At 28.9% G+C, this 122,105-nt stretch overlaps 9 protein-coding genes and 1 long non-coding RNA gene across 24 annotated transcripts; 3 read left to right on the forward strand and 7 right to left on the reverse strand.

Annotated features, from left to right (window-relative positions):
• Positions 1-5,219: 5,219 nt before the first annotated feature.
• Positions 5,220-62,352, reverse strand: LOC108564041. Of its 10 annotated transcripts, XM_017922938.1 has the most exons (11): positions 43,539-43,834; positions 28,274-28,360; positions 19,081-20,813; positions 18,893-19,024; positions 9,992-10,244; positions 9,727-9,753; positions 9,044-9,325; positions 8,870-8,940; positions 8,654-8,669; positions 5,723-5,731; positions 5,502-5,586 (listed from the first exon to the last, which is right to left on the reverse strand). In XM_017922938.1, the coding sequence occupies exons 1-11, from the start codon at positions 43,587-43,589 to the stop codon at positions 5,578-5,580; spliced, it is 2,670 nt and encodes an 889-aa protein (XP_017778427.1). In that variant the 5' UTR covers positions 43,590-43,834; the 3' UTR covers positions 5,502-5,577. The 10 variants fall into 10 exon arrangements, with proteins under 10 accessions (XP_017778422.1, XP_017778418.1, XP_017778426.1 ...); XM_017922933.1 differs by lacking the exons at positions 8,654-8,669; positions 28,274-28,360; positions 43,539-43,834 and adding exons at positions 51,010-51,129; positions 61,852-62,031 and having other exon boundaries at positions 5,220-5,586; XM_017922929.1 differs by lacking the exon at positions 8,654-8,669 and having other exon boundaries at positions 5,220-5,586.
• Positions 46,663-68,503, forward strand: LOC108564045. The gene is made up of 3 exons (XR_001891120.1): positions 46,663-47,168; positions 68,215-68,280; positions 68,333-68,503. It is a non-coding gene; the product is annotated as an uncharacterized LOC108564045 (long non-coding RNA).
• Positions 65,730-67,869, reverse strand: LOC108564043 (geranylgeranyl pyrophosphate synthase). 3 transcript variants are annotated; one of them, XM_017922941.1, is made up of 8 exons: positions 67,759-67,869; positions 67,564-67,626; positions 67,347-67,501; positions 67,139-67,283; positions 66,963-67,083; positions 66,768-66,907; positions 66,609-66,711; positions 65,730-66,530 (listed from the first exon to the last, which is right to left on the reverse strand). In XM_017922941.1, the coding sequence occupies exons 2-8, from the start codon at positions 67,591-67,593 to the stop codon at positions 66,337-66,339; spliced, it is 888 nt and encodes a 295-aa protein (XP_017778430.1). In that variant the 5' UTR covers positions 67,594-67,626; positions 67,759-67,869; the 3' UTR covers positions 65,730-66,336. The 3 variants fall into 3 exon arrangements, with proteins under 3 accessions (XP_017778430.1, XP_017778431.1, XP_017778429.1); XM_017922942.1 differs by having other exon boundaries at positions 66,627-66,711; positions 67,680-67,761; XM_017922940.1 differs by having other exon boundaries at positions 67,680-67,761.
• A 69-nt stretch (positions 68,504-68,572) lies between the features above and the next one.
• LOC108564044 (LDLR chaperone boca) lies at positions 68,573-69,383 on the reverse strand. Its single transcript, XM_017922943.1, has 3 exons — positions 69,136-69,383; positions 68,847-69,082; positions 68,573-68,787 (listed from the first exon to the last, which is right to left on the reverse strand). The coding sequence occupies exons 1-3, from the start codon at positions 69,280-69,282 to the stop codon at positions 68,619-68,621; spliced, it is 552 nt and encodes a 183-aa protein (XP_017778432.1). The 5' UTR covers positions 69,283-69,383; the 3' UTR covers positions 68,573-68,618.
• A 374-nt stretch (positions 69,384-69,757) lies between these two features.
• Positions 69,758-72,137, reverse strand: LOC108564032 (zinc finger protein 532-like; the record flags this gene model as incomplete). The annotated part of the gene is made up of 5 exons (XM_017922902.1): positions 71,800-72,137; positions 71,580-71,742; positions 71,460-71,524; positions 71,285-71,406; positions 69,758-71,234 (listed from the first exon to the last, which is right to left on the reverse strand). Coding segments are annotated over exons 1-5 (1,836 nt in total), but the record flags the coding sequence as incomplete, so codon positions are not given.
• Positions 72,138-72,737: 600 nt separating this feature from the next.
• On the reverse strand, positions 72,738-73,683 carry LOC108564055 (cytochrome b561 domain-containing protein 2-like). The gene is made up of 2 exons (XM_017922960.1): positions 73,461-73,683; positions 72,738-73,393 (listed from the first exon to the last, which is right to left on the reverse strand). Exons 1-2 carry the CDS (start codon positions 73,659-73,661, stop codon positions 72,896-72,898), a joined length of 699 nt encoding a protein of 232 aa, XP_017778449.1. The 5' UTR covers positions 73,662-73,683; the 3' UTR covers positions 72,738-72,895.
• Positions 73,684-79,289: 5,606 nt separating this feature from the next.
• Positions 79,290-92,272, reverse strand: LOC108564054 (branched-chain-amino-acid aminotransferase). 2 transcript variants are annotated; one of them, XM_017922958.1, is made up of 7 exons: positions 91,835-92,272; positions 84,216-84,344; positions 81,261-81,470; positions 80,978-81,208; positions 80,218-80,521; positions 80,005-80,159; positions 79,290-79,947 (listed from the first exon to the last, which is right to left on the reverse strand). In XM_017922958.1, the coding sequence occupies exons 1-7, from the start codon at positions 91,856-91,858 to the stop codon at positions 79,753-79,755; spliced, it is 1,248 nt and encodes a 415-aa protein (XP_017778447.1). In that variant the 5' UTR covers positions 91,859-92,272; the 3' UTR covers positions 79,290-79,752. The 2 variants fall into 2 exon arrangements, with proteins under 2 accessions (XP_017778447.1, XP_017778448.1); XM_017922959.1 differs by lacking the exon at positions 91,835-92,272 and adding an exon at positions 86,342-86,413.
• Positions 92,273-97,530: 5,258 nt separating this feature from the next.
• LOC108564034 (succinate dehydrogenase assembly factor 2, mitochondrial-like) lies at positions 97,531-98,339 on the forward strand. Its single transcript, XM_017922903.1, has 4 exons — positions 97,531-97,669; positions 97,724-97,863; positions 97,920-98,033; positions 98,094-98,339. Exons 1-4 carry the CDS (start codon positions 97,643-97,645, stop codon positions 98,251-98,253), a joined length of 441 nt encoding a protein of 146 aa, XP_017778392.1. The 5' UTR covers positions 97,531-97,642; the 3' UTR covers positions 98,254-98,339.
• An 8,468-nt stretch (positions 98,340-106,807) lies between these two features.
• On the forward strand, positions 106,808-114,517 carry LOC108564046 (heat shock protein beta-1). Of its 2 annotated transcripts, XM_017922946.1 has the most exons (4): positions 106,808-107,141; positions 113,594-113,647; positions 113,788-113,983; positions 114,058-114,517. In XM_017922946.1, the coding sequence occupies exons 1-4, from the start codon at positions 106,957-106,959 to the stop codon at positions 114,244-114,246; spliced, it is 624 nt and encodes a 207-aa protein (XP_017778435.1). In that variant the 5' UTR covers positions 106,808-106,956; the 3' UTR covers positions 114,247-114,517. The 2 variants fall into 2 exon arrangements, with proteins under 2 accessions (XP_017778435.1, XP_017778434.1); XM_017922945.1 differs by lacking the exon at positions 113,594-113,647 and having other exon boundaries at positions 106,816-107,141.
• A 1,966-nt stretch (positions 114,518-116,483) lies between these two features.
• On the reverse strand, positions 116,484-121,651 carry LOC108564053 (protein ROP). Of its 2 annotated transcripts, none has more exons than XM_017922957.1 (9): positions 121,512-121,651; positions 120,945-121,109; positions 120,734-120,886; positions 120,164-120,267; positions 119,749-119,897; positions 119,477-119,692; positions 118,867-119,419; positions 117,366-117,556; positions 116,484-117,306 (listed from the first exon to the last, which is right to left on the reverse strand). In XM_017922957.1, the coding sequence occupies exons 1-9, from the start codon at positions 121,537-121,539 to the stop codon at positions 117,090-117,092; spliced, it is 1,776 nt and encodes a 591-aa protein (XP_017778446.1). In that variant the 5' UTR covers positions 121,540-121,651; the 3' UTR covers positions 116,484-117,089. The 2 variants fall into 2 exon arrangements, with proteins under 2 accessions (XP_017778446.1, XP_017778445.1); XM_017922956.1 differs by lacking the exon at positions 120,164-120,267 and adding an exon at positions 120,531-120,637.
• Between the last annotated feature and the right edge of the window lie 454 nt (positions 121,652-122,105).

The following is a 122,105-nucleotide window of genomic DNA, read 5'->3' on the forward strand; positions in this document are numbered from 1 at the left end:
CGGTGCTCAAAACTTTTATTGGGCGTGAAACTCGCTCTCTTCTTCGTAAATTCCATTCCATTTTTCAGTGGCATCTCTTTTATTTTCAGTTTCAACAGTATCGAAACTAATTACACGTGAATTTAAGTTACAGAGCGTGATAACAAAACGTAAAAAGAAAAAAGAAAGAAAAAGTTTTCGTTGTAAATTATGAACGAAAGTTGGGATGTGCTTTCCGTTTCCTTTTTGCTAAATTATAAGTAAAATAAAAGTTTTTTTTTTGTTTGTTTGTTATCTGTGATCTAATTTTGGGGAGTGAGTCACGTAATTTTTTTTTTTCTCCTTCTTCTGCCACTTTGCAATGTGAAAAGTTTACTTGGAGAATAATTCACGTTTGAGATCTTTTCTAACAAAATACAAAAAGTGAATGTGTGTGCAGGAAGGTGTTGTCTGTAGCGGAATACGGAAAACTTTGAAAGATTGTGCTCCAACGAATTACGTTTTGAAACCACTTTCAAGAGCTGGCACGCGTTTTAAAAAAATGATTACTTTGTAACAACTCTCTTTTAGGAAATTACTTGAATTCTGGAAATAATTTATAAAATTCCTTGAGCTTCACAAACTTTTTTTATAAATTACATTAATTTAATATTTGCAGTACACTTAAACTTGTTTGTGTAGATTGGTTAATGAAGAATCATTGTAAAAATATTTATAGTGTTATAGTGACATCAAAAATAAATTTTATTAAAAAATAAGGTAATGGGCGATGGTGTCCATTCACGTTTAAACTGTGCAACTTTTACAACAAGACAATTATGTTAAGAAAATGGTTAACTAATTGATTGCCTAGTTCAGTAATGGTGAATCTTTTAGGATAGGTGTATCAAAATTGGGAAAAAAGTAACATAACTCGGGTGTCGTATCACTCGTATACATTCCTATATTTCGTTGGAGATGAATATCTTTTTGGCGTTTCACGAAAATATCTCGCCGTGTCCTGACTGACAAGCCTTTCATAAGTTTGCCAGTTGAAGCTTTTTTTTATTAAACTTCAGCAAGCTGATTCTTTTCATCATCATCGTTATTGATTTTTTCCCAGATCGGAAATGGAACAGACAATCTTTACCTCTACAGCATCATCCTCAAGAGGTTTATCTATCAATTCATCTATATAAGCAAATGCTATAATTTTCTCAAGTTGAGACAAATTTTTAGTAGCAGAAGAAATTTCACCATTAATTATGTGAATTCCTCATTTGACAAAAACGTATATTTTTTAAATCGTGTAAAAATATTCCATGTTGAATAGGTTTGAGTATATTTATTACTTATATTACTTATATTTTTTATATTAAGAAATGGTAGAAAAATATCAAGGGTGTGAGAGGACTAGTGTCCTTTTGGTATAAGTTTAAATATATTTTTTTATGTTGTATAATTTTATTCACAATCTGTTCATCAATGTGAACATTGAGTAAATTTAAGATCGCGGTTGACATTAAATGAATAATCTTTCCCGGTGGATAGTTACCATTAAGGTTAACTTCAGCAGTATATTGATGCTCTGCGAACCCACTATTTCCTTTGACTGTGAATCTGCTGCTATCCTTAATACTGTCATAGACCATCAACTTGGCTAAAGGTCCATATGCTGAACCTCATTAATTTCACTGTCCATCTGTGATGAACGATGACCCTATTGCTGAAGGACCGAGAGGGCTCACAGAGGGCCTGGATTTACCAGGTTTTGAACCCACGAAATTGTAGGTTGAGCGACTTAACCATTCGGCTATTAATCGCCCTATAAGTTTAAATATGAAAATGTTATGAAATTGAATAACAATTACTGTTTCACCCCTAAAATGTCTAATATACAGTCTGTGATAAATTTACAATTTTATAGAAAAAATTCTTGTCTAAGAAATTAATTATTTGAGTTTTTCAGTTTTAAATACATTTGTTAAGTTTTACATTATTATGAGAATATTGATCTGTTTTACACAAAGTTTAAAGTTTGTTGTTTTAACCTAATCTTATATTTTTGTAAGAAATACTGTGGAACCTCGCTTAACGAGCATAATCCGCTTCAAAATGTTTGGATTTTTGCTCGTATAATGAAACAATTTTCCTCATATAAACTAATGTATTATACGATAATGCGTTCCATTTTGTGAGTCATTTGTCTTACAATTTATTTTGCTTGTTATGCGAGGTTCTACTGTATATAGGTTTGAATATCAGGAAAACTATATATCAATTGTACTTAAAATATTCATTGCAACAAAAACTAAATTTTCTTAAAATATCATCAACATTACAGTATTTTGTAATATCTACTAGTTATATAATGATTCAAACTTAAATTAAATATATGAATGTAACCTGTGAAAGTTTCTCTGAATGTGTGGTATATACACCCAGTATATACCACTAATTATACTTACGTTACATTTGGTGAAACCTTTTGGTTCTTGCCATTTATCTATTATTTATATTTATTGTTTAAGATAATTTCATTGTCTATAATAAATATGTTTTTAATCATAAAGATTGCATAATACATTTAATGTTTCTATAATTCTAAATATAAAATTTAATGAATTATAACGAAATATTAATTATATTAATCAACATAGTTGCATTTTACAGCATCGAAGGCAAATGTTATATTTTTTATAATTAAGAAAAATCTTCATTGCAGAATAATCATTAAAAAAAACTAAGATATTTATAATTAGATAATAACTATGAATTACTAAAAGTAAATTGTCGTATTCTTTAGCGTAAAAACTATATAATCAAATATGATAAAGATTGTACCAAAAAAAAACTCTACTGATATTTAATAGCAGTCATACAAACAAGAAGGAGAGCAGTACTTCAAGAAACCACAATACTAGGAAAGATAGGGTTATAGTTGTGGATGGAGTTTATTGTGTTTAGGAACTAAGTTTTGGTGACACCTTAAAAATGCAATCTCCTATTGGCAAGGTGAGCAATAACAACAAATAAACATTAGATTAAAAAACCGAGAACTAAAGATAACAGTATTCTGACAATGTTCAAGAAAAAATACAATAAATAAAGTAGAACACGGTATAAAAGTAAAGAAGGTGCATGAGGCTGTCTTAACTTACAATGGATGAGAAGAAGCGTAATATGAGTGACAGTGATAAGAAGGATAATAAGATCAGCAGTGATAGGTATAAAAATATAATGAAGAAATGTTATAATGAGTCTCTGTCTAAACTTACCAAGTATAAGAAAAAAGTTTCAGTGAAAAGACGGAAATCTCCAGTATAATTGAGTCGAGATTGCTGCAACCAAGTAAATAAGCAAATTGGAGAATAAGAAAACACCTCGAACGTTCCAAAACTTATTATTTGGTGACACATATGAGAAAGAGTGTAGAAAAAATATGAGTATAGCTAATCCCGAGATCATAAATAATCCAAGACTTCAACGGTACAGGAAATCCACAAGTTTAGTGAAGTCAAAGTAAATAACGCAAATTCGTGTAAATAACACAAAATGCTGCCTTCATTAGAAACCAATTATAGTTTGCAAAAGAATATCAATTGCAGAATGGATGATAGTGATAAGTTGAGGATCGGTCAAAAGCTGAACATCGAGATGTCCAAAGTGTACTTGTAATGCAGACAAAACATAGTAGGTATGTGAATGCTGCATCGAAATGTCAACAAGAAATATACCGAAAATGAAGTCATTAATAATACTAAGATATCCATGGTGAAATCGTGCAGGTCGGAATGCAATAAGTACGTACAACACCGAATTTGATGTTAGCTGCAGATAACAAAGACAAAAACTGGGCGATATATATTTGAAATATACGTATATTGTTTAAAAAATGTCCTATCATGTAAAAATATTGAGGATGTATTTTTGACTTAATTTTATTAGTTGTATTTTATTTATGTATTTTAAAATTATTTTTAATAAATATTATAAAACTTATTACTAGTACTTATTACTTATATTTATGAAATAATATTTGTGTCTTTGTAAGATTCGTAATTTCAGAAAATTATTTACTTATAACTATAGAATAAATATACAAATTTCTTTCAAATAAATAAAATTTAGTTTATTTTTAAATTTTCAAACCGTACTATAGTGAATCCTGACTGATCGAAGACGCACCATGCGAAGTATTGATTTTAGTTTTCAGTAAAATTACAAACTTCCACAAAAAAAACAGCTGGGTAGGTTTTGAATTTCATTTCACGTCGTTGTTTTACTGAGCACTTTTGTCCTACACGCTTTAGTTAATGATTGCTTTCGTCTGCACGATTTTGTCGCAGGACAAAATTGTTTTTGTTACAGCATCAAAACATTTCATAGTTACTTAACCAGATTTGGAATAAATCCAACTATATGGAAATTATATATTTTATCGACCACCTAAAATAGAAGTTAATAAAATTTAAAGGCAACATATACAGATAGTTCTACAAACCAAACAGTAAATTCCAACTGATCGAAGCCGCACCATGCGAGGTATTACTGTATACAACGATATATAAACAAGTAAAAGTTATTAAATAAAACAACTAATTATACATTAATAAATTTTATTAATTATTCCATTCATAATATAATTACAACAGAGAATGTAAACCGAACATACAAACAAAAAAAAAAGAATTGCATTGAGTTGTTGCTCAAATGAGTTTTCCGTTTAAATATTATCTGTATACGCTTAAATTGAATAATACTTCAATAGTAGTTGACAAACAAACAAAAAAAATATAATGAAAATTATGATAATGAAAGAAAAACATTAATTGCACGAAACGCAGAAAGTTAGAGAAAAAATTCACAAATTCTTCTGTTTTTTTTTTCTTTGACATTGTATTTAATATAAGTTTACATAATGTAATAATGCGCTCGCATTTGATTTATTTTCATTTATCATTACTTCATTTCATATTTTTTTTTACTGGTTTAGCTAAATTACATACAGATTAGATAAATTTGCCATATTTTTTTTTCATTCTTTAATTACTTATAAGATACACATTTTTGTTTTTTCTTCTTCTTCTTAATATTCTTCTTCAACTATTTTAAATACGCGCAAGTTATAATTATAGTATTAGGATAAATATGTAGGATGAAAATATTTACCGCCCGGTACACCTGATAAAAGTTTCATACAAAAAAAAACTAAAGGACAACGAAAATTTGAATTAAATAAAAAAATAATAATAATCATCATCATTATAATAATAATAATCTAAAAGTAAAATCACAGAAACAAAATTAAATTAAATCCCATCTAGATACATCGTTCCAAAAATTAAAGGTGACATCTCTTTTCTTCATTCTTACTTCCATTCTCTCTCTTCTATGTTTGTATATATATATTTATTTATTTCATCTTCTTTTTATTTTGCTTATTTAGGTAAGATTTAGGATGCGACATGCGTTTGTGGTGAACCCCTCGAGCGGCTGCAGGATCTTCTGGGGATGGAGGATCTCTGAGGAGTCACTGCCGCCTCTCCAGGCGTCCGCCACAGCCTGCTTGTGGTGCTTTGAGGAGGCAAGGACCTCTGGTTCTTCGGTCTCCTTCCTTCATTGACACTGCAAACAAGATACACGTCATAACCAAGCAACAAAATATTGTTTTACAACCTGAGACGACCAAACATCAATAAAATGTAAAACAAAACAAAAAAGAAAAGAACAACATTGGGAGGGATGTTGGTTTCAATCTTACCCGAAATGTCTGCCGAGGCCGCATGAAACATATAATAGACTATTACAAGTTGGGATAATTAATCAATGATCTATTAAAACTGGTTCTCACTCAGATTCACAAGCATTCGATTAGTTCTGAAGGATTAATAACAAAATGGAAGTGATTCAACCAAGGACTTCGAGGGAGCAACAACCACTAAACTTTTTAGTATTTTTGTTTTATTTGTTAAATAACTCTAATCGACATCACAGCTTTTCATCTAATCATCATTCTCCTAATCACACCTTCCATATAATACCTAAATACTCCAAACTCTCTAAACCCATCACTTCAATTAATAGAAAGCCAATGATTCTTATATACTTGCACCAACTTCAATACTCAAAATATATGATTACTATAAGTTATTTGATTATTATTACTTAACCTCGGTTAAAATATAATGTCTTTCTTATTTTTCTATGATAATTGTTACTAACAACACATGAATATTTTTATATATTTTTCCACTTAAAAGAAAATCGGATTATATTAATATAATTATCATTATTGATTATTGATTATATGTAAATAATATTTATTTGGCGATATATGTAGCCATAAATTATTAATATTTAGTGAAATATTTTCATATGAGTATCCTGTTCTAAAACTTAATTATTATTATTATAAAATGGTTATTTTTTTTTCAGTTTTACGTAAATATATTTGTATAGATTTCTTTAAGATACATTAATTTGTTTCGGAAAGTAAAAATTTATAAATGCATTATTCTGGTTTGATTACTCCTCAATTTTGTATTCAAATATAGTAATATTGACTAAAAAAACTGTAGCAACAAATAATAGCAGCGTTTCTATGGGTCGCGTTAATTTTGTAATTGGTTGCAAAATGACAGCTATCACCTTATGTCAAAGCGAGAATCTAGTGAATTGTGTGCAACTACAAACAAATATATTGGATTGAAAAACGTTGACATTCATGATGCAAATATATTCGTCATAAGCGCTACGCAATACAAGAGACCATGACAAACATAACCACTTAAGGGGTTAAAATAATTAATTTCAAAAATTGAGAAAATTCAGATATTAATTTTGTTTCTTCTTAATTTTGTTATCAAAATTATTTAATATTGACCTTGGCATAAAATTCATAAAACGAAAACTATATATTACTAATTTCAATAAAAATTAAGTTATTTTCTTGTAAAGTACAACTACTTTATAAAGACACACGTTTTAATCCTATAATTTTCATAATTGCATATTTTCTAGGAAACTAGTTAAATTTACACATGCATTGAATGCAAGTAGCAAAATAGAAAAAATGTTGTTAAGAAAGTACGTTGAAAAACGGAACGTCTGAAGAAATCAGTCTCACGGAAATGCCGGGGCGTTTTCGCAGATTTCCTGCGAAACCGATGAACAAAAGAACAAAAATGGTTACGTAATTTGAGTAACGTTAAAGGAAAAAACACCGCAAAACAGGCGTAAGAAGTTCGCATAAAAAGATCTCGTTAAAGAAAATACCCAACAGTTTGTAATATGAAAATATACAAATAATTATATTTTATAATGATTGCTTTAAATTAATTATATAAAAATATGTTGTTTAAATTGCACCATTTCTATATTCATAAAAAGTTAAATGTTAAGAAGAAAGTCCATTATATAATTATACGTTTTATCTTTTGATTAATGTATTTTTTTTCTTTGTTTATATTTTGTAGAGTAATAGTAATAATTAAATATATTTACAGATTTACTGCAAAAAAAAAGAATTTCATTTTATATACATTTATGCAGATATTATTTATGTCTATTTATAAAATGTCATGTAAGAACATCAGATGTTTTCGTAGATTTACGAATAAGAAAAAAATGAACATGGTTACTTTACTAGTGTAATTAATGTAATTAAAATACTTCGAAATAAAAGTTCGAATAAAATTATTATAAAAATAAACTTATTTAATAAATTTAATTATTAAATAACAAGATAAAACTACGATATTTGTGCAATTAATATTTTTGTATGATATTGCACTGATTATGTAACTTATTAATAATAGTGTAAATATGTTAAATCAAGATTCATCATCTATTTTGTTGATGGATTTTAAACAAAGTATTGCTAATCTTTTGAAACTATCTTTTCAAAAGTTCATAATAAATCAATTTCATTCATTAATAATATTAATACATTATTGTCTTGATTATAATTAAGACCTTTATTGTTTTGGTTATATAATTTTCAAAACTAACATTTTAAATACATATGTAATTCAACTGATTTATTATATTATTTGTAAATTAATTATTAAAATGGTGTTTTGCATTATCACGACTAAACAATAACTTATTTCATATTTTGAAAAATATACAAATTTTATGTTACTTCATCAATATGTATGTTTACTTGTATTTTAAAAGCTGTTGATTATTTGAGAATTTGTTAAAAACTTTGAACACTTCTCCATATCACATTTAATAAACATGCAAAAACTAGACATTTAAATAAATATATGTGATTCTAGTTTACTGCATTTAAATAGGTTGATTTATATTGAAGATCTATGTATAAAAATAGAATGTATATAAATAATTATATTTTTTAAAGTTTATGTTTAAAAAAATAAAATGAGAACAATCGAAGTCGAAGTTTTCTCTATAAATAAATAAAAAGTAATAGGGAAACTGTTATGAGAGCGTGACAGCAGTGAGAGCATATTGATGGATACTTTACCATTGTTTTCTTTAAAATATTATGGTCTACGTATTTTCTCGTTATTTTATAATAAATTGTAGCAATTATTGTTACTTATGGAAACTCGGTAAGAAAATCCGTGTTGCAGAGTGATGAGTAAGAGTACAAGAGATTGGCCAGACACAACAGATTCACAGCGCACAAAACAAACACCCCTAAAAGCACATCAGCACACTCTACCTGCCCTATCCTGAAACTATCCAAGTAGTTCGCATTTTTATTGCAGAAATGAGCAGCGTTAAGAAACAAGAACAAAAAACAAGAACAATGAGCATCGAGGTATGATTCGTAACGTAATCAACTAGAGTTTAAGCTAGTCTATGCGTTAGTAAAGTAATAGAATTGTGTAATTGTTAAAAGGTGTTAGTGAATTAATGAAACATAATATGGGTATACCTGACTAAACCCCCGTTAGCCTCAGTCGGTGATCCTTGAAGTAGGGACGGTCCAGCTGAAATAGGACGCAACTACGGAAGCAAAGGTCAGTGTTACTGTCTAAATGCTGTGAGAACTGTCCGGATGCAGAGTTTTCAGATCTGGACCGGAATCTTTAATTGTTATTGTACTTACTCTTTCCGTTTGGGTGGCTGCATTGCATGTCATTGCTGCCACGTTGACAGAGGCGGGCGCGCTTTGTGAGTTTTGCTGGTCTGTCGCCAGCTTTACCATTTCTTCTTGAAGATTCTGCACCATTCGTTCCTTGTCCTCGAGCTGATCCTGCAGGAACAGGACCTGTCGACGCAGGTTCGCCAACTCATCCATGTTGACGAACTCACCATCGTCCGTATCTTTATCACAATCCGAGCTAAAACCATTGAAGAACCCATTCTCTAATGAGTTGCGAGCTTCACACTAAACAACAAAAGAATATAATAATTAATACAAGGAAATTTAGAAATTATTTACAATAAAGTTTGAACATATATTATCTGCAATGCGTGATTTTCGTCTATTTATTTCATATTTAAATCTTCACATATTATATTTGCATAGCTAGTATATTTCAAGTACTATGTCATTCCCGGGATTCCCGGGAAATTAATCCATAAAAAGTGACCCATTGGTTTAAAATATGATTAAATATGATATTTTTAAAGAACTAGGTAATAAATACATGTATTGATATTTTATATGAAAAGTATGCGTATAATTGTAATAACAATAATAAAATATTTATGGCCCAAGTAAATAAGAATAAAATTAAAAAGTGCAGAAAACAAATTCGAAGAATTGTGCTTTCAGCGTGAACTCACCTTCGACAAATACTCTTCATCGGTTGGCTTATGGATTGCGAAGAAAAGCAACGAACATGCAAATAAAGTATAAATTTTAAAATAAAAGTTTGCAAAAATAAAAACAATAAATATGGCAATGTGATTTTTTTAACTTCCTCCGTTAAGCAACGTACATCAATAGTAAGTTGGTTAACTTTGGTTGCGTTACACAACAGTTGAACTTAGATCAAAGTCAGGCATGGAACTAAGTTCAACCACCGTTATCAAATTGTTTGTTGTGTACCTCATTAAGAACCCTCTTGAGTTTGAGCAGCATTGTTTTGATGCCCATAACATCTTGTTGCATGGCAGAATGCTGCGCCCTGTCGACCCTAATTGCAGAATCATCGGAATCGTAGCCACCTGTTCCGGTGGAGGATCTGCTGGACAGACGGAGAGGACTGGATTTTCCGCGAATAACATCACGTGGCGAATCAGGATGAGAACCGGGCGTCGCGGCGCGCGATCTCAGAAGTCGTGTCGGTCTAGACGACAACCTAAGTAACCAGAAACAAAAAAAAAACAACCGAATCAGAAAACTGGTCGAGGATAAAAGCTTTGTTTCGAAAGTGCTTTCTTTCTCTTAGAAGTATATGCATATAAAATTAAAGTTTAAAATGTTCACGAAACCGGAAAGCAACGTGTTTGGATCAGCACCTGGCTATAGTAACAGGAATGCCACTGGTGCGTCTCGGATGTTTCGGCTCTGCCGCAGCTGCAGCCATAATGACATGTTCTTAACTAGAGAATAGTACGTTGCTTCCGAGTTTACAGACTTCTAGGCACATCGATCACAGTTTCCTTGGCGACAAAATAATAAGGATGAAATAATGGAGGAAAACAATTAGATTATGGAGTAAATGGGAGACGTCGCGACGCTCTACATTTCTTCGGTGCGCTGCAATGCATAGGCCGTGGTTTGGAATGGAGAGAACGATGCGACTTGCGCGCATATTCCGCGTGGATGGCAGCAAAACTCAATGATACTAGTCCTGCGCCCTTCGTCCTTCGCCTACTCATACACTATTTTTAAACCTAACCTTTGCCATTTCACCCCAATCCCAACTATATTAAATCCCTTCCCTAATGTGCATTTAACCTCCTTGCAAACTCTATTTGCAAAATAAATTTTATACTAAATACAATTCAATTATTTTAGTCATTTAATTTAATAGAATAATAGTTTTTAAAATGTTTTACAAATTAATGCATTTTTAATTAAATATTAAATACTTTTGCATTATTACTTTACAGCAACATTTTCTTCTATTAATTGAAAAAAATCTAATATATGTTGAAATATACTTAAATTTTACAAATTTATCTTTGCTAAAGAAAATGACGATTATTTTATTTTTCAATTATCATTAGTAAAATGCAACAATGTAACATTTGTAATTCCAATTTATTTCTAGCATATTTTTCTTCATTTTATTTAATTAACTATATTCAATTGTCCTTTACTTTGTGCATTTTATTTGCTATAACCCTTTTCAATTAACCTTAATTACTTTTAACGATTTTTATCCAGTAATTACGTTTTATTTTGTTTTAATTATAATCAGTGTAATTAGTGCGGAATAGCCTTTTGTAGCAGTTTTTCATAATTATTGTATGGAAATATTGAATTATGATTTTTTTGTATTATTGCAATTTTTATTATTATCGTCAGAATAATTATTTAACTTTTCAATTACCAAAAATAACTATAATACATATATTATCTAATTTCGTCTTAAATCTACTAAAAACTTTATTTTAAATAAATCTATAATTAAAACCAATCGTAATTAAAATCTTTACATACCTTAATATTTTATATTTCTTTTAATTATCAATGTAAGATTAAAAAGAATTTTAATTAATATAGAAATAGTTATGTAATTATTATTATTTATTAAATACTAAATTATATTAATCTAGAGAGCAATCAAAACTTGTTTTAAAGTCATCTTTAATGTCTAATAAATTTTGTATAAATTTGCTTTGGTGTGCAAACTTTAATTTGCAGTAAATTTACCATAAAACAACAGTGCTATATAATACCTGTATCCTTTGTTTAATTTCCGTTAACCTTTATATATAATATATATAACATATATACATATATATATACATATACATATAACCAATAACTGCCTTTACATCATAGCGTTTGAAAATTGACCTAAATTGATTAATTTATTTCGTTTAGTTCATTCTATTTGGTTGGCAAGAAAGTAATTTTGGTTTTCATAAAGACTTCTGTCAATGTTATAATTTTTACTTTTCTCATTTGAAAAATGTCACTTTTAGCTTCCTTTAGAAGCTTAATTTTGTTTGCTGCTGTTAGTTTAGGGTCAATTTTAACAGAAGTTCAAAACCGAGAATTTTCGACATATTGTACTTTTTTATTTCCGTAAAAGCAAAAAGTTGCTAAGGCTTTGAAGCGACTGATGACTTCATCTTACATTAAAGCAACAAATTTCTTGTTTAAATATCTTCATGTGGTCAATCTCTATAACATTGTTTGATACATGCCATGACGTATCTGTAATTGCCTACTGCGTTTTCGATTGGAATTGTTGATGTATTTCAATGCTGTAACTCCAGCATTGAATTGCTTAACTGTATTTCAAACGACTAAACAGGCTTTATAAACAACCAGTTTTAACTTTTATTATACTTTAAATTACTTTTCTCTTTGTACATAATTGTTTTCTTTCTTTTAAATTGGATACCTTTTCAGTTAATTCATTTTAAAACAACAACAACAACCTAAACACAATTTTTTTACTTGAGTAATTGTTATTTGTTATTATTAATTAATTATTGATATATAAAGTAAGGAAATACATATGGTCAATAGTAATTTATGACTATTTTGTGACTATTTCAATAAATATTATTATAATATAAGTAATAAATGTGTAAATCAATGATATGACCAAATATAATAATACCTTGGGGTACATAAGTTTAATTTTTTGTTATTTTTTTTTATATAAAATACTTATTTACATAATGTTATTTATATAAAAATGATTACCATATTAGAAAGTGTACATACATCAACCAGTTTTTTTTTATACATATTTCATTCATTTCATCAAAGAGTTTAAGTAATTGAAAGTATTTTTTTAAGTTCAAAGTTTAGCATTTGTAAGGATACAAAATATAATATGATTGTGAGTTTAAAAATAAGAATGAGTCATTTATAGAAGACTATCACAGTTTGATTTCCATACATTGTGTTTAAATAAATGTCAACTTTTTTATTTTTGATAAATACTGACTAACAATAATTTGTTCACGTAAAAAGTTGTAGACTAAAAATTATCTGAAACGGATGACGGTTTTCAATGTAATCGCAAAAACAAACAGTTTTGTGAACGAGTTAAAGCTGCTAAGTCCGAAATTAAACAAAGTTAAACGCTTACTCAAATACTTCCATGTAGGTTTTATGTAATCGTCAATTTATAGCAATTCACACTTCATTTCATTATATACCAACAGATTACGTAAATCCCAAATAAATACTATTCAAATACTTGTATTGTAATAATTATATTATCAATCAATTTTACAGCAATATTGATACATTGTTATTATTAAAAAAAAACTTCAATTAATAATAAATTTTAAACTAATTAAAATAATATAAGATAAAACCAAAAGAAATTTCATTTTTGTTTTCATTGCGTTACTTTGAAACCAGTGTTTTTTGGTATTGTTTTGAAGCTCTGTTAGTAATATTTCTATTTCGACATTTTCTAATATTGGCTTTTACATAAAAAATGTAAAGGCCAGATATTGAAGAGTTCAATATTTTCAATATTTTATGCTGTTTTTATATGTTAAAGAATTGAAATCAAAAGAAGCTACCCAGACCATCTGCAATATTTATGGAGTCATCTTGAATTCTCGATAGTGCTATGATTTCAAAACATCCAAAATGATGATAGGGAGTTCAGACATATACCAACATACATACCTCTTAAGAACTATAATGATACTTTAAACTCATTAGTGGAGTACGTTACGCTTAAAACAATCAAGGAATTGTTACAAAACCTTGCTGGTCACATAAACTTTTTGACGACATTAGAAATAATCATTTCTTCATCTTTTTTGTCCAGATATGAAAATCGATACGTTTCTTAGAAAATCTGTTACTGCAGAGGTGTATTATGTCCAAGGAAGAGTAATATTAAAAGCGGAACTGTTTTTAGTAAACAATTAAAGAAGAATTCTATAGTATGCTAATGCAAGACCACACGTAACTAGGATTAAGCAGGACAAAATAAGAAAACTTGATTCAGAAGTTCTGCAACATTCAATCATATCCACTTGATATTACACCTTCGGACTGTCAACTTTTTAAGTCGAATGTTGAACAAGTCCGAACTCACTTGGAGTCATATATTAATTAAAAACCGCCAGAATTTTACGAAAGATGTATAACTATCTATTATGTAGAAGAAGATCGCAAATAATATACAGAAACTATTTAACAGAATAATATTGGACAATTTTTGTTTAAATAATTTTCTTGTCGCATTAAAAAAATGTCATTTCTTTCCACTTATATTTCGTGTTAATATGAAAAGGATTATACATTCTTATTCCATTACACTTAAAAGAAACTGAAAATAATCTAATTATGTTTCAAATAATAATTAATTCTTGATACAGGAAAATAATATTTACAGTTAATAAATAAAGATTTCTACGTTGTGTCTATAAAGCTAAAATACGGTGTTTTAAACTGCATAATAATACATTATGCATGCTTTGTTTATACTGGCAAGATATGCATGTACTATTTATAAAATGTAACTTTTTTTTTATCGCCAATATTTAACACGTGAAAGATGAAGGTGAGTATAATTATCTCATCAGTCAGTAGAAGTTATTATAAAATTTGCAACCGTCCTTCCACATTAATTGACATTTTTTCAATGGCTTTCACTTATTTTTTTGTTTTTTGATTTACATCAATAGAAATAATTATTTATACGCCCAAAAAACATATTTTCACATTTTAGTGAATTTGTCAAAAACGATCATAGAATGGACACAAAAGGTGTTAAAGATGGATAATTGAGGAATGTAACATGTATTCATTTATTGCTGTTATTTCATCCATTTGTCACATGAAGTAATATAAAATTTACGCCCAAAAAAAAGATTTTTTTTTGTGTCTTCACATTTTAGTGATATTGTCAAAAACTAACAGTTTATATTTAGTTTAATATCAATAATTTCATGTTTAATTACAAATAACTTGTAGTAAATCTTCTTGCTATAAAATTCCTGTATTATTTGCCTTGAAATGATGATATTTCCATTTAAAGAAATATAATAAAATAATTTCATAATATTTGTTTTATTACTAAAATGAATGACTAACATAATTTACAATAGCTTAGTTTCTAATATAAATGATTAACTAACATTGACATTTAATTGATTCATTTTAATTATAGAACGGAAATAAGTAAGATCAGTTTTTGGTAATACCATGATTATTTTAGTTGTAATTTCCAGCAATTATCAAACGTAATTATACATCTAAACACGCTTTAATTAAACGCGCATAATCAAAAACGTATAAATGGATTAATTAAAAACTTCATTCGGCTGAAGCCTTCCAAGCGCAAATCTAATTATATTTCCTTTTGATGTTTTACTACATTATTTCTACTCTATAAACAGCTCATTATTTTAGTCCACCAGAACGTTGATGATTCAAATTCAAAGCAAAATATAATTATTTTCAAAGATAATCCAGAATGACAAAAAATGTGAAGTTTACCTTTGTAGAATACATTTTCAGTACACCTTTGTATAATAATAATTTTCCTCATTACAGAATTCCGCATGTTTCACTCATTATAACACAAAAGAAGATTACATCAAAGTATAAACTAAAGAATAAAAACGTAGAGATCTTCAGAATAAAACTTAATTAGAAGAATAATTTTGAAAGTACTAACATAAATTAATTATATTAATAATAATTATCTTAATTATATTTGTTTATAATAATACCATCATTTTAGTCTATTTATAATAAATACCAAAACGAGGTGTTTATAAAATTATTAATGATTATTTCAAATTAATTACATAATTTATGTACTAAAATTATTATATATGCAAGTTATTGAAGTTTACATAAAACAATATTGCTTTTTATTAAACCAAACAAGCGCATACTGCGGCTTCGATTAGCCCGTTTATTTTAATATGCACTATGCGAGGTACTGCTATATACTCATGAATGAAAAAAATGTTACTTACACCACAGACTGAATGGAATACAGACATTATGAAAGATTAACAAAAACGATTAATTGCAAATAAATGAGAAAGAGAAACGCAACGAAAGGAATGACATTGAATGATCTGAACTGTGGTTCTTGAAAGACTGAATACAAGCATTCATCAAAAAGTACTTTCACAGTAGATTTGCAGGTGTTCCATGCACGCGCTTACATAAATAGAAACAGTATTTTTTTTGTACAACAAAATTGCAATGATTCAGACGTTTCAAAATAGAATTGCATAGAACCTGACATATTTTTTTTGATAAGTTTATATTATCTAGCTCGTAACCGGTTTATAAATAGTAACCTACACAAATACTGAAAGCAAACTTCAAGTCAATTTGTTATTGAAATAGAATTGGTTAAGATTATTTTTTTCGGTACGTCGTAAATTAAACACTTAAGGATCTAGTGTAAATTTGGTTGATTGCCATAAAATAGTTGAGATAAATTTAGAATCTAATTAGACCAGACGAAATAAGAAAAAGTGCGTACTGAGGATCGAGAATAGTCTTGAAAGTATATTAAGGAAATACGAGATTTATTGAGATTGAATTTTCACTTGCAATTTAAGAGAAATCAGATTTTGATAGAGGATTTTCTCAATACTCATACTTACTTACATAAAAACAATATTAAAATTTTATAAATCTCGATTATATTTGGTCCTTTTCAATAGTTTCATTATTTTAAATATTTAAATAATCATTGTTATTAATTAATTAATAATTTAATATGTTACAAAAAATGTGTGAAATAAACTAATTTAGAAGAAAATTTAGCTAATAAAAATTAATTGAATATCTTAATTAGATTAGATTTCTAATTTAAAAATAACGAAATTCATAAACAAAGTTTTCTCAGTTTAAACATCAATTTGAGTTATCCTATTTTAAAAGCAACCTTGGATTTTAATTACATCGGAAACTGTCTTTAAATTTTCTTCACTTTTTAATTTAAAATGTGATTTGGGCATTACGCAAATATTATCAATTTTAATTGGTAAATTTGCCATACATTTGATATTAATTTTTAACGGACTTTAAAAAATAATCTAATTTTCCTAATTTACAAAAAATTAAATATAAAATATTAAATTTCATAGATAATTGTCATTCTTTAATGGAAAATTCTAAATAAATTTATTTGATTTTTAACGAAGATAATTCAGACGTATTAAAAAGTAGTTAATACATAATTTAATTTGTATTTAAATGCGTATTGATAAAATCAGATAAAAACAATTTATAATGCACTTGAGCTAAGGATAAGATGAATCTGGTTAAGATTAGAAGAATGTGTCGATCGAACTCGGAAAGTCTAAAATTAAACTCAGTAAAATGTTAAATAAAAATAACAGTTGTCCGTGTGAAACGCAGCATCCAAAACATTTATTCGTTCACATTTCTTGGATTTGAAGTTCAATAAACTCCGGAGTGAAAGAACACTCAGTTTCCCGGAAAATGGTATAAGATAATTTAACCTTGAGCTTTGGATAATGAAACTAGAGAATTAGGATAAATTGGATCGATAGGCTTGCTGCAAAAATTAGATCCAATTTGGGATCGTTATCAGCCGACAATAAAGTACACATTACGCGCTTTCCTCCGATAAAATGCTATCAAGGTTGATTATCGCAATAACGACTGAAGTGGAACGAATCATGAATTAATGTTTGAAAACTATATAAAAAAAAGCATACATTAATCATTAGAAACACAGCGTATCAAGGCAAGCTTGACGAACTTGGCCTCAATAATCTTCCAAAAGCAGTTGCCAAAAATTTTCAGTCAGCTGATGTCACGCAATTAAAACAAAATAGCAATGGTTTCGTGATGATTCGAAGGCACAGTTACATCTGAAATGACCGTAATTAAATTCACACGCATCCCTGCGTCCGTCGTGGTTTCTAAAATTGCAGGCATTCCGTCAGGGCGCGAAAATCAAAAGTTCATTGAACAAGAACAACATTCTTAAACGCTCTTTTTGAGAAACCATAATCGCTCCCATTTCACGTATCTCGGTTTCGAATGAGGAAGTCGCAACTGGTAGGGTTTCAGCGTGTAAAATGGATCAAAACCCGTTTTTAGGTCGTTAACCACATGCAGCAATATCCTCGACTCTCCATTCTTCTTTCGTTTCGACTTTTATTTACAAAACAAATTTCGTTTTCGGTTGATTTCACTAAGCGCTTTCCTAACAAACAGGTACTTTACCGCAAATGCAAATCTCTACATAAACATATTTCAAATTATTTATATATATTATACCCATTGACTACTGGAATCGGGATCTGGTGGTTTTTGCCAACAACGCTCTTCATCTCGTCTTTCTTCTCGCACTTATCCCACATTGTTATGAAACACCACAAAATGTAAATCTTCAGTCGAACTCATTAACTTTTTTTTTAATTTATATTCTTCACTCAATATTTTCCGCTGTATTCAAAGAAAAACTAATTTCAGATTTTCCAAGCGCACCGTGCCAACTTTCCGCCGCGTCCAGCTGTTTACTATTTTATTTTCGCTCCGGCGGATCTCGCAGCATGTGCACGATATTACTATGACTCACCTGCCTTCGAAAACCACAGGTAGATACATACAATTACTTCCACCTGAGAACAATCGTAGGCAACCACGTGTACCGGCATCACGTAACGAATTATGTAAATGTATTGTATAGGCAACTAAATTAACACTCTGCAAATGAATAGCATATGTCTATTGACATTTTGCATCATTTACGTGTAAGATGAAATAAAGGGACAGTAAGGGCCAGTTAGAGTTGGCAAGAAGTATTATTAAAAACATATTAATTAAATAATATAATATTACCTTTTAGTAGATGATCGTGTATCGCAGGCACTCAATATTGAAGGCCAATCTCTCATGATTTCGGATGTTTTCAACTCAATACTGCGCACTTTGACGTCATCCAAAGAAAAGCGGCAACTGCTTTGTTCGGTTCTACAAAGTGTAATTGAATTAGTTTAATGGGTGGATTTTGTTTGTAATTGGATTACCTATCAAGATCTTCTACGCCGCTGCTTTGGCTCTGCTCTAAATCGAGCATGCAATCATCTGAGTCGATGCTTTCGCAAGGTGACAGAGTATCTAAAGATCCCGTCCTGGAGCTGAGTAGTTTCTTATTGCGTAAAATGAGCGGACTGCCTTCGAATGCGCCCATGATCCTTCTCTTAGGGACAGGGGTGGTTTCCACTAAAGTTGGAGTGGCCTCGCTGTAAGCTTCACTATTGCCAGCCGTCAGAGTATCATCAAATACAAGTGCGGGTTGATCTGCGATTTCATCATCTATTAGAAAGTCTTCCCGGTCATCAGAGAGCGAAAGAGAGTTTGATTCGTTAGTGGGACTACCCGGTGCTGACAGAGTCAACTTCTCGTTAATATCTTTGGAGTTTGAAAAGCTGTTGTTCTTCTTAGTGTCTTCGGAGTAACTGCAGACGATGCTGTCAACGGGTGACGTTTCATCTTCTAAGTTAATGGAATCTTCAGCGTTAGCAGCCACCGCGGCGAATTTCGGATCTTCAATGGATAGAATGACGTTGCGAATTTCGCTTTTCGGTATTGTGCTTGTCAGTGAAGCTGTCATGAGATTTTGCAAGGCTGATCCAATCGAGGTGGCCGTCATTTTGTTGTGGATGACAGGTACTTGATCCTTCTCGCGACTCTCGTCGCTGGAGCTGAAGCTGCAACTGAAATCATCGGCCATAGCTTCTCCAGCGGCGTTATTCCACATTTGATCATCTGAACTCGGTGGACTTGAGTCGTTTTCCTTGATGCGGGTTTTAAGGAATGATTTCGGTTTCTCAACGCGTTTCTCTTCTTCGTAATGACTGGAGGCGTCAGAGGATGTTAACGAGTTACGACGAATCCTGTCATTGTCTATTTTCCTTTGGTACTCGATTGTCCTGTCCCGAACGAAGCCGCTGTTTTGGCGTTGGAAAGCGCTTGGCAATGGAGGAAGTGGAAGCGTGATCGGCTCCGAAACTTCATCTATGTCTCTAACATCAAAGGTGTTTCCACACACGATAGCCTCCAAGTTACGACCTCTTATCTTAGTACGACGGAACATCGGAGAGCAGTCAAGCTGCTGGATGTTATCGCTGCCGACGCCCGAGTCCTCCGTCTCCTCCGGCTGCTGGTTTTGTTTAGTATTATTGTTGGCAAGAGTCTTTGCGGTTTTTGATTCCATGATTTTAATAGGCATCGGGCGGGGAAGCTGGTTGCTCTGAAGAGTAAACTTGTTGGGCTGGGGAAGGCCACCATTAACTTTGATCGTGCGGTTCTTGTTTGAGTCTATGGATGTTTTGTGCATTTCCACTTTTGCTTTAATCGCGTTCTCTAACTTTTCCACTTCTTTGTTGTTGTTGGAATATTCCATGTGGGCTGGAGGATGTGTGTTTATGTCGGCGACGCGGTTCAGGCGGTTTGCGTTCGACTGGCGGAAGCCGAAGCGGCTCACTTTCGTTCCTGCTGCTTCCTTCTTCGGGGGTGGAAGTCGGTGAGGGGTGGATCTACCCGATTGCATAGCATTCGTGGTTAGGGGCTCGGTGTCACCTGTGTTACCATTGTTGTCGATGGTTTCCGTTGAGGCGTTCGCAAGACGTCTGGCGGCTGTTGGGTTCTCGGCGACCGACGTCGCATTCGTCGGTCGCCTCTTAAAACCGAATGATGTTGCCATCCCTTTGGTTAAGCTCGCCTTTTTAATACTACTTTTATTCTCATCCTCGGGACTCTGAAAAACAAATAACACCAATTAACTACACTTCATTAGACACATAAGCAACTTTAAATCGTCTCAAATCAATATCAGTTTTCTCTATGACATTTACACTAACCATGACAACTTATATGAAATATTTTGAAGGCTGACTAAAGCAGACGGATCTAAAACTACCAATTAAGGTAGCCGAGTGGAGTGGGATAAAGAAAGTAAACAATGCACGGTTATAAGTATACAAAGCATGTCTGTAAATACATAACAGCCTACTTCCATGTACGTAATGCTCAAAAGATGACGAAAATGGTACGGCCCATCTTGTAAATTTGTATTATTGATTTGACATATACCTTATATATTAGTTTGTTTATATCCTAAATAATCAAAATACAAATTATCAAACATTATCAACTATTTTCCAAATCAGATTCGCAATTTTTAAAATAATTACACAAGAAGTGATTTAAATTTATGAAGCCTGAAGTATTCTGCTGCAGCGAACCATACAAATTCTTCACTCGAAGGCAAAATTTTCAATCTGCGATCGGCAGTAACGACCGCTTGTTATATAAGGCCACTCGGGGCCACGTAAATTAAGATAGTCAAAGTCGTAATTCAATTTGCAAACCAGATTTGATTCTAATGATGAATAACAGCCAGAGCCAGTTACCATTTTTAACCATGCTCCCAAGGATGCGGTATTTGCATACTACATAATTCGAGCAATTAAATGAGCGTAATAAGATTGGCTTGATTAATGTTGCAACTAACACGACGCGTAAGTGGACTTCATTTACATAATGAGAGTTTTAAGGGAATATTCGTGCTCGAAGTTTTCGTGCTAGAATTATATTTTTTATATACATATACAGTTAGCACTCAGTTAACGTACATCCATTAAATATACATTCGATAATACGTATTTGCGGCCAAATACTTAAATAAATCACTTTGTCCACATTAACATACAAGTATTCGTAATAACGTACAATAATACACATTCATAGTGAGTATCCTTTTTCATAAATATTTGTTAATGATAATATAAATATCTATATAAAATTATGCTCGCAAAATGTACGATCCCATGAACATCGAGTAGATTTGAGCGAATTAAGAAACACGTATGTACCAAATATTGTAAACTGATAAATTTATAAGGAAATTAACCATCCGATTAACGTAGTCTATTTGTGTACGTTAATTGAACATTTACTGTATATTTATATGACAAAAAAGGAAACTGTGATCGATACTGTGTCAAGGGAAATGCTGCTATCTTTCACCTTGCATTAGAATATCTGCGGTTAACGATCACACATATGAATGGTGGCTTGCAGAAGAATAATGATATGGTAGCATTGTTCATTGATGTTTCGACAGCGTCTATATGCAGACGAAATACTGTTATGGAGGCCCGAGTAGACACGACGTTTGTCATGCGAAGATGTGTGTCACGTCTATAGAACAATATATTATTTGACTAATTGCGAAGAAACTGCATACAGCTACACTCTGTGTGAGAGAGTGCTTTCGAAACGACCTGGGAATTCAACTTCAAAACAATATCGTATACTTAATCCGAACAGTACACAACTATACTTAGATTTTTTTATACTCGCACCTGATTCTACCTCATTTCTTTTATCCACTTGTTCTCTTCCACTTTAATTTATTGGATTTAACGATAATGCGGTGAAAGGCGACGTCGAAAGACAAGTACTCACAATTCCACACGTCGAGGCGAAACTGGGATCGGTTTTACATACAAATTCCGCACCGTTAGGCTACCAATAAATTTTAGAAATTTTCAATGCACAACCAGACACATTCACATGGATTTTTCTAATAGGTTTTCCAGCGTTTTACGCGATGACCATTGAATGGTAACTGCGATCCGAGAATGCCGCAGGTTTCAAAGTCGAGATCACGAGTTTGTCGAACGAATTATTTGCGGGAACAATTAGAGTCAAATTGCATAATTTCATCTTTCTCCTTTGTACAGGTTTCATAGACAATGAGTGTTTGTTTTTGTCCTGAATTCGTTACCTGCCCGAGGATCTTAACCGCAACTCAAAATTGAAATTGCAAATCAGTGTTGATGATTTCACAAAAATAATATTTCTTTCATTAGCTTTTTTAAATGTATATAATGATTTATATTTTATATTATAGTTACAATTTTATGTGTATTAAAATATGGTTTTGGTATATTTTATTTCTTCTGTAATGTTTTAATTTGATATGATACTATTCACTATCCGTGACATGTCATAAGTGTTTATAGATGACGTAGCATGATTAAAAGTTGACAGTTCAGATGTCAACAAACTCCATAACCAATGGTAGTGTACCTCCTTACAAACAGTTATGTCACTTGTCATGGATCCAAAATAAGAAATTTAACGTTTTTAACTAAAATTTACTAATTATTAAAGCAATCAAATGACCTTATTAAATTATTTATTTAGGTGCTTAAGATTTGAAAACTTATACTTATTCAATATTTATTCAATTATATAACAGTTAACAATTATGGGATGGATATTTTACTTAGTTACATAGCAATAATAGACATTTTATCATTTTATTTGATATTTCCATAATATTTTTTAAATATACTAAGAAAAAATAATACTCGAGTACATGAAAAAAACAAACTTTTAGTTAATTTAAACTTTATTAAAAGTTTTACCTTTTCAAGTTCTTTTTAAATTATATAAAGGAAAATTAATGACCTTTCTGAGGCATTTGAGAAGTTGAAAGAAAAGAAAAAAGTTTTACATTCAATCTAAATTAATTTTCGTACCAACATTTTGAATAATGGTGTTATTATCTATATTAAATATAACTCATGAAAATATTATACACTTTATATAAAATGATTTATTTCAATAGTTATAAGAATATTATATCAGGAAATAATGATAATAATATATATTTCTTTAAAAAAATAAATATTTTTCTAAATATATCTAAAATTTTAAAATATTATTACATAACACTAACGAAATATAATACTTTGTTTATATTAAGTACACTTTATATTACGTATAATGTGTGAATGAATAGTATTTCCAATATTTTATATTGTTTTTACGTATATTATTTTACATATTGAACTCTTTATGCATATTCTCAATAAACTAGATATAAATCTATTCGAAGAATTGACTCTGCTTAGTTTATATTTGTGTTTAAGAAATGATGAAATTGGTATTTGAATTTGATTTTTTCTTGGCTTTTAATATCAACTATCAATGATTTATAGTACAACAATTGTACATTATTCAAGCTTGAGTGAATGCATTTTTGACAGGTTCGAAATACTGAATTTGGATCAGCTATTGCAACATTTATTCCACACCTAAATCGTTACTAATAAATGATTTAACATAAACGATTTTTAAATATGTTTACTGTTTTGTGAGTCATTCAGCTTTCTTACTATCAATAATAATTGCGTGATGTAATATTTTATTTTAATATTTTGTGTATAGTTAAAAGAAAAATTAATATAAAATTAGTTCTTTACTTCCAATTTCTTTTGGTAAAATCTTATATTTTAGAAAATATTGAAATTACATTTTTTTTGTTTGTTTTCATAAATTTATACTTTTTTTTAATGAATGAAAAATTAATTAGAAAATCAACCTTTTAAATTATAAATCTATATAATATAATTTATTTCTGTGATTCCATAAATTTGTTTGTAACAAATATAGATAGATTCGAAGCGATTTCGTAGCAGCGAAGGATTGCCTTGGGCCATTGGTTCTCAACGGAAATCTGCAGCTCTCACTTGCGGCTCCCAGAAAATATGTGAAGACACATCGGCCACACCCTTTCAAACTACTTATACACCTTTATTCTCCAAGCTAGGAATCGAGCGAGGGTAGCCGGATGTGACGAAACGTACGAGAAATGTTATTTCCTCGACAACAAAAAATCCATACTCTGCTAAACTTGCCAACCGTAAAAATCCCGACCTCAGATCGTTGGTCTATTTACAGAACACAATTGATCCTACGTTATGCAAGCAGATTTATTACAATCGCCACTCTTTGTTTATAGACTTTGTAATCAATTTATTTGGAATTTACGAGTTTGATAATAAAAATCTTTATTTATATAAAGGAAAGTTATCACTCGTTTTCTATTCTTGGAAATCGAGAATTATATATTTGATTAAAACGTAAGAAATGAAAGTAATTGATGAAACTGAAAACTTTATACTATTATTAACATTATTAGTGATTTCCATAATAACTACTTCAACTCGATTTTTAATATAATAATCTAAGTTTATTTAAAGAAAATGGATATTGAAGAATAGACGTTTTTAAATAATTTAAACTTTATCAAAAGTTTTCAACTTTAATTCCATATGAATTCCATAAAAATTGATAGTATATATTTATTATTGAAAATATTTTTTTTTAATTTTTCAATAATGAAAATAAAACATAATTACGTAAAGTTATATCTACAATACAATGTAATAATTAAATATTTTGATTAATTGATTCGTTCAGTGAAATCCACATGTAAATATGTATTATACAACTGCGTTTCTTAACTTATGGGTCGTGACTCAAAATTGGATCACTATACATTTTTAATATGTTCAGTTGCGCTGCTAAAAGATTGAATAATGAGTAAAAACAGAGATTATCTCTATTTATATATTTTTTTGTGCTAACGAATATTATTTATTTAAAATATTAATTTACATTATTTAAAGAGATAATGAAGACATTATTTTAATCTCTTGTGCTGTTTCCTCTTAATGTAAATTGTAATTGAATGAATGATGCCCTTCACCTGTGTGTGAGTGTGAGAGAAAAGTATCCAAGAATTTGCATACATTTCTCACGTTCTCATTGTCTTCCTAAAATGCATATATATATATTCTACCATAAAGAGCCACATACAACATCCAATTTTCTTGATTTCATGAAGATTTCTCTCGAAAGTTATGTTATAATGCAAACACTGTTTTCCAAGTACATCACAAAAAAAAACAATAGTAATTCTAGCATACATTATTCAACAAGATATAATCATGAATTATATGCAAATTATTTTATATTATTCGTTAAGTCTACATAACATATTTTTTTAATAAAAATCAGTTCCATCAATATACCAGACCATTTGATAATACAGTCATATATGGCATTGTGCCGGTAATCTGTGTCTAAAACCGGATTAATTAAGGACTTTAAAACTTCATAAAAAGAGACATGTATGTAAAAACTATATGTTTGTGTACAATTTATTTTACTTAAGTAAACTTTAGTTTGTTTTGAAATTTTCAAACTGGATCTAGTGAATCTTACTAGTTTTCTGTTATAAGAAAATTTATTTAATAAACATTGTTTTTATTACGAAATTCACATAAGAATATATCATAAGATTTGAACGGATTTTTGTAACATAGAAGAAAAATCTTTTTATTTCGTAGCACGAAAACCATTCGACTCTAATTTTTTGCCCTTTCAATATGTCAACGGAATTCCCAGAGCTCCCGTTTATTTCCAGATTCATAAAACATTTCATGCCATGAGTTGCAATATACTTTACAGTGAAGGCAGCTCAAATCTTTATATTTGCACTTATATTTTATGTTATACTATATAAATTTTACTTAACTTAACGAGCATAATCCACTCCAAAATTTCTGGATTTTTACTCGTATAGTGATACAATTTTCCCCATATAAACTAATGTAATAAGTTCCATTTTGCGAGTCATTTTCTTACAATTTATTTTGCTCGTTAAGGTTCCACTGTATTAGTTTAATATGACTGTTACAAAAAATATTATTCTTATTGATACTTAATAATGACAAATAAAAGGATAAGCAAATAATCGCTCATAAAAACTATAAAACTATTTCCGATTTTTCATCCTATCGACTATTATTGTTCATGAATTTCATGAACACATGCAATATAATTTATTATGTAATTTCTTATTTTTTACATCTAGTTCCAATAATTGGTTTGGTTTAAATAAATTTAATGAAATGATAATCATATTCAATTATTCATTAAGGTCACACAACAATAATAACAAGTACCATATAAACTAATCAAATATGTATTTTATATAAGAAAAGTAAATGTGATTGTAATGAAACAAGAATAATGCAACGAGATTGTAACACGGGCATTAGCATGTTAATAAATCTATTAAAGCGTTCGGTTTCACTCTCTACATTAACGTGTATAAGTATCATAAAATTCATGAAGCAGAAAACTGTCAAGTTATTGACCTTAATTCTCGCCTATACGTACCAAATGAACAAACTATGAAATTATTATTGGCTTTTAATTAGATTAGTTCGTTAGCGTTTGTAATTAATTTTCCTCCGTGTAATTTCATTTGATTGAACCGATTTACTAACGCAATACGTTTCGATACTGCAGTAATCAAATAACTCTATTAACACCATTATTAAAGCATAGGTTCATTAATTTGATCTTTAATTCTGTATTCATAGTGAATTGTAGAGAATTAAAAGTTTTTTTTAAATACTACATGAAATATTGAAACTTTAAAATCACTATTAATTTAAGAATTATTCCTGTTTTTTGTCAAAGTTCTTATATTTACAATTTATTCAGTAAGAATTAATGTGAAAAATCTAATAATAAGTATAAAATCACACATGTTTTCGATATTAAAAAGCTTAAAATAATAATTATAATATATTTTATATAATTAAATATTTGTTATTAAGTTTTTTTTACAAAATAATAATAAAATCGATTTTAATTGATGATAAAATCTATAAATAATAAGTATTAATCTGTGTTTGTTGTAAAAATTGCTAATTTGTAAAAAAAAATAACTTATTAAAACTTGTTATAATTGTAAATTATTATAAACAATTTTTTTCTATACAATCTATTCAAATAATAATACAAAAGTAAATTTTATTGTAAACATGATAATGTCACATACAAAGTGCTATTGACCGCAGTCTTTCCGCCTCAAATAACATTTTAGATTTTTTTACATAAAGCCATATTATGTTGGAAATGTTCTTCAGTTTTGTATTAAATAATGTTTAAAAATTGTGATATGTGATTATTGAATTTTTGTAATTGGAATAATTATCGATACAGGAATAATTTGATCATCTAGTAAAAACACGTTATTAGCGCTACGAAGTTGTTTCTTACATAAATTTCTGTTTTATATCCAACTAATAACAGAGCAAATTGGATTACATATTTGGTCATATCCTGTACGACTCCTATACTTTACTATACTTCATTATAAATTTTTACAAAGTACATGTTAGATTATTCGATTCATTATAATCTTACAAATAAATAATAAAAACAGAAACCACAAATTCGTTGCGTTAAAAAGTTGTTACAGAATTTCATGAAATTAAGCACCACATTAAACACTCAAAAAAGAAACGAATCTTAGTTCACACGGGGCTTTTAAATACATACCAATCGGTCTTCCCGATAAAAAGAGGCGCGCAAATAACCATGTAAGGAGGACGATGCTATACGGCCACACGCAGAAACGGTAATAGGCTGTAAGTCGTAAATAGTATTAAATTAAAATGGATTGCCCTTTTGGAGCTGCCGGTAACAGTAAATCCAGGATTTGCTCAATTATGCAATGCCGTTCGGATGTTAAAACCGCGGATTATGGCGACATGCCAAAGCGGTCGCCGGTTCAAAATACTCTTTCGTCTGTGTCCATGCCACAAACAACAACCAGAAAACCGAAACTTCTCTCTCCGCAAGAAGCGCCCAGTCCAATTCCGGTGCCTGCAAACACTTGGATCGCTTCCATCTATCTTTGGTGATTCCCTGAAGCCCGATACGGAACGAGACTGAATTCATTGTTTTTTCTCCATTCCAACAAACTGGAGAACCATATAGTATACCAAAGTTTTCGTTTAGTCTATTTTTATTTGAAACTTCGAATTTTATAATATAATGCACTCTGCGGTGACTTAAAATACATTTATATGAAACATGTATGCAGAAATATGCAAGCACATATAAACACATGATTTCTTGTATACCATAGAACAGTGTACGTTCGTGTGGACAAAGGATGGCGCATGTGCGCGTGTTTAAAAAAATAGTAAAAACATGCATTTATATTGGGATTCAATTTACATTTGCTTACGGAAATAAATCTGCACAAAATAAACATTAACTGAGCGTTACTGTATTTAAACTTTAGTTTCATATTACATTCCTCAAATGCAGTAATATTTCAAATGCAATATGTATGCAGATATAAGCACATGATTTCTTGTGTACGACAGAATACTTTACGTATGTGCGAACAAAGGATGGCACATAAAAAAAATAATAAAAACATGCATTTTTATTGCAATTCAACTTAAATTTGTTTACGGAAATTCATGTACACATGATACACTGAGCATTATTATAATTACAATTTGGTTTCATATTACATTCCTCAAACATAGTTTCTACTTCGATAATTAGGGAACACTTAACGTACTTTAAAAACATAATTAAAATATGTACGCAGGTGTAAATATTTGATACCAGATAACCAATAGAAAAGTGTACGTTCGTAGAAATATTCAATGCGTTCAAACGAATGGAGAAAAAAGTTTGTACTAAAAAAATATAAATATGTACAAAAAATACTGATTATGTATATAAGCTTAGTATACTACAAATGTGTATAAGCATTATGTATGTTAACTGAACACTGTTTTTAAATAAACATTATTTTTCACATAACGTTATTGAAATATTATATTTAGAATTATTTTCCTTTATTCACTTAATTAAATTTTCAATTTTACAAATATTTATTTTGTTTTATTACAAAAATAGTGAACATTTTAACATTACCTTTTTATATGAATAACCGTTGTCATTTGCTTTTTTTGTCATAATACTTTTATTGGAATAATATATTATTATTATATATTACAAATAAAAAATTGTACGTTCAAACGAATATATAGCACATTCATAAGATTAAGGAGAAATATGTGTATAAAAGGTATTTACATTCATACATCAAATAAATGTACTTATTTATATAAGTTAACTGAACGTTGAGTATAAATAAATTATGATTTTAAATTAAATTTTTAAAAGTCTTAACGAGCGTAATCCATTCCAAAATTTCCGGATCTTTTGTCGTATAGTGAAACAATTTTCCCCATATAAACTAATGTAATATACGATAATGCGTTCCATTTTCGAGTTTTTCGCAAAATGCTCGTTATGCGAGATTCCACTGTATATTAATACACTTTTCTCAGTTAAAATGATAAAATTATCAATTTCACAAATCTTTAAAAATATTATAATTTTAACATTGAATTTGCTTCTTGTGTCGTAAATATTGAAACATAATAAAAATAAGTATATGACACCCATGATTGATGAAAACGTGTACGTTTCTACAAACATAAACTGCGTTTTTACAAATAGATAAAAACCTTCATACCAATTTTAAATATATGTATTTATGTGGACAATAAATATAATTTTAACATTATATTATTCTATAGATGAGTATAATAAGAAAATAAAACAATTCTTAAAAAGTGTACGTTCGTATGAACATCGTTTACGTCCATGTAAAACTACAAACATGTGTGTACTAAATAAGTCGTTTGCATTTATATAAGAAATCAGTAATTAATGTACATTCATTTAACGTTCGAAAATTAACGTTTAAATTATGTACGTTAACTGAACGTTGACTATAAATAAACGTTGGTTTCAAATTACGTTGCTAAAACGCAGTTAATACGATATATTATATTCGCTAAGTTTAACGTTCAGGTCAAGACTTAAAACAGACATAAAAGCAGTCGTAAATCAAGATGTTCTCGCGCAGATAACGTCTCACATTTACATCCAAAATACAACTAAGGTTTTTAATAGTCGACCGGATTAAGCACGGACGTAGCTATAACCCAGTCACTTTAATACATAGATTACTAAGGTGTTCTTGTTTAACTTTGCAATGAGAGTTTTGTAAGCCTAGATAAATTAAGGTCGAAAGAAGGAAAAATAAATACGGAGCGAGGAAAGTACACACGGCGAGCACATGTTACTGACTATATAAGAGGACTTTAATGAGTTTATTAGCACCGTAATGGTCGTTCTTAAACTTGACTAAGACCATTCCTGAAGCGTTAATCAACGAAATCGTCACGTTCGCCTCGCATTCAGACCGAATTGTATCATGCATTTCGAGAATGGATAACAAATGATCAGCATCCAAGATTTATGACTCTTGATGAATGCTGGTATGCTAAACGCTTGATTGCAGGTAAGCTTTGATTAATACGCAATAGCGATGATAATAATAATAACAAGAGGGAAGTGATAATCATTCAAGACGTATAATTAAAGTGATATAAACTAATTTCAGTTTAATAATCGTAATCTTTAATATTAGCATACACTTATTTCAAAACTAGGTTAATTTACAAGGAAATATCAATATTATTTAACATTAATCGAAAATAAACACATTTTCGAATTTGCATAATTATATAGCATTTTCCTAAAATATAACTTTAGCGTTTTAATTATTGATAACTAAACAATTTGTGACATAAGTCATATACATGTTATACAGTACATAGAAAAATGCTACTTCAGTATAAAAATATTCAACTTAAACAATTTTTGTGTCAAAAAGTTATCGATTAAAGAGAACTTAAATAATTAAAGGAAACAATAAAATGTCTGTAAAGAAATGCAATTTCGTTTCAATTGTTTCTATTGAGATTATGTAATATTTTATTTATCAATTATGCACTGTGGATCAACCAATTGGATTATGAACATTAGACGTCTCAAAAATTAATTATAAAATATAATTGAAGAAATAATGGCAAAACCGATTACGTAATCGAGAACTTTAAAACCATTTAAAAAATAAAAAGTCATTTGACTGTATAGAGAAAATCTATGTATAAGAAATAATTATGTGTACTACTTTTTTAGAATTTATTAACAAATCTATATGTAAAATACAACATTTTTTTAAGGCCATTATGAGAATTGTGCGAAAATAGACATTATATAATAAGAAAATATAAAATACATTCTAAAATTACTTCTGATTTTACTATGTATGCAAATATACAGGAAAACTACCTTAGATTTAATCGTTGCAAATCATCACAAAATATAATTAACCAAATTTATTCACTTACACAGTATAACTAAACTATATCTAATGCAAATGCTAAAAATTTGTGTAAACGTATATTTTGATGCGCATGTATAAAACATGTTATCTATATATAAAACAAAAATTACACAAGTTTTTCTATTCTATTTTTAATGACTCACGTTAATTGAACGATTCAAGGGTCAAAGTTTAGCATACACAATAAATCACTTCAGCTCCAAAATATAACATTTTACTAAATATTTATTTGATTATAAAATTGTTGCAATTCTCAAAACAAACAAAAATATATTAACGGAATAATTTCAACATAATATACGTAGTACATACGTAGTAATAGTTTATTTATTAAGAAAATCTACGTCTTTTAAAATGCGTTTCTCATAACAACAAATATGATTTGAAAGTTAAATAAACTTTAAAAAATAATATACATCAGTAATTATTTATATAAAAATCTCTTATATTTGCAATTACTTAAGAATTTTAAATTTAGTTATCAAAATTATGTTGACTCTTTATTAATACACTCAAATACTCAATTTTTCGTTTATAAAACCTATTTTTATTTATGCTATCAAAATATATAAATTTCATTGTAATTTGTATTATTTTTAATGGAAATAATTTCTGAAATTTACTCCGTTTTTTAGTAACAAAAATGCAGAAATTATAATTGACTTTTTGCTGGATTTTATGTTTATTCTTACATATTTGGTTCGAACGCTTTTTATAGTTGTTCGATATTTTTATGTCCATAAGTTTATGGATCATAAGACTTAATTAAATACATCAGTTTACTTAATAAATCAAAATCTATAATTTTGTAAACAATTGAACAATAGTGATAAAAATAGTATTTGCAACTCCTTAAATCATAAATTTTTCGTACAATAAGTTTATTTGAAAAATAAATTGTGTAACTTTTAACATGAATATAAAGATCAATTGATAAAAGACTTTTCGTCCTTTTTTACTGAATTATTTTAATTATTTATATTCATGATTCTTATAATCAGTATATGAAAGATTTTCACAAATTAAAGAGATAATTCGATTTTGAAAATCTTTATTTTTATAAATTAATTTTATTTATTTTGAAGCAATTATTAATTGTAAAATATATAAGATTTTAAAGAAATCAATTACTTTAGTTGTTTATATTTGATTTATACAATTATATCCACTTCACATTTGTATCATAACAGAAAAATAGATTTTTGAAATATTTATTTTTTTAAATTATTTCAATTTATTTTCAGGAATTTGATTACTTTCATTATTTATATTTTATTTATCTAATTTTATCCAATATTTATTTTTAGCATTACATTATTAAAACTATGCAAGAAACCATTATCAAATCACAACTAATTCATGTTGTCATCACATAATCTCTCAAAAGAAAATAAATCGCTTCTGGAATTGAAAACACGGAACGCAATTCCACATCCTATAATTAGAAGCTATTTCCACTTGTATTTCACGCTTCTCATTTTATTGAATATTCCGAAACTGGAACTTCTCCCGCCTTCCCCATAACCCGCATTGTTTTCTGATGACGTATTGCGTAATCATGTAGGCCGTTATGGGATTTAAATGGGACTGTCTAGAACAGATTTATATTGACAGAAGCATTGTTTTTACCAGGAAATGCAGCACACAGTCTTCGGATATCTCGCATAACACTAGTTGCTGGACGTGCAGCAATTATTCCATCCATACACAATGCACCGCATTATCTGTTCTTGTGAAAACCAATTAAGCTATTCCATAATTACTTGGAATACGGCATTACATTGTAATGGCTCAATATGCTTTTCGTCGTAATTACGTTTTCTTTATATAAACTTAATTGATGAAACGCAGATATAAAGAAAACCACAATTAAATAAAGTTTTCAATCATTATGTAAATAATTGTTCAGTCATACATTGGTAAACGCTACCTCTTATAACGAAAAATGTTCCAATTTAAGGCCAACCTATCGATAATCATTCGACAAAATAAATTTAAAGTATTCACAAATATATAATTTATATTTCCATTGATACGACAATTTTTATTTGTTTTTTTTTAACATATTAACGAACTATTTTATTAAATTTTAAAATATTAGAAAAAATATTTGTTAATAAGAATACAATATTTTTTATTTAATAAAAATCGAAAATTGGAGATATGACAGACTGGTATATTTTTATTACAACTACAGTAATACATTACATATCACGAATTCCATCCAATTCTGGTTTGAAAATATGAAGAAAAAAAACTAAATTTTAATTGATAAAACTTACCTTTACCTCTTATAACGATTACATTAAAAAAATTCCAATTTAAGGCCAACCTATCGACAATCATCCAACAAAATAGAAATTAAATGAAATTATCAATTTGGCTCAATTAATAGTTTTTTGTCGATAAATAGAATGTTATAAATTTATTAAATACAGAATATCATGGGTTTTCAGAGGAAGATTTAGAAAACTTTCTTATCAACAAAGGCAAAGAGAATGAAGACAAAACTGAAGAAGTTCTTACGGAAGATAATTTAACTACCAAATATTTAAAAAGGTACTCATGATTTTGAAAGAAGTATAACTCTGAATTTCTTAAAGAAAATTTGAAAAAAGAACCAAATCTCATATTTGTAAATGTGATTTGATACTGACTGTTCATTTATTTTATATTGCTTTCTGTTGTTCTCAAAATAACGAATTTTCGCTTAACGAAGCAATACAATACATCTTATTCATTAATCGAATTATTTTTTCTTAAAGAAAACTAATAGAATTAAATCCAAAACTATTATGTTCAAAAATTGTAAAAAAACTTAATTTGCTTCTTTCTAAAATATTTCTTGTATAAATTGTCATGAAAAGTTATCAACCAGTATTTAAAGAAAAATATTCTGCTCAGATATTTTTAAATATACTTCTCAAGTCAGGCCCTTTGTAAGCCCTATCGGTGCTTGCAGCAATAGGGCCATCGTTTATCACAGACGGACAGTCAAATGAATGAGGTTCAGCATATAAACCTTCTGCCAAGTCGATGGACTATGTTAAAGATAGCAGCAGATTCACAGTGAAAGGAAATATAAACACAAAGAGTTATAAAGTGTCAAGTAAAATATTTGGAAGAAATATTTATATATTTTGAGTAAAGAATGAACTTACCAACTGTAGGTCAACTATAGATTTTTTATCCGTTGGGTCAATAACATACAATTTCTGTTACGTTTGCAGGTAAAAACAGTTAAGAGAAATATTTTATTATTATCACAAACATCATCAGCATTTAAAAAAATATACATTATGAATTAACTCGTAATACGATGCGAGAATTTCCATGCATCTTCGAATATAGAAACTGTTGTTTTATCCATTTAGTTAATTGCGTGAATGTATAAAAGAAGTTTCGTATAGCAAATCAAGTTTAAATTAACAGCTAAAAGATTTTGTTTTTTTTTTTTAATTTATCTATATGACATCGTCTTTGTATTTTTAATATTTCAACTTATTTATAATGAATTAAGTCGCATCGGTCCCGCACTATTTGAAATCTAATACTAATCGAGGACTTTAAAACCGCACAACAAGAGTCTCGATGTTTTTTATACATATAAAACAATTTTTTAAGATTTTATTGTATCAATTAACTAATTGGATATAATAAACTATAGCAATAAAATAATACAATTATAACACATTAATTATATAAAAAATCGAATATTATTCAAAGAAATTTACTACTAATAAAAAAATAAGGAAATCACTCAATAATTTATGAAGTATTGATACATTCAGGAAATTCATGCACCGAAGAAATTATTCCATAAATCCAGTTTTAATGGTAATCATGTAATTGTAAACCGCGAAATCATCAACATTATTATTACAAGGAAAGTGTAAAAAGAAATAATAAAATAAGTTCAGTTTGTATAAGCTAAGTAATTCACTTTCTAGCGTATAAATAAATTCTTACAATGCTTATGCAAGTTTGCGATTTGAATGGACAAGGAATAATTAAATACTCGGACGAAGTGTATCTCAAAAACGTATGCAAATGAAATGTCACTCACATTTACATCTGTTAATGCCATCCAATTATATTGGACGTTAATAACAGCTGCTTGATCTTCAATACGCCAACATAACGTTATGTTCTTAATGTATGTATGAAGCATGTCCCCAATTTCATCGTTTTTCTGTTTCACATGAAAATCATCAGTTTATAATTAAGTAGCACATAAAGATATAATAAATTAAAGTCATTTATGTTTAATATGACTTTTTAATAATCGTAATTGAGTCATTTAAATTCTTCATATTTTTTGTATTTATAGCTATTTACATTGTTTATTCATATTAACCTTTAACTACTCGCGCACTGAAATTTCTATGTACTACTCGCGCGGTGTATTTTATGAATTACGACAAGAAAAAACTTTTCATGTTAACTAATGCTTTTATATTAGATTCATAACTATTTGTAATACATTAATATAAAAAATAATATAATCATTTCTGAATCAAAATTGTCGTCATTGCGCTCTATATAAGCGTGAGTAGATGATGTATCAGCCTTGTCTGCTATTACACCAACATTGCAAAGCAAGAACGAACATGCATAAAAACAAATTCTTTGTGCTGTAGTCAACAATATTGTACCGGCATTTAGTAAACACTTTGGGTATAGGTTGATGTCATTTCTTAGAAAATTGGTGTACTTTTTACACCGGCGCGAGTAGTTAAAGGTTAATTAAGTTATATTAACTACCTTTTTTAACGTTTGTAAAAGAAATAATTTAATTATTTACAGATTTATTAAATTTATTTTGAAATTTATAAAATATTGGTCTTTACAAATAATATAATAGACAAATATTTGTTAATAAAAATAAAATCGAGAATTGTGGTCATGTATATTGCTGAGTGATATATTTTTATTACAAATACATCACATAGCACGGTTTCAATCAGTTCGGTTCAAATATTTAAAAAAAATGAGTACACAAAATTATTATTTTTTTATAAAAAATATATTTTTTTCGTTTATACTACTGTCTCTTTGTGTTGTTTATTTCTATTTTACTTAGTTCGTCGATTAGTCCGGTCTCAGAGATATCGGTTGAACCGGTTACCCGTACTATGCGAGTCATTGTTTTTTTTCTAAATATATTGTTTTTAAATATTTATTTCAATTTAGTTTAAATTAACTTAAAAAAACTCCGATTTTTTCTGTTTTAAAATAATATGTGTAAAAGTGTCAACTTTCAATTAAAGTGTTATTATATATAAATAAAACTATGTAGAAAAAAAAAACAAATGAAATATAACTGGAACACTCCGACTTTCGGAATAAATAGAGAATGAAATTGAGTGGAATACATAATACCCGTAAAAATAGACCGGTGGGCGGTATTTTCGGACGGCATATATCAACGTTGTAATTATTGGTGCACCGCATTTTTAGAATTATTTCGAAATACCGACACCCAATTCGAGCGTTTCCAACCGTTTCCGAGCGCTTCCAAATCATTTTCATATGTAGTTTATTGCCCCCATATGTTTTTATTTATATTTATATAGTAAGACCTCGTTTAACGGTTCCTCGATTAACGCTGATTCTTTGTAACAACATCTACTCTAACTCTTACTTTACCTATTTATTATATGTTTATGTGATTCCGTATAACATAGCTCCGTTTCTGTAAGTGCACGCCAATAACTAGCATAGTGCGTATTCGGAATCACTACAGTACGGTTTGAAATTTTCAGAACAAACTAAATTTTAAATAACAAAATAAAAATAAATTCTAAAACATTAGTACATACTATTATTTTGTATACATAGACGATCGGTTTATTCCTCTAGACTTTGATGTTACGAAAAAGTCTAGAGAGCCGCAATTGATAATATTTTTACTTGGGCAATGAATTATCCAATATATCCACTATAGGGTCCGCTGTGAGAGCAATTTCTCACGCGGGTTGCCGACCCCTGATATTATAGTACAATAATACCTCGTTCAGCGCTGCCTCGATTAACGCTAATTTGCTACAACGCAGTTTGCTGGAAACCTTAAAAAAACTCAGATTCAAATTATCACAGCATTTCATTGATTCGTATATAATACTATTATTCCCGAACACGTAGTGTGCTTCCCCAGAATCTATTCTTGTTTGAGATGAGCAGGATATTAAGGAGTTACTGTACCTTTCTGGTGATAGCTTTACCAACGACATCCTTCAAGAACTGGCAAAACAAGGAATTGAAGAACCCGAAAAAATGATTCTGAAGACGATGAACCAGTAGGAACTTACTACAGATTTTCTTAGAAAATGTTTAGAAACGATAACCGAAATCGTTGATCAAATTGTAGCGAGTGATCCAAATTTTCACAGGTGTGCTAAAGCAAGAAGTCTTGGGTGCGATCGCCTGCTACCAACATTTGTTTAATGAAAAAAAAAGCGACAAATTAATACACGATTTTATCAAACAAAAATCAAAAATATCAAAAGAGCCAGGACCTTCATCACAAAAATTAACTTAATCTTTCTGTCTGCAAATGTTTGTGTTATGTAAAACATATATTATAATGCAAATTACTATAAATACAATTTAAAATTAAAGAAAAATTTAATTTATTTTTGGTCGCGTGTTGCCGTTACCCTATTTGCTATGTGTTAAAATGACCTCCTATAACGCTGTTTCGCTAAGCGCTAAACGAGGTCTTACTGTATATGTGATGTTTACATTTATGAGATTTTAAAGTCCTCGATTAGTCCGGTTTCAAACAATTCGGTATATTGGAACCGATTACCCGAACTATGCAATGTATTTCTGTACATGTATATCTTCCACTTCATTTCTTTTTTAATAATTTATTTTCCATATTAAATTCCTATCTATTTAAAGCCGTTGTTGGCGTTGCGCAACTTCTCGATATTTACATAATTTATGCACTTATGTATTATTTATTTCCTCGGTCAAACGAGTTTCTGATATTTTAATTACAAAAATTTGCTGCTGCAACAAAAAAAATGCTGTAGAATGTGTATGGACAATTAATCGTATACAAGAACAAAAATTTAAAAAAAAAATAAGTGAACACTATAATGGATATGAAAGGTTTAAGAGGCCGTAGACCTAGATTTTCTTGAATAAATTCATTTTGGTTTCCTGTATTTGGAAATAAGTTTATTGCCATTACTATTTTTTTATCTATAATATAATGTAGTAATAGGAGCAATTTGCACGGATTACACAATAATTTGTATTGTGAATAAATGATTTTATTTATATTTTATGTTATTATTTTTTTTATATCGCTCTTTTCTTGAATAAAGAATATATAATTATACCATTTTTTATTCTTATACAAATATTCTTAAATACATTCATTTCAGTATTTTAAATTAAATCCATTTTCTTTAACAAAAGTATTTTTTTTTTCAAGGTTTTAGAACTATTTACTTTTGTCATTTGATCCATTTAATTTGCAATAGCAACTTTCATAATTATAATAGTTATAGCATTTACATTTTGTTAGTACATTAAGCTTTGTATCATGAATAAAATATAGATCTTGTAAATACTTATTTGAATTAATTGTTATTATTAATAATAAATCATTATTGGTTAATAATTTATTTCTCCAAAAAATATATTATTATTTTCATAGAATAGGTGTAAATTACCCCAAGTGAAGTAAACATGAAATTCTTTGGGTTAATTGAAAATATTTTTCAATTTTTTATTTTAAAAGATTTTTTTGCAGCATTGTTTAAAGTTTGCAACAACCTACCTTGTTCTTGCTTCAAAAGTCTAAATAAATTATAAACATTTTAAGATAATATTCTCAAAGTTCTCCTGACATAGAAAATATTCTATTGTATGTATTATTACTAAAATATTTGATATTGTTTATATCAGCACACAATTTCCTAAAAGTATATCTTATTTTTATACATAGTGAGTATTAAATAATAAAGTAAATCTGATTTATTTCTTTTTATTGTTATTATTTCTAATATGATATTAAAATATTATGATAAAATTATGATTTTTTTTTTAAATCATTGTTGTTTACAAAAATATATTAATTTACATTCATAGGCCATTTGTTAAATGAAATCAGCAGTAAAACATTTTCCTATTCATTTTTAGCACAGTTGGCTATATACCAAATATCTTTCTATAATAAATCACGTAATTTCTTGAACTTTGACTTTCTTATACCAACTATTGTTTTTTTCTTTCGACCATACATTCATCAAGAAAGCAACATACCATAACTACAATCTCATTGTCAGCAGTTTGGCTGTCGTCCAAGAGTTTTCCAATTTTCCTTCTACGATAAATTGCAAACTTCATGACTTGCCTTCAATAATATTTACTGTGTTTTCTGCACCATAATTTCAATAACAAATATATTTGATATATGGTATTAATACATTAAATCACAGCATTTATAATTTTTGCAACAAATTAGTATTATAATTATTTTTTAAATATATAATATTTTTTATAATTAGTTACTGATTATAATAACTTATTTATTAGCTGAATTTAAGGTAATTTTTATATTATTGAATTTATAGAAATATTTGTTTATGTTTTGATGACATTTTTTTTAAATTTTTGATCTAAAATAAATTAAAGTCGTTTCTTTTTCGTTTGATTTTTTTTAATGCATGTAAATATTTTATCAATTGGCAATGTTCCTAAAATTTTCACATCAAAATATAATGAATTTATTAGTGTTTCTATATTTATTTATAAGTTGAAATTAATTTGAAATAAATTGAAAAATAAAAATCTTTCTTTAAAAATGTTTATTTTTATTATTAAATTATTTATTGTTGTAAAATTTTTATTTATGCTACATAAGTTTATAATAATAATTTTCAAAACTCAGGAATATTAAAACAAAAAATATACGAAGTGAAGATGTAATAAGTATCCAAAGCACGGCACTTCAAAGCAAAGCGTACTCATTTCCACTTCAAATATTGAGGGAAACCGACTTCCTCTTAACTTGGAAATGTGGTGGGTGACTCATTATTTTTCGAACCCTTTCCAAATGAAATCTCATTGGGGGTTGAAACGATAACCACGAAAAAAGGGCGATAGGAAGCTGAAGGAAAAAAAGGAAAGAATATAGAACTTGATTACTTTTTCAGAACCTTTCCGTTCCAGAATTTAAATTGAAGCTGTAGAACGAAATACATTTACAAAAAAATAACATAGACGTTCGTGAGAAAACCCGCAGTATTACCGATTAAATTTATTCATGATTCACTTGTGTTTCTATTTTTACTTCCCCAAAAATTTACATGTAATTAATTATGTGAAGTATGTTAAACGGCCTGAAACAAAACATTTTTCAGAGTACTTAGATATTTAAATAACATGTCATGGATGACAGGAAAAATGTAAACAGAAAATATTGTTTAAGAATAATTTAGTCTAAAACTAAAAGTTTTTAAATTAATGAAATTAAATATAATTAAGCGCAAATTTTATTGTACAGTTAAAATATGAAGTTAAGATTAAAATGTGATCTGGAAATAGTATATTCAGTAATGTAAAAATAGAAGACTTTTTTATAGGAACAATAATTTTAATAGTGTTATTTAATTTTGATATATTTGCTTTTTTCAACAACATTTTTTTAACCAATTTTTCAAAAACTTTAGAAAAACACCAAATATTGAGACATCATTTGATACCCCAAACATAGTTAATTTGAGTGAAACTTTAGTAAATCTTGTAACTAAAATATGTGAAAAAAAGTATTATAAATTTTAATTTCAATAATTTATATTAATTGCAATATTTTTTTCTAGAATACTATAAAGGTTTTTGTACTACAAAAATAATTAATTAAATTTGCTCTTCTTAATTATAAATATCTGACATATAGCTGATTGTGTTAATAAAACATGCTTGGAAAATGAATCTTTTCTCATAGAATTGATTGAATGTGAATATTATTGGGGCAAAGACTGACTAATGTATAATCAATAATTGAAGCGTGATTCCTTGCGCATTGATATCGAATACTTCCGTAAAACAAATACACACCTACTTATTTATCCATGGAATCATAGGAAATGTATACTTCATATCATTTGGTATCAGTTTTATATCAGATGATATAAAACTATCCTGAAAATAATACTCAGTAGTGAAAAGGATTTCAAATAATAAATTGCATGCAATTTGCAATATTATCACCTTAAGTTGTATACACATACTGTTGACAAATGATGTATTCGCATGGGAGAAATTCTGAAAGTTGTTACACCAACCATTTAAACTGCACACATATTTCATCCAAATTATTCTTTTATGTCTTGTATTTCTCAAAATAATGTGAAGAAGTAATTATTTGCTAAAAATGGTTAAAAATTGTAAAATAAAAATTATTAAGAAATTTCATAATTTGTATTTATTGGATAATAGTACAAAATCAATTGTAATAAAAATAGTTGAAGAATGTAGAATACGTTACTAACAATTGTAGCAATAAAATCATTAAATAATATACAGTTTATACAGTAAATTATTTTTTCTCTTTATGATTATATAACTATTTTTTTTAGTATTTATGATTTTTAACTGTTTCAACAATTATTATTAATAGATATGTATTAGAAAACATATCTAAATCAATAATAAAAATAAAATAATTAAATATAATTAAATAAAAGTGATACTATTAAAAGAAAAAACTTTTCTTTTAATTTAAAATAATGTATTAAAAAAACAGAAGTTTATTATTAAATAATTATTATTTTAAACAGTTAGAAACTAATTGATTATTATAATAAAAATAATAGAATAATCGTTATAAAGGAACTAAGCCAAAAAATTAAATCAAATAAATCGAAAATGGTGGCTGTTGTAACTAATAAAGTAAATGTTAACAAATGTATGCTTGTTTTCATATTACTTGAAGATTATTGTTCTTTTTTTTTCATTGTAAAACAAACAATAATGTTTAATTTGGAAGTAAAATTATTTATAATATAATTATTATACTTCATGAATTATTATACTCAATGAAAATAGTATTTTAAACAAAGACTATAACATTTTTATTCGCAAAATGAAACATTCCAGATGTAATATTCAAATTAAATTAATCAAAGATGGTGGCAAATTTCAATGTGTTTTTATAATGTAGCTAATAAAGCTGATGTTAAATAAACGTTTATTATTTATGCTCGATTTAATATTGCTTGAACACGATTACCATTTTTTATTTTCCATTTAAAAGTAATAATTGTAAAGAAACCGAAATGACATGCAATACGCTAGGAATCAATGTTGCTGCTTTCTACAGTTCGAAGAAATCGAAATTGCAGCAAGGTGCTCGATATGTTCGCTATTAGCAATACAAAATTGAATCAGAAAATTCATCTATAATTATCATATTATGTATGTAATAATAATAACAAAGTGGAAGCGATCCTTTCACTTGATTGCATGCCGCAAAGCGAGGGAAGACAGGTACGAGGAAGATGTTTGAATTACCCTGAGATCAGGTGGACACTCGTCCATCAGCAGGTTGCTGTAATTGTCCATCTTGCGAACAGGAGGACGCTTGAACAGTTTCTTTAGCCACTTCACCTTGATACCGTTTTTAGCACATCCACAGAATCCTCGAACGTTACACGACCACGGCTACCTCTTCTATCTATCCACCACCTTCTGATATAAATAGATCGAATGCATACGACGCGCGTTTTTCCAACAAAAAAAAAATGAAAAACTATTCAGTTTCCACACATGCACGTATACGCACTGCTGCGATTCCAAAGTATTGTCCCGAATAGATTACTCAGTTACACACGGTCGCGTGTGGACGAGGGGGGTTATGAGAAAGAGAGAAGAGCGTCGCATCGATCGGCGTCTCTGCGGCGTCGCGACGCCATGCGCTCTAACACTTGCGTCCTACAAAATGCATATTATTTTCATTTCAGGATCAATTAACGGCGGGGCATCCCCCTTGACTCTTCAGTCTCTTCCTCCGCATCAGCATCCCTCCCGATCGATTATGGTTTAGGTTGGATATACAGATCAGAATTGTGAGAGATGTGGAAAAGAGTTTTTGGACGGATTGAAGGTTGGAAGGATGGTAGAGGATAGTACAAGTAGCCTCTTTCGCCCACCTGACTGACTTCTCTTCGCGTGATGCTGATGGGATTGTAACCGTACTTTTCGAAAGTACTCGGATACCATCTGCACATGATCGATGGATCTTCCACTTACTTAATCCAAACCTAACAGCTATATAAAACACATGAACATTCTTCGCGACGACACTTCCCGCGTGTAAATAGCTTTTACTTCCTTCTTTGCAATTTACAAGTTTAGAATACAATATTTTCTACTTGTTCTCTACACACATAATACATTTCTATTAACACGTGGTTATATTTATAATAACTTACATATAAACAAATGCACTTATTTACAAGCATAAATAAATTATGAAGTTGTAACATTGACATTGATTAAAATATTCGGAAATGTATACAGAGAACTAAAATAATTGCTTTTAACTCAGTAAACAAATTTTTACATTAACATCTATATTGTATATAAAAATATTATGCAATATTAGATATAAAACCAATAACCACAACAATTTCAATATTATATATTAACATTTATCAAAAAAAAACTTAATAAATATTTATTTTTATCAATCATAATCATATGTTTATTCTTAATATTTCTTGTTATTATGTAATGTTACAAGAATAATTGTCGAATTATTTCTTAACTTTATTTACCAATATTTTGTCTTGAAATTATAATTAAAAAAATCAAATTCTATATAATTCTATATAATATTACTGTTTCAAAGAAAATAATAAAGAAACAATATTAATGGATAATAGTTTTTAAATAAAAAAATCTTATATTAATATTTATTTATATTATTTAACTTCCGTAATGTTTCAATGACCTTTTTCAATAAACTCATCTCTAAACAGTAGTACAAATAAGTTATGAAGTCTTTAACTTTTTAATAAATGTCAATGGTAATACACGTTTTACATAGCTTCAAAGAAAATATTGTCAGTTTGTTAATGTCAACCTATTGTTTACATACATATGCATATACACACTCAAAACAAACTGAATATACGATATGTCATCATTTCTAATTATTAATTTCTTTGATTTAATGACATTAAAGAAGTGTTATAAATTATCTAAATTCTACATTATTAATGGATTAAAAACATGCTTTATTATACTTTTAATTTCAATCCAATTGTATTTATAAACTCAAGTGAGAAACTAGTGAAATTAAAGTAAAAATAAAATTTATATATAAATATTTTTATAATGGTGGAAATATTAATAATCCTAATTTTATTTACAGAAATTGTGTTTGAACATTTTTTTAAGAAAATATGTAATCAAACATAATTAATAGACACTCCACAATTGAATTTAAATAAAAATAGAAACTTTACATTGCAATATACCAGTTACCATACGCATACAAAAACTATCCCAAATTAGTTCATTCAAGAATTATAAATAGAAACTAGATATTATCTAATGCACTGCCTAAACGCAATCAAGTTCACTTTATGCAACGCCTTACTTTATTTAGATTGGCATCAAATCATAATTTTAGCTTAGTACTAATTTCTGCAATCTCAATGTTTACTTTTAGGGTAGTTACGTCATCTATAAACATAGTGAGTTATACATCCCCTACGCATTGAACCCTACAAACACTATTTCCAATATGAGTCACTTTCCAAGTGTCCCCTCGTAGCATATTCACATCAACCCTTCAAACGTAACAGGAATCCATGCGAAACGAAATCAAAACATATGACAGCTTACATAATCTATAATATGAGTATATAGCACTGAATAAAACTTATTATTTCTACTTTATATTTTCAAATATATTAATTGATTACAATTCATTTGTTAAAATTATTATAGTTTGTTTTATAATTATGTTTTATATTTATTCTATGCAGAAATTTCAATTCTTGCTTTATTTTATTAATATTTTATTAAAGTATTAGATATAATTATTATTGTACATTTTGACAATGTAATAAACAATTAATAAGAGAAATAGTTCAATATATTAAAGTAAATAATTATATAGATATATTTCTTCTTCAACTGCATTAAACTAATTTAGTACAATAAATCAGGGCCAAATAATAATATATATATGATGAAATATGAATAAAATAATATATTTTTTTTTAATTTTAATATAATATAATTAAGTATTTCAGTAACATTACTATGAATTATATTTTTTGATAATTTATTTAATTTTTACTTATATATTCATTTATTTGTAGAAATGTTTGTTTTTTTTTCTAATTTTTTATTAAACTAAATATGATAGTTTGTAACATGTCTTAGATTTTAATAATTGTAGTATTTTTTATAGTTTTCTGTTTGTTATGCAAATTCTAAGTACAGATATAACATTAAAAACATATTTGGAGAAAATTGCAAACTGTAAGTATATATTTATAATATTAAATATATGCAAATAATTGGAAACTAATAATTTAATCATTATCTATAAATAATCCATAGATTCATATAAATTATAAAATATAACATATATTTAATTAGCAATTAGTGTCATGGGATAAAGGATTGCCCTCACATGATTATCGAGTATATAACCTCCACCTATATATTTTTTACAACCATTGTATACAAAGATAATAAATCAATTTGCAAGTTCCAATTGGATGCGAAATTAATTTGGATCCGCAGTGCTCATATGGAACAAAAGGTCATGCGAAATAGTCGTAAACAGTTGAAGTTCGTGTAAGTATACAAGGAAGTAATAAATGCCGCAGTGAAAACAGTTTTCAGGTTTCTTTACTCTTAATCCGAGAAGTTGTATGAACAATTTTTTGAAAATTACATACGACCTTGTACTTGATGGGGAATGCGGAACGCGCGAAAATCAATATGGGCGACGCCAGACGGAAAGCGGGGGCGGCGGAGAGGCGACGGTCGTCACGGGGGACGCAAATGCAAAAATCGATGAGCGCAATTTGACGGGGTGGATTTTCCACCTCCGACCCTCAACGTCATACGCTTTAACGTAGGCCTTATTGTGTGCAATGTCGACGTATCCACATTAAGGTTGGTCATTATTTTTGGCTATACTACATTTGTGTATTTCAGTTTAAATCTGTTTACAAAAGCTTACGGTTAGAAGTTTGTAGAATTTGCATTCCGAATCTAGGTTGAGCATCATAATAAACAATGTTTAGGTTCAAATCCGTTTTAACACTTGATATTTAATTAGGTTTTAAACAACACTTGGTAATTGTAATTAATCATTTGATTGTTCAGGTTTCACTAATTGTGTCACGTTTGTTATGACGATGTTGTCCCTTGTAGCAGTCAACGTTGAATGATTCTCAAATTTGTTTTTGCAACTACCTCAAGTATCGACCACAAAGTTCATACTACCTCCAGCAAATATGAATTTGCCATTCTATAAATACAAATTAAATTAAAGAATTATATCAAGACTTATTATTATCCAAATACACTGGTATTCCATTAACTTTTATATAACAAAATTGAATTTATTAATTTTATTGCATCATTTTATGAAATTGCAAAGACATAAAAATATTTAATAAACCTTAATCATAAATATTGTACCTTACATCCTCCATAACTGAACATTTTAGATAAACATAATTTACATAATTACATAATTTTATTTTGGTAATTGATGGAAAGTTTTTATTGCGAAAATTATAACAACTTTTCTTAAGAAGATCAAGAAATAAAAGGAAAATCATTAGTTAATTAAATATATAAAAAGATTTAAATTCAGTGAACATTCGATATAGTCTTTATAAAATGTCGATTATATCAAGATGAATAGTCAAAATTAAAAAAATTAAAATTTTAAATAATTAGTTTTAATTTAAATTTTATTCAAACTTTTATTAAAACTGCTTTTTCTTGAATTTTTTCTCAGAAGGAGAATATCATTTATCAAAGTCAATTATATGGATTCTTTACTGTACTACAGTTTTAGAGATTGTTTCAACCAATATTTCTGAAGCTTAAAATATAAACTGAAGATGAATCTCCCCAATTTTAAAGTTCTGAAATGCCCTTTTTTGCCAAAAGCGAAAGGAGGGAATGAACAACATATAAGGTATTAAGTCTTATTTTGTCTCTTAACAATTCGAAGATATTCTAAGAACAAAATTATAAAAATATAAAATTTACATAATGTGTGAATATTATTTACTTATTTACACATTATTAATTATAAACAAATGAATAAATATAGAGATACTAAATTAATTAATTGTTAATTTCAAATTAATTTATATATGATCTTATTCAGTCAATTATAAATAAAAAGGGTGTAAAAACTGTGATAAATAGAAAAAGGCTAGAAATATTTTGTATGTGTGCAATCAATTTTATTTACGTTTCTGTAAGTTATAAATGAATTTTATGCTGCATCCACACATTTGTCACGGAGTTCAATGACAGCTGTCAGTTAACTTTCTATGTTATCTGACAGCTGTCATATGAATATAGCAAATGGTATGTATATCTGATATACACACACACACAATATGAATAACTATATGGAATGTTCAGTGTGCTACAGTTTTGGAGATTGTTGCAACCAATGTTTCTGAAGATTAAAATGATATTTTTTACCAATAGTAAAAGAAGTAGAAACAAATCCACACATCTGTCATGGAATTCAATGATAGTTATCAATTAACTTTCTGTGTTATCTGATAGCTGTCATATGAATACAGCAAATGGTATGTATATCTGATATACATTCAAATCACAGTATTAAATAATAGTTTTAGAGATTGTTGCAACCAATGGTTCTGAATATTAAAATGATATTTTTTACCAATAGTAAAAAAAGTAGAAACGAATCCACACATCTGTCATGGAGTTCAATGATAGCTATCAATTAACTTTCTGTGTTATCTGATAGCTGTCATATGAATATAGCAAATGGTATGTATAGCTAATATACATTCAAATCGCAGTACTAAATAATATTTTTACAGATTGGTGCAACCAATGTTTCTGAAGATTAAAATGACATTTTTTACCAAGAGTACAAGAAGTACAAACGAATCCAAATTCAATTGAATCAAATTCTTATAGAGTATTAAATCTCATTTTGTCTCTTGACAATTTGAACATATCCCAAGAACAAAAATATAAAATTAACATAATTTGTGAATATTATTTAGTTATTTGTATATCCTTAATGTGAACCAAAAAGACTAACTATTTCACAATATTCATTAACAATATACTTAACTCATCACTCAAAAAATGCGGATTTCAAAAACATATATACTTACATTCAAGTTATAGTTAATTAAACTGAAACTGAAAAATATCATAATATAGAAAGAAATAAGTCAATAATTTATATGTTTTTAACAATTTTTCTTTTATTTTCTAAAGGAGCAAAACTTAATTCGTTTCGAATTCTTATTAGTTATTAATTAAAGTAAAAATAAATTAATAAATAAAAGAAAACATTAATTATTCATATTAAATGAATTTATGTATTATCATATTCAGTTCATTACAAATAAAAAAAGGTGCAAAATCTGCGATAAAGGCTACAAATATTTTTTTATATGTGCAATCAATTCTATTTATGATTGTGTAAATGAAAAGACATAAATGAATTTTATGCTACATCCACACATTTGTCACGGAGTTCAACAACAGCTGTCAGTTAACTTTCTGACAGCTGTCATATAAATATAGTAACTGGTATATCTGATATACATTCAAATCACAGTATGAAAGCAACTTTATAGATTTTACTTCAAATGATAAATAAAATATGCTAGGACAGAAAAGCGATTTGTACATATACAGAATAACCTCGCATTGTGCGGATTTCATTAGTCTGGATTTACTATAGTACGGTTTGACAATTTCAAAACAATTTTTTTTCCAGTTTATTTTAATGTGGTTAGAAAGTCCTCGTTTAGTCCGGTTCCAAATAATCCGGAATATTAGCGGAAACAACAAAATATTTTTAATTTTAATTACAGCTGTCATTTAACTTTCAATGTTATTTGACATCTGTCATATGGATAAAGTAGATATATCTGTACAATACATCCAAATAACAGTATGTATACATGAATAGTTTGCCTTCTTCACATTTTTAAATTCTGTTATGAATTTGGACTCATCCAAACAAAACCAAAGATAAAAAAAACACATTTTCTAAATAATCGGACGTAATATGTATCCTTGCAGAATTCTTCCACCATTCATTCCAAACGCCTAGTTTTTTTAAATTTATTTTTATTTGAACATAAAAGCAGGAAACCGCACTGCGTGCAAACACTTACAACATTCAAATTACACCTGCTCATTCCTATTATGCACAAACGGATTGCGCAAATCCCGCCCGCAAACAATGCCAGAGAAGGCGAGAGTTCTTCGAATATCATATACATAACATAACGAACCATCGCCGTTTCTTTCAATCCCGCAATTTCGTATCCATTTCACTTAATTAATCGGCATCGTTATCCCCGTGATATAATATTTTCCGACCAATTTAACGCGCAACTTTCATTCCGATTACGATTCAATTTCAATGAAAGAAATGATTGCTTCGTTTCATTCATCGAAATACCAACATCCCGACAATCAAATTCCCGACATTCGAAATCTAGACAGTATCATAATCTCAACAACCATAATCACAACAGTATCTTTTATTATTTGATATAGACTTATTCGGGATTATAGTTGTCGGGATTTTAACTTTGTCGATCGGCACCGATTAAATGTATAGTCAATGTTTAAATAAAGTTGTAAATATGTTTCGTATTTTAAGGACATCGTTAAAATGGAAACTGGAAAGTGCAGGATCTGTAAATGGATGGGGTCAAAGGAAAAGGTTCATTAAACATGCATTACAACCTAGGCTTACCTCTTTGAGCTTTTGATGTTTAGGCATTGCGACTACCGCCGAAGCGGCTAAAGCCGTGGCAGCTTTACGGGACATACACTGACCCATTTAAAGTTCGTAAATAAATAAATTTCCTTGCACCTAGAAAATAGAACGAATTATTTAGAATTTCTGCTTGATAAATGCCTGTTTCAGACAGAATACATGATTCTGTTTATTAGAAAGCGTCAAGACAATACATTGTAATTTAGAAAAGCTTTAAGTAAATTAGCAATTAAATAAATGTTATATAAAAAATAAGTATATTATTTATAGTTATCTGTATTCATAGATTTTAAAGTTAGTAAACCTATAATCAATACTTTATGTTAATAAATTATATTTATTTACAAAGAAATATTCTGAAATATTTACCAAAAAATATTAGTTGTACAGGTATCCCCTGACTTACTAAGAAAATTCTAAAAGCTCTAACTTGTTACAAGGAGATATATAGTGATAAAAAATTAACTGTCCAAACAAAAAAATTGATAATTTCTTTAATAAAATAGAATATTTTTGTACTATCTGTTTTGTTAGATTTGTTTCTTTTATCGTTTTTTATTAAATAATTGTGATGTCTACATTTAAAAGTATTAGTAAGTAAGTATTTTGTTTATTTTAATCTATTTTTCAAATTTATGCAGTGGAATTTATGGAATTTAACATATATAAAAGTAAAAACCATGATAATGTATGGTAAGATAAGTATATTTTAAAATTTCCCCGACTTACGAACAACCCTTTGGAACAATTTTCTCAAAATTCATAATTTTTGACAAAGAACTCATATAAATCTTATTTGAAACAGTCTTCTTATGTAGATAATATATAAATATAAAGATTATCATTTCGATAAAACTAAAGCATGTAAGCTTTACTACAATGTAATATTTTGGGTCTTATTTTATAACTACTATACTTATCGAATATACTAAATACTTTTTCTAATCAATTTTAAAATATGTTTACGTTATAATTAACAGACATTAATACAATAATTGATTCAAAAAATCACAAAAAAAAATCATACTGTTTGTATAATAATCACAGGTCTAAACAAGCTAATTCTAATAAATTAAGTAAAATGAATAAAAAAGTCACCTTTCCAATAAATATTGATTTTAGGATCAATATCTAATTACATATAAAGAAACAAGTAGCATAACTATAATTTAAAAATATCATATAAAATCAATATTTTAATGTAATTTATACCCTAATTATACTTCTACTATTCTAGGAAATGTTAATTTCAAAAACATGGAAAATATACAGCTTAACGAGTTTACTGCGTTCTAAAATTTCCGGATTTTTACTTGTATAGTGAAACATATTCCAAAATGCACATAATATTTGTACACAAATTTTAAAAATGATGTAGAAGTCGCGCAATCCGGAACTTTTCTTCTCATCGTCACTCGTTTGCGAAACGTCGCTCGTTAAGTGATACAATTCATTTTGCTCGATAAGCAAAATGCTCGTTATGCGAGGTGCTCGTTAAGTGAGGTTCCATTGTATTTCAAAATGGTATAAGAAACAGAAATTTAAACCAAAAAAAATGATTTGAAAGTACAAGAATATACAAAAATATATTTAAATTAAATTAAATAACAAATAAACATTACTATAATTAATTTCAATTTGGTATAAATTTTTTTTTTGACTTTTTAGTAACTAAATCTTGAATTTGTTTTGAAAAAAGTAAAAGAATATTTCAAGTATCAAACGTATTAGTTATTCACATTTAAAATCCATAACGTACTTCTAAATTCGTGAATAATTCGTTCAATTTATACAAAAATATTTAGAAAACTCATATCGGCAGTTTTAACCTACATTTATTTTTTTACTACATGGCTTTATCTTCCATATGGGTGATAAACAAAATTAACAACAGATTGTACCAACTATAATTTGAATAAACTATTTCATCCAACAATTTATATACTTTCACATGATTTACATAATGTTAAAATAAAAACAAGAAGACAGATTATTATGTTTGGAAATATTTACTGTGATAATATTAATGAAAAAGAGTAAGATAATTCAGAAATACTTAAATTTAATAGAAAGTTTCTAATAGAAGTTAATAATTATTACAATGTATATATTTTTTTGTTCATCAAAGTCATTAATAACAATAGTTTTCACTATTTCTGAATCCAACTACCTCGAAGAATGCAAGTTGCACCATTATCCCGCACTGTTTGAAACTGCACTAAACGAGGACTTAAAATAAACAGCACAAACGACACTTATGATTAATAGGTCAATTTGAGTTTTGTTTTGAAATTTTCAAAATCGACTGTAGTGAATCTGTACTTATTGAAGCCGCACAATGCAAGGTACTGTTTTATATTAAAAAATATTTTATTTGCTTTCAATAAATTTTATTTTAGATTTAGCAAAATTATTTTGAATCATCTTCTTACAATTATCTCAAAATTCAGGGAAGCAATATCAATATTATTTTATAAATTAAAAACTATTAGTTTGTATATTATTTTGTTTATTGTTAAGTATAATTTTCTAAGAAATGTTGTTAACTAAGGAAATTACTCTCTCTATTCATATTACTTCTCAGACATCCTAAATCAGTGAAAGTTTAATGAAAAACAAAATTGTTGAAAGTAAAACCATCGTTTCTAATCTCGCAAATTAATCATCGATGAGAAAAAATGTAATACTCATTTCCTTTTTAATTGTGTTTACAGAAAGAAAGATTTATAGTAAAACGTATACAATGTTATTATACGACTTGTCATGAATAATAGTTATTTTATATAATAAAAAAAGATGGGTAATTATAATCATCAAAGAATTCAATTAAACTATCTTCATTTGTAATAACTTGTGTATACAATAATATAAAAAAACCGCACTAATCGAAGCCGCACTAAGCGAATTATTGCTTTATATTTAATATTTTCAAAACATACTATATTTAAATTCTAATAAATTAGTACATTTAATTACATTGTATACACTTTTTTTTTCATATATACCTTCAAGTCTCTTTTTATGAAGTTTATTTTTGTACGTATTTAGATCCTCCATTAGTGTGTTGTAATGCGGGATATTGTTGTAAGCAATTACCCGCACTATGCGAGGTATAACTGTATTTTAAGCATTTGATAATGAATTATTAAGTAATTATTGTATATATTTTATCCAAAAATTAACGAATAAGCGTAATTCGATGTATTTACAGTAAGTCGTATTTCAATTTATTCAATGCATAAATATTGGATTAAATACACAGAACATTCTCTAAATATTTACTTGAATATCAAATCGAATGAATCAATAAATCCATCTGCATATTCAAAAGACGAAATTGAATTCAAATCGATTCGTGATAGATTCACGTCCTCGGTCATCTCCATCTTTTTTTTTCCATCATCTCGTTTTTCTTCATGCCGTAGTTAATGAGCTTAATCGCATTATCATTTTCATTGAATTCGTTTTATGCATGAGTGAAGAAAATGAGTATTGGGTGCATGCATATACAAAGAGAGCCCAGAGATTGGAATGCCTCTTACACATGCGGCCTCATTCTGCATATTTTCTGCAAGTTCAAAAGATCAATGACCAAAAAAAAACCACCACTAACATCGGAACATTCTAATGCTGTAATGAAATGTGCACATGGCTACGATTAACTGTGCATGTGCTAATTGGACGACGGTGCGTCTTCCATTTAGCAAGTGCAAAAACGACGATCTTCAGAGGAAGGATATCGTTAATTGGGATTCAGGACGAGCGCGTAATTAGGCTTCTTCATTTTTTTATAATCGCGATGTAAACGGGAGGAAAAGTGTGGAATCCAATTACGAAGTACGTTAATTGTTGCGTAAGGTTGTGTTACGAGTGCCGGAATTCGAGGTAATTTATTTCAAGAAAATAATTATGTTATTTGTATTTTTTAATTAGATGCGCAATGTTTGTTATTTCCAAAGAAATTGAAACAATGAAATTTATTATTTGAAATAAATCTCTTACACAATAATAAATGAATTAATTAGTAATTGACGATTTTTTTAATTAACCCCAAATTCCAGAATTATAAGTGTGCAAATAATACATTTCTATGTATAATTATACAAATATTATAATTAGGGTTTGTCGGTTTTTAAAACACGTTTTTTTTTTGAAGAAGAAATTTATATAACTAAAACATCGATTTTTGAGACTAAACATTGAGAATATAAAAATTAATTAATTAATTTTGCACTAGCTTCATAAATTTTGTTATATCCTAAGAAATTAAAACAATGAAAATTATTATTTAAAAAATATCTCTTACTAAATAATAGATGAATTAATTAGTAATTGACGATCTTTTAAATACATTTTAAATTAACCCCAAATACCTGAAATATAGTTAGTATTAAAAATTTGCAAATAATACATTATACAAATATTATAATTAGGGTTTGTCGGTTTTTAAAACCAGTTTTTTTTTTAAACAAATATATAATTCGACAACCGGGTTATTACAACTAAAACACCGGTTTTTGAGCCTAGACTTACAATATACAAATGAATTAATTATTTTTGCACTAGCTTCAAAAAGTAAGATCAATTGTATCAACATTGTTCAATAGAAGATGACTACGATGATGAAAAAAGCAGTGATGAAGAAAATGGAAATATAATAATAATTATTATTTTTAAACAGAGAATCGAACCGAAAACCGTAAATTAACCAGATTTTTTAACTAAACCGGAACGAAAAATTGCTCAATTGAAAAACCGAAAACGAAACCGGAACGAAATTTTAATTACGGTTAATTTCGCTTCTATTATTTTTTTTTTTTTTCATTAAATTAATTCCTAATCGCTTTTTTATGCTCTTTGATGGTAGTGTATAGGTATTAATGTTTTGGTTTATTTATATAGTTATTGGTAATTTATGAGATTAATAAATAGAATATTTTAAACTTACTTATTTTATAATATTATATAATATATAAGTTTTCTTAAGTAAGATAAGTTTGAACATGCCTCAAATTATAACTTCTACACAAGAAAATTCTATTTAACAAAATATTAATAATTAATAAAACTATTCATAAATAAATAATCATACAAATTCATATTTTATAATATATTGTAACATTAGTAGAAAAATATTTCGAATTATTTTGTAATTTTGGAACAAATGTTGTAAAACTTTTTTAATGAACTAAATTAGTTAACAATTTAATTCTTCTTTATTTACTAATTTTTGTGTCAATTTTTACATAAAAGTATTAAAAATATATTTGTTTTATAACTATTTTTATTTAATATGAGTGTCCTACATCGAATTCGTTACTCATAACTTTAATTACTAAGAATGATTATTGTTGATATACAATTATCGAGAAGAAAAAAAAAGCAATTTGGTCCACGATTTTAACGAGTTCCTAAACTGTTCGATCTGTTCTAACTGAAAACAACATGCCACATCGATCCAAGAAAACGTTTTCACGCAATATTAGATAAACTATTTGTTTTTTTTACTTTCACATCAGTTTCTTTTTTCTCTATCGAAAGAACCCACACTCAAAATTAATTAATTTACGTGAACTAGTTCGCATTGCTGTTTTCGTTTCTTGTAGTCATCCCAAACGATGATTCAATGTGAAAGTAATCCTCAAAGATTCACATTGATAAATTTAATACTGTTTACTTTTCGGTCAACAAAATAATAGACAAATATATGTCAAAATCATTGTTTTTTAGTGTTTATTGAATTACGTCTAACAACGAGAAACACAAAATAATTAATAATCTCGGCGCGTTTGTATTTCTACCGTTCTCTACGGTTTATGGCGAATGTAGATTCGACAACAAACTTAACAGTTATTCTATTAATCATTGAGAATTCTCAATATTTCAATGAAAAATAATAATTTACTGTACATTTTTAAGTAGGTTTGTAATCATTGCGATTGAAGGAAAAATAGTTATAAAAAATAATAATGTTTACGGTTAACACGCAAAAGAGGTCGGCAACTGGAGCCGCACTTGGCTTTTTGAATTTGAAATGCGGCTCTTTTCATTAATATAGAATCATTGGTTCTATCAGTTGATCCGCATTACTCACCAATGCGTGCGGCTCTCTAAATATTTGTTACATCTGTTAAACAAATATTATATCATAAAAATGGCTCTTTACTTCAAAAAGGTTGTCGACCCCAGTGTTAACCCATCAAACTTAATCCAAGGAAATAATAATATTCGAGAACATAAAGCTAACGAATATGAACAAATTTACTATAAAAACTTGAAATATTGAATGCAAGTAAGTAAAATATATAATGATTAAAACAATGTAATACTGATACTCATGTACTTTTACTTAATATATTATTATAATTAATGATTTTTTATTTAAGTGTATTAATGAATAATAAATATTCTTTATACAAATAAACTTAAGAAAAGTTATTCTAAACACATTTGTATGAAAAAATGTGGTATAATTCTGGTATATGAATTAAATGAAATATCGCATAGTTTGCCATGAATATTATTTTATATTATTACAAAAGCGGAAGTAGTTGAGATAAATAAATGATTAACATTGTAACACAATATTTTTGTGGAAAGAAAATGTTTCCGATTTTCGTATGTTATTGCAATCAGGTTGAATGAAAACTGTTTTTTTTGTAAACGAAATTTTATTTTCTCTTTTCGAGCGTCTCCCAAATACGGATCGGTCGTAAGTAAACCATCGGCATCGACACGATATAAGAAATAATTTACACACACACATACAAAAAAAATGGAACGAAGAAGTCGAACGAAAGAACGAGAGGAATGAATGAATGAGCCATATATACTAGTAATTTGTAATTATTTAAGAAACATCTTTCTCCCTGTTTGGGACGACTTTCTCCATGATCATACAACAGCATCTTCTGTACGTGCCCAATGTTTATTTTTCAATTTTTAGTAAGTCAATTATTAATAAAAAATAATTTTAAAGAAAAACAATATTTACATAAAATAAAAATACTAGGCTAATAAATACTAATACATTTTATACATCTGTTTAACAAAGAATTTGAGTAGGTTTCAAATTCTTCACATCGCCATTAGTATTAACAAAATTAATCGTTGTCCGATTTGTTCGCAATCCGATTTGTTAATCACCGACAATATATAAAAAATACACACTTATACATGTTATTATAAAACTTCTAAGTTACTTACTTCTTAGTTTATAGTTTATAGTCTCCATTATCAATATTACTTTATGATGTGGAATGACGTATTAATAAGCAGTTTGTTTTAAATATGTATATTTATAATTAATTTATGAAAGGTCCTTACATAAATGAAAATTTAAAAATTGCACGCAAGAATCTCGTTCATTTTCATAAACAAGAACTAACTTAATTAAACATGTATATTTTATCGTGATTATAGAGATTACAGACAGTGAGAACTTATTAGCCACTAAATAAAAGGTTATTGACCATAGAAAACTTTCAGAATTCATAACAATATTTAATACTTTAAAAAAGTGAATTTAACAAATATTTTAATGTATACAGTGGAACTTGTTTTTGTGCGATCCTTTTCTATGCGATTTTTTTGTGCGATATATGAAATCCAACCAATTCCAATGGCGTTAGCACCATTGTAATATTTTCTGCATTTGTACAGTCTGCTCTGTAAGTCGATTTTGAACCAATTCATCAAAAAAAGATGCGAGTTTTGTATTAACACGAGTAGCAGTGTATGTGCATTTTGAAAATTTATATACAATAAGAAATTAAATGATTTTAAAAAATTTCCATGTATAATTGAATTATTTATTTTCTTTGGATGCACTTTCCTTATGTATTTCGTAAATTTCACCTCATGAAACAAGTTTCTGTAATATATTTTACACAGTTATTTGAATTTATGAAAACGTATTTCTTTCTTTCAAAATTTTCTTAAAATTCATCTTCAAAATGTTACAATATTTGACATCATCGATATTAATTGACGTCACAAGACTAATTGAAGTCATGAAACCGTTAATTAAAAGAGTATTTTACATCAATTGTTATCATAGTGACGTTGATTAATGTCAAAACAATTTTGAATATGTACGAACGGTTTGTAAAATTTAATTCTCAACATTAGTTTTGGAAACGTATTTGAAAAATATTCCTGAATAAGAAATAAAATGTATTTTTATAGTTAAATTATATGATTGAATATTTGGTATCATCGATATTACTTGACGTCATCGCTATCTCAAAAGACTGACGTCGTTGTGACGTTGATTAATGTGAAGACGACGCACAGTTTTTAGAACTATATTTTTAAAATTAATTACATAAAACAAATTATTTATTTTACTGACTTTATTATGTTTAAACTTGTTTATATATCTCAGTTAACAATAAAAAAAATGAAATATTTTGTATTTCATATAAATTGCATTCAAAACGTTTACCTGCTGTTATGTAAAATACAACGGATCTGAACGAGATAATTCTTAATCTGCTTGCAAATAGCCTTGTCTTTGATGCATCCTGAGGCGAGAAAAACCCGCATTTAAACGAGCTCTTTAATCTTTAAATGCGTCGAACCCACATCCTGATAAACTGCTTCGTCTCTATATGCTTAACTAGACATGAATGAAACACATGAACGCTTATTAAGATCAATGGGTAATTGCTTCACTTTTTATATGTACATTTATGTGTTTTCTTCTTAATAAAACTATTAATATTCCAGACACAATACATAATCATGATGTTTAATAGACCATTTTATTTTATAATAATAAAAATATTTATTATTAGAAATATATAATTTTTATTATTATCACATCTAGATGATCATTAGAGTTAATAAGAGCGTCATTTAATGTATGTAAACATTATTCGAAAATAAACAATTGATAAGATAAAAGTATATTTATATTTGTTAACAAAATCATAATAACAAAACTAGTTGCGAGAAATCTGTTACAAAGTAAGTTATGAATGCATGCACATGTGGAAGAAAGTTGTTCAATATTCAAGACGCTTTTAAACTCATGTTTAACAAAAAAAGTATACAATAGAAAATTACATCATTGATTTTGCAATAGGTCAGTTCAACAAAATTTCACTATATTCAAATATTACCAACTAAATTTTAATTCAGCAATCAAAAAAATATGAGCAGTTTATTTTCATGCTGTTTTAAAGTTCTCTATTAGTTTGGTTTCAATCAGTCCGGGATATTGGGAGAACCGCACTATGGGAGATACAGAAGAACATATATATATATACTTTATTATCTCTTAAAAGTTTTTAAAAACAATTATTGTCAATTTACAAATTGCAAAATGCACGCAGATACTAAGAAAATTTAATCAAAATTAATAGTCATCATTATTAGATTTATAAAAACAAAGAATTGCTGAGAAGGTCATTAAAATATTGATTGTAATATAATGTTAAATGAACGTACAAACAAAGTGTAATGATTTTACTTAAATTAATAAATAAAATCTCAATTCTTAATAATATTTATTAGTTACAATGCAACCAAATGGCTATCGACCTAAGTTTTTCCGCCCAAAGCTCAAATCTTATATATAAAAAAACTTACAAATTTTTAAAATAAATAGACGAAATTGTTTCCTATTTGAAGGAAAAATAATTTATTTGCAAAATGCAAATTACAATTAGTTTTCAAAATTTAAAAATTAAATTTAAAATTGTAAAACAACAATGTTCTGTTTATTAAAAACTTATCAAAGAAATTCCATGTGGATATATAAAACGAATTTTACATTTTATTACGTCAACAGCATTGTTTCTCAATTGATATATTTTTAATTGTTAATTGATAACAAACGAACACATTTAACTCAATATTTGAAAATCTATACATTTTTCAATTATACAATTGTTTAAAACAAAAAAATAATATATTTATAAAATTTGAAAATTTAGTAAATTGTTCTAAAAAATAAATAATAATGATTATGTTCAATGGAAAATTCTAATCCAAAATTCTTATCCGACAATTTGCGTGTATTTGTATTACGATAAAAGTATTTATTCAAGCGAAGATCCGAACTACGAAATAGCAAAAACTGAAATTCGGTTAATGCAAACACTCGAAAACATATGCAACAACATAATAATATTACCGTTTCGGGCAACCGGAGAACCTTGAAACACTAATTGTTGTGTACTAATTGATTTCAAACGTATTCCTACGCAAACATCGAATTAAATGTCAATGCTAAACTGACGAATAATATTAAAAAAAAAACACAGAAGTTTGTAAAATAAATTCCAGTTAATTGGCAAATCAAAACAGATGGATGTTCGCGTTCCGCTTCGTTCAGACGAATGGGAAGACTCCCATGGTACAAAAAAAAACCTAGGTATAGAGATCACAGCCTCCCAGGAAAACTAATTGCTTCTTGTGCAAAGTTAGCTGTTAATTGATTAATCGAGTTTGCGGCGAGAAATCCAAACGACACGCGTTTTATTAATATAAATTACCTAACCATTGAATCGGTTTATGTACAGTTATTATGAATGGATTTGCATTGAATTGGATTTCAAGAGAAGGAAGCCGAACGTTCGAATTTCGGAATTCGAAATTGTCGGCGTCGCCTCCTAAATATACAAAAAAAAAACAACGATAAAGCATTGTTCTACGCTCTGAAAAATATTTCGTGAAATTTAATAGATGTAAGAAGCTGCTTTAATTAAACTCTAGAAGCCAACACCGTATCATGTTATGCGAATAATACACCATCACCAACGGCGGAAGGATGAATAAAACTATGCGATTATCTTGTTCTTGTCTACTTACAAAAAGGGAGCGTTCTGCTCTCAGTACTCAAGTTGCTCCGATGAGATTATATCATCATCTCGAGATGATCATCATTTCTACTATTATCGCAAGTCAAACACCTTCCTTCATTGTTTATCCATAATAGTTTTCATTCACAATCGACGATGCCCGAGATGCAATTCTCGATTGAAACGCGAAATCATTATTTTTAACTTACATTACCTGCTGCAAGTTGTTCCTAGAAAGCTTCATCATTCACAAATCACAACAACAATCATATAGCAATAAAATTGTCTTTTTTTCTGAATTGGTCCAAGAACAATACAAAAAAAAATGTAACAATAACACTTAGTGTCTTCAGTTTAAATGTCCTGTTTGCTGTTTTTTCTGGTACTTCGAGGTTTATTTATTTCCCTGCTCGAAGATGCAGGAATTTACTAACGAACACGTGTGTGTTTATACACATATACAATCGAAGCACAGCAGGAATTCCGTGCTCAAAACAGCATTCACTGCTGCATTACTACTGCTACTCTTATCTTGACAATATTAAAACATGCCCACTTACTTTCCTAAAGCGTACTTAAAAGTCCCCACTTTAAACCGCGTTATTCTAAGCGGGAATCGTGTATAGACTACCAACTTAACATTAACTTTAAACTCATTTTGTACTCATTCGTATTACTTCTATAAACAAATAATTACAAAGGGTTATAAACAATAAGCCTTTTCGCACTTCTATGAACTATTAATACACTAAGACTCTTCGTATATGAAGGTAAAAATAAAACCGAAAAAGAATGATTTGCATTTAGAAGTCGGCTGTAAATAAGCTATAATCAATGATAATAAACATCAAAAATATTTTTCAAATAATCTTAAACTGTGTCTTCATATTAAGATTAGTTAAATAATGTTTGAACATTTAAATTAAGTCTTCAACAACAGAAATATAAAAAATGATTAACTTCTAGGACATTCTTCAATTATTTATTATCATATGATTAATATATTGGATTGATTAATTTTGGACACTAAATTTAAAAGATATCGTTTTTTTTGCCTATAATGAAAATACTAAACTCTTCTATGTAGAGGCATTTTTTATAGAATCATTTGTATTTAGATTTATTAAGATTAAACAATTTAAAACGATAATTATATTCTTAAAAGGTTCTAAATTTCAAGAAAATATATACATTAAAGTCAGGTATTTAATATCCAATATATTGTAGTAGGGTTTTGTGGGTTTTTAAAGCTCGGTTTTTTAAGATCGTTTTTTTTAGGAAATTTATGTAATTCGAAAACCGGGTATTTATATCTAAAAAAAAACGGTTTTTTATACTAAACATAAAATATAAAAATTAATGAATTATTTTAATTATATAATTAAAAACATAAAAATGTTGACTCTTTATTACGTAAGTTGAAAAAAAATAAAACTGAAATAAGTTCTAAGATTTTAGAATAGTGAGGTTTTTAGTTATTTTACAAAATTCACAGAATGTTTAGACAAAGACTTTCTTCAAAAAATGATCGTTAAGTTATTTGGACAAATATTACCAAGATTTTATCCAAATTAATATTGAAGATAACTACGATGTGAAAAAAGCAGCAAAGAAAACAACCTAATCATAGCTGATCATAGAACCTGAAGATGTAACTTTGTCCTACCCCAAACTACTAAAAAAGGAACTTTTAGTATTAGAGAGTACAAAAAGAAGAACGAATAATTTAGTTCTATTATTTAATGTTTTAAAGACGATTAAACCCAGCTTGATAGTAAGTGAAAGTTTTTACTATATCTGGAAATTTTGTATACGCAATAGATCCGTAAAAATTCCAAAACCGTTTTAAATCGGTTTTGTAGAAAAGTTGAGATTAGAAAACCGGTTTTTAAAAAGTTTTTTATAAACCCTATATTGCAGCAACTTTATAATATGCATTTTTTTCTCTTAAATATACAATAATTACAAAAGAAAGATTTTGGTTAAATATTTTTCAGTTGTGAATCAGGGGACGGCCGGGTCTTTCATCATGAAGGGTGGATAGACCTTGTCCGGGTGAATTTTATCATTCTTCAGGCAAATGATACTTCAGAATATATTATTTGTTTCATTTCAAGAAGATTTACTTTTTATTTGGTTATTTATTTATAATTTCATATTTTTTATATTTACTTATATATGTACGTTTCATTTTTTTTTTGTATGATTTTCTTTGTGACAATTTATATGTTATTGTGTCTTTGTGCGGAAAGACTTAGGTCGATAGCCCTTTGGTTACATTGTGACTAATAAAGATTATTATTTTACAGTGGAACCTCGCATAACGAGTTTAATCTGTTCCAAAATTTCCAGATTTTTACTCGTATAGTGAAACATATTCAAGTTTTAAAAATGATGTAAAAGGCGCGCATTGCGGGACTTCTCATTTTACTGACAATTATTTTTGCTCGTTAAGCGAGGTTCCATTGTAATTACAGATTTCATAAAACTTCAAAAATGTTTTACAATTCAAGTATTTTAACATAAATAATTTGTCATTGTCAAGAGCAATATTAGCTTTAATAATAACAATACAGTAAATGATCGGTTAACGAACAGTTAGGACTATGGTCAAATCTGACAACAAACATGTTTTGAGCAACATTTTTATGTCTAAACAACTAACGTATATTCGTTTAACGGACAATTCGGGTAGCAAACATTGTCTTTGCATGAATTGTGTTCGTAAGCCCATTCTACTTATCTTCTTCATCCTCAAAAAATCAAGAAATGCAACAAAACAGAAACCTTCACTTTTTGAATCTTTTATACAGATGATTTAATTAAAATTAAACATACTGGTCTATTTATCATACTCTTAAATACTATAACGTATATAATCAATTATTCTCTATTTAATTAAGGTTTTATATTAAAAAAATTAACAAAATAAATCAATTTTTATATAACTTTTTTTAATAGCCAAAATGGCCACTCAATAATAAATAGGTCATCAAAATTATACACAATGTTCTAAAATACAGTGAGCTGTTGAACATACTTATGGTGTGTCCAATATATTTGTAATTAGGTTCATGGTCAAAAAAGTTTAATAGCAAACGTGACTAAAAGATAATGAACATACACGAGTTTATCATGACTTCCATCAACCGAATAACGGTTGAACGAAAATGACAGTATTCTGTAATATTTCTGTACAATAATTATAAACCACAAAGTACGTTGTAGAAACCTGTCTTATAAAAATAATCATGAAAACACAAATTAAAATTATATATTTACAAATTGATAAATCCAATTAATAATAATGTTATATAAATAAAATAATATAGTATATTAGTAATAATGCTAGTATCTAAATAATATTATTAATACAATACTACTAAAAAATATATATTATATAATACTAATACTAAAATAGAAATAGAAATATTACAAAGGTCTATATTATTTCATTAGGTAAATAAAACTAAACTAAATACAACAGTTTTTAAAATAATTTCACTTTTCTTGTAAATTACAAAATAATATATTTATCATTTTTAGATTTGAAAACATAGAATCTATTTTGATCTGATGAAAATCTAATCGGTGGAAGAAAACCTTAACTGTTGCATGAATACTCACAAGTATTCAATGGAAAAAACTCTTAATGTGAAACCGTATAAAGGCTACAAATCGAACAAACAATAATTAATTGTAATTTACTTCTAAATTAAACGAACATTTTAATAATACTTAATACAATTTATAAGTACAAAAACCATTATGCCATTTATTATAAATAATTACATAATGAATAATGAATAAAACAAAATCTTTTTAAATAGATTATATGAAGAAACTTTTATTTTGTGATAATTATTACTAAAGAATTAAAATTGGCACGTTTCGAGTAATGAAAGATGACGTTAGTATTTTTCATAAAGAAATATCAATTAATGTGATAGTTATCGAACTGCACTTGCATAAGATTGGGAAGAAGGCAATCAGTAAACAAATAAGTCTATAGTCCTTAACTATTTAATTATACAATCCCATTAACTCAAGGACCGGGGAACCGTCGAAATTTATCCCAAATGAGGTAGAAGCAGATACTTTGGGGTAATGAGGACGACCAGCAATTAAAACATTGTATTTTTTGGTTCAGTAGTTAAAACTCCCTCAACCCTTATCAGTATTTATTTAACTGGCGTTTTAATGCGACCCTGTCCGAAGTCTATCCAAATTATTCTGCGCAATTCTTCTTTTCAAATCAAAGATAATGGTAATGTTGATCATCAACATTTATAAAAATGAAAATAATGAGTGTGAAAAAGAAATGTAATTAATATTGTTGGTTTATTATTTATGTATAAAAGCAGCATATATATCTATATTTTTACAACTGGAATGCAAACTATAACAAAATCCCACCAATTGATATACGCATATTAGACTAGATTTAAATAATAACCAAGTGGAATAAAAAATATGTGATGTTTGAAGAGAACCATTAATCCGTTTTAAAGACGTTGGTTAGGAAAGCTTCCATGTAAGGATTATCACCCAAAGACTTGACCTCCTCTCGTGCTTCACCATCCAGATCGGCCAGTTTTTTTTTAGTGTACTCGAAGCTGCCGCAATTCTCCAAAATCGTTACGCAATACTTCTTCACCTCATTGTCAGTAGTGCGCTGCCTAAGTATATCTATAATAAATAGTATAGGAATGTACTACCTCCATAACTATTAATAACAATGGAAGGAAAATATAGGTAAAAGGATACGCATAACGCGGCTATCACCTTGCTCCTTGTGTATAGCGTGAATGATAGGAAAACTAAATTTGCCCTCCGTCAAATCCTCACAGTAACTCTTGTTCATATGATACTGAAAACATAAGTTTAATCATAACTGCAACACAATCAAAACTTCCTGCTACTCACATCCTTCGAACATAAATTTATATAATCATCGCGAATTTGAAAATATAAACCTAAAATTCCTGTTAATTTGGAAACATCTCTCTTATTTGAGCTAAAAAGCTGCATCAACCTTATTGCTAACATAAACAACCCACCAGTTTCTACAATAGAAAAAAATATGTAAATTTGAAACTTCAATTATTATGATCAAATTACTTTTTTTGGTCATTTCACAATACTCTTCCTCTGTTGGACACTTGAAATTATCTCTCCAATAAATTTCCATACCCTGACCCCGGTGCAACTCCAACAATTGCTCTATGAATACTTTAGTGGCCTATAAATATATTTCATTAACATAACAATCTACTCATTTTCCAATGTATTATTACATCTGGATGGTTCAACTTGGAACACTTCTCCAAAGCCAAAAATATGGCATAATTTGCTGCATTAATAGAACTGGGAACACCATAGATTTTGTGAGCCACAGGCACTCCTCTTCGTAGGATTGAATTGTCTTCAATATCATCTAATCTATAAGAAAGCAATTAAAATAGAATATCATCAAACATTTCCACAAATCAAAAATACACTTACACTAAACTTGCATTGTGCAGTGTCTGGATAATTTCCTCTATATCCTCCAAAATATCCTCAGATATATTAAACCAGTGGTTGAAGGCTCTGGCCAACTTTGATCTAATATTTTTTCCAGGAACCCCTGATATATAAGTTAAGGGCAACAGCAATTTCTTTCAAAAAATAATTAAATTATTAAAAATTGTTGATATTTATAAAAAAAACAATTCCTAACCTCATCATACTCATTACTTCCAATATCCATTTTGTAGTATATGAACTATATGTAGAATTGAACCTAAAATATTCTACAACTTGTATATATTTATCAAATGTTGTATAAAACCTTACTAATAAAGTTATTCCAATGGAAATGCGAACTATTTTAATGCAATTGGAATTGGAGAGAACAAAAACAAGATTTTTTTACCTATAATATGTGTTGCCACTTATAACAACACCTTATACTGCAGTAATGACAAACTGCAACAACAAGTAGCTTTTATATTTATTTTATCATAATAAGTCATTTATCTGTATAGAAAAACGAAAACGAGAAACAAATTAAAATTCTATCGACAAGTTGCATACATTACATTTATTAATCATTAGGCAAAATTCAAATTCATTGTAGATTTGATAATGGGTCAAATTTATTTGGAATCAAAGTATGTGAAGACATTGATAATCAATATATTTACGTGTTTTAATCCATTTATTATGGAAAACAAAAATTTAAATTTGAATTGCAATATTGTAAAAGATCAAATATTAAAGTGCATTTACTTTAAATATTTTGTATACGTTCGTACAATGAAAGTAAATAGTAAACATATTCCTCAAATTTTACCATATTTTTACAAATAATTACATATTATTGTTATAGCTATTTTAAACACAAGTGTTAGTAGAGTTGCATATTCTGGAACAAGAACTGTTGAAAACACCAAAGGTACTGTGATCTGCATTTTATGGATAAATTAATATATTAATAGGGTTTTTAGATGTCTCACAAAGGAGGAAAATTGGTAGAAGGAGACACGTTCGCGGCAATACTAGGAATGTCGAATTTAATGAATACAGGTCTTGAACCAGAGTCCCTCTCAATTTGTGTACAGTTGATTGAAGCTGGAGTAAATCCAAGTGTGCTGGCCACAATAATCAGCCAGATGCGGAAAGAGATCAGCAATTTTAAGAACTTAAGCAATGGAGAAGAGAGGAATGATAATAACAAGTAGAATATCTGTATGTTACATATATTTATTATTTAGTATTAAGAATGGAATGATTTTATAACTCATCGGATTTATGAGTTTTCTTAACATGTTTCCCATCATACACCTTGTTCTCTATAGTTACACTTTCACAAAGCTCTTGGTCCACCATGTATTCTTTAGCTGTCCATGCTTGAGATCCATCTTTGAAAAGAAATATAGCTCGATGATCATCTACCAAATACCTGTAAAACATTGATGAATAAAATTATTTTAAACATATTACACACACAAAAAAAATCACCTTTCAGCTTGTATATGGTTGTTCCATAAACTAGTTTGCCAAAGCTTGGTAACTTCCTCAGTTTTCTCCCTCGTTGGTTTCCCAGCAACATTAACAAAGGTCATTAAAGTTCTCCCCTTTTTGGTCATCTGCAGCAATGATTCAGGGTCTGCTGCATCTATCTTAGTCATATCAATCTTGGGCATTGGCCTCAAATGTTCTGGCAACTCATCATCATCCAGAGGATCTTCATCTTCCTAAGAAAAAGTAATTTTAACTTGATCTGCATTATTTTTAAATTCATACAAACCTCCCATTGATCCAAAAGTCTTTCCATATCTGCATCACTATAATCTCTTATATCCTTTTTAGCCCATTCAGGCTTATCTTTAGGCTTTTTTGCAGCCACAAGGATTAGCACTGATAATAGTGCAAATACTAATAGTACTTTATTCATAATTAATTTTAGTAATAATAAAGATATGCGAGTAAAAATAACAGATATCCTAACCTAACGAATCCTTAAACCACATCAACAGTATTTGACTCCATCTAGTGTATGCTGAAGACAACACTGTATAAGATATGTTACTGTTAAAATTAATAATAATTACATAAGTATTTTATTACATATCGGTTATAGTTTGGTACTAGGCTTTAACTAATTCTAATGGATATTCTATGAAATAACTAGTTATTACATAGAATAACGGTTTATATTAAATATGTGAATCTTCATTCTATACTTTTTTTCTATAAATTTAACACATTAATATATTGTATTTCACATTTATTTATAACAAACATATAGACATTACATTGATATGGTTATATAACATTTATCTTTTAATATATTTCACATTTGTAACAAACATCAGAATGATATGAATATAAAACATTTGTATATATATATTTTTTCACATTTATTTCGTCTTTAAATAATTTAATTTGGATTGGGACTTAATCGAGAAGAACTCCCTTGCATTTTTTACCCTGTGACTAAAAATGATATGCTTTAACAGACGCCATTTGGTCGTTTGAAAATCTCCACACATCAAACATTGAAGTGCGAAATCACTTTTATGAAGATGTATATGACTTATGAATTGGTCACGATTTTTGGTTTTAAAGCAACAATGGACGCAAGTTAGATATGCAGATGTATTTTGTTTAGATTTTTCAGAATTGCAAACATGTTTTTCAATGTCTTCTTTTAATATTAGTTCACTGCACTTCAAGCAGTTCAAATTGCAAAATAGCGTATCGCAATTACTACTCAATTCCTTCTGTTTTAATTCCTTAATATTATATTCCTTTAGTTTGCAACAACTGTGCATGTGCGTAGCATAATATCCTTTTTGTCTGAATAAACACTTGCAGTATTTGCAAATCCAGACGTAAAATCTTATATTAATGTCTTGGCAGTGAAGGTTCACGTGGTAAATGTAATTGTTCTTAAAGAAGATTTTATTGTCTTTGCAAACGTTGCAACGGTATTCCAAGAAGCTCTTACCATCGCATCCCGAATGCAACTTAAAATCAGACTGGTTGCGAAATTTGTTTTGGCATTTGTTGCAGACAGAGTAAGTTTCTAAGTGGTTCTTAAAGTGCTGAACAAAATAGGCCGAGTATGCGAATATCTTCGAACAGTTCATAGCTGGACACTTGTACCTGATACTCTTATGCGGATGGAAGCAGATGTTATCGAGATGCTCGGAGAGATGAATGTAAAGGAGGAATTCTTCTCCGCATTCTGGACACACGAACGGCGGTTTCTTTTGGTGCGTTCGCACGTAGGCTTTTAGAGAGCATGTAGATGCAGCTAAATACTTGCAGAGGTGGCATTTTAGTAGCTCATCGAAAGGTCTGTCGGATGAAGCGATGTGATCTTGAATCTTACCCAAGAAAGTGTTCTTGCATTCCGGGCATTCTACTTGGTCTTTATTTATTACATCCTGATCATCAATGTTGTTACGTAAATCTAAGAATTTGCAATAAGGAATGTTTATATTCTTCTGCTTCAAAATCAATATCTTTGAAGAGTTTTCCACCAGAATATCAAATTGCTGAGGAATCAAGTGCACGATCTGTTTGCCTCTACTAGTATTAGAAGCCATGTAGAAATTCGATTTCAAATTGATCCCTTGGTCGATATCATCGATTCCCAAATATGTAATATCAGGAAAGTCTTCATGCGGTAAATACCCTACAGCGTCAAATAGTATCATCGTTATTGTAACACAATCCAGGTCAATTTCGACACTTTTGGGATAAACATGCTGACTAGCGTGTAGTATAAACGCACATGGGTTATAGAAGATGATCTCCGTTTGACACTCGAGGCATTGATACTTCAAGAGCAAACTCCTTCTATTTATGTGCTCCAAAAACGATGTTTTGTTCCCGAAACTAAAATGATAAGTTTTAAATTAAAGTTTATAGAAAAATAGCAGTTATACAAGTCCCGGCAAGCGTAGCAAGGATATATGTATTGTCCGGCTTTTGGAACGAAGGCTATCCATTGCATCCACGCGTTCTCAAATAGTATACTCCACTTGATGAAGTAACTCTCCTGAGTGGCCTAGTATAAAAAAAACTTATAACTGTAGTTCTTTTAAATAAATGTAAACTTACTGGTTGCAATAAACGCGTGGGAAGATAATCCGGATCATAGAACTCACCATCCTCCGCCGGTTTTCCTGCAACGATAACGCATTTGTTAATTTTCTGCATTTGATTGAAGCATTCAAAAACCTGAATGGAAATGCTTGTAGCAGATGTAAGACTCCGATAGTTCTTCCATGGAGAGATGCTGCTTCCCGAGAATTTGAATCCACAGGCCCAGTCGGAAAGCGGTGGCTGTTTGAAGTGTTCCATCCGAGGAATTCGGTTTCGGGAATTTGTAGAATTTGAAGATCTTGCGATATTTCCAAGTGTACGTGCTTTTGCAGTCGTTTACGCAACATTTGCTTACCGTTTGCATCTTATTACGAAAAATAAGTTTTTGTCTTCGTCTTGTACTGTTTGCTTACCATTCTCGAGACGGAGGATGATGCCCAGGATCCAGGTTCCCGGAGACTGGGAAATGCAGCTCTAGTTGTCGGCGCATTTCCAATCCTTGCATATTTTTATGCATTTCCACAGAGCCATCTATGTTCCACGCACATGCGAAACTAGCTACATTTATTGCATCAATCAATAATTAATTATATCTTCAACTACCTCCGGCCCGGGTATCCGGCACGTTGTCACACGTCCTTTCGAATCAATATCAACCAGATGCAAATATTTATTCTTTTGCTAATAGGACATTATGATTACATAATTCATTAATATTAATTATATACATATTTCTTGCAGAATCTATTTTTTCCCAATTATTGTCATTAGTTAGTACTAAAATTAGTACTTTATTATGTGTAATCGCTAATCTTATACAATATTTGTATTATAATTATGAAAAACAACCTTTGTTTTGAAGTACGCAAATAATGAGTTATAAATCTCTAATAAATACAAAGTCCGGCTTGCATTTTCGAATATCTTCTAACTTAGAGTATTTCAATGTTAAGTAAAGTTCTGAAAATAGTAGTGTATTATCATTGAATGCCATTATAAACGGATTTATCCATATCCAATCATTACAGCAATGATACGTCCCGCGTGCCACTATTGGCCCAACGAACATATAATATTTAGAATATTAAAAAAACCATTCCACAATTTTCCTTTCCTAATTCCTATATAACTTAATATTAAATAATGTAATCACAAGTGTGTCCTATATAAAGTAGTGTTTATATACAATGTATTTATCTATATAATTTCACAATAACTTTATAAAATACGATTTCTATACAACGTATATCATAATTTTGATTAAATTACATGGATTATATTAATAAAATAAATAAATAACAATTTATTTTTCTTTGTTCTAACAAAACTAGAAATAGTAAAAATCCTTGTAATATAATAATAAATAATTAATTCTACAATACTGAGCACTATTTTTTGTTAATGCTATAAAGCAGATCCTAAAAAATATATAATATACATAAAAAAAACTTTTAAAAGGTCCTTAGACGACGAAATGATGTAACCAATGGTCTGAACAAAGACCACAGTAATCCAAACGTCATGAAGACAAAACAAGCAACGAAAATTTCTTGATTCTTGTTTGTCATCTTCGAAAACCAATTGGTATATAAGCTCAAGACCATGGTGATGCTGCCCAAAACCACGGTGAGGATACCGCTGATTGCGTGAAAGAATTTGTTGACGGTGGGCGATATGTACATACGCAGTTTCACATTGAACAAAGCCAAAATACCATTCAGACAAGTCGGCACTAAAAAGACCATGCTCAATAATCCCATTAAACCATGCCAGGATCTGAAGTGTCTGGTTTTCTTAACAACGATGATGACGAAGCCGGCGATTGAACATCCTGAAGCTGCCGTTTGCAGCAACCAGTGGAATCTCACTTTGAGTAAGTGCGTCAACTTGCTGTTGAAGAAGTTGTCTTTGCTGATCATGAGAACTCCTTCGGTCATGAACAAGAACCACTAGAATAATGAAATAGATTTTATAAAACAAGTTTTTTTTCTAAACATTTATTTTGTATATTCTTACGCCAATTGTATATAGAAATGGATGCCACGTGAAGTATTCGAACTCTTTAACGAAGCACAGAAATATTAGGTAAATCGTTACTCCTACGATACTAAGATGTGCAAGGGTGTTTATGTACTTCATTATGTTATCCCATAACTTCGATTCTGCTTGTATCGAACCGTTTTCACTGTCCACGATCATCTCATTTAAGTCCGACATTATCAGAACTTTGTTCACTACTGTGCACAATATACTGATTTAACTGCTTTTATTTGATGCCTTATCTAATTTATCTACATTTCCGCTTAAACTAAAGACATATATACACGCATACAGTAATGTCTATTCATTTTTAGATTCGTTGTAAATTTATAGTTTTATCCAATAAAAACATTTTAATTACAGACATAACTTAATTAAAATAAATGACCAAATTTCTTGCTAATTATAAGAATTCATTGCTATTATTCACATCACCTTGAATATTTTAAATATACACAAATATACGAATAAATATTTATATGAGCAAAGATTTGATAATATTATCTTGCTAAAATGAATTTTTATAAATTTACAAATATTATTCCATGCGCTCATTAAATGAAAATCTCCAACTCCGAATTGAGATAAACAAGACTACTAGAATATTTGATTACCTAATTATTATTATTTTTATCAGCAATATTACATACTTTTTCTAGTAATCTAAACAGAAATACTACATACTGTTATTGTTTTTCAGTTCTGATTTAATAATTTAACCATACATTATTTATATGACCCCAACTAATCTTTTATCTGCAGAATTCAGACATTAAATTTGGAGCAAAAACATAGTTTATTTAAGAAAATATTTATAAAACGGTCAATTGCCCTTTGTATCAGTTAACTTTTTTAAATTATATATATTTATTTTCTTCTTTTTATTTCTGTATATGTTTTTTTTGTACGACTGATGCATTAAACATTAATATTATTTATAAAAGTAATTCTGTAATTTTTTTAATATAAAGTTTTTGTGTGTGAAATGTATGCATAATATTTATCAATACTTAACACTCATCATAATATTTCTTGTTTGTATGAATTATTTACAATTCACGATGAACTTTGTTTACTGTATATACTGTTATCATTTAAATTTATTTATACACGTTTGTCTTTTGTAATTATACATTGTTGATGTACGTATTTGATGCACGTAATTAGATAAGATTTCGATTTCGACGTGCCCTATGAAAAACCAGATATAGAGCGGTAGTCAGTCACGTTTTCTGATCCGGATAAAACTATAATCAAATAAAATGTGTTTTTGTTCAAGAACATGAGATGAGATGACTTCTATTTTTATCACTAATATTCTCTTGTAAAATTAAAAAAATATATATGTATGAGTTCTTACAATTATTAAAATGTATTAATTAATAATAATAAACATGTATTGCAATAAATTACCATAATACAAACTTAACATAATAAGAAAATTATAGATCTTTCTGTCCAGGAAATAATAATGTAATGTACAAAAAATCATTACAATTGCAAAGTATTTTATCCATAAATTTGAAAAATTCATCTTTATTATATTACATTTGTTGTTCTTCTTCAAGATTATTGAAAATATTGAAAAAGTTGTCTTTAAGAACAAACTTGTTTTAAATTTAAATAGTTTTTAAATCTAAATTTGAGATCAAGGGTGTTCTACCTTTTTAGTCTAATAAGTTTATAGTTAGAATATTGGAGTGATTTTCAAATTTGTTTTGTAATAGCGCACTAAATGTCGAGATACTTCGATTGCAATCGTTGTAAAATGTCAATACACTGGAACCTCGCTTAACGAGCACCTCGCATAACAAGCATTTCGTTTAACGTGCAAAATTAATTGTAAGAAAAAATGACTCGCTTAACGAGCGACGTTTTGCATAACGGGTGACGATGAGAAGAGAAGTCCCAGATTGAGCGTCTACTACATCATTTTTAAAACTTATGTACATATATTATGTATATTTTTGAATATGTTTCACTATACGAGTAAAAATCCGGAAATTTTGGAACGGATTAAACTCGTTAGGCAAGGTTCCACTGTATTTGAATTGCTGGCTGTTCCCCAAAGTTGGATACGTTCACACAGGTTTCAGCACAACTTTATACATTGGTAATTTATTTTGTAATTAAAATTGCGATCTTGTTCCCAACGTTTATGTTTGGTTATAATGTTATTCTTCGGTGGTCTAAAATTATGTCGAGGTATTTGGCGTCAACAGCTTCTGGAATTATATTGTTTTTCAGTGTTAATCCACCCTCTACAACCACAACGCATCACGCATTGCCCTTCAAGAACACCCCACCCTTTCACTCTTCAAACCCCCTTTAGAGGCAGCACTCTCCAAAGTTTCAAAGGAAAAAATCCCTCACCCTCTGCCGTACTGGCGTACAACGCCGACTCCAACGACCACATTAACCCAACTCCTCCAAGATATTAACAAAACATTCCTACGCCACCCCCAGTGATCTAAAACACTCCCCCTACTCATTTTTCGTACAGTGTATTAAGTGCATCCACACCGTTTTTGTGTCCGCTCAGTCCATTTTATTTCATGTTCCACTCTACTCTGTTTTCCAATCTTCCATTTGTCAGTTTTTCATTTTTTTTGCACCTTATTCATTGTATCATATGTTTCTATATGTCAGCTTCTGTTTTCTTAACTCATTTGTGTTTCTCTTTTTTTTTTTGTAAAAAAACTGTAATATCTGAAAGAGGCTCCACAACATTAAAACAACCCTGTATGTACTTATTTAAAAAAAAAAACAATAAAGAATAATGGCAGGTCTAACGTGTGAATGGTTTTCGAATTACATAAATTTCCTCTAACCGGGTTTTAAAAAGTGATAAACCCTAGTTCCAAGATACTTCCCTACAGAACATCTGTAACTACGTTTTCTGTATTTATTTGAAAAAATGTATTCGACAGATATGATTTTAATACATTGTAGAAACTGTGTGATAATGTTTAATTTTAACTGGTTGTCAAGAAAAGCTGCTGTGCAATAACTCTTGTCCTCCATTGCCTAATTTTGCTTATCACTTGGTAGATCTGCTTGATGTTTACGGAAACCTAATTGATAATCCAGTATTATATTTTCCTCAGATAAGACCTATATTGAGGTCTTATCCTTTGCAGCAACAGTTTTTCGAGTAGTTTAGACATCACTGGTAACAAGGAAATCAAACATTGCATTTCACAATTGATACATGAACGTTTTAATTTAAATAATCGTCGTAAAGAGTACATCAATACTTCAGTCAGTGCGGATTTACTATAGTACTATTTAAAATTATCAACTCAAACTAAATATTAATTGATTTTAATAAATGTTCACGAAGTAATTTAAAAAAAAATGCAATATAGATGTTACATATTTTCAACACTCTTTCAAAATTATTAATTATTTGTATTGTATCGAAAAATTCTCTTTAATTACAATTAATAACATTTCTATTTTGTATTTATAATTATTTAAATATATTATAAACTGCACACATGATTTGGTTGTGTTTCAACAACATTTAATTCACGACAAATATTGTAGACAACACACACAACACATTTGTAAATATTATTACATCAATGCGATTTCATGTTTTTTGATGATAACTAGTTCTATGAATACATTAATATAAATATTTCAAATAAAATCAACTCATACACTAATATTTTTGTTTTTCAAACTTGCTATTATTTATTAAAACCTAAATAGCGTCATATTAATTATATTATTGTTTTCTTTCAGCAAATACGTAAGAAACACGTTTTAGACTTAAATCTGGATCACATTGGATACAAACAGAAATAAACTACGTAATATAATTTGTGAAGAAATGCGTGTATAGACTTTGACACCTATTAATTTGTTTATATACTTTACTAATTCTAATTTATTTATTTTACTTGCAGTTATGTATTGGAAATGAATAAATAATTTTAATAATCCTAAATAAATATGTTGTTTTAATTATCATACAGTCATACCTCAATTAACGAATGAAATGCGTTCCACGAAATTTCAGTTTTTTGTATTGATAATTATTTTGGAATAGAAACGTGAAAAAATGTTACAATTAATTTTTAAATTTTGTGTTATGTTATAAACTTTCATAAATTTTGTGAATAACGGGAAGGCACTTCCAGGTAAAGCTGAATGAGGAGATAACTTTGTTACGTCCAATTTTCTCCGGTGTACCTCAGGGTAGTGTTTCGGGGGCCTTATTATATTTGCTATTTACTGCAGATTTGCCGACATCGCAGAAAGTTACGGTGGCTACTTTCGCCGACGGAATTGCAATTCTTTCTACACACGACAACCTGACAACTGCTTCACAACTGCTGCAAACAAGCTTAAAGCCAACGAGAGTAAGTCTGTGCATGTGACTTTTACAATGCGACAGATATGCCCACCGGTTGCTGTTAACAACAACCCCTTACGACAATCTGATGGAGCCAAGTACCTGGGTATGTACCAGGACCGCCGTCTCACCTGGAGAAACCACATAAAGGCTAAAAGGAAACAAATGGCAAATCAGGTTGAAAAATTGTGCTGGCTACTTTGCAGAAATTCAGACATCTCAGTTGAAAATAAAATACTAATACATAAAGTTATTATAAAACCTATTTGGACATACGGCATTCAATTATGGGGGTCTGCATGTAACACTACTATTGATGTGATCCAGAGATTTCTATCAAAAACGCTGAGAATGGTCACCGGGATACCGTGGTATATCACAAACGACGATATTAATTCCTTCACCGACACAAAACTAGTGAAAGAAGAGATAAGTAAGCTCAGCATCAATTACCAACACCGGCTGGATATTCACCCAAATCCCCTTGATGTGTAGCTGACTAACAAAGAGAACTATCGCCGAAAGTTGAAGTATTTCAAGCCCCAAGACCTACCAAATCGTTTTTAGAATAAGCAGTTCGTGAGTGCGAGTGCCTTCAATGTGATTATGTTAATGTTGCTTACGGGACTTATTTGTATTTTTTTGTTTGTCACAAATCCGATTGTTGTCACAAGTCTGATTTATTATTTTGTGTAATAGATGGCTAAAAAAAAATTGTGATGAAGTTATGTATAACATCTGTATTAATAATATTTTACAAATAATTCACAATGTTTTTTTTAATGGCACCGCCAACATAATTTTTTAGCCATCTACAATAATATATGTGTAACTAATGGTACAGTTACTTATTTTTTAATTTATTTATTTTCAGAAGAAATATTATCAAAAACGATATTTAACTTTTCATTCATAAATACACAAAACTCGTGGCTCTAAATAAGTAAAAATCTATGTAAGAAGAGATATTAGAATCAATTCCCGAGATACTAAATTTCTAGAGACAATCGACATTGTCTAGACATCAACCATGCTTCATGTATAATTGATGTCTAAGACGACCTTTTGGAGTTACTTGATCCCATCTAATAATAATGCTTGAAATTCATACTAGCTAAATGTGACAAAAAAAAATTGCGACTAGCCAAAAACTCCAAGGTTGGATAGGTAGTTTTGAATAATCTAAATGTTTCCTTATTGGCATCATGCCACAAAAAAGGGTATGCTTGCAACATCAGCATCAGAAATTAACCTTTAAAGACTTTAGTTATTTTATGTTTATTTAGTATTTAAGTATACTAATTCTTGGTATTTTTAATATGTTTGGGAAGATACATTTTATTGGATAAAATTACCAATATTCCAATAAGTCAATAAATAATTTTAAATATTTATTAATTAATTTATTTATAATAAAAACATTATTCTAAAAAATACACAACCAAACTTGGTGAACAACGTTTTATAATTAAACAAAAAAAATAAAAATAAAAAAAGAGAAACTTTATATAAAAAAAAATAAATTACTAGCTACATTCGAATTGATTTATTCTAAAGCATCGATTACATACACATCGTGTATGTAAGGTTCTTGTAGATTGACAATTTCCATCGTTTCTCTAGGATGAGAGAGGACGTTCCTCTTTTTCGTATTCCGCTAACCGCTCAAATTCTATATTAAATTTACACTATCTTCATTTGCAATATTCAATATACATATTTATAATAATATATATATAGAAAAAAAAACAAAACTTTTTTTTAAAATTAGTAACACAGACAGAAGGTTATTACGAAGATCAGGAAATGATTTTCAATTTTTTTTTTCTCTCGTTATATAGTTTTTTTTTTGGCATTTTCCCAAAATTCGCTTTTCTCTTTCAGATATTTTCTGCTGCGCATTCGTCATTCTTGGTCGATAATGTGAGCCCACGGATGCTCCACGTGGCCGTACTGGATGGCCGTCAAACGGTCCAGAATCCTACGGAATACTGGCTTCGCATGTTCCATGGTTGGAATTGGGATCTCCGTACCCATGTAGTCAACGGAATGGATGGGACTTACGATGCACGCGGTGCCGGAACCGAAGAGTTCCAATAACTGAAACAATGGTATACATTAATAAAAGAAAAAAAATTTTTTTTTTGGTAATCTTACTCTATTTTCCTTTTGCATTTTAATGACGTCCTGCATTGTTAAAATCCTCTCTACCACTTCGAACTCGTTCCATTCCTGCGCTAATTGCAGGATGGAGTGTCTGGTGACTCCTGGAAGGATCAGGCCGTTAAGGGGTGGAGTGGCCAAGACTTTCTCTGTAAATGTTCAATAGTTAAGCCAATGTTTCGATTTATAGTTGTTACAATGTCTTACTTCCGTTTTCCGCTACGTAAAAGGCGAAGATGTTCATGGTACCAACTTCGGTGAGCTGATGGTCGTCACCGTACAACCAAAGAACCTGCTGCTTTCCTTGGCTGGTAGCCTGCTTCTGAACCCTGATTGTAGGACCATAATTGGAACCCATCTTCCTATCACCACAGCCGCCTGGCCATGCCCTAGTGTAAGAAGGATCAGCTAAAAGGGACACGGATTCATTTCCTCCAGAAAAGTATGCTCCAACTGGACACAGGATTGTATAAAGCAATGCTGATTCTGATTGCGACACACCCAGAGTTCCCTGAAATCAAGCAAATAAGAAAAAGTACAATCAACTGCGTGTCATGTAATCGAGAATTGACGCATTTTGATCAAAATATTATTCATAAGCAATTGCGTCACCGGGCATCCAACCCTTACGTTCGTACATCCGAGTTAGCATTGAAATTTCTACTATTTTTTCTTGCGTGACCTCTTTATCAGTTCTTGCGATGCACATAATAACGATTAGAAATTATCGAGCGAGCTTGCATCACGCGAGATATTTCTTTTGCAGCGGGAGCAATTTTTATTGTCGCTGAAATTCGGAAATTTCGGCCGGTTACGCAACGCGAGAGGTTGATAACGTTGTTTTTGATACGCTAATTTGTACGGTCCTCCGCTGTTTGTTTTCTCTCGTTGAAGATTAAGATACCGAATGTTGCGAAACTCAGTGACTAATTAATTCGATGATGTTGCATAAATTAATGTAGCTTACGTCTATTCCTATAAGAGTGGGCCTGATGTACAAACTGGAGGCTTCGCTGTGTGGTACCCATTCTTGGTCGATGGTTAAAAGTTTGTTGATGGTCTTGATGAGTTCCATTCCGTCGAATGTAGGTAGACCGGATCCCTTTGCTGATAAGTTCATGCGCTGCATGTTCAGATCTGGACGGAACACCCTGATCCTTCCATCGACACCTCTGTAAGCTTTCATACCTTCGAACAACTAAAGAATGGATTAGTTACTGGTAACCCAAATAAGTTAAAGAATCGCTTACTTCGATTGCGTAATGAAGCACTTTGGCGGCAGGATGAAGGGAGATGTTTTCGAACGGGATAATCTCTGGCTTTTGCCATCCTCCTAGAGCCTTGTGGTAGAAGATCTTTAACATATGATCCGTGAAGATGTGTCCAAATTTCAGGTCAGCCACATCTGGTTTCATCCGCAATTGGCTAGGTTCAGCAAGTGTCGTCGATAAATCGGTATACTAAAAATGAAAAACATGTAAATCAAACAATACCAATAATCTACATTTAAATTAAGTTAATGATCTTAATAGGATTATAAAATTTTACAATTCTAAGAATTTATCTAATAATTGACCTACTCTACTCTAAACTTCACTAATCCCTTTATTACTTTAATCAACTATATCCATTTTAATATGTACATATAAAATTATACCAAATTAACAAAAAGTGATAACTCTGAATCTGAATTCTAAAAGTACAAATTAGATAAAATAATTATAAACGACCTGCAGCGAGATATCCTTTAGCCTATGACCTAATCAATGAATATTTTATTATAAATTTCGATTGTAATTAATATTTTGTTTTCATTAATAATCTAATAATCGCGTAAGAAAATTAACCAAAATTTTAAAATTAATATTATAAAAATTAACATAATCAATAACACAATGTTTATTTGTGAAACATCATATAATATTTTGATTATTTTGTATTGTTTTTATTGAAAAAATCAAAATAATGTTAAACTATAAAAATTACAACATAATTTTCGAAAAAAATAAAAATTTAATTTTTCACAAATCATAAAAAATAGTTTTATTTTTCACAGAGTATTTGAAAAATTTGTTAAATTACATAATTTTACCAAATAAAAAATCTAACGATTTTAATATAATAAATTACTTACGCATAAAATGTTATTTTGCGTCATGAAACGTTTTATTAGATTAGATTTTATTGAGTTATGTAACTTTAAATATGACGTTCGTATGATATACATAAACGTTTGGTTTCTATCGAGTATATAAAAAAATAGTTTATAAAAGGGCGTTGCAAGGTCTCAAGAATTGAAGCAATAAAATTGACAAACATTTATAAACTTATCTGTTGTAAATTATTGTTAACGGTTGAAATATGTTCACGATTAAAGAAGATTTCTGACGCGTTCGATTATTGCGTTGGTCTATACTATAGTGTCCTTTCTATTATTCTTCACAATAACAACTTACTGGATGTAAACAGTTTATAAACATGTATTAATTATAGCTTGCAGCATAGGAAAATGTTATCTAGGAAATTAACAATAAAAAAGGTAAAATCATAAGAGTCGGTCTTATCCGTTCGAAGCCATTAGAATTGCAAATGAAGTGAACAACCTTGGCCGGTCCTGGCCTGACCACCAAAGGAACGGTCCAGGGCACGAGGATAAAACTTTCGAACAAAATTTCGCGTGTCGCGACGTTACAAATTACAACATATCGACTTGGAGCCATCCCATTGGTCCTTCGACAGAGGCCCGTCACCACAACCAAACGTACAATACGTTTGGAATGGCTACGTAAGGCTAAGGCTCGCCCGAAGATCAATGTAACTGTAAATGTAGTTGCTTTTTTTTCATTCTACAAATTGCGTAACAGATTTCTATACACGTGGACGAGTGTTAAATATGTTAGTTTTTTTTTTGCGAACAACGCACTAATAAAAACAACAGTTATTAATTTTATTATTTTGATGTAAGGTCATAGTTTAATGATTGATTCTATTCTAAATTAAGATTTTTGAAAATATAACTTTTATTGAGTTATATTATTGTCATTAAATTAAGTAAGCAAAAGTCAAGACATAAAATAATAATATTTCAAGTAATAAAATTTTGAAATTAATATCATTTCTTATAATAATTCAGCAACATTTCTAAAAAAAATATCAAATATACAAAGTAATTATACATTTTCATTGTATTCAAAAATTATATAAATAAAATCTATGATTTTTTTTTAACAATTATAATAAATGCCAGCAAAAAAAAGAGTTGATAAATTATTGTATATAAAATCAACGCATTTTTTTAGATATTTAGATTTTATTGTGAATTATTAAAAACGATATGATAGGAAGTGATATTTGCAGAGAACAAATGTGAACGTATGCAAAAATGATAACTGGATTCGCGTCTCCGTCAAGGTTAGATACATGAACGTTTATCTATTTTTATGTTATATAATTTGTTTGCACATTCGAAACGTAACGCCTTATCAAAGTAATTTATGGCACCCATTCATACGCATCAAAAAAAAAAGAACGGGCAAAACTAATGTATATTAAATCTGGTTATAATATATATTAAAATTAGTTTATCGATGTGAAACAAATATGTAATTAAAGCATTGAAAGTAATGCAATCTCATTGGAAGTTACGAGGTCTTTCATGTTATGTATATTAATCGATTACATTCTATTTATTCACAATCACCCATCCATAACGTACCTTTGTTTAACTTTTCTAAGCTGGATATAACAAAATTCTAAACCCATCCAATAAATATTTGTCACATGTTTTGTTTAACTTTTCTGTATTTTACTAAAATTCCAAAAGTAATTTAAATAAACTTTTTATAAATATTTATTAAGTTCACAAACAATGTTAATTCATGAGGAAAAAACATATTTTTCTTTTTCAATTTGCAAAAAAATATTCTATTTACGCTAATTTTAAAGTACGCTATCAAATGGAAGCACGTGCATGAAAAAGAAATATTTGTTTTAATTATGTTTTACAAATTTATCAAAATAAATATAATCTTTGGTGTAGTAAAAAAATAAAAAAATTATATAAGCTGGTAACAAGAAATATTTAATTTTGATATCACGACGATGTTATATAATATCGATATTGCAACATCGACCTAAGATTTCGTTCTTTGCAATCTCTAAAAATTGTAGAGTTTTCTTGATAATCTAATCATCGAAATACTCACTTTAAAACTGTACTCGCTGTCATAATCCCTGATGTCATCAACTCCCAGAGCCTCCTTGACTTTCAAATGGCAACTCCTTGCAACTTGCTTCAATTTGTGCTGATGCTGAAGAACCCATCTGCAGGCGCACTGAAAAATTAAACAAAGTTACATAAGAAAATGTTTAAACAATAAATATAATATGCAGGTAATTTACGAAAGTGTACGTGGATTTAGATAAACGAAAAAAAACTTGAACTTGAACTGTGTTCAACATACATATCTAAATATTCTACAGCATTTAAATACAAACGTTATGTAAAATGGAAGTTGGCGAATATGTTTTCATTAATAAAATTAACACTGATTAGGGGGAATCTCTTACATAATACCGGATTTATCGGGATCCTTTATCTTGCACGTTATCGAAATCCGCAAAAAAAATGTTGGTTTGCTCTTGGTGATGTGTGAATTTGTTTCCAAGCTATTAACACTTGTTGGTAATATAAATTGAAGAATCAGGTTCGCCTTGAAATTTGATATCTACAGGTTTTTTTTTATATTTCTTGTTTTTTTTTTCTACAAATTTCGAAACAATTTTATTATTTGCATTTATTAAACCGTTATGTATACCAAATATAATCGGTATTATCGTTAGAAAATTACATCCAAAATGAATTATGTCGATTACGATATTAATGATTTCCCGATAACAAAAGGTTGATGAACCATTATAATCCAATATGTTCAAAACATTTACATAAGCGAATACTTATTATTATTATTTATTGAAAATTTATTGAATACTAAAATACAAAGGGTTATTGATCAAATAAATCTAGTTTATTCAATTTTTAGCTATTAGTGAAAAAAGGCAAATCCAGATAATTTATCCTGCTTTTATTTGATAATGGGTTGAAATCAAAAGAAGCTACCCAGACCAACTGCGATATTTATGGATACATCTTTAATGGTTTTAAAAGTGCCAAAATGGTGATTGGGAGTTCGTCGACAATCCAAAATTATGGAGACCTTTTGATATTGAAGATGACACTTTAGAAATTTGGGTAGAAAGAATCTGTTCTTCTTTGTTGTCGAGATATGAAACCTATTCGTTTCTTCGAAAAATTATCACCAGTAAGAAAAGTAGGTCCTTTGCAGTAAATCAAGAACAAAAAGGTTCTTACACCTTCCCTCTTCCCCATTGACTTTGAAAAAGGTTCTCCCTTCTGTTTGGTGGGATGTTTTGATAATTATTCACTATAAATTAAGCTGTGTTATGCTCAATTAGTAAGATTAAAGCGGAACTGCTTAAGAAAAGATAAGTTTTAGTAAACAATCAAAGATTAATTCTATTACATGATAATGCAAGACCACATGCAGTAAAGTTTTGCAACATTCACTATATTTGCCAGTTATTGTATCTACAGACTATCACCTTTTATAGAAAAGTCCGAAATCACTTAGAGTCATATATTAATGAAAAACTTCCAGTATTTTAAGGTAGATAATAAACAGAATAATATTGTACAGTTTTTGTTTAAATAATATCATTTCTTAATTTACTGACAAAATAATGATTTAAATATATCAAAATAAATAAAATGTAATTGTTTATAACTTAAACCGAAAATTTTAAATTAATTTTATTTCATAAAAACACAATTTTATCTGAAAAATATACCTTTCTCTTTAATTGTATATATTTCTAATATATTTGACAACATTTATTTAAAAAAATGTAATTATTGATAAAAATAACCGAACAATTTATGTTGCAAAACATTTTTTTTTCTATTTCATATAAACATTTTAAAATAATGAAGATATTGATAATATTAAGCGAACAATTTAAACTTCAAAAATGATCAATTAGTTCTGACCTAACATTTCCCAGAAGCAATTTCTTTTCATTAATAAATAAAATGAAGAAAAAAAACCTTTCTGTCGATATGTAAATTTCCTGTAAACGTTTTCGAATCTCGTGATGGCAATTACTTTAATAATATTCTCCGGCGTATCTTCATTCCGGTGTTGTGAATAATGATAGGTCTAAAAAGTGGAACGCACAGATTCTGGGCCTAAGCCATTATCCATTCCCCTCATTCACATCTTTCTTTTTTATAATTATCAAAGAGATCTTTCACCTGATATGGTTCGTCCTTGACTTCACTACCAACAGGATTTCTACAGTCTTTGCAGAGCACCACCGAACGTTTAGAAAACATTTTCTTGAACTATTGTTGCATTACTCAAAGATTTCGCTTTTATATGAAACAAAGTATGTAATTAGTTGTTAATTATATTATCAGTTTATTTCAACTAATGGATTCAATTGATTTGTTTTCTTGTTTTCCATTAGCAGTTCTATATAATCATTGTGAAGGATATACCACATTCAAATTAAATGAAATTTCATTAAATTTATAAAATTTAACACAATAACAATGTTTACTAAAAATTTAGTAAATTATAATATATTAATTAGAACAGTTCAATTAATTCTTGATTATAATTAGTACAAAATGTTCATAAAACTATAAATATATGTTTAATAGTAAACAACTTATAAATTAGTTCTTGAAAATGAAAACCAAAAGTACTATTTCTATTCTCTTTGATTAGAAATTATCGTTGATTCTTGTACTACATTAAAATCTTAACCATTATCAATAAATAATTCATTGCACACTTATGCAATAATTATGTACACTGATTACTAAATTTCGGATCGGAGCAATTCAAATTAAAAAGAAACAAATAATAATTAAAAATGTCACAAGTTTATCGACTTCGCAATTTAAATTCGAAACTGCTGCTTGTTTGTGTGCACAAACTGAAATCGATTGACTTTCTTTTGCAAAATTGAAAGGCGCACCACCGCTTTCCGGTCATGGAAAATCTCGAGAAGGCCGATACTGCCAAGTTTCATTTGCATTTTTCATTGTAGAAATTCTATCAGTATGTCATTATGTATTATTTATTACATAACAGTAGTACAGAAATTCTTTGCATAGTTAGGAAACAAAATCTAGTAGATATCAACGTGTGTGTGTGTGTGTGTGTGTATATTTGCCGAATCCAAGGTTAAAAGTGGTCTGATTTTTGAATGGAACTTATTAATACACATGCGTATTTCTTCGTCGTTTTATTTATATTATGCGCATATCTCTCGTGACCAAACGTAATATCGGTTAATTTATGGTCGATTATATATAGATAGAAATCATCAGTTTGAATCTTTTACTACGAATCGTCTTGGTATTGGCATTGGTATAGGCATTTCCAATGGATTTTAGAATTTACTTTGAATTTCTTACAATAATAAGGAAATTCTGATCATTTTAAAGGGGATAAACCTGTTCCTTTCTGTTTCAATTAGTATTAAATGTAATATACAAATATTAAAGTATAAAACACAGTAGTCTGTATTAATTAAAGTCAGTTTTGAAAATTTAAAAACAAATTAGGTAAATTATCGTATTTTCGTCCTCGATTAATCCTGTTTCAAACAGTCCGGATATTAGCGTAATCAATTACTCGCACTACGTGAGTTAAATGTAATTCAAAGATCGTAATGATTATAGCACAACATAACTAAGTCATAATAATGTTAATTAATAAATAAACTATTTATTTTCTTAACACTGGGTTCAATAAAATTAATTTATCGTTAATGAATCAAGAAATTTAACATTTTCCCTTATATAATAAGGAAACAATTATCATAAATTCTTTTATTATAATCAAACTAAATATAAAAAATAACTTCAACAATTCTTATACAAATTAAGTAGAGAAATGTTTATTAAGTAATCTGAATATCTCAAACACTAACCTTGCTTTTTTTTATTTGAGAATATTTGAATGTGAAATCGCTTAAATTTGAATATCACCCGATATCAAATAGAATCAAAATGTCGTGTCACAAGTGGAATACGAAAATAAATGATATATGGCTACTTTTCAAGTGCATCGACTAATAAAAATAGATCCGTCCAAATTCAATTCAGTATCATCGTCTGTTTCAATTTATTTTTAAAACACTTTTATTTTCAGCACCAACTGAACAAAATCTTTTCGTTTCTAATATAAACTAGTATTATCTGCATTTGTTATAAGTTTTATCTTACATTTTGCTATTGATTATGAGTTTCTTCTGTCCCTTTTTTATCTCCAAAATCCTATTTTGACCACCCTTTCGGTGCTTATCAATCACATTCGAAAGATTTGAACTTGTCACCTTTCGTATCAGATTTGATACAAATGATTATAGATAGCAATTGCCTCTTTTGTTATTATAATGTGTGATATTAGATTTTTATTTATGTACAAATTCCTTTTATACTAAGTTGAAAAAAAGTTATATCTAAATAAAATTGTAAATGTTAAAATTGATAATAATTTGTAATTGTTTGTTAATGCGTTTATTATCATTATTAAACTGTATGTAACAGTTAAAATAGTTAAGCTGATTGCGCTTATTGTCATATGTTAATCACGAAAAATATAAAGTGTATAAACAATTCTCAAGAAATTCTTAGTTTGGGTTGATTAGACTTAAAAAATGTCTCAAGTCTAATCAATCCAAACTAAGAATATCTTGAACTAATAAGTCCAAAGTGTATATTGTAACAGAATAGAGAAAAAATAGTATTTTGTATTATAATAAAGAAATATTAACTACTCGTTTATTCTAGACAATTTTAATATGTTATTTATGTATTACTTGTACACTACATTTTATCCACTACATTAGTTCATGGCTAATGAACATTAACAATAATTATATTATTACTGTTAATAACAACAATAATAATACATTTAAGCAGCAGAATTAATATCCAGATAAAAATAATTCTATAAATTTGGTTCAATGTTTTAACTAAAACAATTTGCATTGAAATGTCTGTGTTACATGCAGAAAATGGAAATTTATAATAAATTTTGAAATAGAATAATTTATATTTTCCATAAAATCAGGAACTCATATCTTTGTTTATATACAAGAATTGCTCGCATTGTACGGTTTCACTAATATCCCGTATTATTTGAAACTGGACAAATCGACGAATTTAAAACCATAGAAAGAAAAGACAAAAAAGAACTTTATTGTATAAAGGAAAAAAACCATTGTTGAATAAATAAATAATTTTGTGTACTCATTTTTTTGGTATTTATTTTGCTCAATGAATATTTAGTTTGTTTTGATATTTTCAAACCTAAATCAGTACTTATTGAAACCGCACTAAGCGAGGTATTTCTATACACAGCATTTGTAAACTAAACTAATATTTTCTTTATAATTGCAACACTATCGTCCAATTAACTTTTTTTGATAACATTAATTTCTTTCAATTTAACGCTTAGATATTTCATGCTTTATGAACTTTTGCAATTATTTTTTTATTCGATACATTTTAATAAATAATATTATAAATAAAAAAAAGTAAATGTAAACAATAACTGAATTATATAAATGAACATGAAATTATTTCTGTTTTTCTCAAAATGATATAACAATATTTATAAACACGTTTGGTATTTGAACAAAACGAATGAACTCGTAACTTTAACTTTTTTCTCTCCCCCCCTCTCTCTCTAGAAACGTGCGAATCTTGTTTGCTAACCACGAAAATACGTGTTTTTCTATCGTATTTTCTACGACGAAAATAAACAAGACACCACGTTTTTGCGTGCGTATATTACCTCATCCAAAACAAATTTTATATATAAACAACTATTCTATATTTCCTCTAATTCATTTCTAATCATAATAGATCTATTAGCGATATAATAATTGTATATATACATAACACGTTCCGGTGACATCCAAAATAGTTACCCAAAATTATCGCACATTTATTTGCACATGATTTGCAAAATTCCACGTGAATACAGATTGAATACGATATAAATTAAATGCTAATAAATCACATTTGATCACATTTCAAACATAAAAAACATAGAAAAATATCTTGTTAAAAATGTAAAAATTTTTAAGCTTAGCAACAATTAATTTGATAATAGCAACATTTTTCAGAACAACCATAAAATTATAATCTAAGTAAATAAATTTAAAAACAAAGACTTTATTCGTTGTAATTGGCCCATATTTCACAACACGTCGTATAGTGTGAATTCGATCATTTCATAACAAATTGTAATTGACAAAATACATTCTTAAAAATATGTTATTCAAGTATCTTTTTTAACATTTATTTTTAAGCGGTTTTAAAGTCCTGGATTAGTACGGTTTCAAAAAATTGCCAGCACTATACGTTGTATTATATTTTTCTTCAATATTAATTAAAGAAATCATTACAAATATGTTTAGTATACTTATATCAATGTTGTAAATTAATTTGATTTAACATCACACATTTCTTTTAAATTATATAATCTAAAATAATATTTTCTTTATCAAAAAACTTTAAATGGACAAAACTGTTGGAATTATCGTGCAATTTTTTTTTTGATAACATTAGTTTCTGTCGATTTAACGCTAACGTAGTTCATGCTTTATCAACCATACTTTTGCAATTACTTTTTTTATTCAACACATTTTGACAGTAAATCAATCAATTTTATTTTATTTCTTTACAATCTATGTGAATAGTTACTTTCTTACAAGATTTAAACTATTTTTAATTGAAAACAAAAAAAAATAGTTTTGTTTGTTTTGACTAAATTTATTGAGGTTAATGTCTTTCATATACTGCTGATACTATTTAGACAAAATAAAAATACTCAATCAAATTTGTTACAAAACAAAATTATCGCAAATTCCAATTATCTATTACTTAAGTTTAGATTCTATAGAATTTGTTCATTCATAATCTAATGCAAGTTTATTAATAATAGTATAATCTACTACTATTACTTTTACAAATTATAAATTTAAAACGTGCTTTCAATCGAAAATTATGTAACAAAAATAATTTTAGAAAATCTAAAATACTTTTCAATATTTTTTTTATAATATACTTTTCGAAAACACTTGAATAAAATTTAAAAAGCAAAAAAAATCTGAGATTAATTTCAATATAACAAACATATTATATTGACAATTTGCATATATTTCTTCAAATTCTTCAAATAAAATAAACAAATTTAGGAAATCTGCAATAGTTTTCAAATATTTTACTTTATTTGAAAAAACTAAAATCTATATTGTATATAATAAGTAACATTATTAAATCTTGTTTTTTTTTGTAACGATGTTAATTATAATTATAATTATTTAAAAAATATTATTTTTGATGTAAAATTATTATGTTAATTTATCTATATTATATACATTAAATAATAAAATTAACATGTACTTAATGTCACGATAATAAATCTTGACTAATAATAAATTTAAATTAAACTACTTTAAGAAAAATATATTCGATTACATAATTTTGTATGTATTTTAAGTTATTTTCTTAAATATATTGAAATAATGAAAATAACAATTTTGATCCATAAAAATAAATAGGAATTTTTATTGCAATTAATAATTTCATATTAATTATGCAAAAAAGAAAATCAAGTTTAATAAAAATTAATTAAATATATTAAATCAATTTTAGAATTTTATAACTGCTCAAGATTCGGTATATTTTATATGTATAAAACTAAATTTGTTTACTTACTTGTTTGGTAGTCTGGATGACCATCTTTGCTTGTTCGGTGTTCAATAAAAGTCAAAATTAAAAGAAATAAAATGTTGTAAGTCTCTGAAGAACAGTCAATAAATTATCACACACTTGTTGGATCCGTTTAAACCGGAGTAGGTACTTGATCTTGAGAGACCAGCAAAAAAAAGGTCTAGTATTTTCGGGGGGCGCCTGTCTGTACTTCTTCACTCGACTATCTCTGTCCGTTCTCTAAGCCGTCCTTCTCTCTCCAACCAGAAAGTATAATTAAACCTTTACAGTGTTTGACGAAGAACTGAGCTACGGTATTAGGAGACTCGTGGTTAAATCCGGCGTTTTCAACAACTCTCACGTCGCTGCGGTAGTGAACAAATCCGAATCCCAGTTCACTATCAGTGAAATGAAATAACGCGACTGCCTATACCTTTATATATATGCACACAACACATATGTATATACGTATTAATACACATACAAAGCTAATCCGATGGCGAAAAAAAAGAGTGGTGTGTATAGGAGGTGACGGTTATTCCTATTGGCGTATTCGCACTTATCAGTGTGGTGACGTGCACCAAATTGTTCAAGAATAAAATTAATACTAATAATAATAACAAGCAATTCGCATCATTCATCCTTGATCAATCGTTCACATTTACGAGCAAGGAATAAACTGGATTGAAAAATGGAATACACATTCGTATTCGAATAAATATGTAAATTTTGAAAGGATCACGACCCCGCGACAATGTTCCTTTGGAAAATACTCCTATTTCCTTCATATACATTGTGTTTATTGCGCACCTTTTTTAATTATCCTTGCTTTTCATTTTCTTAATCAATTGAAATTTCCTTTAAACTTCGAACAGAAAAAACGCAAAAAATATATTTACTAATATGAATACAATTATTCAATTCTCGGTGATTTCAATGCACGCTCGTTTTCTTATTAAATGAATAGAACTTTCCGTTATTGTTTCCTGCGTTGATGGAGGATTTCCAACAAATTTCAATATTCTCGTTCGAAAATATGTTTTTTTTGTATTCTATTATTACTTTTTCTGTTTCTTAACGATAACAAGTATCTCTAGTGCGGTGATTTTTTCAAATTTGAATGTTAGCGTACATTATGGGCAACCAAACTAACATCAATTCACATAAGAAAGCAATAAGAAATTTAAAACGCATTTCATGTATATATTCCTATCATTGTTTAATTACACACGTGTATTATAATCGTTAATAATAGATATAGTTTTATGTCAGAATATTTAACATTCAATGAAAACTTTAAAATCCATACTGTTATATATTTTTTTCTTCATTTTTAAACAAAGTTTTACAAAATGTTATTTTAAATTTTTCTATTCATATATTTCACCCACAAATTTGTTAATTTTTGAATAGATTATCTATTCTTAATTTTGAAAGTATTAACATGATTAATAATATTCTTTGGAAAATATTGATACTAGAAGATAAGAAGTAATTAGTCTTTTTGAAGCACTTAATATTTCTGAAGACATAAATAGTGCATTTAAAACCACATAAAATAAAGAATTACAATATTTTAATATAATCTGCTGTATTAGGAGAAACTAATTTTTCATCATTTGAAAATATGTTTTTTTTTTGCTTACTATTTTTAATTCGTCTGTTTCTCAACGGTAACAAGTATCTCTTTTGCGATGATTTTTTTTATATTTGAATATTAGCGTACATTATAGGCAAGCAAAGTAACATCAATCCATATCATTAACATTTTTTTCCAAGAAATAATAAAGAATTACATTAAATAATTTAATTAGAGAAATGTAAGATGTCGTTAATTATACGAATTGATTTATCATAATTGTAAACCTTCATCAAAACATATCATATTTGCAAGAAAACCGCGATGTTTTTATGAAAATTTATTAAAAATTACACTATATATAATAATTAATTGTAAATATATAACTATATGAAAATTAAGATTTTCATTAAAACAACATTATGAACTTTGACGTGTGCCGTAAACAACGTAATTAAGAGGTATTTTTAGAGAGATGTGTTGACATAGTATTCTTATACTTGTTATTTTTTAATAATTATGTTTTTATAATCGAGATATGACAACATGAAATAATATAACACGTTAAGAACTAGGCAAATTGGTTTGCATGCTGTGAGAAAAAAATTCGTGGACACCTATGGACTGAGTGAAAAGTCAAATATCTTACGTCAATTACAAACTTAAACTTATCTTATACATTTTTTAATATTTTTTAAACAGTTTATAACAATTGTAAGATATGTATTTTGTAAGATTTGGATAAATTATGTCACAATATCACGTATTATTCTAAATTTCTTTAAGAATTATTAAAATATGTATAAGAAATGTATTGGCGTTTAAGCTTTGTAATTGGCGTAAGATGATTAAGTTTATACTCAGTCATAGTCAGTGGCGTGTCAGTGGCGTATTCATAATTTATGACCCACAGGTGGGCCATGCCGTCGTCAACATGTTAATTATTAATAACGGTTTTATTTTTGTATTATTTGTATTTATTTGCATACCTTTACATAGTATTATATAACCTTACATTCATTTAAATACCAGTGTTGATTTTTAAACGGTGGCAATCGCAAGCCCGACAATCGAAATACCGTCAATCAAATTCCCAACGTTCGAAATCGGGTACAGTCGGGTATCGAAATCCCGACAACCATCGAAAATATCTACAATAACATTTTTAAATTATTCCGGAGCCTAGTGACTTTTAAATTGTTATTAATAATAAATAATAACAATTAATAATCTAATTGTATTTGAGATTATTTCATAATGTTAAGGTTTATTATGAATAATTCAACAAAAATAAATTAATAATAATTTATTGTTATTAATAATAAACAGTCGGGATTTTTATAAAGTCGGGATTATGTTTGTCGGGATTATGGTTGTCGAGATTCTGATACAGTCGGGATTCTGGTTTTCAAGATTTTGATATAGTCGGAATTTCGATACAGTCGGGATTTCAATAGACGGTCTTTCGGTTGTCGGGCTTGTGATATAGACCCATTTTTTAAAGTGTTGTAGAGGGAAATAACATAAAATTATTCACCCATTTTTTTCTTCTGCGATTGCAAAATTATTAATTTATATTTGATTATTAGAATAATATATTCTTGTAAGTAAATTAATTCTACAATATATTTTTTTAACGATTTCACTTAACTCTTTGAGAGGCGATGGGACACTCATTGTCAAACCTTTTGTCCCTATTGGGACATTATTATAATTTTCTAGAAAATGTCCAGGAAAAAGGAATTATTCTTTAATTTGGTTAGTATGTCAAAGGATGATATAGTTGACATAGCTGACTGATTCAGTTGTCTAGAAATTTAGGAATTTATGACCTTTCAGAGTTAAAGCATATTCAAATTTGATTATAATTTTTGAACTGTTAAAATTTTGTTTCAATTTATACTAATCACACTTTTAGATCTACAATTTTCCATTTAATTTTCAGATTTCTCTTCAATATTTAAAAAAAATGAAAATCCAGTAACTTCTAACATCTAAAAATCAGATTATTAATGAAAAATAATCATTTCTTCTTTTATTTCATTTTTTTGTTAATTGTAAGATCCAAAATTAAATTTCATTAATTAAGAACAAATAATTTATTTGATAAATATAAAAATCTTTCAATTATATAACATTGAATAACTAATATAAAAATAAATTATCTGCAAGATGTAAATCATTTTTTTGTGTAAATATATTTGAAGATTCAATATAATTCGATAAGCCGAAGGTTGTTGTATCTTTGTTAAAAAAAACATTCACGTGAACTTTATGTATACAATTATTATGTAAAACCGAATTTATCTATGTTTTCTTTATACGTTTTAGTAAAAATAAAAATAAGAAATTTAAAACGCATTTCATGTATATATTATTATTATTTTTAATTACACACGTGTATTAAATCGTTAACAATAGTTATTGTTTTACGTAAGAATGTTTGACTTTCAATGAACAAAAAAAAATCAGACGACATTATGTTGTTTTTTTTATAAATTGATTTTGTTATTGTAGCAATAACAAAAACAACTGACGATTGCCATGGTTCTATTTTTTTTGTTTGTAATTCTAAAGCCAACTCTGAAAAATATAATATTTCTGAAGACTTAAAATATTGCAAAAAAAAATGTCATTTAATGTATTTTCTACAAAATATGTTATATTAGTATTCAGTTTCAGAACAAATGAACAAAAGTTATATAAATTTACCCAAAATACATGATAAAAATTTAATACCGAACAGTATGCTATGAAATTATGTTAAAGACATACAATCACATGGTTTTTTTAATTTTATTATTATTTTAAGAGAAAGAAAATTTAGGCTCGACTGTTCTTGAGGGTTTTGAATTGTTTGCGGTTTATTTACGTAATACATTGTATTTCAGAGGCCAAACGAATTCAGCATTTTTTGAAATTATTCGTTCACCGAAAGGTCCATCCATAGTCGTTTTGACAGTAGCTCCAATCGGTATGGTTCCTGATTATCTTCGACGGCTGTGCATACAAATTTTAAGCATTGTCCTGGCTGAACTTCCTCATTTTCAAAGAAATAGGGACTAATAACGTTTTTAGCCATAACTCCGCACCAACCAGTGCATTTTGGGGATGCAACAGATGCTGATGTAAGTCCCTGGGATTGTCATTACCCAAAAATGCAAAATCATTTTATTATTAGAAGACACTCTAAGAGTTTCAATAATTGATGGACATTATGGGTAGCCAGTTGAATATCCAAGAGAAGTTGAAGTTTGAAGTTTTGAAGTTTAAAAAGTATTTATTAAGAGTAGAAACATACATAGAGTTATTTTTTTTAAGGGGTGGCGTACATGTGAGCTTGTGCTCATTTAGCCAGAATCCAAGAGATGCTCTATATTTTATTTATTAATTAAGCCACAACAAAACTGTTGAACAACGAGCCACAGTTTGGCCAATCCTGCTATTTAACTTGCTAAAAAAAGATTGAAAATGAACAAGTTATTTTTTCAAAGCCTTCAGACGCCATCCCATCTGAAGCATCGAAAGAAGTATGTTCTGGGTTGTTATCTTCTTGACAGTACCACTTTTCATCCTCTTTCTTCACTATGAAGTGCAAGTTTTTATCGAAGCACCCATGCCCGGAAAGAGGTTGCCACTTATCCCATATTTTTTAGCAATCAGTATTTAAAATTAATTCCAAATCCAGGAATTCCTTCTATATTTAGAGTTTATAGATTTATTAGTTTCCAAGTATTTTCAATCAGATATTTTTTAAATTTTAAAATCAACAATCCTGCTCTATAACTTGCCAAAAAAAATGATTGAAAATGAACAAGTTATGACTTTTTCAAAACCTCTAGTCTCTCAGGCACCACCGTTCATAACTAGTTATAAATTGAAAAGTTTATTTTAAACTATTGGTTTATGAATTAACTAAACAACTGCCATCTGTGTTTGAAAGGTATTAACAAATTTGTATTTTGTTACTTTCTGCATTCCTCAATACATAAATATATCATGTTATAAATATCCAAAAATTACTGAAATAATAATTGATTATTTACAATATATTAACATATTTAAATTAATATGTGAAATCTGGATTATTTGGTAATTTGGTTGCCTACTTTACAAGTAGTCAAAATTTTCATAATACTTCATTCTGCAAAGAATTGAATTGCATAACATCTATAAATTTAAAATCCAAAACATTGCTGCTAACTGATTAGGACAACTGTACTTAAAATAACAAAATGAATGCAATTAAGAAGTGCACTTATGTAAGTACATTCATAACCTTTGGATAACATTATTATGTTTAGAATTGGTTTCAGTTCAGGAGCATTGGGGTTAGGGTTTTACAGAACATCAGAAACAAATCCACTGTTGTCATTGATCCCCCTGATGATGCCCAAATTCAGATTCCACCATATGTAGAGAAAGTAGGGGAGCCTCTTGAGCAGCGTAAAGCAAGGTTTACAATTATCCATTATTTCCATGACTGATGATGTTAATATTGTCAAATTTAAGACTCTTGTATCAATCCCGTAAAAGGGGAATGTTGGAGAATGGCCTTCTGTTGAGCACCTTTGCTGCTAAATACCTGCAAGAAATGAATGCTGACCAAGTCCAGCAGTATGATCAGTAGGTGTTGTTTATTCGAAATAATACATTTGAAGGTTAAGATCAAGCTGCTTTTTTTAGATTAATTAACCAGCCTTCAAATGATTGGGAAATCTTCTATTGGGCGACAGGCGTGAAGCCAGTGCCAGCAGAGTTCGATAATGATATCATGAAGATGTTCATTGAGCATGTGAGGAACAACAACAGAGAAAAACGCATCAGTCAACCAGACTTGTATTAAACTATCTTTAGCAATATGCATGTTAGCCAATTATTTATAACTTATTTAAGAATAAACATAAATAAAATGTAAACCTTGAACGACAATGCAGTTTTATGAAATACTAGACAGATATAAATTTCAGTCTATTTGTAAACAGTTTCCAGAAACTCTGCCAACTCCTAACATTGTTTGTTACAACCTGTTTTTTTCATCCGTTGGAGCGCGTCTATAATACCTCTTAAGACGCACGGATAGCGTAACATTGGAGCAATTATTTTTAATCTTCATTTAGTAAGAACGCGAGATGAGCACACAGACACACAAAAAAAAATGAGTCCGAAGCATTTGGGTCGCTCGAAATTATCGCATTGGAATTTTTCGGAGGCTGTGAAAATTTTGTGCCAGTTAAAATAGAAAATAAGGAGCAAATTGGAATTGGGTCTCTGTCTGGTTTATCTAGCCGAGACGCATTCTATTTTCGGCCCTCGCCGCTGCGATTTACATAAATAACTCCTGAAAACCAGCTGCCGTATGTTTAGAACATTACAGAAGGTTTTTTGGTGATGAAAAAGCCAACTTCCAATTAAATCGAATCGAATTTGATTCGTGTTTACGAGCTATGACTAATTGGACTTGATCTACCTCAAGTACGCTTGTTGGCGTACGATCCGTACACCCACCTTCAGGAAAGCCTTTGTTCTAGAAGTTCAAAGTTGGATTTAGAGTATTCTGTTACCTTATTTTTGTTATTGCTAAAGAACGTCACGAATGAGTAACGTTGCGTTCAAATTCTGTGGATGCATTAAATGCACGTCGGTGTTATTTTTGTACTTTAGCAATTCGATATTACAGGAAATGATGACGATCCGTATTGATTCAGAAGCAAGAATTTTCAAATTATTCAAACATTTATTTCTATTATTATACTTTCATTTCCTTATAAGATTAACCATTCATTTCAAAATAAATATTACATCCTTCATCCCAAATTAATACCTTAAAATATATAAGTGGAAGTGATTGAATTAAAATAGAATTGCACCCTACATAGAACTAAAAATATTAGTACTATACTTAGCAGGGACGTATTAAGGTTGTTGTGGGCCCTAGACCTCCTACCTTCTCCACAGCATCTTCTTACTTAACTTAACAATTAAATATTCTTAAAACCTAAATCCATTTTGTTTTGTAGACCTCAAAAAATCTTTTAGACTCTAAAATTTCCCTTGGATACTAGGCACTATACCTAATGGATACTTCGTAATTTTTACAATGACAGAAAACTACTTAAAATAAATTTTATTTACTTCAATAAAATAGAAAAATGAATGAAGAAAAAGAGAATTTTATTTGACTTAAAATGACTGAAATCTAACTGAAGCTGTGTCAAACTTTTTGGTTCGCGGCCCCCTTTTGGACATAAAAAGTTTTTGCAAACCCCCGAAGAATGGGTATGTGTAGAAAAACAGGTAGGATTGACCTACGACCCCCAAAATATTTAACGCGACCCTCACTTTGAGAATCGCTGACCTAAAGTAAAAAATTAATTAATTTTGGAATATTTAGTTTACTCAAGAAGTATATAATTAATTAACAACAAAATTATAGTAGATTAAGTATCTAATAATCAAAATGTAATGATTTGGATCAAAATACATGTTTCTAAGGATTATTGAAACTATAATCCTTAGAAACACGGAAATAAGATCAGAACTGTATCGAAGTGATTAATCAAATGGAGAATCTATTTTCGACCGAATCCTATATTCATTACCAATAACTTAACATACGAATGATTTCATGCATTACTCATCTAGGAGACTTAAATAGAATGCATTTTCGTCTCATGCAAATTGAATTAAATCATTGTTTTTTAAGCAAAATCCAAATAAATGAAAATTTTTATTTTAACAAAATTTTATTTTTTTTTATTTTATTGTTAAAAAAGATTCATTTCAATGTCTAACATCCTTCTTAGCAGATGCATTCGTTGCGTTATTTGACTTGATTGAGTGTGAAATTGCTTTAAAACATAAAACATGTGTGTATTTTCAAAATAATTATTGGCATAAATTTTCTAAAAAGAACATTTACAATAAGATGCAATATATTTATTTAAAATTTTACTCATGTGTATTTTACAAATTATCACTGCTGATCTCATAATATATTTATTATAAACTAATTATTTTTTAAATTTAAATAATCATATTTCTTAATTGTTTTTGTTAATCAACAATTTTTCAACACATTTTTAATATTTTTATTAATTATTATTTGATAAATGCAATAGCAAATTGAATAGAAATGGTATTTCTTTGGTATTAATCATTAAATTTATGAACCACTTAGAACAGCCTTTTCAAGAATTTATAGATTACTTCTTATACTCATTCCATTGAAAAGGGTTAAAAACTCGAGCGAAGAGATCTGCAAATATCTTCTTTTTTTCTATGTTACTTATTACCCACTTAACGTCCGTTTGTAAGATAGGTGAAATAGCGATAATCTTGATTTTCCTTGACGTTCGTATAAAACAAGTCAGGTGTTCAGTTCCAACTCTCAGTTCTTCTTTTTATCTGGACAGTTTCTAGATTTATGTGTTGATTTACTAATTCTCAACTATTTACAATCACTTATTTTATAAAATTATGAAATTAACTATATTTTTTTATAATTATTATACTACATAATGTAAACATATATACCATGATATAAAATGTATACCTTTTTTGAGAGGAGAGGAAACCTCGTATAGGGACCACGGATGGAGTCGTGGTACAGTATGATACCTACCCTCTTCTGCATCCACATACAGGTCCAATATTTTAGTAAAACTTCGCAATTCAGATGATCTTTGCTAGCAAGCATTTCACTTCGACGTGTATTGATCTCCACTACTACTTTCTTCCTTTTCTCTCTCCATCTTTCTTAATGGAGAGCATCCTTGATAAGTATCTTGCTGCAATGTCCCATCTCTCTTGACTCTTCAGCATTTCACCAACGAACGTCTCTGGTTCAGCAGTTCTCCAAGCTTTGCTTCACGCCTTGTGCTTCATCTGCAGATTCCAAAGAACGTGTGTTCTGGGTTGTCATCATCTTGTCAATAACAGCACTTTTTATCCACCTTCTTCACTATGAGGTGCAGGTAAGCTGCCGAAAGCGCTTGGCTCAGGTAGAAAGTTATTCTATATATAAAGTCTATAGCTTTATTAGTTTTCAAGTATTTCCAATTGTTTTAAAAGTATTAAACTATTTGATGAAAACATTCTTTTATATGGACATCTTCAATATAATTATATAATTAAAAAAAAGTATGTATTATATACTATATAAGCTAAATTATTATATAATATTTGAGACTGATTCTAAATCTAGTTTTTTCTATATAAATTCTATGAATTCTAAATTCACGAATTGATTTACCAATTTGTTGTTTATCAAGTATTTCCAATTCATTAAATTATGAAATTAACGACGTTTCTTTAAATATTAATCTAAATAAAGATCGTTTAAAGAATATTATGAAATGTTATATAAACTGGATTTGTGTTTTGATTTAATAGATATTTTGTGAAATAATATAGTCTTATTCCAAATATGCATGATTGTAACACCAAATAGAGAAATTTCAGACTAAAACCTGCCCAGTTCTGGACCGGAAATGCCTACACCCACACATCATAATCACACTTTAGAAACATGTTACATAACTTAATATGTCACCTTTCAAATTGATTATTAATTATGTAAGACCAAAGCTATTGCTTCACAATTCCTCTAGTTAAGTACATATTGCAAACCCTTATTTTTATTTTGATGAAGGCTATATTAAGGACATATTTCTTTGACATTATTTAATGAAGTCAGTGATTTAATTAAGTGACTAATTACTATGAGCAATCGTGCTTTAAGCAGATTGTTTAATATAAAAAAATCACTTTGAAGTGATATCGATTAATAAAACAATCATTTATTATAAACAGTCTGAATCATCTGGTGAGGAAGGAAAAAAAATAAAGAACTATTTTTAACTATTAACAGCGTTATTGAGAGATGAGAAGACCGATGCGAAACGGTATCCAATCACACGTCCATATTTTCGGTCAAGTAACATATGCAAATGTAAATTATGTAATTAAATTGTAAATATTTATTTCCAAGCGAGTGTACTTGCTTGCTTCTATTAGATTTTCTTGTATTTTTTGTTTTATTTTCCGTTAGGCTCTTATTTTAGCTCTCCCAGCTCTTAAGGCCTCTCGACTATGAACGAGATGCTAAATCTGGAACATTCCGCTATTACATTTATTCATAAATTAATCATGCAACCAAGTTGGTCATAGAGGTAAACAGAGTCTGTTCACGTGGGTAAACAGCGCGTAGGATTCTTTCGCTTTCCTTTATCTCGCTTTTTCCATTCGTACATATATGGTTCGAGAATAGTTGATCGGACGTACATTTCGTCTAGTTTCATTCATAAAGCTTAAATCTTGGATGATGCCTTCTATAGGCATATCCATCGATTGCTAACGATGCTGCAAGGTCTTCCGCAAATTGTTTTTTCTTCCCAGTTTAAAGAATCGATTTACCAAAGTTAGATGTTAAATATGCAACGAACAAGACAAAAGCTACAATAAATTAATCTCGATCTTAGTTTCTTTCTTTTTGTTATTACTTTTACTGCTTTAAATGTCTTGACATTGGATTGAATTAATATAGTGTTATCATTGAACTTTCTATTTTTTCTACACGATTTTACACAAATCTACATTTTAACTCAACAACATTATGTTAATTTTTTATATTATTCTTAGAATATTATACAATAATCATCTTTTATAAATACATTTTTTATAACTCAATATAAATATAATTAATTAATTGAAGTATTTTTTCACAATCTTAAATTAAAATTGTATTACATAATTTAACTAAATCTGTATCTTGCAATTGCAAAAAATCAATATTTTTTTATTTTATTGTCCTTTATTCATTTATTTTCCAACAAAATGATACAAAAAATTGACAAATTAGACAAAATGACACGATTTGATAAAATCCAATTATTTTTTTTCAATTTCTTTCCTATATTCTGTTATAAAATGAAATGAATTGTATTCACATCAAATTATAAAATATTTGTTTTTTTTTTTTAAAAAGCAACATTTTGTGCTGGATTATGCCGGATCTTTGTTATGTCTGTGAACGAAATTCTTTCCGTCGTTTTATAGCACAGGGTTTCTTGCAGATGAAAGGATGATGCAGCCACGTCCAAATTCAAGGAGTGGTCTACACATGGCGTTTAAATGTTTGCAGCTGTCGTGGGGGAAGTTTGATTTTATTGATGTTAAACTGCGGAACTGTATTTCCCTTCATGATTTTATTTTTGGTTTATTCCTGGAAATCTCAGTATTTATTTTTCTACATATGTATATTCTTATCATTCTTAAAGCGACTAATATAACTCAAAATATTATCAAAAGCGACAATAGTTTCAAGTAGATTTTTGCTTAATTTCCATATAGCAAATAGAAAAAATATATATGAAATCATTTAGATATATTTATATTTAAAATGCACAAAAAAATACATTTATATTATTATTATTGGAAGTAAAGATTTTCTTAATGATAGTAATATTAATTTACAAAGTACTTAAGAATTTAAGAAAAAATTGACATTGATGTATTTGCCAACTTCTTGATCTATTAACGGTTAGAGTCTTTGAGATGACATGTGACTAAAAATTAAGTATATCAAGTCAAGGTTAAATTAATTGGCAATAGATGTTACAGGTATTTCATAAAAATAATATTTTTTACAACGCTAATATAAATCATTCTTTGGAACAATACATTCAAATTTAAATAATTTGCACTTTTTTAATTTGTAAATTTATGTTTTTTTTTTCAATACATATTTATGTTCCAACAAAATCTTTCTGATGACATTAATAAATTTATCTATATAATTGACAGACGTGACAATATTATAGTTTTTTTTTGAAACAGTGTATGCTATACATAAAAAAAAGCAATAATTAAATATAGTTATTTTGTTGTGAAAATATTGAAAAAAAGAAAATTATGAAACTGAAGATATTTGTTATTAATTCTTTTAATTATAAATATACGAACTAAACAAATTGAAACCTTGAAAAGAAATATTAAAATTGCTTATTGAAATATTTTAAATGTAAATAATTAAAATGATTATGAATATTTATTTTTGCAAAAAGTTATAATATCTTATAGGATTACGAAACTATTGAATGAAATACATTTAGAAGAATAGGTCATCTCGAATAAAAGTCAATAGGGCATTTTCCCCTAGTGTTTCACCCCTATATTTTGCAAAGGGGATTCCCGAAGTCCACCCCTCTTCATTATATATATAATATCATCGATGTGCGAGATTATTTTCATCGGGAATTATTTAATATTTATGTTCGACCGATAAATTTTACCGCAATCATGTTTTCGGTTCTTTCTATGGCTTGTCAGGTTTGCCTGTTTCTGAAAACAGTTTGTAAACTAAAAATCAGTTTTTAAACCTAGACTTAAAATACAAAAATAAATAAATTATTTGATTAAAAACATCTGGTATAAAACGAAAATATTGTTAAATGCTAAGTTTCATGAAACAAACAGAAGTAATGAAGTAATTAAGTTTTATTCTTCACTGCCTAACAATAACTGTAGAAAATGTTACAAAAAAATCGATTCATAAAAAGTTTTATTATTTAGATTTTTGTTCTTCTGTAGACAAAGATCTGTAAACATAAAAGAAGGAATAAATTCATATTTTATCATTCATTCAGTCATTCATTGTTATTCGATTTTCTATATAATTTGCCAGATTAAGTTTTATTCTGTGAGAAAAAGTTGTAGAATTCCTTTCTTTTTATATTTTTTTCTTTGTGAAAATTCCAAAACCGATTTTCTAGATACGTTTAAATTCGAAAACCGGTTACTTTAAAAGTCGGTTTTTGTATAAACCCTAGTTCTTTCATGATCTGAACTTAATAAAAAAAAAAAAAATAAGGAAATATATGAATTCAAATTTTGAAAAATTCTAAAATATTGTATTATAAAATATAAACAAAGTATAAAAATTTATAAAAAAAATCACAAATTATAATAAAAATACATTTTCAAAGTTTTATAAAAGATATATATAATAGTGTAATTTCATACAATAATAATAAAACCAAAAGTTCAATATATATATACGTTGCATCAAAATATTGATAATTATGCAATGAAGTAATAAATTATTTGTTATTATTAAAGAATGTAATTATTGTTATAAAAGGCAAATCAAGTATTATAAATATTCCAATTATTCACTTCTCGAAATTCCATTCTTCTATTTAATGATTTACTTAGTAACAGTTCTACGCATAAAAGGAAATCTAAAAGAATGCGACTGGTAAGATGTATGTTCTCAAAGACAGATCGTTGAAATCCGGGAATGAAACAAAATTAATATTTTTGTTAATTTTTGCTATTAAAGAAAATCAAATAATTCACTTTAGAGTAAATAAATAATTGATTTTGCTAAAGAAGGTAGGAAATTAAATATTTTAACTGTTAACTAAATATCATAATATAAAAGAGTAGTTAAAATATTGTAAATATTTATGGAAATACAAGAAAGTATACATTATTGATATTGCAAAAGAATTTAAAAACAAATATCAAGTATTATAAATATTCGAATAATTTTCTTCTCGAAATACCAGTCTGTATAATGATTTACTTATTAACTCATAAATGGTCATCGGAAGGAATGCAGCTGGTAAATGTATGTTCTCAAAGAAAGTTCTTTGAAATCCCCGAGTGACAGAAAATTAATAATACTGTTTAAATCGGAAGTCTGATGTTAAATTATTTGCGTTATCCACAGAATGCGTTTCGGTGAAAAAAAAAATATGATGATGCTCCGATAAAATGTCAAAGTTTCGCATCATAAACAGCACGACAACACTATATAAGTATGCGGCTGATAAATTGATATTGCAGAAGACTAGGTTCTTCGAGATCCGCGTCTCGTACCCTTTTTTTTCAATATTAATTATTGCGCACCCAAATATGGTTCATCGGCGAGCGCAATAAAAATAGCTGAAGGTAAATCGCACGGTTCTTTCTCTCTTTGCGTTTATATTTTCTCGTGAAAAGAATCGTTTTATCTTCTTTGAAAGTCAACATCCTCGAAACGCTGCCCATTATCTTATCGCCGTTTCACTCTTAAGAACTATTCGCTCGAATGGTATTGTTGTTCTTCTTCATTTCTTGGTTCTTCAATAAAAAAAAAGATAAATAGAATTTAAAGAAACTTTGGATGCGCAAATAGAGTTGGTATTGAACGGTGCCAGTGGTAGAACAAAGGCATTTCGTACGTGGGTAACGTTATTTTGTTCTCGAAAAAAAAATATTGTTCAGCAGGATGATGTTTGGGCGTGCGCTGGAGTGGGCAGAATAGAGCCGTGGGGAACAGCCTGCCGCCTATCCGAGCGTCCCCCACGATCGTTGCGAAAGCTATTTAAAAAGCATTCCTGCTGCGCTCCGACCGTCAATACAGCAGGAGCATCCGTGCAGTGCAGGCGCAGTGTTTGTAAAGAGAGGACCCCCATACACAACACACACACAATACAACTGTGATTCAGTGCATTTTTTTTAATTGTGCGTAAACAAGCAGGAAGACAAAACAAATAATAACATGATGGAAGGAAACAAGCGCAACATCCCGATCAAATTGGGCGAGTTCAGCATCATCGATACCGAATTCAGCAACATCCGCGAACGTTTCGACGCCGAAATGCGGAAGATGGAAGAGGAGATGAGCAAGTTCAGGTCCGAACTGATGAACAGGGAATCGCAGAACTTCAGCAGAACATCGACCAGGTATAAATCATGCAGATCCGAAGCTTTTTAACCATAAGTATATGAAGCCTAATCGCAAGTAGACACGCTATGATTCGAAATTGTCGCAATGCTCATGTCCATCCGTTCGGCGACGGTCACGGATGGACATGACAGGAAGTGGTGGAAAACCATTGTAACGATTCAAAGAGTCAACTCAATTCAACTATCCGATTTATTCCGGTGGATGATCGAATGGTCCAAAATCCAATCCGCGTAATTTTATGCAGACTCTAACATTTAATCATTGGAACGTAGGACTCGACAACGAGAGAAAAAAACACATTTCGGCCGGTTACGTAAAGGACTATAAATGAGTCACCTTCGCTTCTTACGTAACTCTATTGTGGCATCCGCGGCAGAGAAATAATATTGAAACAAAATAAATAAGTAACATCGATATGTGTTCTTTCTGTATTTGCAATTGTAATTCGCTCCTTGTTTGCTCATTAATCAAATATTCAAGTCGCGCCTGCTCCTTTTATTTTTATTTCCCAGAGGCCGCTATTTAACAATGCTTCTAGAAACTACCGAATCTATAATTCAATTCAAACACACTCGATTCTCTCCCATTCGTCCATTGTTTTCTTTATTTAACAGCACAAAACAGTTATAAATTCACTAATTAAACACATTAATCAAACATATTACAATGAAAACTCAATAATCATTAATTACAAATTATTTTACAAGTTAAAAAAATATATTATTAATAATAATTAGTTGTATTTTTATAATTACATCTTACATAAATACATCTTTAGAAGATAATTACTATTTCTTGTAGAACTAATTATTTAATTATTTTTAAATTCATTTAAGTTATTATATTTTTTTTAATATATCTACAACTCTATATCTATCTCACATTCAAATGAATACATACCATTTTTTTAAATAAATATTTCGAATTAAGAAAACTTTCTACAACATTCGATTTTTAAAGAATTGTGAAATAAAAAATGATAATAAAAGTTTAATCTTTTCAAAAATCACAAAATGTAAATATTATTTGATACATTCAAAAGTAAATAAAATCATTTTAGTCAACTAAATAATAATAACAATATTGCAAAAATCTAAATTTCTGTTATTAATTTTTTACTTTTTTTCTAAATAAAGTATTTTCAAAATTATTATTAGTCATAATTTGATATGCAAACATTTTCATCATAGTTTATTACAAAATAAAAGCAAACAAAAATTTTAACTATCACAAATTTATTAACTTGTGACATATTGATACATAAAATAAAAGTTGTTTAGCGTCCTTGAACATGGTTATCCGCAATAATATTGGACATTGCGGTATGAAGCAAATCAATGTTTTCAAAATTTTCTACAAAAGACCATTTGAAAAACGTTTGACCTAAAACTATTGATTTCTAAAATATACGTAAACCAAAATCTACAGTTTTCTAAATTTAGCTGCATTTAAATGAATACATTACAAACAAACAAAAAATGTTCTAAATTTCTCCGGAAATTGCAAAAAAAAAGTGACATGGAAAAACAACATGTCGTTGTTGCATGTTGTTTGAATTAACCCACATACATATTTCAAATAAAATCCATAAATTATTTTGTTACGTACAGAGGAAATATGATTAATTACCAGACTAAAATGGGTTAAAAAATAATTATTTTTTAATAAATAGTTATATATTATTATGAATTTTAATGATAATTTACATACGAAATATGGAAAATTAATAATCGAACTGTTTAATGCGAATAAAACAAATATAATTAATTCTTGGAATAAAATTGGTTCAACAACAAGTACTTGTTAATATGATGAACTACTTGCTAAAATAGGTTCAAAAACCAAGTTTTTTTTTAAATTGTTCATGAAGAATGTGTGGGAATTTAATAATAATTGCTGTTAACTATCAGTTGTCTGATGTTGTATCATATGAATTCGAGCGTGGAGAACATCGTAAGGCTTCGTAAATATAGCTCGGAAAAGCCTTGAAAGAGCCAACAAGTAATCCAATACCGAATAAACTAACCTACTTCGCTCCAGAAAATCAATTCGCGTCCGTGGAAACCGATGGAAAAAGAAAATACGCAAACAAGCAGTATACATAACCATGGTGAAACTAATGATCAAACAAGACGCGAATGCAACGCGTCGAATCGATGGGAACCCAAAAAAAAAAGAAAGAAGAGTAAATTATATTGCCGGGCTTGTATTTCCTTGCAGACGTGTATATGTTCCCTGCATCCTCGGCGCCGTCACTCTATTTTTGGATGGCCGTGCAATAACAAAAATCTCATATTTGATAGTCAGCCAAAGAAAATTCGAACCGCTCCATCAACTTTGACTTTTCTTCTTTGCATTCCAACGAAAATAAAGATCAGAAGAGATTCGATCTGAGAATAAAAAAAAAACGATACAAAATATAGTAAACATATTTAGAACGTAACAATTTTAATTGAAGAATTTGTACTTTGAGCTAGCTCCTCGTTAATCTTTCAACAACATTTTTATTTCAAATATTTACATTTATTTTTACCACTACCGAACATTTTAGTATTCTATTTGTAATAAAATTAACGTTTTTTTTTAAATTTATTAATTATCTTTATACCCAAAATCTTCTATATAAAAAAATAATCTCAAGGACACATATTCAATTGTCGCAATTCAACGTTATTATATAATATGCTTATTGTTAGTTTTTTTTTTGTTATTGTGCGAACTAATCTAGTATCTATAAAGCAGAGAGATAAATAAATAAATCCAGTTCTATTCGAGTTGTGCAATTGATTGGTTGGGAAGGGAACCGATCTGGCTGGAAGGTAGGATTACGGCCCATTTTGCTCGAACAATCCACTATGACAAAAGGGTCGTGAATATATGCACCCTTAAGGTCACAATAGCACAACTGTCGCACATTAGTTTTAATTGCATCCACTGCGTTATACACAGATTTATAGACGAAGTCCCGAAAACCAAATTCTCTTATCTTATCTCATATAATGCAAAACGAATTAAGGAAGAAAAGGAACAATTTCATACTTTATTTAATAATATACGTAGACTGATGAAGTGAACAAAGAGAAGAACAAGATTAGATTCAATTGTTTGTTTCCATTGTGTATGAAGAGCATGGAATATTCTAACTTGTTGTTATGCAATGCAGTGATTTAGTTCCATTTATTTATGAGGAACTGCGCATATGGAACTGGAATTAAACGTAATTTGTATTTTCAGAATTACAACTTATGTTGTATTATTTCCTTAAGTATTTCATCATATTTCATATAGAATTTGTTATAAAAGATATATGTTTAACAATAGTTTTGGAAGCTGAAAGAATTTTGATCGAAACCGGTGCCAGCAAACGAAAATAATATGCCAAACATTCTTTGGCTTCAAGTCACCGGCGCCTTGGAAGCGATAACATACATTTCTTGAAAATCTTCCTCTGAAAATTCGTGTTACATACCTTGTTTCATGTCATCAATGTCAGATGATTTAGTTACTCCATAATAACTTATGCAATATCACTTATAATGCAGCATTTTGTATCACGAATTAACCTCAAGTTAAATGCACAGCCTCTCAAGCAGATCCATTTGAATAGCTCAAAGTCAAGAATATGTATTCCTTCGGTTGATGAGTCAGTAGTTAATTGACGAATATGAAATCATATGCAGCTATGTCATACATCAAAGCCTCCTATGTCATGCACATTCTTATTTAAAATTTTATTTAATTAATTATTTACAATTTTCGGGATTAAATTTAATTGAAAAAATAACGAATGACATAATACAAAAAAAAAACATATTTTTTAAATTATGGTGATGTAAGCAGAACCTTAACATTATTCAATGTTGTAAAATTAAATGTCAATGATAGATTGATTTAATTCATCAAACATAATTTTGTACATAATTAATTATTTCTACAGTTATTATTTGTTAGTTAATTTATTTTTTTACATTATGATCCTAAGTACTTACAAAGTTACAAATAGTGGACAACACCGATAATGAAACAAAAACAGGAAATTAGTTTGACTAATATTTCACCTATATCATTGAAATTATCAGCATTCCTTAGAAAATACTGTTCAAAGAAACAACAACAAAAAGCTTTTAAAACAAGTTGCGATAACAATAATTTGTTTGTATGAAGAAAACAAAAGTAGACCAAAATATGATAAACAAAAATAAATATATATATATACATGATTAATTTTAAGTAAACATCCAAATTAAATCTACAATTTATGATAATTGTTGTAGACTAAATAATTACATCAAAAAAAAATAAAACGCATATAATGTATTTTGTGCCAATTCATTATGATATAATTGAGGCTGATTTAAAATGGAAAGTACCAGAAGCTGCTCTTTTGATGAATCGATAAGTGTGTATCACTTTAAATAATGAGCACGGACAACTGTGTTGCTAATTCGGTTGACCTTAACTTCGTGCACTTGTGTGCGATTCAAGTACATTCGAGATTTTAAAAAGAGGTTACATCAGTGCAAGCAAACAGAAGATATTTTTATAACTGACTTTTTTTATTTATTGTTGAGAGAGAAGAAAACAAAAAAAAATGTCAATTAGTGAACAAGTACATCTGTATTTGCAAAACGAGAATCGTTTATTGTTCCGCAATTATGCATTAATTTAAGGAAATATTATGATGTAATGCTGTTAATGTGAAGGTAACATTAACAATTCTGAGAATCATTTTCTTTATAAGATATACAAATTTTGAAAATTTTATTCTAAAATTTTAGCAATTTGGAAATGTATTATTCTATTCAAATTAGATAAAATATATCATTTTGCAAAATTGTTTTTTTACTACATTATTTCACATTAATTGTTACCAAATATTTTGTTTCAATTGTACAAAAGTAAACTTATTTGAAGTACATATTGTGAACTTTCATCAATCATAACTTTATCTTGACATAATGATTTATTACTGCTTGATTATGAAATTGCTTGTATTTGCAATAAACTAAATGCATTATTAAAAATTTTGGATGCATCTCCAATGCAGATTAATTGGATTTATTGAGATTCACATGGTATAAATTAAGAAATTTCTTATATTTTTGATAAATAACATTATATAAAATTCGAATGAATAGATATAGAGTTTTGGAAGGTTTATATTTTTATTGATACAAAAAAAAGATTGTTAATAAAACTTTTGGTTGTTGCATCAAAGCAAAATGACTTGATGGAATATTTATTTCAAGAAGCGGGTTTCGAGGCTAATTTAGTTCTGGCATTAATTATATGTATTTTTTGGTCTTTCTCGACGAGAAAGTGTATATTAAAAAGCGTATTGGGGCATCGGTTTTGATTACCAAAAAAGGTAATCCGAAACCGCGTCCGAGTACGAAAATAAGAATCCATTCGTATTTTCTTTTCTTTCTTTTTTATTTTCGCTTGCTTCCAACGTGCCCCGACCGATAAAGCGACCTACAACTGTTTCAACGATTGTTATATATATTTGTTGCATATATATATATAAACACATACGCGAATGTACGTATGTATATTATGAACAGACGCGGGACCTTTCTATTTCTGTACATGACATCACATACTCTCACATATACAAATGTTTCAACGCACACTTCGTGTTACGTATTTCACCATTCCATCCATCCGACACAGTCTATAAATGGAATGGACTCGGTCCACTCGACAAGCCAGACGCTCATTGTAATATTTAAATTACGCGCACAAAATGAATGGTTATCGCTTTTCGCAGTACAACATAAAACGATCCACTGTTAAAAAAAAGAGAAGAAAAGAATGCCGCAGCATAACGGGAGCCATTCAAGATGTTGATATTCGACAGCATTGATAATAAACCAAAGCGCAGATCGTAAACAAACGAAATTGGAGTCACTGCCGCTACAGTTTCGAATAATACCTGCATTTGTTTATAAACTTCACTTCCTGTTTTTAAACGAAAACATTATTCCTAGCCTTAGCAACAACTGTTTACACTAAAACTACAATTTCAAGTTATAAATGATGCATTCACTTTAAGACAAATATTGACCAGAACGTGGCAATTTATTCAGCCTCCACCTCAACAGAAAATTAAAGTTTTGTATTGACACCATTCATTTTGATTATGGATTTCAAACAAATACTTTCAAGCTAAGATTTAGATTCGTTCCACCTCTATTCCAGAGATACCTAAAGTGGTTTAAAAAGTCTTTACATAATAGAAATTTAAAAAATCTTATTAATAATTTTGTTGTTATTTATACAATGAATGTATGTTAAATGCATTTCGAATCATGCTGTCTATTAAATTAGGTGGTTTTATTTATACTTTATGGGAGTTTTGATCAAAAGAGTTATACAGATTTTTGCAGTGGGAAATCTTACGCTACAATTAACAAACCTAAGCTAACAATAACTTTTAACTTTGCATGTCTTACGAATGTGAAACTATTACTGGAGGGAATAAATCGAAATCCAGCACCAGGTTCGTACTTAATACCATTTAACTCTTATATTCCAAAAAATTAAAAGCTTAGTATTTGAATAGATTTTTTTTTGGTTTTGGATTTGAATTTCTTTGATTGGTTTCTTTGTGTTAATTTTAATGTTTACATTGGGTTTTAGCACCTCAGAGACTACACAGACCGGTGGAAACGTGGTCTGCAGCCGTCCAGGAGGCGAGATGAAGACAATGTTCGATGACATGAACTCCCCATTGATCCAAGAAGATGGTAACAGCAAATGCCTGAAACTGCGTTTCGACGTCAGCCAATACGCCCCCGAGGAAATCGTCGTGAAAACCGTAGACAACAAGCTTTTGGTACGTGTAAAAAACAAAACAAAGAAAAGCTCTCGATGAATCATGTTTATTGATTATTCCATTTGGAATTGCAGGTGCACGCAAAGCACGAGGAGAAGTCCGAATCGAAATCCGTCTACAGGGAATACAACCGTGAATTCTTGTTGCCGAAGGGCACCAACCCCGAGGTGATCAAGAGCTCTCTAAGCAAAGACGGCATTCTCACCGTTGAGGCTCCACTTCCAGCCATCACTTCTGGCGAAACCATTATTCCAATCCACTAGGGAGCGATGAAACGAAACTCAAGACAATGTTGCACCCAAATTTCGCTTATTACAACAAACAAACAAAAAGAAATCAACTCAAGATGAATATTTTTCTATTTACGACCATGATGTTTTTTCGTTTTTATTTCATTAATTGAAGAAGAATGTACGTTTAATTTAAGCAAAAAGTTAATAATAAATATATCTTGTCATTATATACTCGTTTAGTTGGCTAGAAATAACAATCGAAATATGTGATAGTGGCAGCAGCAGCTTTTTTTTTCAAAAACGAAAATTTGTACTACTACTACTACTATAATTCAAAAAATATATATATTTGTAATATATATAGCAAAAAAAAATATCCAAAAAAAAACACGCAAATCAATGTAATTGTTTTTTTTATCATCGATATTATTATTATTTAGGGATATGTGTCGCTCTTTCATTTATATTTTTTTTTGAACAATTTGTTTTTATTTTGTAATTTATTTATAAACAATAAAATATATATTTAAAAAATTATATTATGTGTACAATTTATAATTATCCCGACCTAAATCAGCTTAGTACAAATAATCATTCTTCTTAATTTGGAGTATAGTTTTAATGATGCTATGAAGCTATAGTATTAAAAAGTTCTAGAAGAAATTAATTTAAATTAAGAACAAACAAATTACAGTAGAACCTGTAAAATACAAAATTCAAAAATACACATAATATGTGTAAACAATTTTTAAAAATGATGTAGTAGGCGCGCAATCCGGGACTTCTCCTTTCATCGTCACTCGTTATGCGAAACGTCGCTCGTGAAGTGAGTCACTTTTCTTACAATTCATTTTGCTCGTTAAGCGAAATGCTCGTTATGAGAGGTTTCCCTGTACTTGTAAGGTATAAATGTATTTTGTGTACAAAACAATAATTATGAATTTTTAAAATGAATTCGCTAACAATTGATTAATTTTTATTGATCAAACTTTCTGTCTGGACATAACTTGTTGACTTTTCATATTTCATTCATTTTTATGACGAATATTAGTCACAGTAAAGAATTTGGTTTATTTAGTTTTACTAAAAATTTCACTTATTGAAAAGTCATTATTATATTATACAAATATTTAGCAAAATCATTAAATTTATTTATGTTTTCAAAACATTGCAAAAATAAATATAGATTTTTTTTTTGTTTTTGGTCCGAGGCGCTAGCGTCTGAATCGACATTTTCCTTCCCATACCGTGTATATTATTTTGAAGAGCGGAGCATTATTCTTATTATCTCACCCGTCACCCTTTCGCGTATTTTTTTTATAAGGAGGGGCATTATGCTTAGTGGCCCACTGACGCTAAATATATTAAGACGGTCCTGGTTATTACTAATTTCTAGATTATTATGATATAATCTTATGTTGATTTAGCTATTATCTATTTAAATATTTGCAAAATATTATATATACATATTAAATATACATAATCGAGGAATACAAATTAGAAAAAGGGCAGAACTTGATCGTGGAATAAATTCAACAAACCGAATTAAAACATAAATGATTTGATGAAATATTTTATGTGACTATAAATTCTATTAGTTTAAAATTAGATTATTCACATTAACTGCTCGTATTTACAAGATACAATGTAACGTAATTTATTTCTAATTGCTGCCAAGACATAAATATATGAAGTATTAAAATACGTTCACTTACCATTAAAAAATCAAAGTTATCACCAGTAAAAAAACAACTAAATTATTTCAAAATTTAACAGATTCCAAGATTGTAATATACACATTTTAATTATTTAAATAAATTATTTGTTTTTTTTTGTTAGCAACAAAATTTGAGTGTCTAGTCTGCTAATTTCCATTCGTCATGCTTAACTGTTTTAAGCAGTTAAACAATTTCTTGAGCTGGTGTCAATAGAAAATATAAATATTTAAACTCAAAAAAAATCTAAAACTTCAAATAAAAACTACGATATTTTTTTACTGATAATGTATTTGTTTCTAGAACAATAGAATTGACATTTCATATATTGTATGTTTTTTTCTTTAATAATTATAATAAATTTATTTAGTTAAGTTAAATACATTTAGAGAAAGTATAGCAAGAAAAAGTAAAAGGAAGAAGGGATTCCACTAATTTGCTATAATATACACATCTATATAATAGTATATAATAATAATAAATAAATAACATTTGTAATATTGTCTAAATTCCAATAACATTCTCATCAAATGATTAACTCTTAATACCGTATTCGTTATTATTATATGTTTTTCGTCCGTAATTATTATTGTTTATAAATTTTGATATTTTAGTTATATATTTTTTTTACACCTCATATATAATAGAGCTAACATATATTGCTTCGTACATCCGTATGCAATGAAATTAGAATAGGGGATAATTACACTAAGCCCTAAACTGAATGAATTTTAAAGCCGTTATAAGCCAAAAAGTCATTTTTTACAGTAATAATAATACATATCATTTCTACTCATCTACTAATTGAAGCATGCACTTATATCTGAATATATCAACAACTTTGGAATATATTACACTCACAGCTCGAAAAGAGACGAAAAAGTAAAGTATCGTTATTTTTCGTGACGACGATCGTCATATGGAAATAATAATGACAACGATAATAATACCTTTGAAAAAGTGCTAGTTTCCTAACATTATATGTTAACAAAGATCATCTTTGATCATCGTACTACTACAGAAAGCTAAGATCAAAAGTAAGTAATCAATGTTGTTTCGTATGTTCTGTGCACGCGCTTGGGTCTGTGTGTATTATATATATGAAATGGCTTCGCGTTATTTTACTTCTGGTGGGATGTTGAAAGAGACAGCCTTCTTCTAGCCGGCCAGAGTCGCTAGATCGCTGAGGAAACCTTCGGGGGTTAAGATGTGAGAGGAGCCAATGATGACTTCCCAGTTCTTAGCGGCGTTTGTCACCTCGTAGGCACAACGCACTTCGGAGAAACTCATGCCGCCCACGATGAATACAATCAAGCGGGGCACATTCTTGACGGTTTGTTGCCCTTTATCCTTGTGCCAATGTCCATACCTCGCACTGAAAATAGATGTAGGATGGAATTTCTTGTCTGGTGCAAAGTTTCATAATTTTGTTACCTCGTAGGTGCGTGGTATCCGGTGGTTTGAGCCCTGCCAGCCAAATACGGGAAGTGTCTGGCGTCCAATTTATCTTCTAAGCAGTCTTCCATTATGTCCTTAATGACCGGAGTCCAGCGGGACATTTGGTAGGTCTGCTCAGTTATCCTCTCCTTTCTCGGCACGGAGTACGGTTTTTTTCTAGTTCCTCCCTGCAAACATTCAACAATAATAGGTCAATTATAAAATTCCATCAATTAGAGACTAGCCTACACTATTTTTTTCTTCCTAAGTAAGAATGCACTCATAAATAGAAATATACCGTATTTTTCAGACGATAACTAGACCATATATACTTTTATAACACAACCCAATTTTATGACAAGTTTTAGAAAAACGTTATAAAAATCAAGTAATTTGTACCAATAAATGATATATTTCAATTATATAAAGTGTTACATAACTAAGAAAGAAGAAATGTTTTTCGCTTAAAATCTCTTTTAGTGTGATTTATTTTTGTATGTATTTAGTTCCTCACGTTTCAAACAGTCCTGAATATTGTATTACTTACACTATGTGAAGTGTTGCTGTATATGTAAATCTGATTTTTATGACTATAAATATAAGATATAAATAAATAGTAGAACAATTGTGCGTATTTATATTGTCCATTGTGTTACGTAATACAAAAGACGGAAGGAAAACTCCCGTAAAGTGATTGTTAAATTCACATTAATTACACTTTTGTTAAAAATGTACACAAATCCAAATTTTTATGATTTTTCATATCATAAAAGAGAATTAACTGCACTGATATATAAATAATTCATAGGCATATAAATTTAAAGAAAAATCATCTTAATTTAATTTGATCATGTTCAAATATGCAAAATGACATATTTGACTTTGTAAAATTCCTTACATAATACAAAATTAGTTGTTTACTGGTATGTAGTGGGAATGCGATATACCGCAAATTATATAACCTGGTAAGTTCTCTATGGCTCTTGATTACCGAACAGCAATCAACATTATCATTAACGTCATTGACGGAGCCTTAGAGGATAGGAGATTCTTGCTGGGTCGCATTCCAAGGACTCGCACAATTTGCAAAAAATAAACAGATGTCTACTGTGCGTGCTTGATAATAAAGCAGAACATCCTATTCAAATTTTATAAAAATATAAGATAAAATCAATGGATATATTTTTAAACACAAGGTTAAACCTATTAAATTGTTCTCCATGATTCAAGTAGTTCTGATGCACAAAAACAAGATATATAATGTAATCTTGATTATATATTATTTTAAAAGTATCCCCCGATTTACAATGTAAATCAAAATTGTAACTTTTTGAATGTAAAACTGTGTAAATCGAAACGTATGCAAAAATTGCATAAGTTAAAACGTTTAAAGAAAGTACCGTGTAAAACGAGTGATTTGTGTAATGAGAGTAGTTTCTCTTTAAGAATAATTAAGTTATTAAATTAACTGTAGTTTACAAAGACAAAAAGGACTTACATCAGTGACAACGTTGACTCCCAAATATTTGAGATTGGCGATGGTCTGTTTATCCTTGATTTGGGCATGGGTGGCCAACTTGGAAAGATTTTCATCGGTAATACCATTCTTCGTCATCGCGTACAAAGCAATGATGCGCATCTTATCGTAATCATTGGTAATCTTAGGATCCAGCAAAATCGGGACTATATTTCTCATGTGATCCTTAATCTTCTCCCCTTCAGCATCCGTCCCCATAGCCAAATCCTGCTCGACCTTGCACAGCTTATCCACATATCCCTGATAAGCTTTCATGCAATCCTCCGCAAGGTGCAAATGCGTAGCATACTTCGACAGCTCCTTCTGATACTGCGGCATCTTCTTAATCATTACAGACAGATCTTTCATCGATTGTTTATCTCCAGAAGTCATGCGCTTCGAATCCGTGAACGATTTCATCTTCTTCGTCACATTCTGCGAAACCACGGCGATATGCTGATGCCGCATCTCCACCCACAACTCATCATTCTCATCAAGCAAAACTTCCTTGATGCAACTTTGCTGTGCTTCGTATCTAATCGAAAATAATTATTTAATAATTTTGTTTAATTTAATACTATCGTATAATTACTTGTAAACGTCGTTCTCTATTGGCAGCAAGTCGTAAGCCATAGCCTGGAATGTGAGCTCATGGAGCAAAGGTGAGACGCAATCGAAACCTCTGTCCATGATGAGTAGTTGGGAACGAGCCTTTTCTGGACCCTCGCCCATTGTGGGTTCATCCGCTTTATAAGCGTCCAATTTCTGTTGGATTAACTGCGCCAATTCTACATTGTGTTCCCAATCACTAAACAAATTAATACTTGGTTATATTAATACAAAAAAAGAGGTTTTCTACATTACCTTCGAAAACGCACGGAGGGATATTCTCCAAGTGTAGCGCATAAAGTAGCAATCTGTTCAGCCATTCTTTCCATATTGGCATTTCTCAGATCAGCAAATGATGGAGCGTAACTGCATTGAAACGTATCCGGCGAATCCAAAGAGAATACCTAGAAAGAAACAAAAGCACCAACTTGAAACATGATAACTTATAATTTTAAAAAATTATAGTAACATGCATTTATGTACACACATCACCTGTGCTTGGCTCAGAAAGAGTATGTGACTCAAGTTGAATGTGACTTAAGTTGAGTGTAGCAAAGCTTTTTGAAAGGTATTTGATTGTGAACGATTAAACTACACCAGTTTATGGTAGAAGGTACTATAATTGTTTTTATTAAAGCTTGGATGCTGTGTAGGTATGAGTGTACCAAACCTGTGATTCGTAGGGCAAGAAGGCGATATTGATCTCCTTAAGCGTCTTAATTTTTCTTGCGGCGCCCGACTTGCACAGCTCATTGAAGAGCTCCTCAGGACAGACTGGCAGGAACAGAGAAAACAATTTACTAAATCCACAACCAATTGAAATCAGTTCAAGGAAATAAAAATCGAAGTAAAAGAAAAGAAAAAAAGAGAACACACACACACGAACACCACGACGGATCGGGATATAAAAGTAATAAAATTAGTTGAAAGCTATGTACACTTTAGGTATTAATAAAAGCGCGATTTCAAACAGAGAGAAAAAAATGATACAAGTATTATTATTATTATTATTATTAAAGATGTTCGCTCAAATTTACCTGCTGTTCAAATGGCACAAAAGCCAAGTTAATCTCTTTGAGGGTTTTTATGAATTTGGCCATCCCTTTTTGCCTACAAATCTCTTTAAACAAATGGTCTGGACATGCTGAACGCGAAAAAGAAAAAACAAACAAAAATAATAAAAACGTAAAATAAAGAAAAATAATAAATGATATTGGTATTATAAATAAAGGTAATTTACCTTCTGTGAAGAATACATGAGCAGCTTTATACATGGGTCTTGGACTCTCAAAGTCATTCATCAGTGAATGCACTGACTTCTCTGAAGGAGTTATTAAGTAGACTCCCTCCATTGTGTTCAAGGGTTCCCTCTTTTTATTAATATCTTCAACCACTGAAAATCAAATCATTCCAATAAATTTTGTGTTTATAAGTAAGATATCAATAATTACAGGTAATGCCTTCAGCTGAAATGTCATGCATCTTGCAACATGCTGAAACCATCCTCATGGCCAGTTGATCAACCACCAAAACCCTCCACTCAACATGACCTGCAGCTGCTGCAGCAGGTCCATTCTTCTTTGATCCTTTATGTTTGATCACTTCATTCATAATCTCTGAAAAAATAGCATATATAAAAATATTGTAATAAATAATTTTTTTGCTATAATGCGAAATAAAGTGCATGTCATTGATACAGTTTTGAAGGGGTAGCGAATATTTGGGGTAGGCCTAGGAGCCAATATTGACATTCCGTAGTCATGCGCTTTACCAAACTCGGTCAAATGTGGGACGAAATAATCAATAATTTGCGTGAATAGCAATTATCTCATTTTTATTCAATTGCAATTCATTATTAAACGAGATGACAAATCTTCAAAACGCAATTACAAACAATTACTTCATACATGAGCAATGAAAATAACATTGAAAAGTTAAATTGATTTTGAACGATTCTGGATGGCAACTTTACGTTAATACAACTTAATAGATATTAGTTAAGGTGGAATGAGACTTACTTAGTCCAACTTGATTCTTTAGAGCCATTTTTGCCGCAGTTTATTTCCAAAATCCCAGGGAAATCAGAAAATAGGCGGAGGTTGACACCAACAATCAAACCGACCAACACTGTTTGACAGTTCTCTTCTTGGATGAATCAGAGGTACCAGTGCTGCCACTACTTGGAGCTGGGAATTCCCAGTATTTGAATTTGACAGATTGTAAAACTTAATGAAGAAATTATATAACTTTTGAATTATTTATATATTTTTAATGGTCGCCTGTATCACGAAAATCTGATACGAAAGGTCGTTGGTTCAATTCCGAAAAACCAACAAAAATTTTCAGTGGCTGTTAAACCCGAAAGGGCCGGAGAGATTTATATATATATATATGTTTCTAATAGGAAATATTTATTTAATTATAAAATACAAACGTTTTGAGTAATAATTATTAGAATTTTATATAAATCATTCATTAAACTAATACAATTTTTAATAAATTATTACGATTATAATAATTATGTAACAAATATGATAGATTTCAAAACTTAAGAAAGAACTTTTGAATCGATTCGATCGTCGGTCGTCGGCGGTGACAGACGTGTTAGTCTT

The sequence above is a fragment of the Nicrophorus vespilloides genome, unplaced genomic scaffold (assembly GCF_001412225.1).
Source record: "Nicrophorus vespilloides isolate i.1.1-1 unplaced genomic scaffold, Nicve_v1.0, whole genome shotgun sequence".
Taxonomy (NCBI): Eukaryota; Metazoa; Arthropoda; class Insecta; order Coleoptera; family Silphidae; genus Nicrophorus; species Nicrophorus vespilloides.

Coding starts and splice junctions, on each gene's coding strand:
- LOC108564054 (XM_017922958.1), bottom strand. CDS start 91,858: ATGGTCATCCAGACTACCAAACAA. Junction 81,209..81,260: donor TGCTTCATTACGCAATCGAA/GTAAGCGATTCT, acceptor TCCATTCTTTAG/TTGTTCGAAGGTATGAAAGC. Junction 80,522..80,977: donor CCACTCTTATAGGAATAGAC/GTAAGCTACATT, acceptor GCTTGATTTCAG/GGAACTCTGGGTGTGTCGCA.
- LOC108564046 (XM_017922946.1), top strand. CDS start 106,957: ATGATGGAAGGAAACAAGCGCAACATCCCGATCAAATTGGGCGAGTTC. Junction 107,142..113,593: donor TTCAGCAGAACATCGACCAG/GTATAAATCATG, acceptor TTAACTTTGCAT/GTCTTACGAATGTGAAACTA. Junction 113,648..113,787: donor AAATCGAAATCCAGCACCAG/GTTCGTACTTAA, acceptor ATTGGGTTTTAG/CACCTCAGAGACTACACAGA.
- LOC108564055 (XM_017922960.1), bottom strand. CDS start 73,661: ATGTCGGACTTAAATGAGATGATCGTGGACAGTGAAAACGGTTCGATA. Junction 73,394..73,460: donor CATTTCTATATACAATTGGC/GTAAGAATATAC, acceptor TCATTATTCTAG/TGGTTCTTGTTCATGACCGA.
- LOC108564041 (XM_017922929.1), bottom strand. CDS start 43,589: ATGGACAATTACAGCAACCTGCTGATGGACGAGTGTCCACCTGATCTC. Junction 9,326..9,726: donor ATGAAGAGTATTTGTCGAAG/GTGAGTTCACGC, acceptor TTTGTTGTTTAG/TGTGAAGCTCGCAACTCATT. Junction 8,941..9,043: donor CAGCCACCCAAACGGAAAGA/GTAAGTACAATA, acceptor TTGCTTCCGTAG/TTGCGTCCTATTTCAGCTGG.
- LOC108564043 (XM_017922941.1), bottom strand. CDS start 67,593: ATGGATATTGGAAGTAATGAGTATGATGAG. Junction 66,908..66,962: donor TTGTGAAATGACCAAAAAAA/GTAATTTGATCA, acceptor TTTCTATTGTAG/AAACTGGTGGGTTGTTTATG. Junction 66,712..66,767: donor TAAATTTATGTTCGAAGGAT/GTGAGTAGCAGG, acceptor TTATGTTTTCAG/TATCATATGAACAAGAGTTA.
- LOC108564044 (XM_017922943.1), bottom strand. CDS start 69,282: ATGAATAAAGTACTATTAGTATTTGCACTATTATCAGTGCTAATCCTT. Junction 69,083..69,135: donor GACTTTTGGATCAATGGGAG/GTTTGTATGAAT, acceptor ACTTTTTCTTAG/GAAGATGAAGATCCTCTGGA. Junction 68,788..68,846: donor AACCATATACAAGCTGAAAG/GTGATTTTTTTT, acceptor AATGTTTTACAG/GTATTTGGTAGATGATCATC.
- LOC108564034 (XM_017922903.1), top strand. CDS start 97,643: ATGAATGCAATTAAGAAGTGCACTTAT. Junction 97,864..97,919: donor CTTGAGCAGCGTAAAGCAAG/GTTTACAATTAT, acceptor GTCAAATTTAAG/ACTCTTGTATCAATCCCGTA. Junction 98,034..98,093: donor CAAGTCCAGCAGTATGATCA/GTAGGTGTTGTT, acceptor TGCTTTTTTTAG/ATTAATTAACCAGCCTTCAA.
- LOC108564053 (XM_017922956.1), bottom strand. CDS start 121,539: ATGGCTCTAAAGAATCAAGTTGGACTAA. Junction 121,110..121,511: donor AAAGAATCAAGTTGGACTAA/GTAAGTCTCATT, acceptor CTATTTTTTCAG/AGATTATGAATGAAGTGATC. Junction 117,557..118,866: donor GAGTCAACGTTGTCACTGAT/GTAAGTCCTTTT, acceptor GAATGTTTGCAG/GGAGGAACTAGAAAAAAACC.